A 144,179-nucleotide genomic window follows, 5' to 3' on the forward strand; every position below is an offset into this window, starting at 1 on the left:
CTTTATTTGCTTATGCGACCAGTGTCTTACTAGATTTCCCAAGAACTCGGAAGCGGTGAACCTTCTAGAAACTAAGTGTGGGTATATAAGGGGCCGTGTAATTTACAGAACATTTCGGTTCTACATAGTTATCCAGTCTGTAATTTAAAAATAAACGGTACTGATAGCAAAACTGAAACTGTCAATGTTTAATTCAGGTTTTATTCGAAAATTATTGATTCGTAACGTGAAACAGAGGGATGTCGTAGGAAAACTAAAGAAAACCAATATAAATTTATCATGTAACGCTAGAAAACGCAATTTCCTATGAAAGGCAAAATTAAGAAAGTCGAAAAACAAAAACATATCCAAACATTATTTCAATACTTCGTCGACGTTATATAAAAGAAGTTTGTGTTAGTCATAAACAACTTTCGCGTTTATCAATAATAATAGGAAACTTGTCTTTGGTCGGATGAAGAATCTTTTGTTGAGTACAAACTAATATAGATTTTTTATGTTTGTGCATGTGAACTGTACTTGCATCAAAATTAATTGCTTTGCTTACATAAAACCGCAGAAGTTACCAAATTCACTAATTTTTATTACTTCATTGGGGACATGTTGAAAATGTGTGCCCCGACCGGGACTAGAACCCGGGATCTCCTACTTACGTGGCAGACGCTCTATCCATCTGAGCCACCGCGGGCACAGAGGATAGTGCGTCTGCAGGCAATTATCCCTTGCACTCTCCCCGTGAGCCCCACATTCCCAACATGTCCACAACACTACATTCGTAGTGCGCCTAATAGATGATTGCCCATCATATTACTCGTGGCAGATTAATCTACCAAGTCCCGTACGAGTTCGGGCATAGCGTGTGCATTCGCACAAGACGGTCACTGGCCGGGAAGTCATATTTCAACTGTATATGACGGTACCATCTGTTCCCGAAAGAACGGTTACCGTTGATGACCATGAAGATTAGCTAGAAATGAAATGATAATTAAACTGACACCCTAACTGCAAACAGGCGTTGATGTACTTCATTGGGGACATGGTGGAATGTCTGCCATGTAAGCAGGAAATCCCGGTTTCAAGTCCCGGTCGGGACACACATTTTCAACATGTCCCCAATGAAGTACATCAACGCCTTCTTGTATGGTTGAAATGGCTCTGAGCACTATGGGACTTAACGGCTATGGTCATCAGTCCCCTAGAACTTAGAACTACTTAAACCTAAGTAACCTAAGGACATCACACAACACCCAGTCATCAAGAGGCAGAGAAAATCCCTGACCCCGCCGGGAATCGAACCCGGGAACCGGGGCGTGGGAAGCGAGAACGCTACCGCACGACCACGAGCTGCGGACCGCCTGTTTGTAGCTAGGGTGTCCATTTAATTATCATGTCATTTCTAGCAAAGCTACATGGTCATCAACGGTAACTGTTCTTTCGAGAAAAGATACTACCGTCATAGATAGTTAAAATATGGCTTCCCGGCCATTGACCTTCTTGTGCGAATGCACACGCTATGCCCGAACTCGTACGGGACTTGGTAGATTAATCTGCCACGAGTAATGAGTATGATGGGCAAACATCTATTAGGCGCACTACGAATGTAGTGGTGTGGACATGTTGGGAATGTGGATCTCACGGGGAGCGTGCAAGGGATAAGTCCCTGCAGGCGCACTATCCTCTGTGCCCTTGGTGGCTCATATGGATAGAGTGTCTGCCACGTAAGCAGGAGATCTTGGGTTCGAGTCCTGGTCCGAGCACACATTTTCAACATGTCCCCAATGAAGTACATCAACGCCTGTTTGCAGCTAGGGTGTCCATTTAATTATCATTTCATTTCTAGCAAAGCTGCATGGTCATCATCGGTAACTGCTCTTTCGGGAACAGATACTACGGTCATATATAATTTTTATTACTTATAAAATTTACGAAGGTATCAGTGGTAAAATTCCGGGAACGACAGACTGTTTACAACTTGTACAAAAACCAGAAGGTAGTTATAACAGTGGAGAGACACGAAATGAAAGCAGTGATTGAGAAGGGAGTGTAACGTGGTTGTATAACCGGTGTTATTCAATATGTACTCTGAACAAGTAGTAAAGAAAAACAAAGAAAAATTTGGAGTAGGAATTAAAGTTGAGGGTGAATAAATAAAATCCTTGAGCTTTCTCGATGACATTGTAATTCCGTCTGATACAGAGAATTGCTGGGAAGAGGAGTCTAACGGAATGGACACTGTCTTGAAAGAAGGATACAAGATGAACACCAACAAAAGAAAGACAAGGATTATGGGAAGTAGTCGAATTTCATTCAGGTGATGCTAAGGGAATGAGATTTGGAAACGACACAAAGCAGTAGATGAGTTCTGCTGTTTGGGCAGCAAAGTAACGGATGACGGCCGAAGTACAGAAGATATTAATTGCAGACTGGCATTGCCAAGAAACGCATTTCTTAAGAAGTGAAATTTGTTAACGTCGAATATAGATTTAACTGTCAGGAAGTATTCTGTGATGGTATTTTTCTGGAGTGTAGCTATCTATGGAAGTGCATAATGGATAATAAACAGTTTAAACGGAAAAAGAATAGAAACTTTCGAAATGTAGTGTTACAGAAGAATATTGAAAAGTAGATGCGATCACGTAACTGATGAGTTTGTAGTGAATACAAATGGGGAGAAAAAGTTGTGGCACGACCTGACCAAAAGAAGAGCTCTGTTGATAAAACGCATTCTGAGACATGAAGGGCTCAACAATTCGGTATGGGAGGGAATGGTGGCGGGTGAAAATCGTAGAGGGAGACCTAGAGATGAATACAATAGGCAGATTCAGGAAGATGTAGGTTGTAGTAGGTACTTTGAGTTGAAGCGGCTCGCACAGACTCGAAAGCCGCATCAAGCCGGGCTTTGAACTGAAAACAACAACAACAGGCAATTTGTGTTTTGTATGGATATAAAACACAGAATGGACTAACAATGAACGATATGTGTTTCTAATTATGTGCAAAACAAAAAAAAAAAAAAAAAAAACAAAAAAAAAAGAATTCAGAAACGTCGACTGCTCCCAGTTTCTTTCTCACACATTAATTTATGTTCCTCCCCCTACTAATGCTACCAACGCTACCAGTAATGTTACTACTTACTACATGATTTATGTAGTGTACCAAAACTGCCGAATTGTAATTTTTATACAGCGTAACTGTATGTCAGGCCTTCTACTGCGTCGTCATGGACAGTACGGTGGATTTGCGTACCGTTAAGCATCCTTCCAAGCAGCTGAATGAAAGCTCTTCCTAAGCCCCTGGAACGATTTCAACCAGATTAGGTACACATATTCGTTAAAATCCGGAAAGAAATGCAGTAGGCGTAAGAACGACCAGGCTGCTATTGGGGAGAGTGTGATAACGTGGAGAGAGAAAGGGGGAGGAGGCTTTTGGGAGAGAAGGAGATGGGCAGAGTGTTGGGAAGAACAAGAAGGACTAATACAAGATAGGTATAAATACATACCCATACAGTACCAGGTATGCATCTAGTTCATTATGTGATTAAAAATCTTAGACATATCGTAGATGAGTAACATTCATCTACAAATACATCTACATTTATACTCCGCAAGCCACCCAACAGTGTGTGGCGGAGGGCAATTTACGTGCCACTGCCATTAGTTCCCTTTCCTGTTCCAGTCGCGTATTTACTTACTTTACTTTTCCGTGTCCAGATCAAATTTTATTTTTCCAATAGTTAGCCACCGCTACGGCTTCGTCGTTGGCTTGTAGCAGGTCAGCGTATGGTTCGCGGGAATAACGACTCCGCGCTCAAATCTCTCTAATTTTACATTCGTGATCTCCTCGGGAGGTATAAGTAGGGGGGAGCTGACATGAGGAAAGTTTCCAACCGATTTATCATTCACAAACAGCAGTTGACCGGCGTTGCCTGGTGAAACATTGTTGTGATGCCTCGTGTAAGAAGGGGAAATGCGTACCATCACTTTTCCGACTTTGATAAAGGTCGGATTATAGCCTATAGCGATTGCGGTTTATTGTATCGCGACATTGCTGCTCGCGTTGGTCGAGATCCAATGACTGTTGGCGGAATATGGAATAGGTGGGTTCAGGAGGGTAACACGCCGTGTTGAATCCCAACGGCCTCGTATCACTATCAGTCGAGAGGACAGGCGTCTTAATCCGCATGGCTGTAACGGGTCGTGCAGCCACGTCTCGATCCCTGAGTCAACGGATGGGGACGTTTGTAAGACAACAACCATCTGCAAGAACGGTGCGACGACGTTTGCAGCACCATGGACTATCAGCTCGGAGACCATGGCTGCGGTTACCCTTGACGCTGCATCACAGACAGGAGCGCCTGCGATGGTGTACTTAATGACGAACCTGGGTGCACGAATGGCAAAACGTCATTTTTTCGGATGAATCCGGGTTCTGTTTACTGCATCATGATGGTCGCATCCGTGTTTGGCGACATCGCGGTGAACGCACATTGGAAGTGTGTATTCGTCATCGCCATACTGGCGTAACACCTGGCGTGATGGTATGGGGTGCCATTGGTTACACGTCTCGGTCACCTCTTGTTCGCATTGACGGCACTTTGAACAGTGGACGTTACACTTCAGATGTATTACGACCCGTGGCTCTACTCGTCATTCGATCCCTGCGAAACCCTACATTTCAGCAGGATAATGCACGACTGCAAGTTGCAGGTCCTGTACGGGCCTTTCTGGATGCAGAAAATGTTCGAATGCTGCCCTGGCCAGCACATCCTCCAGATCTCTTACCAATTGAAGACGTCTGGTCAATGGTGGCCGAGCAACTGGCTCCTCGCCATACGCCAGTCACTACTTTTGATGAACCCTGGCATCGTGTTGAAGCTGCATGGGCAGCTGTACCTGTACACGCCATCCAAGCTCTGTTTGACTCAATGCCCAGGCGTATCAAGGCCGTTATTACGGGCAGAGGTGGTTGTTCTGCGTGCTGATTTCTCAGGATTTATGCACCCAAATTGCGTGAAAATGTAATCACATGTCAGTTCTAGTATAATATATTTGTCCAATGAATACCCATTCATCATCGGCATTTCTTCTTGGTGTAGCGATTTTAATGGCCAGTAGTGTATAAAAATCCGAAGTTTACGTACTTAAATCAATACTTAACTGCCAAGGCAATAAAATGCTGCAAAGTACAAGATTTCCCATGGACAGTAAGACTACTTTCTAGCTACAGCGCCTGTTTCTACAAAATAAAGGAATAATGCTTCGTAGATCACAGTGTTCGAGAGAGACTGATACTTCAGCGTTGGCGATGATTCACATTGTTTAATCCCTCGAAATTAATTTTTCCGACACCCGCGTTATATGAGAAGAGAAGCGTCACCAGTAAGAGGACATCAAGTGGGCTGTAGTAGAGAAAGTCCTGGACAACATTAACAGCGAAAAATTACAGCGAAAATTCTGGCGAGGAAGGAACATAACAAAAACGGTGCTCCGCCACGGCGTAAATTACGGCTGGCGAGACAGGTGGCAAGTGTTCCTTCCTTGCGACCGTAAAAAAGCGCATTACGTTTTAATCACCGCCGGCCGCAGCAGCGCGTTTTAATTGCCGCAGTACAAAGCGGCCGCTTGTCGCGCGCCTGCAGGGAGCGGAGCGGCAACCCGGAGAACACGGCCGCTGTCAGAGGCAGCTCTGGCCGGCAGCGAGGGGCTGCCGGTCTCCGGAGTTTCCGTGGCGCCACGCCGAGGTGTACAGCTCTCCACGAGTAAAGCACTCGGCAGGAAAATAAGAACACACGATCGTGGCATAATGTTGTGCTTGAGAAATCTCGTCGACGTTACGTTGGTACGACTTGTGGGTACTTTCTCCAATAGCGCAGCAAGCGTATTCGGAAAAATACTAATGAAAAGTGGAAGAAAGATCTGGAGAGAAGGACGCCAAGAATGGAAACCCTTCTGATATATATTGCGACTACAGAACGTTATGCCTAATGAACGTGTTTAGGAAATACGATAGGCAGCATGCATTACAGAAACATTAATTTGTGATGATAAATACTACTGTAAGTTCTGCTTGTCTTTGTTTTCTATACGAGCGGAACCAGATCCAATGACGACGAATTTCCGACGCAGGTGCTGCATGCAAAAAAGAGGACGTCATTGTCGTACGACCGACAGTCACGCTCCGAAAGAATAAGCCGATGTCATTTTCAATGTTCCATGCGTTAATTACTTGATTATTTAATATTTTTTTTGCTACAGAAAAAGAAGAATGTCTTTTATTACGATTCACGTAAGTACCTGTCTACAACCACGATAACACGCAGTCACAAAAAAGTGAGTGTATGGTACACGTAGAGTAATATTATGTGTATTCATTGAATAAAATAAATCATTGTGGAGAGAATTGTAATGTTTAAACGAATATAACGGTGGTTATGAATATTTAAGAGAGTGTACCTGTGCGAAGGAAAGTGACTATTTCATAGTCTGTAAGAATAATGTGTGGCAGTATCTCATTGCGATTTTTCTGAGATGATTAATTAAGAAGTATTATATCACCGACCAACATCAGTAACTGAAGTTTCTTATGCCAGAGTAAACCGGAGACGACCTTAAGTTGAAGTTAATCTGTAGTGGAATACTCATAAAAGAAGAGTGGAAATTAGATTACTTCGTCAATATTTTTCAAAAGATGAATTTAAAACACCAGTTTCGATAGGAATCAGAATTTTATACAGAAGTTACACTCTTGAAGAAGCTAATGTAGGGAACATTATCTGTGGCAACCAGAGTAATTGAACATACACTAAAGCTAGATTCTCATGAATTGCTACACCTGCGGGTAAATTCTGCCATTCAGTATTATGTGAAGAGTTTCCGACCCTAATACCAATAAAAAAAATCTCCAACATCAAAATTATAACTTTGACATACAGTCTATAAATATTTAACGATGACATCACTATAGTAAAACAACCCGTCAAGAAGTTCTTGGTAAAGAAAGGAAGAGCGTAAGTACCTATATTGGCTTAACACGAACTACAGTTGAGTTTAGAAACTAGCATACTTGTCTTTGACTAATAACAGGTTTGGGAATATATCAGTGCACAAAGTAAGGAAATATACTTACGTGCTTGTATTTCAACAAACAACATCGAGGTATGTTCTTGCTAGAATTTTAAATATATGGCCCAAAAATGAGAAGTTAACACATCTGTGGTTATGTTTAGCTAAAAAATGAAGTCCCTCTTCTTCGTGTCTGAAAGTGCACCACCAAAACGTTTCCATCGAGAAAAACTTACTGAGTAATGTCTAACGAGGTGCGAAGGTAAAAGGGCGCTGGAGTGTAATTATAATCTTGCTGGAACATGAAAGGAAAGACCTTTGGAGTTCAATATTTCATTCGCGGTGAGATCGCTAGAGAAGCCTCTTTCTCTCAAATGGAACAAAAACCAAATTTTAGCATCTAGAACTACTCTTCCGTCATTCCAGTAACTACATTTCTCAACAATAATTACAAATAAGACAAAATTTCGCTATTATTTGTTTTTGGTTCGTCGTAAACATACCAAAATTTGTATCTCTTACAGAGTGTCAACGCGCAGACAGAGCTCTGGTGCTTTCCCAACACAGCTACGACAATTTACAACTGTTATACCGATGGTTCTTGTATCTACGTTCTTCCTGTGTTCGGCCTGCACCCTTTGTGACTGAAGCCTTTCTTGTGTTTTCCCGAGACCGTCTAACATAAAAAACCTCCCAGTCCACGTCATACAGCCCCTGCTACCCGGATAGCCACCTCCTGCGTATATTGGACATCTGACCTACTCAGCGGAAACCGAAACCCAACCACCCTTTCCCGCAAGTTGAGGAATCTGCAGCCTACACGGTCGCAGAACCGTCTGAACATCTGATTCAGAGTCTCCACTCGGCTCTGTACTGGAGATACGCAATTGGTCCTGTCGACTATGCTGCAAATGGTCAACTCTGCTTTCATCTTGCAAGCAAGACTGGGAGCCTTTACCACTTCTGTTAGCCGCTTGAAACCAGAGAGAATCTCTTTTCATACAAAGTTATACACATCATTGGTACCGACATGAGCACTCACCTGCATTTGGCTGCGCCCTGTGCTCTTCAGGGCACCCAGGAGGACACGTTCCACATCTGGAATGACTCCACCCGATATGCATACGGAGTGCACATTTTGCGACAACTTGCACTGTGCATACGAAATGAAGAGGACAGGGATGGAATCTGGTTTTGTCGGGAAATATTTTTGGCGTTTAATATCTGTATGCTTGGGTTTGTTGTCTTACGCATCGTTTGTGAGATTAGAGTTGGTGGATACGGGGTATTTTTGTTCGCTTATCTGTTACGACGGGGTAGCGCAAAGATAATGCACTCTGTGGCACATAAACGAAAGGTGGATATGTTTTGTAGTTGAGTACAGATGAGAGGCGAATGCACTGCACTTCTGGAGGCGACTGAAAAGAAATTTGGTTACCACCGGGTGATAGCCTTCCTGTCGGATGTATGTCAATTTATCTTTAGTGCATGGACAGGTGAAGTAAAGAGTTTACAGCAGACAGCTGAGAACCATTCGAGAGAGAACAACCTCAGAGAGGAAACGTGCAGGTTTAACATCAATGATCAACTGATCAGTGCAGAGACAACATGTGTGAAATGAGGGAGAGTGAGGGAGAGTAAGCATAGAAAAATACAGGTGACGGAGAGACAAAGATCTTAATCAAAAATAGTTGAAATTACGCCTACAGGAACCAGTGAGAATTGAGAGCTATGAATCCTGTGTTGTTGAGCAAACTGGTATCGGATGAGACCACGTAGGCTATGTTACAGGAAAGCATCCAATGTAACGCCGAGTATGTGGAGGAAATCTACCGGAAGAATGAGGAATTGTAAGCAAACCTCGCGAAGCAGCAAGAGGCACAATGTATCAATAATGACGAATTGTTGAGAGCAGTGGAGAAACCACATCAGAGAGGCAGTTTGCCTCTTTGGATAAATATAGTGACAGCTTAGAAGTACAAACAGCAGAATAATTCTTGAAACTCCAAGAAACCTTAGAGGAGCATGGGATGCATACTGAGGGATATCTCACGGAAGTGAAAAAGAAAATCAAGAGTCGAAGGCATCAGGCTAAAGACAGACCGTTTAGAAAATTACAATCAATGGTAATAACTTACTAATAATACTCACAAAATGTTATTCGAATATCTTTATTACGTTGCGCATCTCAGTCGTTTCCAGTCGTCAAATGATCTGTCAGAAAGCCACGGTCATGAGCATAAGGGTAATCCGTACCTACTCGTAATTCAAAAATGTATAACAGATGACGATACAGGGTGTGTAAATGATATATAGCTAAGTACAAAGTTGATGAAAAACCTTTTAGACCCAAACAGTGTCACACATAAAGATCCAAAGTGATAAGACACTAGTGTCAAGAGATCAACATCAATGTGAATACACAAGTAAATGAGTGTTGCATCCAAAATTAAGATTGACATTACACACACCAGATGGCGTGCAAACGAGTGATGCTGCATTATGCTCCTGAAAGATTTTTTGTTTGCATTTATGATTACATATGTGCCGTAACAATTACCAAAGAAAGCAAGGAAACGTACACACATAAAGTCAGCAGTATAAAACAAATAAATAATAAAACTATCAGAACAGTGATTTAAGCGATACTATATAGGGCACGGCTTGGCCGATCTACCCATCTAATCTTCAGCATTCTTCTGTAGCACCACATTTCGAAAGCTTCTATTCTCTTCTTGTCTGGATTGTTTATCATCCATGTTTCACTTCCATATATGGCTACACTCAAACAAGTACCTTCAGAAAATTCTTTCAAATACTTAAATCCACATTTTGTTTTGCCAGTCCATCTTCTCCAGAAACACTTTTCTTGCCATTCCCAGTCTACATTTTATATCCTCTCTACGTCGACCATCATCAGTTTTTTCCTGGCCATATAGCAAACCTCGTCTACTACTTTAAGTATCTAGTTTTCCAAACTAATTCTCTCAGCATCAACCGATTTAATTCGACTACATTCCACTATCCTGGTTTTACTTTTGTTGGTGTTCATCTTATATCCTCCTTTCAAGACACTGTCCATTCCGTTCGACTGTTCTTCCAAGTCCTTTGCTGCCTCTAACAGAATTGCAATCACCAAATCTCAAGGTTTTTTATTTATTTTACATGAACTTTAATACCTACTCCATTTTTTTGGTTTCTTTTACTGCTTTCTCAACGTACATATTGAATATGATAAAGGATAGGTTAGAACCCTGTCTCACTTCGTCCTCAGCCACTAGTTCCTTTTCATGGCCTTCAGCCCTTATAACTGGTGTCTGGTTTTCATACAAGCTGTAAACAGTCTTTCACTCCCTGTAATTTATCCCTGCTCCCTTCAGATTTCAAAAAGATATTTCATGTGATAGTGAAACTAGGTTTGTATAATGACGCTGTTGTGAAGAGATACTTATAACAACGCAGGTACGATAGTAAACGTAGGACAAGCCAATGGCTATATGGAAAAAATGTTAACTGAGATTGGTAGGATAATTCTTAATAAAGTGCAGCATCACTTGTCTTCTTCAAAGGATAAATGACAAGTATTTCCATGTACTGCTTCAGCCCTTGATGCAACAGAATTGGGCATACCTTCAGAAAAGCGAAGTTACAGATGGGTTCCAGCACATGGGTTCCTTTACGGCATAGTCTTGTTGAAAAAAGTGATAAGGTTAAAATCTCAGGCGTTTATTGAATTAGATTAGATCAGATTAGATTAGATTAGTACTTGTTCTATAGATCATGAATACGACACTTCGTAATGACGGGGAATGTGTCAGGTTAACAAAAGGTGTCTATTACGAGATATTACATTACACAAAATATTACATGACACTTAATATTTTTAATTTTTTTGTGGGGGTTGGGGAAATTACCCACTTACTACATCAAAAAATTCATCTAATGAGTAGAAGTAGCTGCCGTTAAGAAATTCTTTTAATTTCCTTTTAAATGCTATATGGCTATCTGTCAGACTTTTGATGCTGTTAGGTAAGTGACCAAACACTTTTGTGGCAGCATAACTTACCCCCTTCTGAGCCAAAGTTAGATTTAACCTTGAGCAGTGAAGATCATCCTTTCTCCTAGTGTTGTAGCTATGTACACTGCTATTACTTTTGAATTCATTTGGATTGTTAATAACAAATTTCATAAGTGAATACATATATTGTGAGGCTACAGTGAAGATCTATAGCTCTTTAAATAATTGTTTGCAGGATGATCTTGGATGAGCTTCAACAATTATTCTGATTACGTTCTTTTGTGTAATGAAGACTCTTTTACTCAATGATGAGTTACCCCAGAATAGGATGCCATACGAAAGCAGAGAATGAAAATAGGCGTGGTAAGCTAATTTACTCAGATGTATATCGCCAAAATTTACAATGACCGTAATAGCATAAGTAGCTGAACTCAAGCGTTTCAGCAGATCCTCAGTGTATTTTTTCCAGTTCAACCCCTCATCAATGCATACACCCAGAAATTTTGAATATTCTACCTTAGCTACCGATTTTTGATCGAAGTCTACATTTATTAATGGTGTCAATCCATTTACTGTGTGGAACTGCATATACCGTGTTTTGTCAAAGTTTAATGAGAACCCATTTGCAGAGAACCACTTAATTATTTTCTAAAAAACACCATTTACAATTTCACCAATTAATTCTCGTCTTTTGGGTGTGATAGCTTTACTTGTATCATCAGAAAAAAGTACCAGCTTTGCATCTTCGTGAATATAGATTGTAAAGTTATTAATATATATTAAGAACAGCAGAGGACCCAAGACCGAACCTTGCTGCACCCCATTCTTGATTGTTCCCAGTTTGAGAAATCACCAGTTTTTTGCATATTATGTGAACTGCTTACTTCAACTTTCTGCACTCTTCCAGTTAGGTGTGATTTAAACCATTTGAGCACTGTCCCATTCAAACCACAGTACTTGAGCTTATCTAGAAGTATTCCATGATTTACACAAGCAAAAGCCTTTCATAGATCACAAAAAATCCCAACTGGTGACTTCTGGTTACTCAGAGCATTTAATATTTCATTAGTGAAAGTGTATGTAGCATTTTCCGTTGAAAAACCCTTCTGGAAACCAAACTGAGATTTTGTTAAAACTTTATTTTTACAAACGTATGAAGCTACTCTACGATACATAAGTTTTTCAAGAATTTTGGATAAGGCAGTCAGAAGAGACATTGGGTGGTAGTTGTTGACATCAGACGTATCCCCTTTTTATGCAGTGGTTTAACAATGGCATACTTCAGTCTATCTGGGAAAATACCCTACTTCAGAGAGCTATTACATATGTGGCTAAGAATACCACTTAGTTCTTGGGAACAAGCTTTTATTATCCTGCTGGAAATCCCATCAATTCCATGTGAGCTTTTATTTTTGGAGAGTTTATAATCATCCTAATTTCAGAAGGAGAGGTGGGTGTAATTTCAATTGTATCAAATGGTGTGGGTAAGGCCTCTCCCTTTAACTGCCCTGCTTCTTCTAATGAACATTTAGATCCTATTTTCTCTACGACATTTAAAAAATAATTATTCAAAATGTTTTCAACTTCCGGCATGTTGTTTATGGAGTTTCCTTTCGCTTTGATGGTGATGCCGTCGTCCTGTACTCTTGGTTGCCCTGTCTCCTTTGTAATAATATTCCAAATTGTTTTGATTTTGTTATCAGAGATATTAATCTCAGACATGATGCACATGCTTCTGGACTTTTTAATAACCTTTCTTAATGTAGCACAGTAGTTTTTATAATATTTTGCTGTTTCTGGGTCATTACTCTTTCTTGTTGTTAGATATAGTTCTCTTTTGTGCTTACAAGATATTTTAATTCCTTTAGTAAGCCAAAGTTTTTTTGCACGGTTTCTTATAATTAGATTTAACTACTTTCTTGGGGAAACATTTTTCAAGTTCTCTTACAAGTGTATCATGAAATAAGTTATATTTTAAATTAGCATCGGGTTCCTTGTACACTTCATCCCCGTCAAACTGCTGAAGATTTTCTCTGAAATTTCTAATTGTGGTTCTTCCGATGGCATCTATGCGGGCCAGACTGGGAGAGATTTTGTAACAATTTTAGGGAGCACACCTATAAAATATGACAGTTCACTTGAGTGTCATTTGAGGGAGAGTGGTCATTGTTGCCACACATCAATGAAGATGTAGATAACTCAAATGTTGAACATAAGGGTAGAGACCTCGACATTCTTGAAGAATTGGAAATTCAATTGCCTTGCCTGGCTGAACCATAGATTGTTATCAGTGATGAAGTAGGATGTAGTAGACATTGATTTCTTAATATGTTTGCCTATTTGCTGATTCATTCGTCTGTCTTTCATCTCTCCCCACTTGTGTCATATTTATCAGTACCATACTTATTTCAGATTATTTCATTTTCTCTTTTTATTGCAATAATTCCTATATTTTTATAGGAATTTTTAGATAAAATTTATGCCATACATTTTCTTTTATTTGGTGTTTTTATTGTACATTTTGTTATTATTATTTCATTTGGTTTGTAATTCTATTGTTTCGCTATAACTCCTTTTACTTTGAGTGAATTTGAACTTGCACACTCCATCAGTTGCAAAAGCAATTTTATATATATATATATATATATATATATATATATATATATATATATATATATATATATATATATATATATATATATATGGCTAACAAAGAGATAGAGGGGCTGGCCAGTACTTACCTCAGCTCAGTACAGCCGATAGATAGACAAAAAACAGAACCGAAAATTTACGTTCCTAGCTTTCGGAACAAATGTTCCTTCATCAGGGAGGAGAGAGGGGCAAGAAAGGGAAGAAGGGAAAGTGGATTCAGTTACTCACAACCCAGGTTATGAAGCAACAGGGAAAGGAAAACAGGGAGGGTAGCAAGGATGGAGGCATGGTTGTCAGAGGGAAGCCAAAGATATTCTGCTGTAAGTACTGTGCGAGCTCCAAACCAAAGAGGATGCATACAGAAGTAAAGAGGTATATAGTATAAAGAGAAACACAACTATGTAGGATGAAAAGATGCGTGAATGGCTAAAGAGGAAAGGGAAAGAGGAGAAGACTGAAGAGTAAATGTGAGTGAGGTTGTTTAACATAGGTTCAGTCCATTGGGATGGCGGGATGAAAGGATGTGTTGGAGCACAAGTTCCCATCTCCGTAGTTCAGAGGGACTGGTGTTGGGTGAGAGAAGCCAAATGGCACATACGGTGTAGCAGGTTCCTAGGTCCCTATAATTATGCTGGAGGGCATGCTCCGCTACTGGGTATTGGACATCTCCTAGGCGGACAGTTCGTCTGTGTCCGTTCATGCACTCAGCCAGTTTAGTTGTTGTCATACCGATGTAAAAGGCTGTGCAGTGCAAGCATGTCAGCTGATAAATGACATGTGTAGTTTCACACGTGGCTCTGCCTTGAATTGTGTATGTTTTACCAGTAGTGGGGCTGGAGTAGGTGGTTGTGGGGGGATGCATGGGGCAGGTTTTTTGTGTATCTATCGGCTGTACTGAGCTGAGTAAGTACTGGCCAGCCCCTCTATCTCCTTGTTAGTATTTGTTTCACATCTTTATATGAGATTTTCCATTAATCATTTATATATATGGCTATACTCATTTGTATTGTAGAGAATTCATATTGTTTTCTCCACTTTAATACTTTGTTTTACTTTCTGTATACAACAGATTCACGTCTTAGGCTTTGAAAGTAGGTTCCTGTGCCATGTATAGGTAGCTTATATAATAGAACTTTTACTGTTATTCTGATAGTTTTCTTATATATGTGTTTTATACTACTGACACTCAGTGTGTAAGTTTCCTTGGTTTGTTTCGTTATGGTTCATTTGTAATCATAAATGCAAAAAAAAAACTCTTTTCTGAGCATAATGAAGCTTCATTGGTCTGCACATCATGTAAATCTTAGTTTTATATGCATCACTTCCTTCACTTGGGTACTGATATTGTTGTTGATCATATGGAACTACTATCCTATCATTGTGGGTTTTTTTGTGTACCACTGCTTGCACTACAAATTTTTCATCAACTTTGTATTTTGATATGTATATTATGTGCTTCCTGTATTTTGATGTCTTACATATTATTGTATTGCAACTTGATATTTATTATTTGTATTCATGATTGTTTAATAATTTTTTTACGGATCATTTGCTGATGGGCTACGGCGATAACGCGTAATGCAATAAAGAAATCCCACTAGCATGTTGTGACTGTTATTAGCGACCTATTAGCATTGAATATAATATTTATAAGTATCAATATGATTCGAAATCTCATACATGACATTTTGTCATACTTAAAAGAAGTGTATATGTTCCAGGTTACATGAGGAGTTGCAGCTGGTAGATTCGGAATTAGGAACAGATTCACAAGACAGTAGAACAAGAACACCGCTTCATCGTTGCAGTTCTGCAAAATGAAGCGCGCAACGTGAAGAACGAATTTAATCTATTTATGAAGGTGTTGGATGAAATCAAGCAAGATCTGAACCTGATAGAAGTAAAGTCATAACAAGCGAAATGACGAGGTAGTTATTCTGGACAATACGGAATCAAATTTCAGAGAGTAAAGTAGAGTGAACTCAGCAGAATTTACATGTGGTGGCATGAGGAAAATGTTGGTAGGCATTACACCACACAGACGTGCGAGTCGAATGAGAGTGACCAAGATAATATTAAGTAGGACGTTGTGCATAAAGAGTATAGAGGGATCTATAAGAAGTCATTTTTTTAACCAATCTGACGACATCCACCGAAAATTTTGGATCAGCCTATTCGACAGCATACTGCCACTGTGAAAGTCGAATACACAAAGAACGAATTTCATGTGTGCACATCTACAATGACTAACTGACAACTATAAGGGTCATGAGAACCACATGTCAGATTTATGACGAATTTCTTTTGTAGCCCATGGAGCAGTACTAACCATAATTATGTCCAGAAGTTAAAACAGACTACTCATACAGCTTATGTACTGGAACCCCAAATACAACAATCCAGTATGGTATCTTAATGCTACAGTCGTGAGAGACAACATGTTACATGAACCATTTCTGCTGAAGCACATACAATGGCTATGTTTTTTAAACATTCTGCAGTGGGGAGAAGAGACATGGTGAGATATGGCGTTAGCAAGTAGAGGGTTATATCTGCTGGGTGTTTGTAATGAAAATTTATACGGAGATACAGGTAATTTTGTGTTAGACGTAGAAATAGTATCTAAGATATGTATATTATGAATGTTATTATAGTGTGTGTACTGTCTGTATTATTAGGCGTATTAGATGCGCAATTTTTGTATTAGTTGCATATGTTATGTATCAGTTTCTGTACTAGGGTGTTAGAGGTTCTTACACAATACATTACTAGGAATTTTGGACGATGTTGTTTGTAAGAAATATTGAAAGGAGGTATTTCAAACTAAATTCTAGTTTACTTTTTAGCACATCAGTTGAATTTGAGCAACAAATAGATGCGAGACCCCACTGCGAAAAGTATGAATGAAGTGTGTCATCAATTAGCAACAGGGCATCAGAAACACTGATGTAAGCAGCTTTCCTATGTATGGTGTCATATTACAACTGAGGTATCTGTGCACGTATATTTCACTGACAGCAGCATCAGCACGTTCTTATCTCCAAGATCATACCAGGGATCATGACATTCTGCAATTTGCCATGGTCAAAGACGGGAGTAGATGGACATCTAGAGAAGCTGCTTTTTAAGAGTTTAATGAATGCCAGAAATGCAATAAAATGGCTCTGAGCACTATGGGACTCAACATCTTAGGTCATAAGTCCCCTAGATATGCAATACAGCATGGGGTAGAGTGTCAACAAAGGAGACAGTCACATGCCTACCTATTCTACGAGATTATGGAATAATCTGCTGGTGTTAGCTTGCCAAACTCTCCACCCATCGGAAGAAACCATAGCCCAACATATGATACATGCTGTGCATAGTTGGAAGAGGAAGCGTGTGATTCAGTATTCTGAAGCGTGGGCACATAACTACAATCTTACTTCGGTTCGTTTATGTACCCAGTTATATGTAAGAATTTATAAAAACCCCTGCATTACAACATACTAGATGAAGAGTTACTACCATGACCGAGTGGATGAAACGAACTCACCACAAGGGTCTTGTGGTGTAAGACTGGTCCTGCAGTGATGAAGCTGGAAACTAGAACAACAAGACAAATGGTTCATTACTTCCTGATATTAGACTGACTTTGGTTATGGGGCTTTTGGGTTGAAGGAAAACTAGTTTTGTTCTAACACTGTCAACACATCCCGAGCGAGTCCTCTTTGAGCATGTATATATTTTATGATACACACTGTTTCGGCCAAAACACCACTTATTTCAACAGATTTAGCATGGCGTTAAGTGAGTAACATACCAAATGTTCAGCGAAAGCAGTGATGTTCCACCACCTGAAAAAGTAAAACCAAACAGCGCATTCATACTTGTTGACATCGAAGTGGAAAATCGGGATCATATATATGGATGGTCCTCATATCCCAGGCAATATATTTCATTTGACCTAGACATACTCAAGGATCCCAAAGCAGATGGTCTGGGATAATGCAAACCTTATTATCACTTTCAAACAGAACAATCAGAATTCAAAGTACATGTACCAAACACATGTAGGAACCAATATGACATTCAGTGAATTCGTTATCATATGTGGTGATTTTTGGAATAAATCTGTATGGCTTACTCGTTATACGAGGGTTGGAACGTAAATAGTTGCCACTATTTATTCACAACCGATACAAAAGAGTTACATGTTTTCACCTGTTTCTGTGTTTCAAAGTAGTCACCAGTGATGTGTAGAACCCGTTGCCATTGCTGTGGAGGGCGTAGTATACCATTAGTAGAGCCTGCTCTATTGATGGTGCGAATGGAACGGTCTACTGCCTGTCGAATCTCTGGAATTCTGAAGCGAATGCCTCGAAGTGGTTCCTTCATCTGTGGAATCAAATCAAACTCACAAGGACTGAAGTCGTATTACCGTTCGTTTTTGGAGCATCACCTGCGAGCAGCTTTGCGAAAGAAGCGGCGACACTTTCTGCGCAACCCATCCGTCATTTTGCACGACAATGCGCAGCACAAGCTGTGGCTGTTCTGTTCGTTCGATGGGACTAGGAAGTACTGTACTATCCACCATACTACCCGGAGTTAAGTCCTTGTGACTTTGATTTGATCCGAAGATGAAGGAACCACTTCGTGGCATTCGCTTCAGAACTGCTCCAGAGATCTGACTGGCAGTAGACCTTTCCAGTCGTACACTCAACAGAAACTCTTCTTAGAGCTACTGAGAAGAGAGCAGGGGGAATATGACGTAATATGGTGTGAGGTACCAATGACAGATGGTTTGCTCGGTACGGGTATCGTGAGAAAGCCCGCTAAAATTGTGACCTTCTCCACGATTGGCCTCTGCGATCGAAAGTTGCGCGCCAAAATGATAATCTCCTCTTATCAGTATAACACGAACTAAACAGCAGATTTACTTACATTACAAATTGAAACATCTCTCAAAAGCATGCTATCGTTCCAATATTTCACAGGTATCAATAACCAGCATAATAGTTAACAACTGCTAAACGAAAAAGCAGACGATGCGCTTCGGTGATCTTCGGATCGCGCCTAACTTGAATGGCGGGCAAGTGCTTCGGCTGTAAGATTATAGCTGGTCGGCAGTCTCGGAGTACAGAAATGTTGTTAGCCGCGGTCGGTGTCAGTTAAAGACTTCATCAGCAATTACTGGTTATTTGTACATGTAGTTGAGAACAATGTAATAGCAATTACGGAAAAACGCAGTTCATTATTTTCTTGAGGAATGGAAATTATTTGTGACTCTAAAGTGGAATGGAATTGTGTAGTTTCTCGAGTTCTGCTAACAAAAAGCGACTGATATGCCGTATAAACAAACTAATTCGAGTTTAATTATTTCTAAAATGTTCGTTCGTCGCTAAGAGTTTATTACAGCCTTAAGGTAACAGATTTACGACTTACGTGCCGTTTTCTGTGCAGGGGACAACAACTACAGAAGACTGCAGGACAGGTGAACGTTTATTAGAGCTTATGAATTCCACTCAGGGCGGTGGAAGCAAATAGGCACCTCGCGTGAACTGTAATCTTAGCATAAATGAGACCAGCGACACGTCATCTGTGGTAACACAGAGGGGGTATGAAGCAGAGAAATTTTCAAGGGAAGAGGTTTATCGTACGCACGTATATATCACTCTCTCTCTCTCTCTCACCCCCCCCCTCTCTCTCTCAACTTACCGTAACTAACTTTTAAAGGTATTTAGAATACGGATATAGAATTGGGGAGAAGAGGAGTTTGTGGCACCACTTGGATAGAAGGAGGGATCGTGTGTAGGACATGTTCTGAGGCATCAAGGGATCACCAATTTAGTACTGGAGGGCAGGGTGGAGAGTAAAAATCGTAGAGGGACCCCAAGAGATCAATACACTAAGCAGGTTCAGAAGGATGTAGGCTGCAGTACGAGGTGCATTCAAGTTCTAAGGCCTCCGATTTTTTTTTCTAATTAACTGCTCACCCGAAATCGATGAAACTGGCGTTACTTCTCGACGTAATCGCCCTGGAGACGTACACATTTTTCACAACGCTGACGCCATGATTCCATGGCAGCGAAGAAGGCTTCTTTAGGAGTCTGTTTTGACCACTGGAAAATCGCTGAGGCAATAGCAGCACGGCTGGTGAATGTGCGGCCACGGAGAGTGTCTTTCATTGTTGGAAAAAGCCGAAAGTCACTAGGAGCCAGGCCAGGTGGATACGGAGCATGAGGAATCACTTCAAAGTTGTTATCACGAAGAAACTGTTGCGTAACGTTAGCTCGATGTGCGGGTGCGTTGTCTTGGTGAAACAGCACACGCGCAGCCCTTCCCGGACGTTTTTGTTGCAGTGTAGGAAGGAATTTGTTCTTCAAAACATTTTCGTAGGATGCACCTGTTACCGTAGTGCCCTTTGGAACGCAATGGGTAAGGATTACACCCTCGCTGTCCCAGAACATGGACACCATAATTTTTTCAGCACTGGCGGTTACCCGAAAATTTTGGTGGCGGTGAATCTGTGTGCTTCCATTGAGATGACTGGCGCTTTGTTTCTGGATTGAAAAATGGCATCCAGGTCTCATCCATTGTCACAACCGATGAAAAGAAAGTCCCATTCATGCTGTCGTTGCGCGTCAACATTGTTTGGCAACATTCCACACGGGCAGGCGTGTGGTTGTCCGTCAGCATTCGTGGCACCCACCTGGATGACACTTTTCGCCTTTTCAAGTCGTCATGCAGGATTGTGTGCACAGAACCCACAGAAATGCCAACTCTGGAGGCGATCTGTTCAACAGTCATTCGGCGATCCCCCAAAACAATTCTCTCCAGTTTCTCGATCATGTCGTCAGACCGGCTTGTGCGAGTCCGAGGTTGTTTGAGTTTGTTGTCACACGATGTTCTGCCTTCATTAAACTGTCGCACCCACGAACGCACTTTCGACACATCCATAACTCCTTCAACTGTCGATGAATTTCAATTGGTTTCACACCACGCAAATTCAGAAAACGAATGATTGCACGCTGTTCAAGTAAGGAAAACGCCGCCATTTTAAGTATTTAAAAAAGTTCTCATTCTCGCCGCTGGCGGTAAAATTCCATTTGCCGTACGGTGCTGCCATCTCTGGGACGTATTGACAATGAACGCGGCCTCATTTTAAAACAATGCGCATGTTTCTATCTCTTTCCAGTCTGGAGAAAAAAAAATCGGGGGCCTTAGAACTTGAATGCACCTCGTAGGTACTGGGAGATGAAGAAGCTTGCACAGGATAGAGTAGCAGGGAGAGCTGCATCAAACCAATCTCAGGACTGAAAACCGCAACAACAACAACAGAATATGAGTGGGCAGCTGGAAGGAAATTTTTATAAAACGCAAAGTGAGGTCTTAGGATTGTGTGGACACTGCAGAGTAACCAACATTCAATGTTTGTGTGACAACGTTCTTCCGAGGGACATACGCTCCCAACTCAATCATCGCTCAGATTGGGTTCTGTAATCGGGATGAGATTGTCCGGTTGTCAGGCCGCGTTGTCAGCTGCACTGGCTGCGGCGTGGGATTGACCTCCCGCCGCCGGCCTTTCCCAGCCGCTGCTCGGACGAGAAGAGTGCCGCTGCGGCCGTGTTCCCAGACACCCCTCGCCGGCGCGCTCGCCGTAAATCACGTCCATTAGCCGGGCCGGGTGGATCATTACGGCCGCCACATTAATAACTCGGCAGGAGAGCCGTGATTAGTGTCTCGGCGGCCAGAGCAGGTGGCGCTAGCGTCGCCCTCCCCAGGTGGCTCCCCGTGACGAACAAACGCGCCCTCCTGGTTCAGAAGGCAATCTCGTAATTTATTAAGCGCGAGAAAGACATTTTAAGAGCTGCATGTAAGCCGTCTGACGACATAGGGCACCACGAATTTTTTGGAGAACACTTATGCAGTGTGTTAGGGGTATAAGAACAGATATTTCTGACTGAGAACAGTATACTGAACAACATTAGGCCAGTATTTACTTCATTTGTAGACTAATAATTATAGTTATTAGGAGTAATATGTTTCAAGGTTGGTTAGTTTTTCCAAGTTCATGTGGCAATAGCTGCCCCTGGGCAGCTTGTCAGGTGTGGAAGTGTGGACGCATGAATGCGTAACTGTTAGTCTATACTGACAGGTGTAGTCCACTTAGTTGTGCAGTTACGACTGTGGAAAAGACGTCAGGGAGTAAGTACGTGACGTGTTCGCGGGAAGACTGTTAGGCGAAGAGAAAGAACAACTAACACACTGAAGTCTTTCACACCTTGTATTTTTATCTATATTACCTCAGTATTTTCTAAACGCACATTCCAGTCAGTACTGTCAAAAGCTTTCTGTAAATCTGCAAATGCTATATAGGTGGGCATGTCTTTGTTCGACATATCTGCTAAGACCCCAATGGTGCGCCAGAGAGTTTGACATTACTTCCTGTGCTAATCCCTTTTACACAGAAATGGCAAAACATATCAATAAAGAAAAAAGAAATATTTTTGCGGAAAATAATATAATTATATTCACCACAGATGCATTAACAAAATTAATAAATTAAGTGAATTTTCAATGATTTTTCTGTTTTCTGCCTGTGCACTGTCAGTTATAAACATATATTTGTCCTTAACTACAAGGTGCAGTTTCGACCAAAACAGTGGAAAACGAGGGAAAACAGTACGTGAGGCAGACCTTTCAAGTTTAATGTTTATGTGTGCGTACATTGACAACACTCTATACTGAAAGTCACATATCTCTGAAATCCAGCAACTAATGACCATAGTGTTATTGCCGACTGCGTTGTGGAAACGTCAGAAACTTAGGGTATCTTAAATATTCCCATTCATTAATATCACACGCAATAATTTTCTCAGATAATTTCGTAGAAAACCGTTTGAACAACAATAGCTACACAGTTCATTTACTCAGCTAAGAAGATTGTCCTTAGCTACTGCTCTCAATTGTGAAACAGCTGTAGTATTAATAAATTTTATGCTATAAATGATTATGATATCCACTATTCACGACATAATAAAACTCTGATATCGAATGGGCTAAACTGTACAGAGACAAATACATACAGCCACCACACTGCAGAATTAGTGCTGATATAAAATAAGAAAAAATATTAATTCCTCTTTTTCTCTCTCTCTTTCTTTCTTTCTTCTTTTCTGTCTCCTTCTCTCTCGTCTCTCCTCTCTCTCTCTCTCATGCGCGCGTGCTGTAAAATATCTCATTTGAATTATCAATCAGTAGCTGTATCTAGCAGTGAACTAGTGGACACTTTCCACGTCAGATTTCGTAAATGTAAATTGAACACGATAACAATTAGTTGGACCACTCTTGGCTTTCGATAAGCACTAAAGATCTCCGGATTATATTTTTATGGCGTCAAAAGTGTTGTACGATGTCTGTCCCATATATATGACTAGTTGCAACAGGTAATGTTGATTATTCAACTCATTGCAGACTTGATTATTCTACCGCCGTATACAGCATACGGTCTCGAATTATGGCAAACTTTATTTAGTCTATTAAGAGCTCCAGCCCACAGTTCATTACTTGACACTTCCTCAAGTAAACAAAAAATATCGGCGCAGGACAGCAGACACAAACAACTAAGCACTTATGAATAAGACAATGATTTCACAGAAGCGACCAGTACGAGGAAAGTATTCTGTTCATCCAAAAGTCATCTTGTTGGCAAGTCTTCAACGAGTCAGTTGCAACACCGGAAGTAAATACCAGCTATAAAAATCTTTTTTAGCAAATAACGTAAAATGTTTGATGAACCGTACAGAAAATTTTAAATCTAAAGTGAAATACTTTCTTCTGAACAACACATTATATTCTACAGACCATAATTCTCTTTTCGTAACTGTAAGCTGCTGATTTTTTAGTAATCTTTAAATAGCCCATGTGTAGCCATACTGAAATGTTCCATCGTGATTGCTGTATAATTCTTGTAAGAGTACTGTGGAACTAGGTAACTAATGGAGATATGTAGGTAAATTTTGAACAAAAGTATTACAGCCGCGATTTTCCTCTCTTGTAAAAGACTTTTCGAAGTTCTTAGCAATGGTCTTTTGGCAGTCTGCTTACGCTTTGCTAGTTGAAAGTGGGAAGCCATTTGTAAAAACCAGTACATTTGTATACATAGGTGTGGTGTTCTGCCGGACATGTGCGACAGAAAAGACACCACTCGTGATGGAGCTGCTAGTGCATTTGCAGTTTCACAGAATAAATGTGAACAATCGGAACAGTAGAATAAAGGAACAATTGCATCACACGCACTGAGATATTATTAGTCCCATACAACATTTTCATGTATAATACAGTAAAAAATGGTTCAAATGGCTCTGAGCACTATGGGACTCAACATCTTAGGTCATAAGTCCCCTAGAACTTAGAACTACTTAAACCTAACTAACCTAAGGACATCACACACACCCATGCCCGAGGCAGGATTCGAACCTGCGACCGTAGCAGTCCCGCGGTTCCGGACTGCAGCGCCAGAACCGCAAGACCACCGCGGCCGGCCATAATACAGTACAGTAAAAGAATTTCACCATGACGGTTCGAACCCATGAGCGCTGGTACGAGGATCTAACGCTCTGCCTGTTTCCCCACAGATGCTCCACGCGGGGTTTTACTCACAGTCGCCTTTTCCTGTGTTCTGTAGTTCTGGTGTTACTTTTAATTAAAGATCACGTCCGTTCTACTGACGGCAGCACAAAGTACGAACTACATCGGAGTTTTGGTTGATACTCTATCGATATACAACGTCTGGCACCGATGTGTGTGTCTGACACCTGGTGGTTTGGTTGTAAGTGATCTAGTACGTTCGTGTTGTCCTATCCCCGACTGCTGTATGTTGTGCGAAGCATAATAGAGCACATAGAAGACATCTTATTTAAAGTTTTGAGTTTCTCATTGATTTCATCCTTCGCCCAGTCATATCGGAAAAGCCGTACGGTATCAAACCTTCAGACAACTTGAGTCGACAACTAGTTAACGATCAGTTGATGATCAATACCAGTTCGCACTGCCTCTCCGTCTTGCTGGTAGAATATTGACGGTGTAATTTCTCCTACCTCCAGTGTTAGAAGCGGTTACTTCGTAAATGGAAATAATCGTATGGCATTGTTGGTCGGGATGTCCCAGTCGGGTTCGGCTGCCAAGTGCAAGTCTCATTTCAGTCGGCGCCACATTGGGCGACTTGCGGCCGGCGGTGAGGATGAAATCCCCGAGCGGAGAAAATCTCCAACCAGGCCGGGAATCGAACCCTGGCCCAGTCCATGAGAGGCAAGCACGTTGACACCCAGCTAAGTAGGCTGACGCTGACTTCGGAGATTGGCACCAACGTACAAAAAACCATTCTTCCTAGAGGGGTGCTACCATACAAGCTTGCGTAACAGATATCGCCTACTATTGTGAGTGAAGATATGATCACACACGACTCTCGTACAACGGTATTTACTTTCATCTCTTCAACGTATAAGCTGTCCCATGAGAAAAGTTCCTACATGGTACGTGCAGTCGTATAAACTATTATATGCCAACGAACGTCGTGTCAACATCTCTTTTAGGATGGCAAAGATGTCACCTGTCTCTTATCTTGACTATACTTTGTCGTTTGTTAGCTGCTCATGGTTTTGTCTCTGATCTTGACTATACTTTCTGTCGTTTGTTAGCTGCTCATGGTTTTTTTATGTTCCACCTCACACGCTTAGGAATCATATTTAAACTGCACAGAACATAAGGAGAGCCATTAGTGAGTGATCCATCAATTTCAATAGCGTGATAAAATCTTTAAGAAATTATATGCAGTTTAAGTCAGATACTTTCAAAGGATAAGATCAGAGTTAAAATCAACGCCATGTTAAACAGTAGACACTGTGCATCCCATATTGGGTCATATGTATTGCTTTATGGCACGATTTATTTTTGGAAGCGGTCTGATAGCAAACCGAAGAAAGACGGAACTAATGCAAACCAGCACAAATGAGAATATGAAGTTAAGAAATTTCCCTACGTTGGAAGCAAAATAGCGTATGATGGATGAAGTAGGAAGGACATAAAGAACAGACTAGCATAGTGTTATCTCCCCCTTCTTTCCTAATTCCTGTTATTGTCCATAATAAGCAAAGTCTTTTATGAAAGATTTGAGAGGAGTGAAGATTACAATAAACTTTCTAATTTACTTAGCTTTTCGTGTAGAGTTGGCTCCAATACTTCCCGTTTAGGGGTCTGATTCTTGAAGCCGAAATTCCCACATTTTAGGCCTTCATGATTGAACTGATGTAAATAAATTTGAAGATTGTTGTTGCAGAATTTTTGTTGTTAGGTTAATATATTTTGTCACAGTTTAGTATATCATACAGTCTTTTGAATTTTCACAATAACCAAACCTAAATTACATTATTCGCCCAAAATACAAAAATACTTACGATCACATCTGAGACATGCTTCCTACTATCTTACTCAGCGGAAATAACAATACTCCAAAGGGTTTGCAAGTTATCTTGACAAATGAATTTTTTTTAGTTTCAATTATTATTTCATAAATGAATCCAGAAATAAACATAGTAAACACTACAAGATTGTGTAATTAACAACAGAAATTTTAAGAGTGCCGAATAATTCGTGATTTCAAATGTTAACAAAAAAAAAATAGTTTTGACTGTACATGCAGAGCTAGTCCTTATCGACCGTAACATCGAAAATAAATAACTCCTTTTCATTAATTTTAGCTTGAAATATAACATATTGTGTATAAAATAATATGAAAGTTTTCGGAAAAGCAGCTGGGATAATACTGACCTGAGCAAAATTCAAAAAATAATACTGGTATCGATTACTACTGTTAAGGAAAAGTAATACTAGAGGCGTTACAACAGACAAAAAGGGTATTCCTAGCCAAGAGAAGGTTACTGGCGTTACACAAAGGCATCCATTTAAGGAAGAAATGTGTGATATTATTCACGTGGAGGACAGCATAGTATGGTAGCGAATCATAGGAAACGGCAAAAGCGGGGCAGAAGAGAACCGAAGCCTCTGAGACTTGGTGCTACAGAAGACTGATGAAAATTATTTGGATTGGTAAATAAGGAACTTACGGGAAAGACTGGGAAGAAGAAGGGACAGGATGATACGGCACGTGTTAGTATCTCAGGGAATAACTTCCACAGTACTACAGACAGCTGAAGAGAATAAAAACTGTAGGAGAAGGCAGAGATTGGAAAACATATAACAAATAATCACAAATAATTGAGAACCAATCAAAAGAAAAGGACGAACATTAAATAGCGTCAAGTTACCACTGAGGTTAACATTCTAATGGTATAAACTTATCACAAATTAGACTGCGTGCGCCGGCCGGTGTGGCCGAGCGTTTCTAGGCGCTACAGTCTGGAACCGCGTGACCGCTACGGTCGCAGGTTCGAATCCTGCCTCGGGCATGGATGTGTGTGATGTCCTTAGGTTAGTTAGGTTTAAGTAGTTCTAAGTTCTAGGGGACTGATGACATCAGATGTTAAGTACCATAGTGCTCAGAGCCATTTGAACCATTTTTTAGACTGCGTGCCTACAATCCTAGAGACACCGCACGGGCGTACATAGTTTATCACAGGACGTCAGAACACTTGAGCACGGTACCATGTTCAGAAATTTTACACTGTCGCCGACCTGCTCCAGCAATGCAGATATTTTATTCCGTAACACACGTCTGGAGTTCGAATATTGCAGCGACAGTGAAAAACGAGACAAAGTTACTAAGAAAATACTTCGATATTGTACGTTGTCTTTGCATTGTGACACCTTTCATAAAAAGCAATCTATATCACAAGCAGTTTCCCGCACTCGTTCCTGCAGAAAGAAAATATAGGCAGAACTCCCGCATAGCCTTGCGAAAAACGACCGATCGAGGAAGCACATGTGTTGGCAGGCCGGACTCGCATCCGAGAATAACAGCAATAAAATTTCCGACCAGCCATCTACATCTGAGTTTTTCACGATTTCCATAAATCGTTTAAAGCAGACATTCCGGAATAATTACCATAAGAACGACAAAACCAGTTCGGTTCCTCAGCCTTCTGCATTCGGAGCCTGTTCTTCAGCACTCACGAACCCGCCTATAATGGGACTTAAAAACGTAACGCAGACGTAACTGCAAACGAGGTCTATAAATGTTTTGAGCAGCGATAGGAACGATTACAGATAGGTGTGATCTCAAATATTCCTTATGGTGGAAGGCACATCAGAAATTGGATAAGCGTGCATTTTATATGTACAATATCGTTTCATTCTGCGTCTGTTCTTATAGCGGATGGCAAAGGACTATAGCTCGCGAGAAAAGGAGGTGAGCCACACCCAAATAGAATCAACATTTCGGAAAGACAGCCGGGTTTACAGGTGTATAGATTGTCCGGCCATCTTCCATTTGGTGTGTATCCCAATTACAGTGTCTATTAGTCCCTAAGGGGCCCCACTAACGTTATACAGTGATTATTAAATCTTGTTTGAATTATTATGTAATTATACCTATAAACAACCTGTGCACTGCTTCTTGTTACTGCTGGCAAGGTTAACTTGCAAAGTTATGAGTGGGCCGCTCCCATGCCGAAGTTTTAATAGCTAAATTTTCAATTGCTCCTTTAAGTATTACTGTGACTGTTAATTTTTATCAGAATTGTTTTGCTGTTCGTTGTTCGGCATATGTTGACAGCGTTGTATCGGAGCGGTTGACGCGATGCTGTTCTGTTGGTCCAGGGCAGGGACGCGCTTTGCTTCTGCTTAGGCGGCTTTGCCATCATCGCACGAGACCTGAGGGTTGACACGTCACATGCGATTCTGCGCATCTACCGTCCCAGCCTCAAGTTAAGTAATTTGTTGTTATTCCTTTGGCCTCGGATTAGGAAGTAAGTGGCTCAGTATTTCGGTTATTGTAAGGCTTTTGTGGGTGTGTGATGAAACACTTTGGGCAAACCGAACACTGATTTCTCGATTTCTTTAAAAAAATTAAGGGTTTCATTCTTATTATCAGTTTAATTTGATTTAACTTGGTTGGTAGTGTATTTAAGTACTTAACGTGATCTATGTGGAGCAGGCTTGTGACCAATTAGTGAAGTGCTACTGCTGCGTCGGTTTTACTTGTGGGGAGCCTTCTGGTAGCTTGGCCATCTAGTATACATGTGAGAGCAGAATAACCAGTAGAGATATACGCATTTAAATGTTTTTTATTTAATGTTTGTTGTACTTATATACAAGTCCTGCTGTGAGACCAGCCCACAACTGTGATACAGTTGCGGGGACAGAGTTCTTTTATTAATGAACTGTTTGTGGTAATGCCACCATTGTGTTGCACAATTAACATTCTTGAGAGCTATTTGTAATTTTATGTATAATGCAAATGTGCTTACACATTGTGCATTTAATTTAAAAATCTTAATTATTTGTATGATTTCGCAAGAACTTTTCTGTCAGTTGACTCGTCATTGAATTGTTATTAAACAGAAGTATTTGCTGGGAGTGATAAATGACGCATCAAGATAGTAACAGAACGCAGATTTCAGACTACCTAACAGATCAAAACGAAAATTTCTGTTCCGACAGTGTTGAGTGTTTATGGAAAAAGTTCAAGGCAATCGTAAAATGCGTTTTAGGCAGGTACGTGCCGAGTAAAACTGTGAGGGACGGGAAAAACCCACTGTGGTTCAACAACAAAGTTAGGAAACTACTGCGAAAGCAAAGAGAGCTTCACTACAATTTTAAACGCAGCCAAAACCTCTCAGACAAACAGAAGCTAAACGATGTCAAAGTTAGCGTAAGGAGGGCTATGCTTGAAGCGTTCAGTGAATTCGAAAGTAAACTTCTATGTACCGACTTGACAGAAAATCCTAGGAAGTTCTGGTATTACGTTAAATCATTAAGTCGCTCGAAACAGCATATCCAGACACTCCGGGATGATGATGGCATTGAAACAGAGGATGACACGCGTAAAGCTGAAATACTAAACACCTTTTTCCAAAGCTGTTTCACAGAGGAAGACCGCACTGCAGTTCCTTCTCTAAATCCTCGCACAAACGAAAAAATGGCTGACATCGAAATAAGTGTGCAAGGAATAGAAAAGGAATAGAAAAACAACTGGAATCACTCAACAGAGGAAAGTCCACTGGACCTGACGGGATACCAATTCGATTCTACACAGAGTACGCGAAAGAACTTGCCTCCCTTCTAACAGCCGTGTACCGCAAGTCTCTAGAGGAACGGAAGGTTCCAAATGATTGGAAAAGAGCACAGGTAGTCCCAGTCTTCGAGAAGGGTCGTCGAGCAGATGCGCAGAACTATAGACCTATTATATCTCTGACGTCGATCTGTTGTAGAATTTTAGAACATGTTTTTTGCTCGAGTATCATGTCGTTTTTGAAACCCAGAATCTACTATGTAGGAATCAACATGGATTCCGGAAACAGCGATCGTGTGAGACCCAACTAGCTTTATTTGTTCATGAGACCCAGAAAATTTTAGATACAGGCTCCCAGGTAGACGCTATTTTCCTTGACTTCTGGAAGGCATTCGATACAGTTCCGCACTGTTGCCTGATGAACAAAGTAAGAGCCTACGGAATATCAGACCAGCTGTGTGGCTGGATTGAAGAGTTTTTTGCAAACAGAACACAGCATGTTGTTATCAATGGAGAGACGTCTACAGACGTTAGAGTAACCTCTGGCGTGCCACAGGGAAGTGTTTTGGGACCATCGCTTTTCACAATATATATAAATGACCTAGTAGATGGTGTCGGAAGTTCCATGCGGCATTTCGCGGATGATGCTGAAGTATACAGAGAAGTTGCAGCATTAGAAAATTGCAGCTAAATGCAGGAATATCTGCAGCGGATAGGCACTTGGTGCAGGGAGTGGCAACTGATCCTTAACATAGGCAAATGTAATGTATTGCGAATACATAGAAAGAAGAAAGAAAGATAGCGGGACAAACACTGGTAGCAGTTACTTCTGTAAAATATCTGGGAGTATGCGTGCGGAACGATTTGAAGTGGAATGATCATATAAAATTAATTGTTGGTAAGGCGGGTGCCAGGTTGAGATTCATTGGGAGAGTCCTTAGAAAATGTAGTCCATCAACAAAGGAGGTGGCTTACAAAACACTCGTTCGACCTATACTTGAGTATTGCTCATCAGTGTGGGATCCGTACCAGATCGGGTTGACGGAGGAGATTCAAAGAAGAGCGGCGCGTTTCGTCACAGGGTTATTTGGTAACCGTGATAGTGTTACGGAGATGTTTAGCAAACTCAAATGGCAGACTCTGCAAGAGAGGCGCTCTGCATCGCGGTGTAGCTTGCTCGCTAGGTTTGGAGAGGGTGCGTTTCTGGATGAGGTATCGAATATATTGCTTCCCCCTACTTATACCTCCAGAGGAGATAACGAATGTAAAATTAGAGAGATTCGAGCGCGCACGGAGGCTTTCAGACAGTCCTTCTTCCTGCGAACCATACGCGACTGGAACAGGAAAGAGGGGTAATGACAGTGGCACGTAAAGTGCCCTCCGCCACACACCGTTGGGTGGCTTGCGGAGTATAAATGTAGATGTAGATGTAGAATAAGCGTCATTTATAGTCCCACCAAGTTATTATGCTAATACATGTGTCATTCTCTAAGTTATTATATTAACACTTTGCATTGTTTCTCAGGCGGTCACTATCTATCATAGATTTTAGAGGGTGTGCCAGGATTTCGCATCTGTTGGAGGGTAAGAATGAGGAGGTTTTGCACAGAATCGGAGAGGAAAGGAATATGTAGAAAACACTGATAAACAGAAGGGACAGGATGATAGGTCATCTGTTAAGACAGGGATTGACTTCCATAGTACTAGAGGGAGCTGTAGAGGGCAAAAACTGTAGAGGAAGACAGAGATTGAAATACATCCAGCTAATAATTCACGATTCAGGACGTAGGTTGCAAGTGGCAAGTGCTACTCTGAGATGAAGAGAATAGCACCAGAGAGGAATTCGTGGCCGGCCGCATCGGACCAGTCAGAAGACTTATGACCAAAAAAAGGAGCATCTGCAGTATGAATTAAACGTTCGTGACCTGACCGTAGAGGATAGCGTCTCAGAACTGGCATCCATGTTGTGCGCTGCGTTGGACGCTCCTCTTTGTCTTTCTTCGGACACCACACGAGAATTAGGTGCCTCTCTTCATATTATTTCAACGATGTTACATGAAAGGTAGCTAACCAACCTATAAGCAGTCTTGTAGGATCTAGGCGCACATAACACATTGGTGGAATCGCTCGAGGGATTTCAGTCATATTGAACTTAAGAATATTGAACTTAGAGAGCGAGGGCGTGGGGTCGGAGCAGGGAGTTTTAACTCGTAATCAGCTCCTTGATGATAGGTGATAGGGTGCCCGAGGTCTTGAAAGTTTGCCCTCTGATCACTTCACCAGACGGCCCAACCGTATAATGTGTCTCTTTATCGATATATGTGACAAGGGAACCTCCCCATCGCACCCCCCTCAGATTTAGTTATAAGTTGGCACAGTGGATAGGCCTTGAAAAACTGAACACAGATCAACCGAGAAAACAGGAAGAAGTTATGTGGAACTATGAAAAAATAAGCAAAATATACAAACTGAGTAGTCCATGCGTAACATAAGTAACATCAAGGATACTCAAGGCACAGTAGCGCTGTGGTCTCGTGGTTAGCGTGAGCAGCTGCGGAACGAGAGATCCTTGGTTCGAGTCTTCCCTCGCCAGAAAAATTTTATGTTTTGTTTTCAGACAATTATCAAAGTTCAGGCACCCACAAGTAATCAATTTCGCTCTCCAAAATTCCAGGACATGTTCGGATTTGCTTGGACATATGACATATTGACGGTCTACACACGGAAAAACATATGTTTTGAAGAGCACAGGAAAAACTTTGCGACTGTGAAACTGTTGAATTCATTTGTTGCAGTTTATGTGACAAACTCTTATGTTTTCATCACTTTTTTGGGAGTGATTATCACATCCACAAGAAAACCTAAATCGGGCAAGGTAGAAGAATCTTTTTACCCAGTCGCCAAGTGTACAAGTTAGGTGGGTCGACAACATATTCCTGTCATGTGACGCACATGCCGTCACAAGTCGCGTATAGAATACATCAGACGTGTTTTCCTGTGGAGGAATCGGTTGACCTATGACCTAGCGATCAAATGTTTTCGGTTCCCATTGGAGGGGCACGTTCTTCCGTCTACTAATCGCACGGTTTTAGCGGTGCGGTCGCAAAACACAGACACTAAACTTATTACAGTGAACAGAGACGTCAATGAACGAACGGACAGATCATAACTTTGCGAAAATAAAGAAAGTAAAATTTTCACCCGACGGAAGACTCGAACCAAGGTCCTCTCGTTCCGCAGCTGCTCACGCTAACCACGGGACCCCGGCGCTCCTAACATCGGACTTATCGTGCACATGGACTACTCAGTTTGTATATTTTGCTTATTTTTTCATAGTTCCACCCAACTTCTTCCTGTTTTATCGATTGATCTGTGTTCAGTTTTTCAAGGCCTATCCACTGTACCAACTTATAATTAAATCTGAGGGGGGTGCGATTGGGAGGTTCCCTTGTGAGTTGTCTATTAATGATTTGAAGTACAACAAGTGATGTGTCTGCTTGTCCGGTTTGATTCTCATGCAGATGTGCTGCGCATACCGCTCATACCGCGTCCATTAACAACAAGGGACACTGAGTATTTTGGTCTCTGAAACCTTGAGACAACACGATTCCATAGGACAGCTCAGGGCTACAATTGTAGGGAGAATGTTGTTAGCGTTTATGCTCAATGAGCTTGAGCGGAGGTATTATTGGCAGATGCAGGCAGCCAATGTGTTGAACGAGTACATATGGCTGTGTCAGCACTTAGTATGTACGGATAGCATCGGGGGGTACGCCTCAGTGCCAACCAAACAGTAGTATATGGAATGCCGGTCCGACGTGCGATTGCACGAGCGCTGACTTCCCCGTGCATAGACGAACCCGCTACAGTCTCCATTTCTTCCTGAACTGTCTCAGCAGCATTACGCCTTGTGCTCGGTCAGCCACTACGGGGTCTATCGTCTAAACAACCCGTGGCTTCGAACTTCGAAATCATTCTCGCCACAGCTGCATTTGTCAACGGACCTTTACCCTTTCGAATCCCCTTCCTACGGAGATAGGATCGTAACGCTGAACTAGCACATTCCCCATTCTGATAATACAGCTTCACTAAAAGTGCATTTTCAGGTAACGTCAACATCCTGCGACTGCTGGCGCATCTGATTCTCTCTCTCATTACAGCTCTTTTTATACACGATTATCATGCGCAGTCACTGACGTTTTGCTGTCCAGCACCATCTGTCGGACATTTTGTGAACTCTGTTTTTTTGTTTGTTTCTAATAAAACGCCATGTCATTCCAAGAATGTGTGTAAATTTTTACCTCTCTATCTACATTATTCCGTGGTTTATTAAGTTTTCAAATTTATACTGACTTTTTGATCACCCAGTACTGTACTTAAAGATTGTCAATTCTGCCCAGTGTGAGCTTACAAGGAATCCAGTTGCTTTATGCCTTTCGGTGATCTCTTTGAGGCTGTGTGTCTCAATCTGGAGGTTCCTGTATGCGCCAAGCTAATATTTTGTAATGTTAATATTGTACATGATATCTTGTTTGTTATTATTGAGTATTCGATACTACTGAGTGTAATTTCTGTTTGTTGTAGAGCTCGCGGTCCTTTCTGGCGCGAGTTGTTGCATCTGGCCTGTAACTGAAGTGGTGTGCGCTTTGCCTAGCGGTAACCACGTGTGGGCCATGTGTGCGTGGTCTCTTACTCCGTGCTGAGGAGCTAACGCGTTATAGGTGTAGTTTAACTTGCCATCTGACATATGATGCGTACTCCAATTACATTGCCTATTAGCCCCTAAGAGGATCCAGTAAGGATATGACTTGATTTTTTAAAACTTGTTTGACTTATTATGTAATTATACTTTTAAATGACCTTGTCTGTTGCTTCTTGTTATTGCGGGGAAGGTTAACTTGCATTGTTATGAGTAGGCCATTTTTTTTCTTTATTGTTATTTTCAAACCTGTATTACAGGCAGGCCTGCAGCAGCGTACTACGCCGCTCTTTGGCCGCAGAGAAACACAAATATATAAACGAAGACATTTAGAGAAAAAACATGGTGGACCTATAAACGGAGACAAACATCTTTTAAAATACAAGGTGCCGTTCACAGGCGTAGAGTCCAAGATAAAATTGTTCAGACACTTGGACACAGACAGAGACGAAAATTGTCACACGTGAACGTAGGTGCAAAAAACGAATAACACTGAAGCACTTAAGCACAAAACGACGGCACACACAGAACACAAGGCGTTGATCTCCGGCGCGCGAATGTTCACTAACCGTGTACGAATCTGGGGACCTGCCAAGAGAGGTGGAGGGGGGTGGGAGAGGGAGTGGGGAGAGCAGATGCCATGGGCAGGGGAGACAGGGGGAAGGGAGGAAGGTGGAGGGGAAGCCCAGGGGAAGAGGGAAGGAGGGAGGGGATGGGGAAAAGGAAAGAGAAGGGAGGGAGGGTGCCTAAAGGAAAGGACACAGGAAGTGGGGGGAGGATCAAAGTTGATAGGATGGGTAGATGGAGGGGAGGAGGACATCATCAGGGAGGGGGAGCTGGCGGAAGCCACCTTCGGAGAGGGTAAGGAGGGTGGAGAGATGGAGACCTGGTGGAATGTGGGAATACAGGCGCGGCAGTGGGTGGGGGTGGGAGAGGATGGGGGAGACTAGCGGGTGAGGAGGATTGAGTTTGCGTGAGGTGTACAGGATCTGTATCCTTTCAAGGAAAAGGAGGAGGTGGGGGAAGGGGATGAGATCATACAGGATCCGCGTGGGGGGAGGGGAGACAGATGCGATAGGCGAGGCGGAGAGCATGGCATTCAAGGATTTGGAGGGATTTATAAAAGGTAGGGGGGGGGGCGGAGATCCAAGCTGGATGGATGTAACAGAGGATAGGGCGGATGAGGGATTTATATGTGTGGAGGATGGTGGAGGGGTCCAGACCCCACGTACGGCCGGAAAGGAGCTTGAGGAGATGGAGTCAGGAGCGTGTCTTGGCTTGGATTGTCCGGAGATGGGGAGTCCAGGAGAGGCGACGGTCGAGGGTGACGCCAAGGTACTTAAGGGTGGGAGGCAGGGCGATAGGACGGCCATACATGGTGAGATAGAATCAAGGAGGCGGAAGGAAGGGGTGGTTTTGCCTACAATGATCGTCTGGGTTTTGGACGGATAATAGGCCATTCCGATACTCAGGTTTTAATACAAGGTGAGGCAGTGAAACGGCACGATTTTGTAAAACCACCAAAGATTTATTTACAAGTAAAGTCATAATAGTTGAACATGGATCTCAAGTACAAGAGTGGAAATTAAAGATTTAACTTAAAAACAATTGTTTTTTAAATATGGTGTCAGTGAGGTGTCGTCCTTGGTTTTGCACACATTGTCTAAGCCTGAGATGAAATTGTCCCATGACGTTTCGTAGCATCTGTACTGGAATGTTGTTAATTTCCTGTCGAATTCGCTCCTTCAGGTCTTCTTTTGTTCTTGGTGGATTTTCCTGGAAGACTTTGCACTTGAGGTAGCCCCAAAGAAAAAAGTCTGGTGCCGTCAGATCTGGTGAACGGGCAGGCCAGGGGAAATCGCCATTCCTGCTGATTAGACGTCGTGGAAATGCAAGTCTGAGCAATTCCATTGAGACATTAGCAGTATGGCTTGTTGCACCATCTTGCTGGAAGAGTGTTTCAGCATCTGGATCATGTCGATCAATTCCAGGCAGACCAAAAATGGTCAACATGTCAGCATAACGTCCAGAGTTTACCGTCACTGTGTTGCCATCTTCATCTTCAAAAAAATAGGGCCCCACGATTCCACGAGATGACATTGCGCACGAGACTGTTACTTTTTCAGAATGGAGAGGTTTTTCATGAAGTTCGTGCGGGTTATCTGAGGACCAATATCTGAAGTTTTGCTTATTTACGTACCCACTAAGATGAAAGTGGGCTTCATCACTCATCCATAAGTTATGCACTCTTTCTTCATTTCGTTCAATAACGTTAAGCATTGACTGGCAAAAGCGTATACGGTTATTGTAGTCATTACGTTTAAGGGCTTGCACTACCTGAATTTTGTATGGATGATAGTGAAGGTCACTCTTCAAAATCCGTCTTACTGATCGATTGCTGAGACCAAGTTCTGCGCTGTGCCGTCTCGCGGATTTTCGCGGACTTCGTCCCAACGCTTCGCGCACACGATTAATGTTCTCGGGTGTCCGGATTGTTTTTGTGCTGCCGCCTCTTTTCTTTGTTGTGCTAGCAGTAGCTTCAAAGGTTTTAACCCAAAGGAGAATGGCTTTCCTTGATGGCACGGGAGCCCGTGGCGGCAGGTTGAATTCACGACGAAAGGTGCGTTGAGCACCAACCACACTATCCGCGTTTTTGTAATATGCCTTTACGGCATATGCACGTTGCGCACTCGACCAACGCTCCATGGCTACTGAAACTTCCACCACTCTAGACGCCCAAGGCACTTCCCCCACTCTCGCAACCCCCCTCCGCGCCCGACAACCACTATCGAAATCGTGCCGTTTCACTGCCTCACCCTGTAGTTGAGTTTTAAGTTGCCCGTTTGTGTATTACTGTGAATGTTAATGTTTATCAAACTTGTATTGCTGTTTGTTGTTCGGTTCATGTTCACAGCCTAGTATCGGGTACGGTTGACGCGTTGCTGTCCTGCTGGTCCGGGGTAGGGAAGCGTTTTTCTTCTCCTTCGGCGGCTTTCGCGTCATCGCGCGAGGACTGGGTGTTGACAGGTCACATGCGATTCTGTGGACCTCCCGTTGCAGCCTCAAGCTAAACAGTTTTGTTGTTATTCTTTTGGTATCGTGCCACGACTGGCATGTCGCCAGATTAGGGAGTAAGCGACTCAGTATTTCGGTTATCGTAAGACCCTTCTGCGTAGGTGATGAAAGTATTTGATTTATTTAATAAATTAATGATTTAATTGTCGTTATCATTTCAAGGGTGGTTTATGCGCCTTGTAGTTGATTTAAGTACTTATTATTTATGCAGAACAAGCTTGTGGCCAATCAGTGAAGCACTGCCGTTGCTTCGGTTTTATATGTGGGTAGCCTTTGGGCAGCTTGGCCGTATGTTGTCTATGGGAGAGCAGAAAACTGAGTCAAGATTTATGGATTTTAATGTTTTTATTTAATGACGAAATAAATCTAAGGTGAACAGCCTGGTGTGAGTGTACAAAGCACACGATATTTCGGCAATCGACCTTGTTGCCATCATCAGCACACCTGATCATGGCAACAAGGTCGATTACCGAATATATCGTGTCCTTTGTACACTCACACCAGGTTGTTCATCCGAGATTTATTTCGTTATAAAATACGCCCGGAGAAACTGAAGAATAACATGTTTATTCAATGTTTGTTGAATATATATTTAAGTCCTCTTGTGATATTAGTTTATAATTTTGAACTAGTTACGGAGACAGAGTGCCTCCACAGAATCATTTAATTAACTAACTGCCCGCATCTCGTGGTCGTGCGGTAGCGTTCTCGCTTCCCACGCCCGGGTTCCCGGGTTCGATTCCCGGCGGGGTCAGGGATTTTCTCTGCCTCGTGATGGCTGGGTGTTGTGTGCTGTCCTTAGGTTAGTTAGGTTTAGGTAGTTCTAAGTTCTAGGGGACTGATGACCGTAGATGTTAAGTCCCATAGTGCTCAGAGCCATTTGAACCATTTAACTAACTGTTTGTAGTCAGGCCACCATTGTGTTGCACTGTTGACATTTTGGAGTACTATTTGTAATTTTATGTATAGTGAAAGTGTCCTTACACACTGTGAATTTAATTTAAAATTTTTGACTATTTGCGTAATTTCGCAACAATCATGCTGTCAGTTGACTCATCACTGAATTGCTATTAAACAGAAATACTTGTTTGGGAATGATAAACGGTGCATCAACTTGGGTCACCCTTTCACGTGTTTTCCTTAAATAATCCTGACCCTTGTTCTTGGGCTCAGTTCTTTTCCTTCTGTTATTTTGAACGCAAAACACGTTTATTATAAAGTGTACTTCCTAACAGGAATTTGAACATTTCATTTTTTTTCTGTTGAGGCCAAAAATGTTGAATTAGCTGACGGGTGAGCTGTTGGAAGTCGGTGTCCAACGGACAGAATATTTCGGCAGACGACCACGCAGCCACCAGTAGGTGCGCTGATGAACTAACTGATGGGAAGCTGGCGCCGCACTCTTATCTCCCGCCCGTCTCCCCCTGATCGGCTGCTCTACCGGCCGCCCGTGTCCAGCGTCCATACCCCCACCCCTCCCATCAAAGCGATGCTCCGTCCTCAGTTCGCGCCCAGGTTTCGAGTTGTCACTACATCTGCTGGTCCTCCACCTGCCCCACGAAGTCAGTTCGATACCTGATATCTCATTTATCTTGTTGGTCATTCTAATAGCGAGACCCCATGCATTCCACAACATGTACCAGTTATCACGAATTTTTCGGCTATTCCCTTACTCGGATCTCAATAGGTTCCTTAGTGACACAGTCCCGGAAGATAGATGTCTGTTTCACAACCATGTAATTCCGTCAGGCAATGCTCTGAGACTGCCGATTTGTTAGGCTGTTGCATTATGGTGTGGCGTCCGTGTCCTCGGCAACAATCTTCAGCAGTTCGCCCGTCTCATCTACATATGTCTTACCGCATTGGCAGCGTATCTGACAGCCCCCAGATTTCCGCAGTCCAAGGTCGTATTACACACCACCTGTCATTGCCTGTGTTTTGGCTAGTGGGTGGAAGACCATCTTAACCTGGTGTTTCCGGAGAATTCACCCTATCTTGCCGGATGACTCTGGAAGAGAAGGATTAAATGCAGTGGCCGAGTCCTCCTGAGAATCCTCTTCTCTTGCACAGAGGCTGCAGGACGAAGGGACTTTCCAATTTGCATCTCCTTATAGCCATCCTTCCACAAAAGTTTTTTGTTGATATTTTCCTTGTCACATAGGGTACGAGCCCTATTTACCAACGTTTTGAGCACGACCGTTCCTTCAGTCGGGTGCTGGCAGCTGTCCGCATGTAAGTACAGGTCGGTGTGATTCTTCTTCCAGTATACTCTGTGACCCAAAATGACGTCCGCCTTTCTTTTAACCAGGATACCCAGAAACGAGAGCACTCTATTCATTTCGACTTGCATGGTAAAATTGATGTTCTGATGTATCGAATTGAAGTGTATAATCTTCGTACATCCATATTTAAATTGGTCGATGGTGGGACTTCAGCTGGTATAATTTATTTTAATTGAAAATGAAACTCTTCCAGCTGTATTTAAGGTTTAATATTTATTTATCTACTAGTTTTGACGTTGTGTCAGTGTCTTCTTCAGGCCCTATATAACACACCATACATAATACAAACAATGTGAGACATCAGTAGTCTATGTGCTATTGTACAAATTAAACATCTTATAAACATATTATACAAAGGATGACTTTACTAAAAGTAGTTACATTTAGTTCATTTTCATTAGGAAGCAATTTACCTTGACATTACCTTTTTAGCCGGCCGGTGTGGCCGTGCGCTTCTAGGCACTTCAGTCTGGAGCAGCGTGACCGCTATGGTCACAGGTTCGAATCCTGCCTCGGGCATGGTTATGTGTGATGTCCTTGGGTTGGTTAGGTTTAAGTAGTTCTAAGTTCTAGGGAACTGATGACCATAGATGTTAAGTCCCATAGTGCTCAGAGCCATTTGAACCATTAGCAATTTACATGGCATAAACAAGTACAAATGAGGTTATATATACGCAGTTATTTCCATTACAGACCAATACCAGACATTTGAATAAAGTGGGGGTATATACAAGTCTAAGTGACAAACCGTTACTCTTAGAGATAATAATACAGGAGTGAAACAGTGCTAAAATTGTGATACAAGCGAATAATGATACCCTAAACACTAACAGGAGGGAAAAATGCACTGCCAATCAGACATATGTAAGGCATGATTCCATTGTTTATAAATAGTGAAAGGTGGGCGGGAAAACCAGTGATATTTACATAAAACACATGTAAACTGTTTAATAGAAAGCTAGGGTTGCGTTGTGTAAGTAGGCTTCTGTAAATAATGTCTCAGATCGAGCAAACCAGCGGGTAATCTAATCTGGGGGAGCGGGCGAAGTTATACTTGTAAATAGTGACCGACGGAGCAAAAGAAGGAACGGTCTAGTAAAGTGGACGTACGTACGGGTACATTTATCGTAGTCGTAGTCATAGCGACATATACATAGATGAAGACATATTGAAAGAAGTACTGTTACATGGGACATAATGTGTATAACGTAGCAATGTGTTCTCAACATAGGCGCCTCCTGTAGACATGTGGGTAAGTACTTCTCACCTACAACGACAGACCAGTTATCTATGCACGTAAACTATTCCGTACATGTCTCTCTCACGAAGTGCGAGTGTATATTACTGTATTTACTAAGTCAAACATCGGTTGTTACCATCGTATCAAAATTTAAACAGGGAAGTAAAACAATGATGTGTGGAGTAATGCCAGAGGGGGCCAATATTAGGAGGAGTATACCTATATGGACAACATATTCAAGATCTGCAATCCAGATGTTGAAGTAAATTACACAGATAATACCGTTATGTATGAGTGTTATGTTCAAAATAGTAAAGTACATATTCAAGATCTACAATCGAGACGATGAAGTAAGGACAAAGATAATACTGTTGTGTGTGGGTATTATGCTCAAATGACCACATAATATTTAACACAGTATGGGTAAATTTATAATGTGTATAAGGAAGTCATTCAGCTTGTCTCTTCCATGTGGCCGTGTGACGAAGGAGTCATCTAAATATCGGAGGAAACACGTATTTTTCCACTGAGATACTTACAAGGTCTCCTTCTCGAAATATTCCATATACATATTGGTGACAACTGGTCGAAGTGGGCTTGCCATGGCTACTCCTTCCGTTTGTTCGTAGTAGCCACCATCGATAAGAAACTTGAAGGTATAGTCTGTCTGTAAACTCAAGAGCGAGCAGCGCCTTTGGTGGGGGAAGTGGCCTTTCCCGGAAGAACGCTGCCACCGGCCTACAGGGGCACCCAAAATCTGTTGCCCGTTATCTTTCTAGCAGTGTAGATCGGCGTGCAGTGACATACGTCGTTTCTGTTGGTGGGATCTTAGTTACCGGTGTCAGTGAGTTAACTTTGTATACTTACTGATGTACTTCGATATCTGAAAGTGATTGATAATCTTCTAGCATTGCAAGAAAATGTGCATAATGCGAAGAAGAGGAGGTATTTGGAGAGTAACGAACGTTCGATCGTCTCTAATATTATTACAGCGTGTATTAAAGAGGCGGAACAAAAAGAACTGTTGGCTAATATTACCAGTCCCAATCAAAGGGCTGCAATTTATGCAAACGTTAGGCTCACCTAATAGGACACATAAGTAAGGAATGGAAAAATAAGCCGCATGGTTTATTGGAATCGCCACGAAGGAAAACTAATAATTTTGGGAGGAAACCCATCATTATAGACAGTTTCAAAATCACGTAAAACCTTTGATGCTTATGGAACACTAAATCTCTATCTCGGTCACTATTCACCTGATTCTAAGACATATTACTTAAAACATGTGCGCAATAGTTATTTGAACACTGCTGAAATTTCCTTCAAAACATGTAAATCGATTCTGGACTTCTAAGCAAAAAGCTTGACATAAGAGGTGCGTTCCCATATTAATTTTTATTTTTTGCTAAGAACTTTATCTGTTAATCTACAGCAATGTTATCTTCTTCAAAATATTCCCCATTACATACTATACACTTATGCCAATGTTTTTCCCAATTCCCGAAACACTTTAGGAACTGTTTCTTCGGGATAGTTTACATGTCTATTAACTGTACATTTTTAATCTCATCCATGCTTGTAAAACCGCTGTCCTTTAAGGCCTGCTTCGAAATGTTTATACCACTTGTCTGTCCTTGGTTTACTCATAACAGGCTAACCAAAAGCAATATTTACCATTTCTAAAAATTTCATACATTTATTCCTTTCTTATAACAAAATTTAATGCAGATTCTCTAATTTATTTTTATACAAAACAAATAATCGTTGATGCTACCAAAACACATGTAACCTTTCTGGCAGCTGACAACAGAGTAAATACCCAATATGTATAACAATGAACACATACTATTGAGGCATGTTTACGAAGACAGTGACAAAAAAGTAGTGCAAATCGCACTAACACGACACACGAAATTATAAATTTCTGCTTACTTTTTAAACACTCTTTGTGTTGCAAGAATTGTTCAGTTTCAATGCACTATTTCAAAGAAAACTTCTACCTTTTAGTAGAAACACAAAGTAAGAACAAGCCTTGAATTCCACAGACTGACTGCATTATATTGGGTTCATTTTACGAATAGCAATAGAGAAACATATACTCACATGAACAGGCATTTGGTTCTATGTTTGCAGTAGAATCCTGACTTCCGCTCTTGTGTTAATTTTATTTACTCTATAATGTTGTGTTTCGGAAGAAGCTATCGTTTTTTGCATTCCTTATGGCCTTAATGCAGTTGTCTATAAATAAACGCAGCCGAGACGTATCTGTACACGGCTTCGCCACACATTTGAAGCGCGCGCCGCGGCAGGGCCGGTACTACGTTGTGAAACAGCCTGTAGAAGCACCTTGTGACGTAGCTGGGTTGACAGAGTGGGGACTCGCTCGCTTGCTCTTCAGTTTACCGACAGACTATAGTGACGTCCTCGCGAGATACGACCTTTTCTCTCTTTTTACCAGAGTGTCTTTACAAAAATCCTTAGAACTTACTGGTCAGAAATTTTACACAGAGACGACCACTTATTGACGTCGAAATGCTTTCTAGTTGACAGTGAACAGTGTTTTGTATAGGCGCTGTATGCTAATTTCATGGTACCTGAAAGAAAATAATTGGATCAATCATATTTAAATATTTCATTGCTCCAGCGTATGCTGAAAAAATTGAGATTTGGAAAAGAAAGTATTTTTCTGACAGAAGGTGTTAAGGGACTCCGGAACGCCCTATACTTGCAATGTTAAAATAACGCTTATAAATTACATCTTTCCTCACAAAGTATTTGAGGTAGGAAGTTGAACTTTTTACAGATTATTTATTGGAATATGGGCTACAACTTAACACAGGGATTTTACAAAATTTTAGTTCAGTTATTAAATATGATTTTTTTTCAATTGTAATGAAAATTCACAACATTGTTTTTCCAATTTTTTATTTATATATTCAAAAATATACAGTTTTTTGGAAAAAGGCTGTGTTAAATTATGCAGAAGGTACTGTGTAACATTTACTGAAAGTTTGAAACAAATATGTTTGGAAGATCCTTAGAAAACATGTAATTAGTATGAGAAAATAAAAGTATTGGGAATCGAGCAACAAAGATTGGATTAACTTTTTAGTGCATTCCAGGTGCATGGGATGGATTATCTTCATCCTCTGCAAACTCCTCCTCCAGCTTCCTCTTGTTCCTCCTCCTGTTTACTCTTGCTTGTATTTCTAGACTATTTACAGCCCTGTCTGCAGCCCGAAGGCGTTCCTTGTCTAAAGCAAGTTAGGTTCACTCACTTGGTTATCGTCTTTATTGTTACAGTAATAACACATATCTTTGGCTTTCCAACATTTCTCCTTTTCTTAAAAGCCTTCAGAGGATTTCTAATAACTTTACTTTTACTCATTATTATACTTCAACAAAACAGAGACTCAAGAAACATAATTAATTACGAATATTTTGGAGATAACGACAGAGTAAATAAACATGAAACAATCGACAATCACACCAGCGATATATATTGAACCATCACAGGTTAGCCACAACACATACTTTATCTCACATCACTAAAATGTACCTGATGAACACGGACGTTAATAATAACACCATTTGACAGCAGTTTAACTGCGCCACAGTGGGTCACGCCCATGTAGAACACATTTCAAAAAAAATTTAAAAATAGTTGTAGTCTTCGGAATTGAATAAATTATATATCTATTAAAAGGTAATAGTCTGCAGATTCAGAAAACGCAAAAAAAAGTAAAAATTGAACTTTTCATGATTTTGAGCCTTTCCGGAGCCCCTTAAAGTAGCTGCTGTACAGAATTCATGAAGACATACACAGGAAATCTAATAGCAGTCCGTGGTACTATTATTCCGCTTCGCTGGCCTAGCTCCTATAGACATCCTAGAATTCTCGTCCAGCTTACAGACAAAGGGCAGGAAGGTGTTTGCAAACTTTGTGGGATATTCATTCTATCGTATTCTTAAAAATGCGCTCGCCTCCTCCGTCAAAATGGAAGACCCTCGGTCGCCATTAAAGGTTCAGGGGCGGAAGGAACGGAGCCGGGTGCGGTGCTATCTCGGCCCGCTGCCTGTAAAACGCAAACGAGACAGCTTTACGGCGCTGACTCGCCTGGAAAGCCTTTCAGCGGTGGCCGAGTTATGGGCGCCAGCAGTTTGGCGCGAGCGCGCGAATAATTCACGGTCGCAGATTGTGCCTTCATTATTAACGGTAGGTGTGGGATTTCGAGCGGATCCGCGAATGAGCGATTTATCGGTTATTGCTGCCGCATTGTTCGCGACCGTACGTGTATCTTATCCGGCCCTTCTTTCCTTAAAAAGGGTCCAACGGAGAAAATATTTAAAAGGCGTAACTCACAGCGTATTTGCGTGAATTAGCCGTTTATTTCACCGGTATCTACGGTTCTTTCTCCTCTGTAGTAACGAAGTAGATTTGTAACGAACGTGTTGGAGTGAACACATATAGATTTCCTTCATCGTCCACGGCCTTTGTGTTACGAACAGTGCGCTTAAAACAGCTGATACTAGCTTATGTAGAATCGGCTCAGGAACGGTCACCAATCCTCATTTTACGTCAGATAACAATGTTGAACTCCACTCAAACGCATTTACGTAATACACACAATTATCAACTGAGGCCAAGTACAGAAACACTATGTGTATTCCGAAAGTAAAGTCCGATCGGTCGCGAAATGGAAACCACAGTGAAAATCTGATAAAGCTTTGCATAGTTGTGTTGGACAGTGCATCTGGTGTACCCACTGATCGCATCACATCTCTCTTTTCATTCCTGAGCGCACAGTGAGCACGTAGAGATGCCTAGAAGACATTGTCTGCCGCCAAGTATGAGGGTTGTGAGAGACTTCTCCTGAATTGATGCAACCCACACAACATAGCTGTCATGCATTTCCCTCTTCTCGACAGTTCTCAGCCGCACCCTGCAGGGGCAATGAAGTTGCCCTGCAGCATTTTCGATTGGAAGTGTTTGATCGCCTTCCATACAGCCCGGATTTTGCTCCCTATGATTTTCATATCTGTTGACATGAACCGCTGGCTATGAAGTCTACGCTTTGACACAGGCGACGAACTGCAGATCAGTGTAGAGAATCGACGAAAAGTGCAGGCGGCTGCCTTCTAGGACGCGGTCACTGGAAAGTTGGTACAACTCTACGACAAATGTCTCAGACGGAGCGGAGACTATGTAGAGACATTATTGGAAGATGTGGCTAACTACTCCAAATAAAACACTTTTTTCACTGTGGTTTCCATTTCGCGACCGATCGGACCTTACTTTCGGAATACGCCTCATATAAAGCAACGTGTGAAGTCTGATTTCATGAGTGGCTTGCCGGAAATGCATATCCTCCTATTTCCATCTATTGTACTATAAATTTGTTTTCCTTATTTTTGTTACCTGAATATATAACATTTCTGTGTCTTCGTATATTGTAATTGTTTTACTATTTGTATATATATATATATATATATATATATATATATATATATATATATATATATGCATTTATGTCGATGTATAATTGGTTTGTTTCGTAAATATTATTTGTATTTTTACGCTGGGTCTTGCCTAGGGAAAACTGCTATCGAACAATTACATCGATAGGTCGTGTGAAGAATCAAAGTGTGTAGGATCTTTGGTAGTGTTAACTCTGCCGCGTGGAGCGCGGGCTGAGCAGAGGGAGTCTGGCTGGAGTAGCAAGTGGAGCGGGTGTGCTGTGTGAAGATCCCGCGAGTTGCGCGCTTTCTGGGTTTGGCAGCATGTAATTGCGTTCGGCTTGCGATGATAGTTCTGACATGGTGTCGCGGACGGGAAGCATTAGCTGGCGCACATCAAGAGCCCGTTTCGTCTGGTGACCGTGTCGAGAAGAAGGCGCGCCAACATCCAGCTTCTGCAACAGCGACGGCCGACAATGAGTGACTGTCGCCACCTCCTCGATCGACGGCTTCAAACCTTCAATCAACCAACAAGGTAGACTGGAAGCACGTAAAGTTTTGGAACTGTATGGCAGACCTCAGCTTTTAAAATTGTTCCATTTGCCTCGCAAAATTACAGCAACTTAGCATGAACCTTTGTTGCTCATTGTCCCAGTTGCATTACCAAGCAGGGTCCCTTCCTTTTCCGGAATGAACCCGAGTGTCGTTGAAATTCAAACGCCAGCATGATTTTATTTCGCTACTTAAATTTCAAAGTTCAGTTAAAGTATTCATAGCTGGCTACAATATTTAGATTACACAAGCACAAATTAAGAGTGCGAGTTTTGTTACCGTATTTTAGCTTACCTGTGACTGCAGCTCAGCTTGGTACGTACTAAATTTTACTATTGTTAATTGTTCAGAATCATTTAATTCAAGTTCAAAGTTAAATCACTTATTTGTAAATTGCGTAGATTCAAGTAGCTTTTGAAATGATTGTTGAGGTAGTCCAAGACTAACCGTACTTTACTGAATTTCGATGTGCTTCAGAAAGAAAGCTCACTATTAACTTCAGTCATTAAATTAACTTTCGATTTTCCGGTTTTATTAATTCTTTTGCTAAATTAAGTCAGAGTGTAGCGAAATTTATTACTTCTGACAAACTTTCACTTTTCACACTACACGTGTCAACTTTCAGTTGCCACCCTTCTAGTGCTAATTGTATGTGTAATAACCTTTCTCTCTCAGTTACTATAGTAATTGTCCTTAGGACTGGCGACCGTAATTTTCCCCAAATCTCAAATATCTAATTACCGCTAGTTAATTGTTAACGTAACGGTCGCACATTTACTTTCTTTATTAACTTTACCGCTTTTCAAAATTAGTTTCCACCAGTTTCATTTGCATTTTTCCTTTCATTTAGATGTAACCCTTACCCCGCTCTTTACCGACAGGTTAACTTCGGTGACGATTGCTTTTCCAAAATTCCCATTAGGTACACGCGGTTTCATTTTTCACTGTCATTAAGGTCGATAACTGAGGGGGAGGTTACAGTAGCAATATAAAACTCTCTCTCTCTCTCTTTGTGTGTGTGTGTGTGTGTGTGTGTGTGTGTGTGTGTGTGTGTCTGTTTGAAATATAACCTGGATTCATTTTATTAGGTCCACAACTTGCCTGTCTAAGTTCGAGGCGTTATTGTAAAATATGTACAAAACAGTTAAAGTTCGAAGTGTTGACCATCTCCCATCTTTCGGGTAGCATACGACTTCCGTGGCTGAAGATCTGGTCATCTTTTGAGGAGATCCATGATTCGATCTCGTTCATACAACCGGAAGCACTGGTCCACCCGGGCCGAACGCCTTTGATCGAAAAACGTAGTAATCAGAGCTAGCAATGTCTGGAGAATACGATGGGTAAGGAAAGACTTCCCATTCGAACTTTTACAAGTACATTCTGACGGGTTTGCGATATGGGGTCGAGCATTGTTATGCCGCAAAATCACGTTTTCTTGCCCTTTGCTGTGCTGTTTGTCTTCCAATGGTGGACTCAAACTCACCAGTTGCTTTAGATAATGATCTCCTGTGACTGCTGCCATCGGTTTTAGTGGCATCGCAAACCTTCTCTCTTCCACAGACATGCCCGTCTTAGACGTCAAAATCACCGTTCTTAATAGGCTGAAACCATTCTTGAACGTTCCTTCACTAATAGGTGACTCACTCTAGGTCTCTCGCGGCACTTGAGCCTCAGGCGCGGATTTCTTAATGTTTAAGGAGGAAGTCAAAACTTTCCGCAAATGACGAGAATTAGGTCCGTAAGAAGACATATTCAATACAGAATAATTTCGTGATTCAGCCACAATCGACTAAGTTTCTGATGGTGTCATGTTTATAAAAGCCTAAGCTAACTCTGTTACACTTACGACCTACCATCTGCACCACCACTTGCCGCTACTGTCATCTATTACAAAGCAGCGGAAGCAAATTTGTGGACCTAATAAGCACATTTTCAAACATACAAATATCAACACGATGTGAATACACAAAACGCCCCAAGTTTCTGGACGGATAAGTACCTTCTGACTCAATCCTTTGCATTACATTTTTCCTGCAACAATTTTGCTGTGACTTCGCTGCAGTTCTAATTTATTTCATTTCTACAAGTAACTTATATTGCTATGTTCCTGCCGGTTCCCAGAGAGTTTTGTATCTGTTTGTTTTTTCCTTGGGTCAAGTGAAGTAGTCTGTTACCCAAGGTTTCTTCGCAGTTACATTTCTTGGACCCAAATTTGTCCATCCAATTACTGTGATTACTCGTTTCTGGGCTTCTACAGCTGAACTGCTGCTGTGGAATTCATTATAACAGAACCTACATCCCCTAGACTTAGAACTATTTAAACCTAACTAAGCTAAGGACATAACACACATCCGTGCCCGAGGCAGGATTCAACGTGCGACAGTAGCAGCAGCGCGGTTCCGGAACGAAGCGGCGAGAACCGCTCGGCCACAGCGGACGGCCATAATCCAGCATCTGACTTCGAAACCTCTGTTAACAAGCTGGTACCTTGTCTGCCTTTTCCAAGCGTTTCTTCTCTTTTTATGATTCTTGAACAGGCTGATGGAACTTTCCCCCATCTGATTCCCACTACCTAGTTCATATTCATCCTTACTACAGTGTTCCGATGATCCATAATTATTAGATCTTCATCTCCCTTTTACATACTTTGTTACCTGTTGAATATTTTCATATACTTTCCTATGTCTTCATCTTTTGGTTGTGACTTTGGTACATACAGTGGGAGTCACCGAAAAGTGGCGCCACAAATATTGGTGAAACGGGAAGAGCTATCGATGGGTGGCTTTCACAGAATGCATTAGTAGTCAGGGGCTCTTATTGTTAACCAATCAACAAATTGTAATAATACTTACCAAAGATATTTTTTGTGCAAACTGGTTCAAATGGCTCTGAGCACTATGGGACTTAACATCTATGGTCATCAGTCCCCTAGAACTTGTTGTTGTTGTTGTGGTCATCAGTCCTGAGACTGGTTTGATGCAGCTCTCCATGCTACTCTTTCCTGTGCAAGCTTCTTCATCTCCCAGTATCTACAGCAACCTACATCCTTCTGAATCTGCTTAGTGTATTCATCTCTTGGTCTCCCTCTACGATTTTTACCCTCCACACTGCCCTCCAATGCTAAATTTGTGATCCCTTGATGCCTCAAAACGTGTCCTACCAACCGATCCCTTCTTCTAGTCAAGTTGTGCCACAAATTCCTCCTCTCCCCAATCCTATTCAATACCACCTCATTAGTTACGTGATCTACCCACCTTATTTTCAGCATTCTTCTGTAGCACCACATTTCGAAAGCTTCTATTCTCTTCTTGTCCAAACTAATTATCGTCCATGTTTCACTTCCATACATGGCTACACTCCATAAAAATACTTTCAGAAACGACTTCCTGACACTTAAATCTATACTCGATGTTAACAAATTCCTCTTCTTGAGAAACGCTTTCCTTGCCATTGCCAGTATACATTTTATATCCTCTCTACTTCGACCATCATCGGTTATTTTACTCCCCAAATAGCAAAACTCCTTTACTACTTTAAGTGTCTCATTTCCTAATCTAATTCCCTCAGCATCACCCGACTTAATTCGACTACATTCCATTATCCTCGTTTTGCTTTTGTTGATGTTCATCTTATATCCTCCCTTCAAGACACCATCCATTCCGTTCAACTACTCTTCCAAGTCCTTTGCTGTCTCTGACAGAATTACAATGTCATCGGCGAACCTCAAAGTTTTTACTTCTTTTCCATGAATTTTAATACCAACACCGAATTTTTCTTTTGTTTCCTTTACTGCTTGCTCAATATACAGATTGAATAACATCGGGGAGAGGCTACAACCCTGTCTTACTCCTTTCCCAACCACTGCTTCCCTTTCATGCCCACGACTCTTATAACTGACATCTGGTTTCTGTACAAACTGTAAATAGCCTTTCGCTCCCTGTATTTTACTCCTGCCACCTTCAGAATTTGAAAGAGAGTATTCCAGTTAACATTGTCAAAAGCTTTCTCTAAGTCTACAAATGCTAGAAACGAAGGTTTGACTTTTCTTAATCTTTTTTCTAAGATAAGTCGTAAGGTCAGTATTGCCTCACGTGTTCCAACATTTCTACGGAATCCAAACTGATCTTCCCCGAAGTCGGCTTCTACCAGTTTTTCCATTCGTCTGTAAAGAATTCGCGTTAGTATTTTGCAGCTGTGACTTATTAAACTGATAGTTCGGTAATTTTCACATCTGTCAACACCTGCTTTCTTTGGGATTGGAATCATTATATTCTTCCTGAAGTCTGAGGGTATTTCGCCTGTCTCATACATCGTGCTCACCAGATGGTAGAGTTTTGTCATGACTGGCTCTCCCGAGGCCATCAGTAGTTCAAATGGAATGTTGTCTACTCCCGGGGCCTTGTTTCGACTCAGGTCTTTCAGTGCTCTGTCAAACTCTTCACGCAGTATCTTATCTCCCATTTCGTCTTCATCTACATCCTCTTCCATTTCCATAATATTGTCCTCAAGTACATCGCCCTTGTATAAACCTTCTATATACTCCTTCCACCTTTCTGCCTTCCCTTCTTTGCTTAGAACTGGGTTGCCATCTGAGCTCTTGATATTCATACAAGTGGTTCTCTTCTCTCCAAAGGTTTCTTTAATTTTCCTGTAGGCAGTATCTATCTTACCCCTAGTGAGACAAGCCTCTACATCCTTACATTTGTCCTCTAGCCATCCCTGCTTAGCCATTTTGCGCTTCCTGTCGATATCATTTTTGAGACGTTTGTATTCCTTTTTGCCTGCTTCATTTACTGCATTTTTATATTTTCTCCTTTCATCAATTAAATTCAATATTTCTTCTGTTACCCATGGATTTCTATTAGCCCTCGTCTTTTTACCTACTTGATCCTCTGCTGCCTTCACTACTTCATCCCTCAGAGCTACCCATTCTTCTTCTACTGTATTTCTTTCCCCCATTCCTGTCAATTGTTTCCTTATGCTCTCCCTGTAACTCTCTACAACCTCTGGTTCTTTCAGTTTATCCAGGTCCCATCACCTTAAATTCCCACTTTTTTGCAGTTTCTTCAGTTTCAATCTGCAGTCCATAACCAAGCGATTGTGGTCAGAATCCACATCTGCCCCTGTAAATGTCTTACAATTTAAAACCTGGTTCCTAAATCTCTGTCTTACCATTATATAATCTATCTGATACCTTTTAGTATCTCCAGGATTCTTCCAGGTATACAACCTTCTTTTATGATTCTTGAACCAAGTGTTGGCTATGATTAAGTTATGCTCTGTGCAAAATTCTACAAGGCGGCTTCCTCTTTCATTCCTTCCCCCCAATCCATATTCACCTACTACGTTTCCTTCTCTCCCTTTTCCTACTGACGAATTCCAGTCACCCATGACTATTAAATTTTCGTCTGCCTTCACTACCTGAATAATTTCTTTTATCTCCTCATACATTTCATCTATTTCTTCATCATCTGCAGAGGTAGTTGGCATATAAACTTGTACTACTGTAGTAGGCATGGGCTTTGTGTCTATCTTGGCCACCATAATGCGTTCACTATGCTGTTTGTAGTAGCTAACCCGCACTCCTATTTTTTTTTATTCATTATTAAACCTACTCCTGCATTACCCCTATTTGATTTTGTATTTATAACCCTGTGTTCACCTGACCAAAAGTCTTGTTCCTCCTGCCACCGAACTTCACTAAATCCCACTATATCTAACTTTAACCTATCCATTTCCCTTTTTAAATTTTCTAACCTACCTGCTCGATTAAGGGATCTGACATTCCACGCTCCGATCCGTAGAACGCCAGTTTTCTTTCTCCTGATAACGACGTCCTCCTGAGTAGTCCCCGCCCGGAGATCCGAATGGGGGACTATTTTAACTCCGGAATATTTTACCCAAGAGGACGCCATCATCATTTAATCGTACAGTAGAGCTGCATGTCCTCGGGAAAAATTACGGCTGTAGTTTCCCCTTGCTTTCAGCCGTTCGCAGTACCAGCACAGCAAGGCCGTTTTGGTTAATGTTACAAGGCCAGATCAGTCAATCATCCAGACTGTTGCCCCTGCAACTACTGAAAAGGCTGCTGCCCCTCTTCAGGAACCACATGTTTGTCTGGCCTCTCAACAGATACCCCTCCGTTGTGGTTGCACCTACGGTACGGCCATCTGTATCGCTGAGGCACGCAAGCCTCCCCACCAACGGCAAGGTCCATGGTTCATGGGGGGCCCTAGAACTTAGAACTACTTAAACCTAACTAACCTAAGCACAGCACACAACACCCAGTCATCACGAGGCAAAGAAAATCCCTTACCCCGTCGGGAATCGAACCCGGGAACCCGGGCGTGGGAAGCGAGAACGCTACCGCACAACCACGAGCTGCGGACTTGTGCAAACTCACATTTTTAAATGGAACAATGTCTATTGACGTTAACAAACTAAAAATAGGGTACATTTGACCGTCAGTGGTGTTTGTTGCAGGATTCTAGTGCGAGTTGTTTACGAGATATCATATTTTGGAAAATACTCGCACCGACACTTGTACAATACCAGTGGTAGCACACACTAAAGATAAACACAGGTGCATAACTTAGTTATGTGGATTCTGACATGTAAATAGACAACTGACTATCACAATTTGTCTTCAAAATAACAACCGGCAGCGGCAATACACACTTCCAGTCTGGTACTGAACGACCGCTGCAAATGTGCTAGCATTTCAGTGGAGATGTCCGAACAGGATGGAATAATACGTCGTAGCACATTTTCGAGTGTAGTTGGTATATTGTTGTAGAGAGCGTTTTTCCACTTTCGCTACAATAAAAGGTCTACAGGCACCAAATCCGGGGAACGGGCCGGTCAAGGTACAGCTCCTCTGCGTCCAATCCAACGATTTGGAAACAATTCGTAAAGACACGCTGTAGTACTTCGTGCATTATGAGCTGGACTGCCATCTTGTTGGTACCACACGCTCCCTTGGGAGTTTCAGAGGAACGTCTTCTAGCTTTCCGCGGAAGATGGTCTGTTAAAGTAGGTTTTGAAATTAGTGTGCGTTCTGTGTTCCATCTACGAAAATCGGGCCAATGAGCTGATGGTTCACTAATTCAAGCCTCACGTTTACACTCCATGGACGCTGACGTTTCACATGACTAAGCCAATGCGGAGTGTTAACAGATCAATAGTGCGTGTTTCGCCTGTTTTTCTTATCATGATTGATAAATGTAATTTCATCACTAAACAATACGCGTGATACACCTGTCTTGACGCTCAAGTAAGGAAGTTAACACGATTTCCACGATCATTTCTATGCAGCTCTTGATAGAGAAAGATGCCATAGGAATGGAACACCTGTCGATGTGGAATGCGTAGGACACTTGCCTGGCTCACGCTACTTCCTCATGCGGTTGTGCAGGAGCTAATGTACGGATCAACTGCAACAGCAGTAAGAACATTAAGGTGTTAAGTTGTCTCGGTGTTACGTCATCACTTTCAGGTAAATGATTGAAGCGGTTGATAAAAATACAAGGGTTTATTTGGAAAATAAGGGACGATCGGTCGCGAAATGGAAAATACCGTGAAAATCTGATGAAGCTTTACACAGATGCGTTGGGCACTGTGTCCAGTACGCCTGTCAATCCCATCATGCCACTCTTTTCTGTTCTGAGCTCACAGTGAGAACGTAAAGACGGCTGGAAGTTAGCGTCTCCCGCCAAGTATGAGGGCCTGGCGAAAGATTTCGCCTGAAGCTATGCAATCCACATAACATAACTGTCATGAGGTTCGTTCTACACAACAATTCTCGGCCGCACTCTGCAGGGCCAATGCAGATGCTCCTGCAGCGTTTTCGATGGGAAGTGTTTGATCACTCACAATACAGCCCGTAATTGGCTACCCCTGAGGTTTATATCTGCTCAAATGAACTGCTGGCTATGCAAAAAATATTTTGACGCTGACAACGAGCTGCAGTCCAGAGTATAAAATTGTCGAAAAGCACTGTCGGCTGTCTTCTGTAACGAGGGAATTGAGAAGTTGGCACAACGTCAAGACAGATGTCTAACTCTGAGCGGCGACTGTGTAGACAAGAAGCTGGAAGGTGAAGCTAACCGTTGCAAATAAAACAGTTTTGACTTTCACTGTGGTTTCCATTTCGCGACCTATCGTTCCTTACTTTCCGCCGGCCGCAGTGGCCGAACGGTTCTGGGAGCTACAGTTCCTGCCTCGGGAATGGTTGTGTGTGATGTCCTTAGGTTAGTTAGGTTTAAGTAGTTCTAAGTTCTAGGGGACTGTTGACCGCAGAAGTTAAGTCCCATAGTGCTCAGAGACATTTGAACCTTACTTTCCTAATAGCCCTCATAACTGCCGAGACGACTAACGGCTACTACGATACTTGCCGTATACACAGTACAATAACGAAGTGCATTGTCCCTACACTCCCGATACACCATGATCCTGTCTGCTTCTTCTTCATTGGTAAATCCCATTGACCAATCACAACCCATTGCTTGGACTGTCACACGCTGACTAGCAAGTCGCATTGCACTCAAGGAACACACAAATGCACTCTAAGCAAAAATAACAACATCGTACCTAGCTGTTATGGAGGTTGAATGGCACAAACAAGTCTCGGAGTGGAAACTTTGCACAATACGATATCTCGTAAACGATTCGCACTGGGATCCTGCAACAAACACCACTGACATTCTGATTTAGCTTACCTTTTGTTCCTTAATGTGAATAGGATCTGTTCCGTTTAAAATAGTGTATGTTTGTACAAGAAATACACTTTCTAAGCATTATTACAATCTGTTTATTGGCTAACAATACAAGATCCTGACTACCAATTTGTCCTGTAAAAGATGGTGGTAAACCTTTCAGGATGTGAGGTCGGGTCCAAGAAACTCTTCTGTTCCTGACGTTTCGTCCAGGACTGCGCTGCACATCCTCAGAGGCGCTCATCCGCTTAGTCTTGCCGACTGACCGGCCGGACGTCCGAGAGCGACATAAGAATCGCTAGACAGTTTTTTCTTTGACAAGACGACAATCGATAGTTTTGTCTCTGACAAGGATTATCTCTGCTCATCACGTGTTACTTTGACCACGTCCCCTTTCCTACAGTATTTATGTCGCTCTCGGACGGCCGACCAGTCAGTAGGCAAGAGTCAGCGGAGGAGGAGCGCATCTGAGGATGTCCAGCGCAGTCCTGCACGAAACGTCAGGAACAGAAGAGCTTCTTGGACCACGACCTCACATTCCGGGAGGTTTATCAGCAGCTATGTCATCCGGTCGTGAAAGCCTTTATTCTATCCTGTATAAACCGCACGTAGGTAGCACTTTCCATTCCCGCAATATCTGCGGTGCAAGTTTTAGGTGATTCACCCTGTACACATGCACTGTTGGTTTGCTATCGACTCTGATGAGAAAATTCCTATGCACAGAACTATTTACTGAATTTCTCTGATCGCGAATCCTCTTTTCCTTTTCATTTCACTTCATTGGCCGACACCATGTTGTGCTGTGAAATTTCGCAACGCTTTTGGCTTCTTTGCCGCCCAACGAGGCAGCGCTGATGTAGTACTCGTAATTTAGCCAGAGTTCACGGTTGACGTTGTTTAAGCCACCCCACCCCCCTCCCCTGGCGCCACTGTGAGTCTAGTCGAAGCAGTGTGACACGGAAGAAGAGAGTAGAAGAGACTCAGCGGCACTGAGTAGCAACGACAGCATCGCCTGGATGCAAACCCGCTGCCACGGTGAAAGTGGGGACAAGTCCGTGGCACGTCGGCCACAACAAGGATTAGTATCGTGGCCAAGATTGTGCGTATCGGCCGACTGCGCAGGGATGAGTCTGTCATGAGGACGGGGAGATGCAGTGACTGCAACTTGAAACAGCACTGGAAGTCGCAGTGGCTAGCGACAGACGTATCATGGGGTGGTCCTGTTATGGAGTGCTGTCCGGACTTGTTTTGGTTGCAGCTTGGTGGGACCAAGTTGTTCTTATGGACCACAGTTGGAGCAAACCAGACATTTCGTTGGTGACCAGCAACTGAGACGGAAGTTCAGCTGGAACCTGGTTTTCCAAGCAACCGGGCAACCTATGCAATCAGTGCTTAACGCAGGACTTGGCTAAGCTATCGTGGGCATCGTCTACATGGAGATCGGGCGTGTCGTTACCCTGTAGCCAGGGAAGACAGCAAATACAAACGGATATCGAGGAGATTGGTTTTGTTATTGCGGTAATGTAGGGAGCACTAGGACTGTGATTTGGTGGCTTGCATTGTTTGGTGGATCACTGACATGTTGTCAGATTGAAATTGTTGCACGGCAGGCACTGTGCACAGTGAAGACAGCCAGAGGGTGGTGTGTGTACTCTGAATACGAACTGTTTCGATATTATGTAACGTGGTTGTGTGAGCGCAAGAAAATGCACTTAGCATTATGACTTATCTCCACGTAGAGGGTGCCTTCTGTCGCTGTACAAAAGAGGGTTCTACATGTTTCAAATCACTCCGAAGGCGTGCTCTGCTGTCGTACATAGCAATAAGTTTTCTGAATTTTATGCTGCTGTTGTTGTCCGTAGATTAGGTAGCCTTGGTAGCACTTGTGTATGAACAGTAATAACTTGGTAGTGGCTGTCCTGTGTAGTTCAGGAAGACCACGTTTATATGACAGCCCGATTTTAATGTGTTATGGGCGGAGAGTGTGAATATTGCACTTTCTGTTTCGTTGTTCTTGATGTATATGTGTTGTACTGATTAGGAATGTTTCATCTAATTTGGGTGCTATGCGCACTTTTACTTAAATATTAGAATACTGCTTATTTATTGTTAATGGCCTAACGTTCCATTCATGTGACCACGTTAGTGTGACACTACTTATGTCGCAGATAAACGCTTTTATAAAATAATTCCACGCCAATACAGCCCCCCAGCCCAAACCCACTCCTCAGAACCCCAGCGACACGGCATCAAGATAGAGAAGTCTTATTTCTCTTTTCAGATTTCCTAGCCTCACCATCATATTAAGACTTTGTAACGCCGGAAATGCATATCCTCCTATTTCCATCTATTGTACTATAATTTTTTTCCTTGTTTTGTCGCCTGAAGATATGACATTTCTGTCTCTTTATATATTGTAATTGTTTTACTATTTGTATATATATATATATATATGCATTTATGTCGATGTATAATTAGTTTGTTTCGTAAATATTATTTGTATTTTTACGCTGGGTCTCGCCTAGGTAAAACTGCTATCGAACGATTACATCGATAGGTCGTGTGAAGAATCAAAGTGTGTAGGATCTTTGGTAGTGTTAACTCTGCCGCGTGGAGCGCGGGCAGAGAGGGGTCTGGCTGGGGTGGTGCAGTGGAGCAGGTGTGTTGTGTGACGCTCCCACGAGTTGCCGCGCTTTTGGGGTTTGGCAGCATGTAATTGCGCTCGACTTGCGATGATAGTTTCTGACATGGTGTCGCGGACGGGAAGCATTAGCTGTCGCACATCAAGAGCCCGTTTCGCCTGGTGACCGTGTCGAGAAGAAGGCGCGCCAACATCCAGCTTCTGCAACAGCGACGGCCGACAATGAGTGACTGTCGCCACCTCCTCGATCGACGGCTTCAAACCTTCAATCAACCAACAAGGAAGACTGGAAGCACGTAAAGTTTTAGAACTGTATGGCAGACCTCAGCTTTTCAAACTGTCCCATTTTCGTAACTATAATTACAGCAACTTAGCATGAACATTTGTTGCTCATTGTCTCAATTGCATTACCAAGCAGGGTCCCTTCCTTTTCCGGAATGAACCCGAGTGCCGTTGAAATTCAAACGCCAGCATTAAAGTAATATTATAGCATTTCACTGCTTTAATTTCAAAGTTCAGTTAAAGTATTCATAGCTGGCTACAATATTTAGATTACACAAGCACGAATTAAGAGTGCGAGTTTTGTTACCATATTTTAGCTTACCTGTGACTGCAGCTCAGCTTGGTACGTACTAAATTTTACTATTGTTAATTGTTCAGAATCATTTAACCTAAGTTCAAAGTTAAATCTCTTATTTCTAAATTGCGTAGATTCAAGTAGCTTTTGAAATGATTGTTGAGGTAGGCCAAGACTAACCGTATTTTACTGAATTTCGATGTGCTTCAGAAAGAAAGCTCACTATTAACTTCAGTCATTAAATTAACTTTCGATTTTCCGGTTTTATTAATTCTTTTGCTAAATTAAGTCAGAGTGTAGTGAAATTTATTACTTCTGACAAACTTTCAGTTTTCACACTACACGTGTCAACCTTCAGTGGCCACGCTTCTAGTGATAATTATATGTGTAATAACCTTTCTTTTTCAGTTGCTATAGTAATTGTCCTTAGGACTGACGACAGTAATTTCCCCCAAATCTCAAATATCTAATTACCGCTAGTTAATTGTTAACGTCAGGGTCGCACATTTACCTTCTTGATTAACTTTACCCCTTTTCAAAATTAATTTCTACCAGTTTCATTTGCATTTTTCCTTTGATTTAGATGTATCCCTTTCCTCCCTCTCTACCGACAAACTAACTTCGGTGACGATTGATTTTACCGAAATTTCCATTAGGTACACGCGGTTTAATTTTTCACTGTCATTAAGGTCGATAAGTGAGGGGGAGGTTACAACTTCTGACGCTAAAGACAGAACGTGAAAGTTAAAGTTTTAATGTTAACATCAACAATGATGTACAACATTTCATGAACGGTTCAAAAGTGCTAAATAAGTTTTCGTTGAGGAAAGGGCGACTGCTTCCTATGAGAAACATCTTTTCGAAACATCATAGCTCAATAAATTTAATTCATTTAACACTATAGAGTTCAGTGATATAACGTGCCTCAGCCATTTAAATAAACAGCTGCCCATAGGATAAGGCCCAATGCATTTTCAGATGTGTTACGATGTAGACATCGAAAAGTAGTACTGCGAACAAATTCCGCTGCCTGACGAGCCATTTTGATGAGTACCGCTTGGACAAGGTGGCTGTAGATCACACTCCACCCACGCCGTAAATTGAGCTACGCTAATAGTACGTTGAGGTTTTACTCGTCGTGGCATATTGAAACTGTGTGCTGAACCGGCACTGCAACCGAAAACTTTCGACTTTCACGAGCAAATGCTCTTCCGACTAAGCTACCCAAGATCGACTTGCGACCCGCCCTCACAACTTTATTGACGCTAACAAGTCTCCGATGTCTATCAAATTTCACATACTACTGGATAAATAGCTGGGCTAGTAGTGCTGAAAAAAGGATATCGCAGCGTATTGTTTCCAGCAGGAGTTCTCACTGTGCAATGGAGTGTATGCTAATTTGAAACTTACTGGCAGTTTCAAACTTTACACTCAAAGGGGACTCAATCACGGAACGTCTGCCTAATACCGTTTGATAACCAGGAGATGTTCTGTATAGTTTAGAAGGTAGGAGAGAAGTGAGCTTTAGTCCCTCTTCTCTATAATAACACACAAATTTCACAAAAACAATGTATTCGGCAAAATATTTAAACTGTGCGCATGAGACTGGCCGAGATACTAGTTTTTCACGGTAAGGGAAATGCTTTTATCAACAGAACAGTCCTGGCTTACTTCTAATCTTGAAACCTCTTTCCGAGTATCCTATCCTAAGCACCTTTTAAACTAGCATGCCAATAAGAACGTATATGGCGCGAAGCTGCGTAACTTGAGTTCCAGCATGAATATTTCCAGTAAGAACGATTCATCACGTAATTAATCCACTCAACCTACAAATCTTCGCAATTACAGCCAGTATACCATCATATCTAATTTTGTATTACAGAAACAACGACATATAGACTTTTGTTTGCCGAATCGAGATACTGTAAGTATCAAGGCTGACATACTACTGATAAAAAACGTGGACTTGTAGTGCTTCACAAGCTTGCAAAAGAGTTGGTGAATGTCTTTAGATACGTGTAGTACTGAACACACTTCTAGGCTTTATTTGAGTAAAATACGAATTTTTAATGGGGGTTCACGAATTTTCAAATCTCGAATCACAAATTATAAAAACATATATGCTGCGCGCTTCAGTTCCATCGTTAAGTATATAACTGGAATAAGGACGGAAATATTAAAAAAGTTTAGGTGTACCAGTAGGGACGATACGCATCGCGGGGGACCGTGCAACTCCGTTCGTATTTAGCTTTATTTTATTTTGCACCAGCGAAGTGATTAATGCGCCTGAATCGTTTTACGCTCGTTTGCGAGAACGTATTTTATTTGTGTCTGCTGTAACGAGTAAATAATTCAATAACCAGAGACAAATTGTCTATCCCTTTGGTGTTCCATCAAAGTAGTTGCAATCACACCGGACATTAAAGCACTCACAGTTTATACAGTGTATCGAGCGGCACCAATCTTCGAAATACCAATATTGACGTTATTTACGGACTACATTTAGCGTCAAATATCGATGCAAAAGCGGCGGACCGTGATAAAAGCAGAAATACGCAGGAAGAAAGATATTCTCACAGATATCTTTCCTCTTTATACAGAGCAGTTTGCGCCAGTGGACAGCCATATTTGCATCGGGCTACACAGTTTCTTTCCTCCCTCTTACTCTGGCTAGTTGCACTTGGCACCTTAACTTTAAGGTTGCCTATGAAACTGACCATGTAAACGAATATCTTGCTATATTTTTTTTAAAAAAAGCGTGTACTTTAGACCATATGATATCCTACATACTCTCTTCTGTTTGCGCAGTGAACCATGTTTATGGCAATATTTTTTTTCTTACATATTACTACATATTTACTTATTCCCAATTCCTTGCTGTTTCGAACCTAAGTTTTCGAGCAAAATGTTTCAAAGTGGAAATAATTTTAGTATGAACTGGTTTCAGCGTCTTGTCCTAGACTTCGCCTGCATTAACGCTAAATGCGTTTTCAAATTTTTCAGATTTATGAAGCTGTACGATAACTTCTCGATTCATAAGAAAATTTCGTCTTCTCTTTTATTTTTCACGTTGTAAAGAATTCTTTGACTTACATTTCGATAACGAATGAAGGAGTGCAAATACTGACGCAGGTATCGTCTACGTAAAGAGCTTCTGTTACGTTTTGTGTTTCAATTTAATGTGTCATTTAAAGCGTAATAGGACGGTATAATCCTACATTCGGGACGCATTATTAACACATAAAACAAGAAAACGTTTTGTAACTCTTCAGGCTTTCCCTCAAGCAGTTGCAGGTGTAGACAGGGCACAACAAACTTTCAGCAGCAAATTGAAAAGTAAGAATGTAGGGAAATCAGTAAAGAGAAAGAAAGTGTTGTTGTTAGGTAGTTCCCATGGAAGAGGTGTCGGCCAACTTTTGCAGGATGAACTAGGATCAGAATACCAGGTCACCAATTTTTTTAAACCTAGTGCTGGTCTGGAGCAGGTGACAGAGGATTTAGGATCACTTTGCAAAGATTTCACTAAGGAAGACACCGTGGTTATAGTGGGTGGGGCAGGTAACAGTATTGACAGAGATCCTGGGTACAGTATAGAGTGTGACCTGGCGAAGATTGCATCAGCATCGAAGCATACTAGTGTTGAGTTTGTGTCTGTTCTTGGGCGCCGTGACCGACCTCATTTGAACTCTTCTGTCAAGAGAGTTAATTTGGAGCTGGAACGGCTGCTCATGTCGGGTGCGGGGTCACACATTGGTGTGGTTCATGTTGATTCTCTCAGTAGGTGGGATTATACTAGGCATGGCCTTCACCTCAACAGGAAGGGGAAGGGTAAATTGGCTGGGGAAATAGCAGGAAAGTTAAAGGGGGGAGGCACTGTCATGAGTGGTAAAATACCAGTGGTTATAGGATTCAGAAAAGACCCTTTTTTAGGGTAGGGAGGACAGAAAGAAAGCAAATTTTAAGAGAGGTTAGAACTGAGACAAACCTTCAGTTTGAGAAAGAAATCAAAAATAATTCCAGCTTATTACATCAGCATAAACAGCCATTGGTTAAGAATTTTCAACTGTCAGCAGATATTTTAACTCCACCCAATTTTAACTCAGTCAATGTGAAATGTCAGCTATCTTTATTGCATCAAAATATTCGAGGACTGAGAAATAAAATTAATGAATTAACTATCTGCATAGATGAATTAGAGTCTTCAAACCCAGCTGACATAATCTGCCTCTCTGAACATCATGTGACCACTGGTATAGAACTTTTAAGTGTTACAGGGTTTAGGTTAGCATCTCACTTTTGTAGATCAGAAATGGAGAAAGGAGGAGTTGCCACATTCATCAGGAACTGTCATAAATTTAAGAACATAGACATTCATAAATTTTGTCTAGAACAGCATATGGAAGCATGTGCAACAGAATTAGATTTTCACAAAAAATCTTTCATAATATTAAGTGTATATCGAGCACCTGCAGGTAACTTTAATCTGTTTGTAAACCACCTTGAAGCTGTACTGGCCCATTTAACAACCAAAAACAAAGAAATAGTGGTTGCTGGTGATTTCAATGTAGATTTCCTTAAAGACTCTCCCAATAAGAACTTATTTCAGTTAGTAACACTATCATTCAACTTAATTCCCACAGTAAAGTTCCCCACTAGGATAGCCACTTGCTCACAAACAGCCATTGATAATATCTTTATAGAAAAGTCCAATGAACAAAATTATATTACAAAACCAATAGTCAATGGCCTCTCAGACCATGACATGCAGTTCCTTCTGTTAAATGTTAATACTGAACAGGATATAAAATCTGTTAAATCTGAGCTCAAGAGGGTAATCAGTAAGCCAAAAATTGATTATTTTAGGACACTCCTCAGAGACATTCACTGGACTGATGTTTACAGTGCTCATGGCATGAATGAAAAATATAACATTTTTGCTAATAAAGTGCTTACCTTATTCGAACACTGCTTTCCCCCAAAACTTACCAAGGTTAGAGCAAAGTCTACAAAGAAGCCATGGATTACTCGAGGAATAGTGGTATCTTGTAAAACAAAAAGAAAACTGTATCTGTCAATCCGAAACATTTCCAATGTTGATGCTATAGCACATTATAAGAAATACTGTAAAATATTAAAGACTGTAATATGGATGTCAAAGCAAATATATTACAAGGAAAAGATAGTCATATCAGATAACAAAATAAAGACAATATGGGATATAGTGAAGGAGGAGACTGGTAGAACCAGACATGAAGAGGAACAAATAGCATTAAGAGTAAATGATACATTGGTGACAGATGTGTATAGTGTTGCAGAACTTTTTAACAAACATTTTATAACTGTTACTGAAAAGATGGGGTTGTCAGGTTCGGTAGATACTGCTATGGATTACCTTAGACCAGACATTTCAAGTAACTTCCATAATATGAATTTGACCCTCACTACCCCAACACAAATAATGTCCATCATAAAATCTTTAAAATCAAAAACATCTAGTGGATATGATGAAATATCAACAAAGTTAATTAAAGAATGTGATTCTGAGCTAAGTAACATATTAAGCTATCTGTGTAACCAGTCGTTTATCAGTGGAATATTTCCTGAATGGCTGAAATATGCTGAAGTTAAGCCGCTGTTTAAGAAGGGAGATAAAGAAATAGCATCAAATTTCCGTCCAATTTCACTGTTGCCAGCATTCTCAAAAATTTTCGAAAAAGTAATGTACAGTCGTCTTTATAACCATCTTATCTCAAATAACATACTGTCAAAGTCACAGTTTGGATTTCTAAAAGGTTCTGATATTCAGAAGGCTATCTACACTTACAGTGAAAATGTGCTTAATGCATTAGACAAAAAATTGCAGGCAACTGGTATATTTTGTGATCTGTCAAAGGCATTTGACTGTGTAAATCACAATATTCTTTTAAGTAAACTAGAATATTATAGTGTAACAGGAAATGCTGCAAAATGGTTCAAATCTTATATCTCTGGCAGGAAACAAAGGGTGTTATTAGGAAAGAGACATGTATCAAGCTATCAGGCATCATCCAACTGGGAACTAATTACATGTGGGGTCCCACAAGGTTCCATTTTGGGGCCCTTACTTTTTCTTGTGTATATCAATGACCTTTCATCAGTAACATTACCAGATGCCAAGTTTGTTTTGTTTGCTGATGATACAAACATTGCAATAAATAGCAAATCAAGTGTAGTCTTAGAAAGATCAGCCAATAAAATATTTGTGGACATTAGTCACTGGTTCCTAGCCAATTCTTTGTCACTAAACTTTGAAAAAACACACTACATGCAGTTCAGAACTTGTAAGGGGTGTCCCAAGAGTATATGTCTAACATACGATGACAAGAAGATAGAATAAGTGGACAGTGTTAAATTCTTGGGATTACAGCTTGATAATAAATTCAACTGGGAGGAGCACACCACAGAACTGCTGAAGCGTCTTAACAACTCTCTGTTTGCAATGCGAATTTTGTCAGACATAGGGATATAAAAATGAAAAAGCTGGCATACTATGCTTACTTTCATTCCATAATGTCATATGGGATTATTTTTTGGGGTAATTCATCAAGCCAAGCTAAAGTTTTCCGGGCACAAAAACGTGCAGTAAGAATTATATGTGGTGTGAACTCAAGAACATCCTGCAGAAGCCTGTTTAGGGAACTAGGGATACTAACTACAGCTTCCCAGTATATTTATTCCTTAATGAAATTTGTCATTAAAAATATATCACTTTTTCAAACCAACAGCTCAATTCATGGAATCAATACTAGAAATAAGAATAATCTTCACAAGGATTTAAAGTCACTTAGTCTTGTACAAAAAGGTGTGCATTATTCAGGAACACACATTTTCAATAACTTGCCAGCAGCCATAAAAAGCTTAACAACCAATGAAATTCAGTTTAAGAGAAGCCTAAAGGATTTATTGGTGGCCAACTCCTTCTACTCCATTGATGAATTTCTTAGTAAAACCAACTGATTTGTATATAAGTACAACATAACTTCTGCACAATTTCAGTGCAGTAATGTGTTCACTGAAAATTTGTGTGTGTGTGTGTGTGTGTGTGTGTGTGTTGTGTGTGTGTGTGTAAGTATAATCTAACTTCTGCACCATTTCAGTGCGGTAATGTGTTCATTGTAAATAAGTATTACAGTAGTTGTATTACATGTTTATATTTTAAATTCAGTGCATTAGTATTTGTAAAATGACTCTTCGTGCTCATTAAAAAATGAGGATCATTCCACTTGGGACCTGTGGAATGGTACATTAGCTTATTTGTTTTAGTTGTAAATATTTGTCATGTTTTGTTGTTTCTCTGACATGTTCCACATCCTGGAGGACCTCCTCACTACGGATCAATTGGAATGAAAGTAAATCTAATCTAATCTAATCTAATCCCGGCGAGATCTTGACTTGTGGAATAATAGGGTCTACTGCCGGATGTTTTTGTCGCTCTGGCACAGTATTTCAGCCACGTAACTCGTTGCCTTCTTCAGTTGCTACCTGAGACTGAGACTCAGGTAGCACCAGAAGAAGGCAACGAGTTACGTGGCTGAAATACTGTGCCAGAGCGACACAAACATCCGGCAGTAGACCCGATTATCCCACATGTCAAGAAAACGTTTGATTTGTGGGTAGTCCAAATTTGTGTTAAATCTTGTGGGACTTAACTGCTAAGGTCATCAGTCCCTAAGCATACACTCAATTTAACGTAAATTATCCTAAAGACAAACACACACACCCATGCCCGAGGGAGGACTCGAACCTCCTCCGGGACCAGCCGCACAGTCCATGACAGCGCGTAAGACCGCTCGACTAATCAATCGCGGCGTGGGCAGTTCGGAAGCGTCTTAAATTCGTGTTGGAACCACATTTTTTAAAACTCTTTATAGGGAAATTCGGTGAGGAGAAAGGAGCGCCTAAGGGTAAACAGTTTAAGTTTTTCTGTGTTGCTTACACACGACACGAAAATGTCTGACCAATCATTCTAGCAATACCTAGTGACAAGACTTTCGCTGATATTTCTCTATTCTTTTTCGGTGTTCAGGAAAGAAAGAGTTTTTTGCGTTTTTGTTGGCATCGAAAGTGCAGTAAAATGTTTTGCATTACTCGCTAAGTTCTGGTTTGTATTGCTCCCTTCTCCACGCGTTAGTAGCTGCCTGTCTGTCACATGGTGGGATCTGTCATAGGGTGCCACCTAGCGCCGGTTAGGACAACAGCTCTTAACAATGAGGTGATTCACTCAGAAATGCCTGTTACAGGACACCAAACGTAGAGAAAGCAGCACAAACATTAAAAGTAACAGGAACAAGCCGACTCAATCCCAATGTCGACAGAGGATCTTTCACCTGCTAGTACAAGACAAGAGACTAAACTGCAGTTCGGAACATCGAGGATAGCAACACGTGAGGAGATAGTTGTTCACGGAAGGAGGCCCAGTCAAGAACTTCTACGGGGCTGCTGTAGACCGACGGGACAAAAGTATTGGAGTATCTTCTAACATCTTGTCGGACCTCCTTTTGCACGTTCTAGTGCAGCAGCTCGATGTGACGTGGACTCAACAAGTCGTTGGAAGTCCCCTACGGAAATATTGAACCGTACTGCCTCCACAGCCCTCCATAATTGCGAAAGTATTGCCAGCGCAGGATTTTTGCACGCACTGGGGTCTCGATTACGTCCGTTAAATGTGCGATTGGATTGATGTCGGGCGATCTGGGTGGCCAGAGCATTCGCTCAAACTATCCAGAATGTTCTTCGAACAAATCGCGAACAACTGTGGACTGGTGGCGTGGGACATTGTCATCCATAAAATTTCCATAGTTGCTTGGGAAGTGCATTAACGGCTACAAATGGTCTCCAGGTAGCCGAACCTAACCGTCTGCAGTGGATGATCGGTTCAGTTGAACGAGAGGACTCAGTTCATTCCATGTAAACACCGCCTACACCATTAAAGAGCCACAACCAACTTGCACAGTGCCCCGTTGACAACTTGGGTTGATGGCTTCGTGGGGTCTGTATTGTTGTAACTGCGACCAGGACGGTCGCGGGGTAGCAATAACGAAAGACGCGGCGGGAACCGCGGAGAGGCCCACGAACAACAACTCACGGAAAAGGACGGACACGACCAACGTAGGACAGAACGAATACGACAAGACCGAACAACGGAGTCACAAGGAAACTGTTGTGTTGGCAGAAGAGCCAACACCACGTTACGAGGGGAGGCCGAAATGCACGCCGGCTGGCGTGAGGAGGGAAGGACTCTACTGACGAGAGGTCTGGAACTTGACAAGGAATTAGAATTCAGAAAGCGGACGTAATTAGTTTGATACTTAACTTTAATCCATTAATGATGAACGTCGCTCTTGACGGTACATGATTCACAATATTATCTGTTCAGAATACAGTAACTGAATATGACGCCTTGCTACGTCGTAGCAAATGACGTAGCTGAAGGCTATGCTAAACTGTCGTCTCTGTAAATGAGAACGTATGTAGACAGTGAACCATCGCTAGCAAAGTCAGCTGTACAACTGGGCGAGTGCTGCGGAGTCTGGACTAGACCTGCCGTGTGGTGGCGCTCGGTCTGCAATCACTGATAGTGGCGACACGCGGGTCCGAAGTATACTAACAGACCGCGGCCGATTTAAAGGCTACCACCTAGTCTGGTGGTGACACCACAGAAACAAACTCGTACACGAACCAGGAAGAAAGCAGTCTAGCGCAAGCGAGGTGTAAACCGACGTAAGCGAGATAAGACTGACTGGATGAGCTTTTTTTTTCTTTATTGTGATTTTAATACCCATATAACAGGTAGGCTGGCAGCAGCACAATACGCCGCTATTCAGCCAAAAATAGTACAATAATAAAACAGAGAAGACACATGGGTTGGAACAAAACGGCGGAGCAAAAAACAGTAGACACATGAACATAAAAAACATGAAGTCGTTCACACTCGATGACAATCCACACTACAAACTGTTGACACGAAGCACAAACACTGAAGATTTCGATGGTACTGGTGAACGATGGAGTGTGACAGTGAACACTGAACACTAAACACGACACGACGACACACACGAGACACTAATGGCGATGATCTCCGGCGCCCGAATGTCCATGTAGCATGTGCGAGTCCGGGGACGTGCCAAGTGGGGAAGAAGGGTGACGGGGGGGGGGGAGAGAGGGGAGAACAAAGATGCCAATGGCTGAGGAGATGGGGGAGTAGGAGAGGGACAGGAGAGGGGAAGCCCAGGGGAGGAGTGGGGAGAAATGGAGGAGGGAGGGTGCCCAGAGGAGCAAACGCAGGAGGAGGGTGGGAGGATCAAAGTTGATAGGAGGGGTAGATGGAGGGGAGAAGGGCATCTTCAGGAAGAGGGAGCTGGCGGAAGCCACCTTGGGAGAGGGTAAGGAGGGTGGAGAGATGGAGACCGGGTGGGACATGGGAATACAGGTGCAGCAGCAGGCGGGGGTGGGAGAGGATGGGGGAGACAGGCGGGTGAGGATGATCGAGTTTTTTGGGAGGTGTACAGGATCCGTATCCGTTCAAGGAAAAGGAGGAGGTGGGGAAACGGAATGGGGTCGTACAGGTGTGGGGGAGGGGAGACGGATGCGATAACCGAGGCAGAGAGGATGGCGTTCAAGGATCTGAAGGGATTGGTAAAAGGTAGGGGGGGGGGGCGGAGATCCAGGCAGGATGGGCGTAACAGAGGATAGGGCGGATGAGGAATTTATAGATGTGGAGTATGGTGGAGGGGTCCAGTCCCCACGTATGGCCAGAAAGGAGCTTGAGGAGACAGAGTTGGGAGCGTGCCTTGGCTTGGATTGTCCGGAGATGGGGGGTCCAGGACAGGCGACGGTCGAGGGTGACGCCAAGGTACTTAAGAGTGGGGGTGAGGGCGATAGGACGGCCATAGATGGTGAGATAGAAATCAAGGAGGCGGAAGGAAGGGGTGGTTTTGCCTACAATGATCGCCTGGGTTTTGGAGGGATTGACCTTGAGCAAGCACTGGTTGCACCAAGCGGTGAACTGGTCAAGATGGGATTGGAGAAGGTGCTGGGAATGCTGCAGGGTGGGGGCGAGGGCAAGGTAGGCGGTGACATCGTCAAACTGGAGAAGGTGGTCGGGGGGTGTGACGGCGGCGGTATGTCCGCTGTATACAAAAGGTGCAGAAGGGGGGAGAGGACGGAGCCTTGGGGCACACCGGTGGAGGGGAAAAAGGTGTAGGAATCCGTTTTATGGATGGTGACGAAGGAAGGACGGTGGGAAAGAAAGGAGCCGATCAGACGGACGTAGTTAATGGGAAGGGCGAAGGTTTGGAGCTTGAAGAGGAGACCAGAATGCCAGACTTGGTCACAGGCACATTCGAAGTCCAGGGAGAGGAAGATTGTGGAGCAACGGGAATTTAGCTGTTGGGAAAGGAGATGAGTGAGATGGAGAAGGTCATCAGAAGAGTAGGATGGTCGAAAGCCACACTCGGTAACGGGAAGGAGGCGGTGCTGGCGGAGATGCTGGTGGATGCGTCGGGTGAGGATGGATTGCAGGACCTTGCTGAAGACCAAGGTAAGGCTCATGGGACGATAGGAGATGGCAGACGGCGGTTTACAGGGTTTAAGGAACATCAGAATATGGGAGGTTTTCCACAGGTCGGGGTAGTAGCCAGTGGACAGGACTACATTGTAGAGCCTGGACAGGGTGGAGAGGAAAGAGACAGGGCTTCACGAAGGTGGCAGTAGGTGACACGATCATGACCAGGAGCGGTGTTGCGTTTCGTGCGGAGTGTAGCAATGAGATTTTGTGTAGTGATAGGGACATTGAGTTATGTGTGTGCAATGTTGTCGAAGTACTGGAAACCAGGTGCGAGAGGAGGGACAGAGATATCAGTTCGATCGCGGACATCCGGGAAGAGGGAGTAATCGAACTGGGGATCGTCAGGGATGGAGAAGACATCGGAAAGGTAGGAGGCAGAATGATTGACCTTACTAAGGGTGTCAGGAAAGAGGTGATCATCATGGAGAAGAGGATAGTAAGGGGAGGGTTTAGTTCCGGTAAGGCGACGGAAGGCTGCCCAGTACTTGGATGAGTTTATAGGTAGGGCATCATTTAAAGCGCGCATGTCTGTCGCCATTCCCGGCGTTTCTTAGATGCAAGCAAGTTTCGGATGTGTCGCTGGAGTTGCCGGTGGCGCCGTAGTGTGTCCAGGTCATGCGTGTGGAGGAAGGCACAGTAGAAACGGTGGGATTCAAGGAGGAGGAGGATGGCCTGTGGGGGTAAGGCAGGACGGTGGGGGGGGGGGGGATGGCGACAGTAGGGACATGGGCCTCCACGGCCTCAGACAAGGTCCGCTGGAGAAAGGAGGCGGCATGGGTAACATCGTTAGGGTGGTGGTAGGTGAAGGGGTGGCCTTCGACCCGGGTGGAGAGGGTATCCCAGTAGGTATTACAGTCAGAACAGGAATAGTCATGGACGTACTTCGGGGGAGGGTCTTTACGAGGGTCAGGGCGGGGGCGACGACCGTCTGAAATGGTGAGGAGGACAGGGAGATGGTCGCTTCCAATGGGGTGCAGGACATCCACCGCTATGAGGCCAAGGAGGTTGGGGGAGGAGAGGATGACATAGGGAGTGGAGTTAGATCCAGGGCGGATGTGCTGGGGAATGGGGACAAGGTCGCCTTGGAGGGTGGAGAGAAACCGATGCCACCGCTGTAACTGGGTGGCAGAGCGAAAATGAATGTTGAGGTCGGTGGCGATCACATAGGAGGAGAAGGTACGATCAATGTGGGAGAGGAAATCGAAGGGAATAGGGGCATTAGGGCGGACATAGAGGGTGGCACAGGTGACAGTAAGGCCGGGGAAGAAGAGACTAAGGATCAGGTTGTAAGTAGGCTGTTTAGGTTTACTTATTGGTAATGCCACGTAGCGCTCTGTATGAAACTCACTGGCTGTGCTGTGTGCAGTCTGTGGCTAGTTTGCATTGTTGTCTGCCATTGTAGTGTTGGGCAGCTGGATGTTAAAAGCGCATAGCGTTGCGCAGTTGGAGGTGAGCCGCCAGCAGTGGTGGATGTGAGGAGAGAGATGGTGGAGTTTTGAAATTTGCAATACTGGATATCATTAACTGCTATATACATTATAACTTTTGAACACTATTGAGGTAAATACATTGTTTGTTCTCCATTAAAATCTTTCATTTGCTAACAATGCCTATTAGTAGTTAGTGCCTTCCGTAATTTGAATCTTTTATTAAGCTGGCAGTAGTGGCGCTCGCTGTATTGCTGTACCTTGAGTAACGAAGATTTTTGTGAGGTAAGTGATTTTTGAAAGGTATAGGTTAATGTTAGTCAGGGCCATTCTTTTGTAGGGATTTTGAAAGTCAGATTGCGTTGCGCTAAAAATATTGTGTGTCACTTTAGTGAATGTTTGAGTACGTTCAGTTTTGCTCAGCTGTTTAAAAAGCAAATAATGTAAGAGGTTTATCAGCACAGTAATACAAGAAATTTTTCAAAGGGGACGTTTCAAGGTGTTCGGTGGGGTTGGGAAGGAGAGGTTGGAGCCGAACCGGGATCTGGCGGTGGTGGCCAATGGCAACTCTGCCACGCGCATTCGGAAGGGGATTATCGGAGCTGTGGAGAAGGTAGGGCAAAAAGGGGACGGTGTGGTGGGGTTGGAGGAAGGTTTCATTGAGAAGGAAGGCATCCATGCAGTGGGTGGCAAAGGAGTGCATGAAGAGGTTCTTGTTGGCGGGAAGGGAACTGATGTTGTTGAACAGGATACGGTGCTGTCACGCCATGACAGGGATTTAGTCGATGGTATCGAGATGGGAGAAGGTGAAATGGGCCTGGTTGTGGGAGTAGGTGGCATACAGTTTTAGGTGGAAGAAGGAACAGGCGGCGAGGGAGACCTGTTGGAGGGTGTGAGGGCGCTGGAAAGGGTGAACGTTTTGCAGGACAATGGTGAGGAACCTGATGATGTCCTAAGCGGTGGGGGGGGGGGGGGACGAAGGGAATTGCCACGAGGTGTGGGGGCGTCCAGAGGATGGATAGGGATGGTGAGTTCAAGAGTGGTCACAGGGGGTCGGGCTTTACACTTTTTGGAGTAGGTGTGATGGGGGAGATTGCAGGTATTGCAGGAGGGAGGGGATTGAAGGTTAGTGCACTGCCGGAGGAAGTGCACTTGCCTACAATGCGGGCAGGTGGGGGCCTCACGGCACTCGGCTGTTGGCTGCGCATTATAGCGCAGACAACTCTGGCAGCACAGGGATTGAGGAGGGGAACAGGAGGGGTCGACCTTATAGTGCTGGTTGAAAAGGAGGGCACCCTCCTTCAGGAGATGGTCTATGGAGGGGGCGTCCTCGGAGAAAACCCGCATAAGGCGGGTGGGGCCTGCCAAGTTGAAAATGCGGCGGACCGCCTGCACTTCTAGCGAGGGATGCGCCTTGAGCTCCGCCAACACCTCCTCCTCCGTGATCATCGGACTAAGCCAACAGTGAGGGTCGGCGGGTTATGTGGGGTTGGGGTTGGCGGGTAGGAGATGGAGAAGGAGCAGGGGTGAGGGAAGCGTTGGGGCCAAACCGGCTGATGGGGAGGCGGGAGAGGATGTCAGTATGGAGGGTGGGCTGGGAGAAGAGATGAGAACTGAATCCTGTCTGGGAGTGAGGAGTGAGATGGGGGCACCAGGGAAGTGTTGGCGGAGAAGGAGGGAGAGGTTCCGGACCTCGAGAAGGGAAGGATCGGGATGGGAGAGGAGGTATTTGTATAAAGAGGGGAGGAGGTGGAGGAGGAGGAGGTGGAGGGAGCAGGGCCAGGCAGGGAGACATCCATGGCATCCTGGGGGGTGAAGGAGGACGGGGCGGGGCCTTTTTGGGAGTGGAGGACGTGGTGGTGCCACTAGGGCGTTTAACGGCGGCAGAAGGGTGGGTGGTGACATGAGGGACGGGAGCTATCGGGAAGTGGCGGGAAGTGGCAGGTCCCGGTGTGGACGCAGCAGTCGGCGCCGGAGATGGTGACGGAAACGGTGAAGGCGACGGCGATGGTGGTGGCGGTGATGGCGAAGGCGATGGGGAGAGCTGGGCATGGGTAGTGGCCTGACGGGCCACCACCCTAGCTGGAGCTGCAGTGACAGGCTTGGGGGAGCGGGGGGAAAGGATCAGATGGAAAGGAGCGGGAGGAAGAAGCTGGAGAGGGGGCGACAAAGAGCGAGGGCGAAGGGAGAGTGAGAAGAGGATGGATGGAAAGAGGGTGGGGGTGCCTGGGCACACCATGTTATGGTGGTGGTGGCGGTGGAGGGCGAAGTGTAGACAATGGCAGTGGTGGTAGTAGTGGCAGTGGTGGTGGTGGTGGGGGCTGACATGACGACAGGGAAGAACGAAAAAAGCACAGGACGAAAAGGAGAGGCAAAAACAGGGGACGGACGAAGACGGACGAAGACCAGAGTCCCACGCTGCTGGCACTGGCGACGGCTGGCAGGAACGCCGCAGCTGCTGCCGCGGACGGGGCCGGGGCCGGGGCCGCTGCTGCTGCTGCTGCAGGGCTTGCTGGCTGGACCGCTGCTGCTAGCTGGACCGCTGCTGCTGGCCGGCGCCGCTGCTGCTGGCAGGCGCCGCTGCCGCCGGCCGGCGCCGCTGCCGCCGGCCGGCGCCGCTGCCGCCGGCCGGCGCCGCTCCTGCTGCTGCTGCTGCTGCTGCTGCAGGGCTGGCTGGCTGGCTGGCTGGCTGGACCGCTGCCGCTGGCCGGGTCCGCTGCTGCTGCTGCCGCTGCAGGGCTGGCTGGCTGGACCGCTGCCGCTAGCCGGGACCGCTGCCGCTGGCCGGGTTCGCTGCTGCTGCTGCCGCTGCAGGGCTGGCTGGCTGGACCGCTGCCGCCGGCCGGGACCTCTGCCGCCGGCCGGGACCGCTGCCGCCGGCCGGGACCGCTGCCGCCGGCCGGCGCCGCTGCCGCCGGCCGGGACCGCTGCCGCCGACCGGCGCCGCTCCTGCTGCTGCTGCTGCTGCTGCTGCAGGGCTGGCTGGCTGGCTGGCTGGCTGGACCGCTGCCGCTGGCCGGGTCCGCTGCTGCTGCTGCCACTGCAGGGCTGGCTGGCTGGACCGCTGCCGCTAGCCGGGACCGCTGCCGCTGGCCGGGTCCGCTGCTGCTGCTGCCGCTGCAGGGCTGGCTGGCTGGACCGCTGCCGCCGGCCGGGACCTCTGCCGCCGGCCGGGACCTCTGCCGCCGGCCGGGACCGCTGCCGCCGGCCGGGACCGCTGCCGCCGGCTGGCGCCGCTGCCGCCGGCCGGGACCGCTGCCGCCAGCCGGCGCCGCTGCCGCCGGCCGGCGCCGCTGCCGCCGGCCGGCGCCGCTGCCGCCGGCCGGGACCGCTGCCGCCGGCCGGCGCCGCTGCCGCTGGCCGGCACCGCTGCCGCTGGCCGGCACCGCTGCCACTGGCCGGCACCGCTGCCGCTGGCCGGCACCGCTGCCGCTGGCCGGCACCGCTGCCGCTGGCCGGGGCCGCTGCTGCTGCTGCCGCTGCAGGGCTGGCTGGCTGGACCGCTGCTGCTAGCCGGGACCGCTGCCGCTGGCCGGGGCCGCTGCTGCTGCTGCTGCTGCTGCAGGGCTGGCTGGCTGGCTGGCTGGACCGCTGCCGCTGGCCGGCACCGCTGCCGCTGGCCGGGGCCGCTGCTGCTGCTGCCGCTGCAGGGCTGGCTGGCTGGACCGCTGCTGCTAGCCGGGACCGCTGCCGCTGGCCGGGACCGCTGCTGCTGCTGCTGCTGCTGCTGCTGCTGTCGCTGCAGGGCTGGCTGGCTGGACCGCTGCTGCTAGCTGGACCGCTGCCGCTGGCCGGCGCCGCTGCCGCTGGCCGGCACCGCTGCCGCTGGCCGGCACCGCTGCTGCTGCTGCTGCTGCTGCTGCTGCAGGGCTGGCTGGCTGGACCGCTGCTGCTACCTGGACCGCTGCTGCTGGCCGGGACCGCTGCCGCTGGCCAGCACCGCTGCTGCTGGCCGGGTCCGCTGCTGCTGCTGCTGCTCGGCTGGACCGCTGCTGCACGGCTGGCTGCCTGGCTGGCTGGCTGGAACCTGAACCCTAACGCTTCGATTAGTGCTGGAATGGCACAATCGAAGGGCGGTATCCTTCCGGATTACCGCTGGAGATGTCTGGATGAGCGAGTGGCCGGCGCTTAAAGTACGCTCTCGGGGTCACCGCTATTGGCCGCTGGGACCACGTGTTCCACGGCGGCGCCCCCACACTAAAAGAGGGCCAGGAGGCGCGCGCCGCCACAGCTTACGGTGCAGCGACCTCTATGGGTCATCAACGTCCATAACGTCTGGCGCGCATTCAAATTCCGCGGCGCGCGGTACCAGATGTATCACACTCGAACCCTACCATCAAATCTTACCAACTGAAATCGGGAATCATCTGACCAGGACACGGATTTCCAATAGTCTAGGGTCCAGCCGATATGGTCTCGAATCTAGGAGAGGCGCAGCAGGCGATGTCGTCCTGTCAGTAAAGGCACTCGCATCGGTCGTCTGCTGCCATAGCGCATAAGGAGAAGTATAGCCACACTGTCCTAACGAAAACGATCGTCGAACGTCGAACATTGATTTCTGTGGTTATTTCACGCAGCGTTAATTGCCTTTTAGCACCGATAAGTGTAAGTAGACGCCGCTACTCCCGTCGTTAAGCGGAGGCCATCGGCCGCTGCGTTCTCCAGGATGAGAGGTGTTGTTGTTGTTGTTGTGGTCTTCAGTCCTGAGACTGGTTTGATGCAACTCTCCATGCTACTCTATCCTGTGCAAGCTTCTTCATCTCCCAGTACCTACTGCAACCTACATCCTTCTGAATCTGTTTAGTGTATTCATCTCTTGGTGGCCCTCTACGATTTTCACCCTCCACGCTGCCCTCCAATGCTAAATTTGTGATCCCTTGATGCCTCAGAACATGTCCTACCAACCGGTCCCTTCTCCATGTCAAGTTGTGCCACAAGCTCCTCTTCTCCCCAATCCTATTCAATACCTCCTCATTAGTTATGTGATCTACCCATGTAATCTTTAGCATTCTTCTGTAGCACCACATTTCAAAAGCTTCTATTCTCTTCTTCTCTAAAGTATTTATCGTCCATGTTTCACTTCCATACATGGCTACACTCCATACAAATACTTTCATAAACGACTTCCTGACACTTAAATGTATACTCGATGTTAAAAAATACTGGCGTATCACCCGGCGTGATGGTATGGGATGCCATTGGTTACACGTCTCGGTCATCTCTTGTTAGGACTGACGGCATTCTGAACAATGGACGTTACATTTAAGATGTGTTACGACCCGTGGCTCTACCCTTCAATCTATCCCTGCGAAACCCTACATTTCAGAAGGATAATGCACGACCGCGTGTTGCAAGTCCTGTACGGGCCTTTCTGGATACAGAAAATGTTCGAATGCTGCCCTGGCCAGCACATTTTCCAGATCTCTCACCAACTGAAAACGTCTGGTCAATGGTGTCCGACCAACTGGCTCGTCAAAATATGCCAGTAACTACTCTCGATGAACTGTGGTATCGTGTTGAAGCTGCATGTGCAGCTGTACCTCTACACGCCATCCAATGCCCAGGCGTCTCAAGGGCGTTATTACGGCCAGAGGTGGTTGTTCTGGGAAATGATTTCTCAAGTTCTATGCACCCAAATTGCGTGAAAATATAATAACATGTCAGTTCTAGTATAATATATTTGTCTAATTAATACCAGTTTATCATCTCCATTTCTTCTTGGTGTAGCAATTTTAATGGCCAGTAGTGTAGTATCACGGCGATTGCGACGTCAGGAGAACTCAATTAGTGATAACATTCTTTATTCTGCACAATTTACATACAGACGTTAATGACAGCATATTGATGCCGTTTGTGTTCATTTAGACAGTGGTTGGTACCTCACCAAATGCCCTCGACTCACAGAAGTGAGTGTGTAGGTAAGGAAGCTTGGAAGCCTCTGCGGAGGACCGTGACTGGCGTGGCGGCCGTGCTTAAGTAGGGTAGGCGCCCTGGTGGTCAGCGGACTCACCGCACAGTGGCCGAACACCAACAGGCCAGGAGTGCAGACGACAGATGTCGAACCCAGGACCGTTGGAGTTGCCTGCTGGACGATGACACCTCGGAGAGAGTATTTTCCTTGGTGGCACCCACTTGAGGCTTGGAACTATCAGGTCTGGCAGTCGTTTGTAGGCTATTGGCTAGCTGATGACTCTAATAGTCGAAGTTGCCTGCTTCGCACCACACTCGATCGTTGGCTGGCGTCGAGAGTAGAGTCCTGTGACCAGTTGTAGTACCAGTACAAATGCTGCTAAGTGCCAAGCAGCAGGTATTTATAGTCGTTCTACCCAGCTATGTTGTTGCCAGGGCCCTGCACGTCGCAGGCCAGAGCAACGAAAGTGACAACACAAGCGCAGCGTTTTGCCACAGCATGTGGTAATCCAGCCCACCCCCCACAGCAGTCTTCGTACGTTTCAAGGTGCTTCGCCACGAGAATTTAGGCATTCCGCAGCAGGATTTTGTAGGTAACATGCCTGCAGGCCAACCAGATGGCTGCTATGTCTGGACTGCGTTTCTTGTGACAATACTCTTCCCCTTAGCAAGATTTTGTACTCGAAATCCTAGGCTGCTACTGAACTACTGAACCTGTGATCAAACTACCGTAATGCTATCGTTTGTATAATATCTGTTATTTTACCCTTGCTATATTATCTTCTCCGTTCGCTCCAACGCATGGTGGGTGGTGGCTGGTACACAAAGATTGCTCAAAGCTCTGTGGGTTGGGAGTTTGGGTGGGCAGATAGTTATCAGCTATTGCTAAACATAGGTTATACAAACGAGGAAAATGATTAAGATCTCAATACGAAATTTCTATTACCATGGCACTGTACTGATGATTGCTTCAGTATTGCTGAATATTTTAGTACAATGATCCGTCCAATGCGGGAATTCTGTGGGCTGTAAACATGTCGAGAGAGTTGAGTATGGTACTGTCGAAGGTACACTACTGGCCATTAAAATTGCTATACCAAGAAGAAATGCAGATGATAAACGGGTATTCATTGATCAAATATATTATACTAGAACTGACATGTGATTACATTTTCACGCAATTTGGGTGCATAGATCCTGAGAAATCAGTACCCAGAACAATCACCTCTGGCCGTGATAACGGCCTTGATACGCCTGGCCATTGAGTCAAACAGAGCTTGGATGGCGTGTACAGGTACAGCTGCCCATGCAGCTTCAACACGATACCACAGTTTATCGAGAGTAGTGACTGGCGTAGTGTGACGAGCCAGTTGCTCGGCCACCATTGACCAGACGTTTTCCATTGGTGAGAGATCTGGAGAATGTGCTGGCCAGGGCAGCAGTCGAACATTTTATGTATCCAGAAAGGCCCGTACAGGACCTGCAACATGCGGTCGTTCATTATCCTGCTAAAATGTAGGGTTTCGCAGGGATCGAATAAGGTTAGAACCACGGGTCGTAACACATCTGAAATGTAACGTCCACTGTTCAAAGTGCCGACAATGCGAACAAGAGGTGACCGAGACGTGTTATCAATGGCACCCCATACCATCACGCCGGCTGATACGCCAGTATGGCGATGACGAATACACGCTTCCAATGTACGTTCACCGCGATGTCGCCAAACACGGGTGCGAGCATCATGATGCTGTAAACAGAACCTGGATTCATCCGAAAAAATGACGTTTTGCCATTCGTGCACCCAGGTTCGTCGTTGAGTACACAATCGCAGGTGCTCCTGTCTGTGATGCAGCGTCAAGAGTAACCACAGCCATGGTCTCATAGCTGATAGTCCATGCTGCTGTAAACGTCGTCGAACTGTTCGTGCAGATGGTTGTTGTCTTGTAAACGTCCCCACCTGTTGACTCAGGGATCGAGACGTGGCTGCACGATCCGTTACAGCCATGCGGATAAGATGCCTGTCATCTCGACTGCTAGTGATACGAGGCCGTTGGGATCCTTCGCGACGTTCAGTATTACCCTCCTGAACCCACCGGTTCCATATTCTGCTAACAGTCATTGGATCTCGACCAACGCGAGCAGCAATGTCGCGATACGATAAACCGCAATCGCGATAGGCTAAAAAATAAATAAATATTTAAAAATAAAAAAAATGGCTCTGAGTACTATGGGACTTAACTTCTGGGATCATCAGTCCCCTAGAACTTAGAACTACTTAAACCTAACTAACCTAAGGACATAACACACATTCATGCCCGAGGCAGGATTCGAACGTACGACCGTATCGGTCGCGCGATTCCTGATTGTAGTGCCTAGAACCGCACGGCCCGTCCGGCCGGCGATAGGCTACAATCCGACCTTTCTCAAAGTCGGAAACGTGATAGTACGCATTTCTCCTCCTTACACGAGGCACCACAACAATGTTTCAGCAGACAACGCCGGTCAACTGCTGTCTGCCTATGAGAATTCGATTGGAAACTTTCCTCATGTCAGCACGTTGTAGGTGTTGCCACCTGCCCCAATCTTGTGTGCGTGCTCTGAAAAGCAAATCATTTTCTTTTTCTACCTGTCGGATAAATTTTGCGTCTGTAGCACGTCATTTTCGTGGTGTAGCAATTTTAATGGCCATCAGTGTATTATAAAAGTAAGTGTACAATGTGCATGCCGCTAAATCTCATAAACAAATCCCGGTACGCTCAAGGGAGCTACATGGTGAGGTACCCCTCCATACCCGTTCCAAGAAGAAGGTTCCCGTTTTCGCGTGAAGAGAGTGCTTTTGAATGTATAAGAACTGTAAAGTTTCGCCCTCTAGAAATTTCTTAAACATTCCAGAACGTTCGAGAGTGTTGGAGAGCATCCCACAACATTCCAGAATGTTCCAGAAGGTTCCACACTGATCCGGGATGTTCTACAATGTTCAGAAATAGTCTGAGAGATTCGGGAATATCCTGGAACATCCCAGGTCACTGTGGAACATTTTGAAACGATCTGGAATCTTGTAGATCATTCGAAGCCTTTCTGGTATGTTCTGGAATTTGCCGTTGGTGGGGTATACAAAGCAAGGCCCGTCTACATCTACATCTACATTTATACTCCGCAAGCCACCCAACGGTGTGTGGCGGAGGGCACTTTACGTGCCACTGTCATTATCTCCCTTTCCTGTTCCAGTCGCGTATGGTTCGCGGGAAGAACGACTGTCTGAAAGCCTCTGTGCGCGCTCTAATCTCTCTAATTTTACATTCGTGATCTCCTCGGGAGGTATAAGTAGGGGGAAGCAATATATTCGATACCTCATCCAGAAACGCACCCTCTCGAAACCTGGCGAGCAAGCTACACCGCGATGCAGAGCGCCTCTCTTGCAGAGTCTGCCACTTGAGTTTGTTAAACATCTCCGTAACGCTATCACGGTTACCAAATAACCCTGTGACGAAACGCGCCGCTCTTCTTTGGATCTTCTCTATCTCCTCCGTCAACCCGATCTGGTATGGATCCCACACTGATGAGCAATACTCAAGTATAGGTCGAACGAGTGTTTTGTAAGCCACCTCCTTTGTTGATGGACTACATTTTCTAAGGACTCTCCCAATGAATCTCAACCTGGTACCCGCCTTACCAACAATTAATTTTATATGATCATTCCACTTCAAATCGTTCCGCACGCATACTCCCAGATATTTTACAGAAGTAACTGCTACCAGTGTTTGTTCCGCTATCATATAATCATACAATAAAGGATCCTTCTTTCTATGTATTCGCAATACATTACATTTGTCTATGTTAAGGGTCAGTTGCCACTCCCTGCACCAAGTGCCTATCCGCTGCAGATCTTCCTGCATTTCGCTACAATTTTCTAATGCTGCAACTTCTCTGTATACTACAGCATCATCCGCGAAAAGCCGCATGGAACTTCCGACGCTATCTACTAGGTCATTTATATATATTGTGAAAATCAATGGTCCCATAACACTCCCCTGTGGCACGCCAGAGGTTACTTTAACGTCTGTAGATGTCTCTCCATTGAGAACAACATGCTGTGTTCTGTTTGCTAAAAACTCTTCAATCCAGCCACACAGCTGGTCTGATATTCCGTAGGCTCTTACTTTGTTTATCAGACGACAGTGCGGAACTGTATCGAACGCCTTCCGGAAGTCAAGGAAAATGGCATCTACCTGGGAGCCTGTATCTAATATTTTCTGGGTTTCATGAACAAATAATGCGAGTTGGGTTTCACACGATCGTTGTTTCCGGAATCCATGTTGATTCCTACATAGTAGATTCTGAGTTTCCAAAAACGACATGATACTCGAGCAAAAGACATGTTCTAAAATTCTACAACAGATCGACGTCAGAGAGATAGGTCTATAGTTTTGCGCATCTGCTCGACGACCCTTCTTGAAGACTGGGACTACCTGTGCTCTTTTCCAATCATTTGGAACCTTCTGTTCCTCTAGAGACTTGCGGTACACGGCTGTTAGAAGGGGGGCAAGTTCTTTCGCGTACTCTGTGTAGAATCGAATTGGTATCCCGTCAGGTCCAGTGGACTTTCCTCTGTTGAGTGATTCCAGTTGCTTTTCTATTCCTTGGACACTTATTTCAATGTCAGCCATTTTTTCGTTGGTGCGAGGATTTAGAGAAGGAACTGCAGTGCGGTCTTCCTCTGTGAAACAGCTTTGGAAAAAGGTGTTTAGTATTTCAGCTTTACGCTTGTCATCCTCTGTTTCAATGCCATCATCATCCCAGAGTGTCTGGACATGATGTTTCGAGCCACTTACTGATTTAACGTAAGACCAGAACTTCCTAGGATTTTCTGTCAAGTCGGTACCTAGTATTTTACTTTCGAATTCACTGAACGCTTCACGCATAGCCCTCCTTACGCTAACTTTGACATCGTTTAGCTTCTGTTTGTCTGAGAGGTTTTGGCTGCGTTTAAACTTGGAGTGAAGCTCTCTTTGCTTTCGCAGTAGTTTCCTAACTTTGTTGTTGTACCACGGTGGGTTTTTCCCGTCCCTCACAGTTTTGCTCGGCACGTACCTGTCTAAAACGCATTTAACGGTTGCCTTGAACTTTTTCCATAAACACTCAACATCTTGGGTTTGAACTTCAGTTTCTTATCATTGGCGAAGGGAAGGACAGGAAGAGTAGTGCAGTGAGTGAATAAAAACAAACACTGAAGCATGAGTAGTCCAAGTGATACAATGACTGAATATAAATCGAAAATGAAGTATGAAAAGTGTTTAAAGTGTACTTAGTGTATTTGTCAATAAGGAGATGATTATTATTTATATTTCAGACTATGCCAAAACGTATAAAATGAGATCTCGCCAGTTTTGAACAAAAACGGCGAAAACAAAAAGAACAGTGAAGGAACGAAACATACGAAGAGCAAGAAACCCGTTTAAGTGTCCAGCGAACGGCAATGAGCACCGTGAGAAACAGAGAAATAGAAGAAAATCAAATGAACGCATTGAAGAATCAATCATTGCGACAAAATCTTATAGTAAAAGACAGTAAACTCCAGCCAGCCATGAAAATATGACCCTACGAGAAGCGCGGACGAGAACAAGTAAACATTGCAACCCAGCAAATAAAGGATTCCACTACGACCGACGAAAGAATATAACAAACACATACACGTAGTAATCGAAAAATTGATAACTGTGACAATTTTGTAGAATTCAGTAAGGAATCTCAATGATTCTGTTGCATAAATGGAATAATTCGATTGCCACCACTCCGCAGGAATTCTTACATTACATGACCGAGGAAACTCCAGAATCAAAACACTTTCTTCAAAATATAAAAGCGTATAACGCCTTCCTCCAAATGACTTCTTTCGATGTCACTTTGATCAACACTAACAGAGATGAAATCGATTATGTTTTTCACCCAAGGATAAATCTATCATAGCACTGGATCATTACTACCACTACCCAATGAATACCATACATTTCTGCAAGTATATTTCATCGGAAATGAAGAAACAGAAACTGATCAACGATGCCCAAATATCAATGGATTGAGAAGAGAATTAGTCCGATATGTACAGAGGATCTCGCACGAATACAATCATGTGATTTTTTCCTTCAAAACAGAACTAGACCGAATGATTTCTGATGACTTTAAAGTTATGATTCAAGCAGACAAACGACACATGGAGAACACGAACGGCCCGCATCTCGTGGTCGTGCGGTAGCGTTTCGCTTCCCATGCCCGGGTTCCCGGGTTCGATTCCCGGCGGGGTCAGAGATTTTCTCTGCCTCGTGATGGCTGGGTGTTGTGTGCTGTCCTTAGGTTAGTTAGGTTTAAGTAGTTCTAAGTTCTAGAGGACTGATGACCATAGATGTTAAGTCCCATAGTGCTCAGAGCCATTTGAACCATTTTTTTTTTTTTAACACGAACGTCGTTATAATGCACCTCAGACACACAAAGTCGCCATCGTCACTGAAGACAATGCCGTGACATATACAACGAAGAAGAGAAGGACTACAACGCATTGCAAAAACACACGGTTCATGTAATGCCCCACAATACCAGTTTATATATCTGCACGGAGAGGACGGGTATCATTTTAACTTGAAACAAATCCAACCTGAAATAGACGTAGAAACAAAGAAAAAAGTCACGTCCAAGGAGTTCTATGCTAACCACTTAGTGATCGGAGACAATGAAATATGCAATCACATTCTCAACACACGCCGTTTATTCTAACAATTTACGGTCGATATGTACTCTAAAATAAAAGCTGAACGGATGCTTTACACAAGACTGAATCAGAAGATACTACGCACGGAAGAATACATCCACCTTCGAGACGCAGTCATAAATGACGGAAACATTGATGACATTGGAAAAATGGTAGTCTCACCCTTATCATACATAGCAAGTCCCAGACACATGCACGAAAACAGTCAAGATGCCACGACCTGCCCTCTTCATAACATTCGCATGCAACTCGTTGTGACCATAAATAAAAGAACAACTAAAATACGGACAAGCCCCCATGTATCGACACTACATGAGTCATCACAAAATACCACCTTTTTGGAACCGTTAGATGCAGGATGTACACAATCGAATGGCAAAACCGATAACTCACATATGGCTATACGGCACAATTCATCCCACGAGTGTCGACAAAATCATCCAAGCTGAATTGTCCAGTTCACAAGAAGCTCTGGAACTGTACGACATAGTAGTGAAACACATGTTTCACGGACCATGAGGGCCGTTAAACCACAATTCGCCATGTATGAGTGATAGAAAATGTACAAAAGGTACCCAAAACCATACTTGGACGACACACAAACCAGAGTTGATGGCTATCCCAAATACAGGCAACTATCACACAAAAACGGTGGCTTCACAGCAAAAATACGAATACGAGGCAGCGTCGAAGTGGAAACAGATAATCAGTGGGTAGTAACATATAACACACTTCTTTCCGAAATGTTCCAAACACACATAAAGGCAGAATAATGCAGTTCACTGAAATCCATCAGATATGCTGTAAGTATGTGAACAAAGGCAGTAACATGACAGTATTTCAAATAGCCAAAGACAGCGAACAACATAACAGAAACTACAAGACCCTCATGTACCAAATGGGAAGATACATCAACAGTAACGAGGCAGCATGGTGGGTTTTCGGTTTTCCCATACACAAACGCGAACCAACTATGCTACATCTAGCAGTACACTTGGAGAATGGACGGAGAGCTGGCTTCATAAAAGACACCGCCAGAAAAACTGTAAGCGAACCGCGTCAGAAGACAACATTAAGAGCTTTTACCAGTTGTGGCAAACGGATCCATTCGCGAAAACATTACTATATGTCGACGTCCCTACCTATTATTCGTGGAACACAACAAGAAAAATCTTTCAACGACGGAAAAAAGGAATTCCAGTAAAAGATCATCTAGGAATCATGAAAACTAGCGCATCCGGCCGAGTATACACCGCACATCCGAACAACGCCGAATGTTTCTATCTCCGGATGTTGCTACACGAAATACGGGGACCAGCTGGTTTCATTGACTTTATGACTGTTGACGGTTACCAACGCCAGACGGACAGAGAAGCTTGCCAACGATTAGGACTTCAGGTAAACGACAAACAATGGAAATTAACACTGTAAGAAGCCCCACTCACAGTCTCAGCCGAACAAATGAGAGATTTGTTGTTGTTGTTGTGGTGTTCAGTCCTGAGACTGATTTGATGCAGCTCTCCAAGCTTGAGAGACTTATACGCCATAATTCTCACAACACGCATCCTATCGAATCCAAAACAGCTACACTACTGGCCATTAAAATTGCTACACCAAGAAGAAATGCAGGTGATAAACGGGTATTCACTGCACAAATATTTTATGCTAGAACTGACATGTGATTACATTTTCACGCAATTTAGGTGCATAGATCCTGAGAAATCAGTACCCAGAACAACCATCTCTGGTCCTTATAAAGGCCTTGATACGCCTGGGCATTGAGTCAAACAGAGCTTGGATGGCGTGTACAGGTACAGCTGCCCATGCAGCTTCAACACGATACCATAGTTCATCAAGAGTAGTGACTGCCGTATTGTGACGAGCCAGTTGCTGAGCCACCATTGACCAGACGTTTTCAATTGGTGAGAGATCTGGAGAATGTGCTGGCCAGGGCAGCAGTCGAACACTTTCTGTATCAAGAAAGGCCCTTACAGGACTTGCAACATGCGGTCGTTAATTATCCTGCTAAAATGTAGGGTTTTGCAGGGATCGAATGAAGGGTAGAGCCACGGGTCGTAACACATCTGAAATGTAACGTCCACTGTTCAAAGAGCCGTCACTGCGAACAAGAGGTGTTCGAGACGTGTAACCAATGGCACCCCATACCATCACGCGAACACATGCTTCCAATGTGCGTTCACCGCGATGTCGCCTAACACGGATGCGACCATCATGATGCTGTAAACGGAACCTGGATTCATCCGAAAAAAATGACGTTTTTCCATTCGTGCACCCCGGTTCGTCGTTGAGTAGGCCTACACCATCGCAGGCGCTCCTGTCTGCGATGCAGCGTCAAGGGTAACCGCAGCCATGGTCTCCGAGCCGATAGTCCATGCTGCTGCAAACATCGTCGAACTGTTCGTGCAGCTGGTTGTTGTCTTACGAACGTCCCCATCTGTTGGCTTAGGGATCGAGACGTGGCTGCACGATCCGTTTCTGCCATGTGTATGCCTGTCATCTCGGCTGCTAGTGATACGAGGCCATTGGGATCCAGCACGGCGTTCCGTATTACCCTCCTGAACCCACCGATTCCATATTCTGCTAACAGTCATTGGATCTCCACCAACGCGAGCAGCAATGTCGGGGTACGATAAACCGCAATCGCGATAGGCTACAATCCGACCTTTATCAAAGTCGGAAACGTCGCCACCGGTGGCAACCTTGTGTGAGTGCTCTGAAAAGCTAATCATCTGCATATCACAGCATCTTCTTCCTGTCGGTTAAATTTCGCTTCTGTAGCACGTCATCTTCGTGGGGTAGCAATTTTAATGGCCAGTAGTGTATGTGACTCCTTCTAAGAGAGTATGAGTTTTGACATACTGTATCAAATCCGACAAGCTCATCCTGAACTGACCATCGAATCATCGACAACATTGTCAATGAAACACTCATTCGCCTAGAAGATAAATGTTTAGCAATAAACAGTCAGACCTTAGTACAACTTAGGGTGTAAGCATCCCGAACAGATACTATCAGTGTGCTAAACTTCCATATTAGAGAGGAAACAAGCTACAACATCAACGAACTACTTCAATACATTGCTCACAACAATCCACTCTTCAGTGACAATCAAAAGGAAATTTAAAACGTTATCATGGACCGAATGGACAACAGCACTGGCGGAATTATTTGTTTGTGCCCAGCAGGCGGCATCGGGAAAACGTTTCTAATATATCTGTAGTTGGCGGAAATACGTGCTAAACAACACATCGCACTTGCATGGCATCATCAAGCATTGCATCCACTGTTATGCGAGAAGTACGATCTGCCCATTCCAATATACAACTACCGTTAAATGTAACCGAAGAACAGTTCCGGGTATGTAAAATCTCTAGAGCATCTGTACGCGCTGAACATCTGAATCAAGCTAAAATAATCTTCTGAAATTAATGCCAACTGACACCAAGAAATCACTCTGAACTACGGACAGAACTTCACAAGACTTGCGATAAATCTCTGAAGTGATAGGAGGAGCTCTACTCTCACTTCCAGGAGATTTTCGACAAACACTTTCAGCGGACGAGATCAATGCATGCTTAGAAAAATCACATCTCTGGCCACACATACCAATACTGCGGCTAACAAACCAAATGAGAGTAGGACTATCGAAAGACGAAACAACAGCACACTTTTCTCAAAAACTACTACAAACAGGCGAAGGTACATGTCCTACTGACCAAACGACCGCCTTCAAACTCAACAGTGATTTCTACAACACAGACACTGCTAAAAACGAACTCACCGACCAAAAAAAGACATTATTCTTAACTATACCATTCCAAAATGGCTAGTTGAACGTTCAATTTTGGCAACTATAAAGAATATTATCGACGTTATCAACTCATTCAAAAGAAAATTCCCAGTGAAGAGAGAATATACAAGTCGATCGACAGGATGGTAAACGAAACTTCCTGGCAGATTAAAACTGTGTGCCCGACCGAGACTCGAACTCGGGACCTTTGCCTTTCGCGGGCAAGTGCTCTACCATCTGAGCTACCGAAGCACAACTCACGCCCGGTACTCACAGCTTTACTTCTGCAAGTACCTCGTCTCCTACCTTCCAAACTTTAGAGAAGCCTCCTGCGAACCTTGAAGAAGTAGCACTCCTGAAAGAAAGGATACTGCGGAGACATGGCTTAGCCACAGCTTGGGGGATGTTTCCAGGATGGAAAACGTTGGAGAAAGTAGGAACTTCCGTACAAAGTTTCTAAACTCTTTGCACATACCAGGAATGTTACCACACTGCCTTCGACACAAAACCAGATCCCAGCTCAGATTACTCGGAAATCTTAACTCAGCAAAACTATGTAATGGAAAAAGGATGATCCCCTTCAGCTATCGAATATCAACATCGAAACCGAACTTATGTCTGGAAAGTACAAAGGACAGACACTATTTATCCCCAGAATACCATTGATCTCCACTGAACTGCCATTCCAATTTAAAACACTTCAATTTCCAATCATATTAGCTTACTGTTTTACAATTAATAAACCGCAAGGACAAACTATAAAATATTGCGACATCAAACTCAAAGAGTCCTGCTTCTCTCACCGTCACTATAAGTAGCTTGCTCTCGAGTAGGAAAGTTGAAAAATTTGTAGGGACACCCCCCGGATAACAAAATTAAAAATGTTGTTTATAAACAAGAATTGTAAATAGTCAGAACATGCTTTAAATAAAGATATTTTACTTCTTGTACTTTAACAAGTATTTTAAATAGTTGGAATACGTTTTCAATAACATTGTTTTAACTCTTACAATTTAAAGTTTATCCTTTTATTCCAACTACCACACAACCTCATATCAACTCCATGAGCGAATCCTGGTGCGCCAACAAGTTAATTAAATACGTTCAGGTACTGTACGAAGGTTATGGAAACAGATGGAGGATCAGTGCGGTTTAAGACAGGGAGAATTGTTTACCAAGCGTTTCGCACCCTCCATTACTATTCATTACATTTATGAACACAATCATGAAAGAAATCAAGGAAGTATAAAATGAAGTTCCCAATGTTTATGCTTTTTCTGATGGCATCGCAATTTGGAGGGAGATAAAATGGAGGTTCAGTTGAGACTGGATAACTGGGATAAAATTAAAGAATTAAAGTTATGTGTGAGAAAGGCAAGATAGTGGCAATGAAGAAGAGTAGGATACTCACACTTGGTAACATCATACTGGAAGGAGAGAAGGGTAAATGTGTGAATAGTTTCAGTTATCTGGGTAGTGTCAATACAAATGATAGACGTGCCGAACTAGATGTCTTATAAACAGAATAGCAGAAGGAGCCAGCTTGTTCCATCAGGTACGAAACCAAATCTAGGATACTAAAGTCTCTCTAAGCGCTACACAGACCATGTATAAGACCTAACTCCTGCAATTCATGACATATAGTCTGGAGTTCTTTGTCGCAAATAAGAGAGAAGAGAGTCAAATACAGGCATGTGAAATGAAATTCCTTATGTCAGAGACAGAGTCAAGAACAAATATGTAAGGAGACATCTATCCAGGGTGGCCTTGGTCATGGAGGAAAGAATGAGTGCTATAAGACTGAAGTGGTTAGGTCATGTGAAGCAAATGCACCCTACTCGAACTGGAAGTTAGCATTTGGTGATGGAGGCACCAGGATAACGGTCGATTGGCTGGCCTAGGAAGACAGGGATTAAAGAAGATCTAGAGGCGAAGAGTAACGTGGCATACAGTGAAAGGACAGGAATCAGTGGAGGCATACCGTTCACAAAACTGGAAGAAAATTCTGCTGATGATGATGAAAATATACTATGGAATGATCTAAATGACGCTGAAGGCGCGTAAAATGCAAAATCGTTTCGTAAGATAAATATCAAATTGACCAGCTTCAAAAACACAAATTTGAAAAATATATACTCTAAAAGAATGCGAATGACGGAAAAGGTGCATCAAATATAGAATTTATAATAAGATAAAGTAATGGAAAGAAATATTACAACAAGAAATTTTTTTCACGACCAGCAATAAAAGTGCTATGCAAAAACCTAATGTACAATAGGGGGAAAAGGGAGGTCGTTGCATCCTGCTTATGATGACATTGTACAGGAGGTCAAGCGGTCAGGACTTATCAGGTGGGCGTCCACCGCTGATGTTAAATGACATAATACGAAATTAAATCAAATAAAGACAGTATATATCAATACATTGGTAAACGGAACGCGTCAATGGAAGGAAGTTACCAGGTGTAGCACGATCTAGGAGGTAGAACAAACTAAATAAGGTGGGAAACGGAAGGGGAGGCGGTTAATGTTAAGTTCTGTTTGTGGGTATTCATGAGGCTCAGAGCCTGAGGCACTGCCTTCCAAGAAAGACATCTGTCCTACTGGAGGTCTGGATCACAAGAGAGAGAAACAACTGTCTTCTTCTCCGAAGAACCCTCCATAATGCACACGCGTGACCAGCATCCCACGCGTGCTATTGACTGAGTCCAGGGCATGAATTCGCTAGCAGCTTCAGCAGAGGACTGAAAGCGTCTCTGTAATAAAGTTTAACATCTACATCTGTCCTTACGATGTTATTATTTATACGGCTACAGTTTCGGTGCTTCAGTACACCATCTTCAGGCCATAAATGACGCTGAGGGATTAACTCCAGTCGTACACACGATTCATCAGTGGCCATACTATATGTACTGGTTTTCGCAGACTACCTGTAATAACGACGTTTTGTCTCCAGCTATCAACTGCCCCTACTGAAGCATCGAAACAGGTAGCCATGCAATAAATAACGTCGGAAGTACGAGAGAAGGTATATTACGCAAGTGAACAGTCAAAGTCACTCAAACCTCCAATCGGAGGCTTCCTTATAGGCCACTCCGTGATTGTATTGTGATTATTGGTGTCACGGCTGTCCCAAAGGCACAAAAAGCAGCAATATTTCGTAAATACAGTCTGTAAACCTGTAAGGCGTGCAGCAACTTTTAAATCAGAGAAAAAGCTGCCACTCATGATCCTTGTATTTGATTGCCTCTAGCAGCAAAGCCATGGTGTCGTAAGTTTCTTTCCTGTCTACTGAGTAAGCCAAAGGTACAGATGGAAATACATTGCAATTATGCAGTAGTACTGCTTTCAGGCGGCTTTTGCTGGAGTCAATAAATAGTCGCCACTCCTTTGGATTATGTTGTACACCTAGCTGCATCATCAGACTATTGACATCTCTACATACACACACTGAATTCTGCACATCGAAATGATGAGCACCTCTTGATCTGAAACAGGAATTTTTTTCCCTGGAGTTAGAAGATTCCGTTGTTGCAGTCTTGGTCCCAAGATTTCAGCTTGCTGTTTCGAAAGTTTTAGATCGCAAACCAAATAGTTCAGTTCCTTTTGATTAAATAGCTGAGGCAGGGTGTAATGATATTGAGGGCTGTACTTTTCTATATGTTCAATACTTTCTGATTCACTTGACATGGTGTCTGGTTCCGTGACTTTCAAGTTACAGACAGGAACAGGCAATCCCTTATCATGGGGCACAGGGAAATGCACTGAAATTACATTTGGATACTATATTTTATGTCCAGTTTTGCTTGAAGGTCCCGAAAAATTTGTAAAACAAAAATAACAGTCTGAATAATGGTCATTAGACTCACATCACACCATCGGAACAGTGAATGGCATGGCTTCGGGTTTTCCATTCAACCACTTGGTTAAGGTTGTAGTACAGGTTACGCAGGCAATATGATGTGCAACATTTTTATCTTGATCGCCAACAGGACTATCCAAATACAATTTATATGCCTTCTTCACCAAATCAGTGATTGGTTATCTATGGGTTTTTGGAGAGAATTTCCCATACACATAACAGAAGTTATGGGGGTAGTTTAGACAGCAAAGAGACTTACGAGTCGTCATTTTTCTTAGCGTAAATTTTAAACACAAAAACTTTGCACTATCTTTCACAGAAAACACTCACTGAGGATCTATTTCGCATCGCTGGATTACCACATCAACCATTTACTGACGATTTGTAGATCTTCTAGCTTTCCTCTGCAAATCAGCAACAAACAATTTAACATCAAAACAGAAGAACAGCGAAAATCGAAATACAGATTACGAAAAATAAAAAGCTCTAAAAGTTCAAAAATGGTACGTGGCAGAACATTTTGAAAGGTATATTCGGATTCTACACACCAAAATACATACTAGTTGATGTATCACATCCCAGACGCAAAATGGCTGTTGACTAGTGGCACCAGACGGTTCAGACTTCAATATTGTAGCACCATATCTCAAATGCTTCGATTGTCTGTTTCTGTTCCGGTTTCCCCACAGTCCATTACACACTGTCATACAGTGTTGTGGTTCAAACGTACATTGTCCGAAATTTCTTCCTTAAGTTAAATTCTATGTCTGATAGTTTACGCCTGTAACTATACATTCAGTTCACCTTCCAAATGCTATAGGTTTGTCACCCTCAGCTTCTTGCAGCCTCTTACGTGTGAGGGTCCATCTGATGAAACAGCCTCTTTGGATTAGTGTCCTCTCTCGCTGTCAGTACTGGCTTTTCGCTATTATACACAGTGATGAACTAGAAGGTAAAGCACGAACATTTGGTGCTCGCTCCTTACGTTGTCTATCGCAATTTCTTTCAAAGGAGATTTAAATAAGTACTGGTTGATCAAAAAGTCAGTATAAATTAGAAAACTGAATGAATCATGGAATAATGTAGATAGAGAGGTACAAATTGACACACATGCTTGGAATGACATGGGGTTTTATTAGAACAAAAAAAAAAAAATACAAAAGTTCCAAAAATGTCCGACAGATGGCGCTTCGTCTGATCAGAATAGCAATAATTAGCATAACAAAGTAAGACAAAGCAAAGATGATGTTATTTACAGGAAATGCTCAATATGTCCACCATCATTCCTCAACAATAGCTGAGGTCGAGAAATAATGTTGTGGACAGCACTTTAAAGCATGTCCGGAGTTATGTTGAGGCATTGGCGTCGGATGTTGTGTTTCAGCATCCCTAGAGATGTCGGTCGATCACGATACACTTGCGACTTCAGGTAACCCCAAAGCCAATAATCGCACGGACTGAGGTCTGGGAACTTGGGAGGCCAAGCATGATGAAAGTGGCGGCTGAGCACACGATCATCACCAAACGACGCGCACAAGAGATCTTTCACGCGTCTAGCAATATGGGGTGGAGCGCCATCCTGCATAAACATCGTACGTTCCAGCAGGTGTTTATCAGCCAGGCTGGGGATGATGCGATTCTGTAAGATATCGGCGTACCTCTCACCCATCACGGTAGCAGTTACAAACCCAGAATCACGCATTTCCTCGAAGAAAAAAGGCCCGATAATTGTAAATGTGGTAAATCCAACCCACACCGTGACTTTCTCGTCGTGCAGTGGAGTTTCCGCGACAGTTTTAGGATTTTCGGTAGCCCAAATTATGTAGTTTATGGCGTTGACAGACCCTCGGAGCGTGAAATGAGCTTCGTCGGTCCACAACACGTTACTCAACCAATCGTCTTCTTCCGCCATCTTTTGAAACGCCCGCATCGCAAATGCCCTCCGCTTCACTAAATCGCCAAGTAACAGTTCATGATGCCGATGGATTTTGTACGGACAGCGTCGGAGGGTACCCCTAAGTGCCAACCAAACAGTAGTGTACGGAATGCCGGTGCGACGTGCGACTGCACGAGCGATTGCTTCCCCGTGCATAGACGAACCCGCTACAGTCTCCATTTCTTCCTGAACCGTCTCAGCAGCATTACGCCTTGTGCTCGGTCGGCCACTACGGGGTCTATCGTCTAAACAACCCGTGGTTTCGAACTTCGAAATCAATCGCGCTACAGCTGCATTTGTCAACGGACCTTTACCAGTTCGAATCCCCTACATATAGCGATACGATCGTAACGCTGAACTAGCACATTCCCCATTCTGATAATACAGCTTCACTAAAAGCGCCTTTTCAGGTAACGTCAACATGCTGCGACTGCTGGCGCATCTGATTCTCTCTCTCATTACAGCTCCTTTTATACACGATTGTCATGCGCAGTCGCTGGTTTTGCTGTCCAGTGCCATCTGTCAGACATTTTGAGAACTTTTCTTGTTCTAATAAAACCCCGTGTCAGTCGAAGCCTGTGTGTCAATTTTTACCTCTCTATCTACATTATTCCATGGTTTATTAAGTTTTCAAATTTTTACTGACTTTCTTATCACCCGGTATATGTCGTAGTCTTAGTTTGCTTTAAAAAGCTATTTTTTTTACACAGAACCATGTAGTAGTATCGACGTTTTTCGCGATTTGCTTAAACTTCTGTATTGTGCGTGGTAGTCATTTTGTGCTTAGTGTGGTGTCACCGCCAGACACCACACTTGCCAGGTGGTAGCCTTTAAATCGGCCGCGGTCCGCTAGTATACGTCGGACCCGCGTGTCGCCACTGTCAGTGATTGCAGACCGAGCGCCGCCACACGGCAGGTCTAGTGAGACGTCCTAGCACTCGTCCCAGTGGTACAGCCGACTTTGCTAGCGATGCTACACTGACAAATACGCTCTCACTTGCCGAGACGATAGTTAGCATAGCCTTCAGCTACGTCATTTGTTACGACCTAGCATGGCGCCATTACCAGTTTATATTGAGATTATAAATCATGTATCAACAAGAGCGATGTACACCAATTATGGATTAAAGGTAAGTATTCCAGCAACAACGTACCTTATTGGCTATATTAATTACATTGTCATTTTCCAGACCTCACGCCAGCCTGCGTGAGCTTAAAGGCGTGCATTTCGGCTTCCTCCAAACTCCGTGAATTGGCTCCTGCCCATTCACAACACTTAGAGTGCTTTCTTCTAATATAGTGAACAGGAATTGGAACCCACATTTATGTTGCAGATGTGAAGTAACGTGTTCATCTCACCAGCACTCTGTCACCACCAGCACGCTTGTGCTGCCTTTCAGCCCCGCGGCCGTGACCCAGGCAAAGGACGCGGAGCTAGCGGCAAGAAACATGGCGTGGCGCGGCAGCGACAGGTGGCAGGCGCCAGCCGGCGGCTGTCAGCACGACACGACACCTGGCGGGGCCGCCGGCCGCGCTGTCTGCCCAGCGTGACAAATGGTGGGCGGGCCAGGCTGCCCGCAGAGAATGAAGGCCGCGGAGACAGGTCGTGACACGGCGGCCACTGTGCTGCACGGCCGCGGGCCGAAGCTGAAAGCGCAGCTACTGGCGAAGTTCCAAAGTAGTCGAGACTTGCTTCAGTCAGTCGAAAGACAGCCAAACAACAATGTTCACGGTAAATGATAACAGCCGAACAGTTGCAGGATAAAGATTTATTGAAATCCTTGACCACGGTTTCGGTGTTATACACTCCTGGAAATTGAAATAAGAACACCGTGAATTCATTGTCCCAGGAAGGCGAAACTTTATTGACACATTCCTGGGGTCAGATACATCACATGATCACACTGACAGAACCACAGGCACATAGACACAGGCAACAGAGCATGCACAATGTCGGCACTAGTACAGTGTATATCCACCTTTCGCAGCAATGCAGGCTGCTATTCTCCCATGGAGACGATCGTAGAGATGCTGGATGTAGTCCTGTGGAACGGCTTGCCTTGCCATTTCCACCTGGCGCCTCAGTTGGACCAGCGTTCGTGCTGGACGTGCAGACCGCGTGAGACGACGCTTCATCCAGTCCCAAACATGCTCAATGGGGGACAGATCCGGAGATCTTGCTGGCCAGGGTAGTTGACTTACACCTTCTAGAGCACGTTGGGTGGCACGGGATACATGCGGACGTGCATTGTCCTGTTGGAACAGCAAGTTCCCTTGCCGGTCTAGGAATGGTAGAACGATGGGTTCGATGACGGTTTGGATGTACCGTGCATTATTCAGTGTCCCCTCGACGATCACCAGTGGTGTACGGCCAGTGTAGGAGATCGCTCCCCACACCATGATGCCGGGTGTTGGCCCTGTGTGCCTCGGTCGTATGCAGTCCTGATTGTGGCGCTCACCTGCACGGCGCCAAACACGCATACGACCATCATTGGCACCAAGGCAGAAGCGACTCTCATCGCTGAAGACGACACGTCTCCATTCGTCCCTCCATTCACGCCTGTCGCGACACCACTGGAGGCGGGCTGCACGATGTTGGGGCGTGAGCGGAAGACGGCCTAACGGTGTGCGGGACCATAGCCCAGCTTCATGTAGACGGTTGCGGATGGTCCTCGCCGATACCCCAGGAGCAACAGTGTCCCTAATTAGCTGGGAAGTGGCGGTGCGGTCCACTACGGCACTGCGTAGGATCCTACGGTCTTGGCGAGCATCCGTGCGTCGCTGCGGTCCGGTCCCAGGTCGACGGGCACGTGCACCTTCCGCCGACCACTGGCGACAACATCGATGTACTGTGGAGACCTCACGACCCACGTGTTGAGCAATTCGGCGGTACGTCCACCCGGCCTCCCGCATGCCCACTATACGCCCTCGCTCAAAGTCCGTCAACTGCACATACGGTTCACGTCCACGCTGTCGCGGCATGCTACTAGTGTTAAAGACTGCGATGGAGCTCCGTATGCCACGGCAAACTGGCTGACACTGACGGCGGCGGTGCACAAATGCTGCGCAGCTAGCGCCATTCGACGGCCAACACCGCGGTTCCTGGTGTGTCCGCTGTGCCGTGCGTGTGATCATTGCTTGTACAGCCCTCTCGCAGTGTCCGGAGCAAGTATGGTGGGTCTGACACACCGGTGTCAATTTGTTCTTTTTTCCATTTCCAGGAGTGTATAAATACACTCAGTCGCAAAAGTATTCGGACAGTGGGAAGTTTCACAATGAGTACTCGAGAAACACTGACTATGAAACCCAGACATACTTATTAGCAATATACAGGGTGTTACAAAGAGGTACGGCCAAACTTTCAGGAAACATTCCTCACACACAAAGAAAGAAAATATGTTATGTGGACATGTGTCTGGAAACGCTTACTTTCCATGTTAGAGCTCATTTTATTACTTCTCTTCAAATCACATTAATCATGGAATGGAAACACACAGCAACAGAACGTACCAGCATGAATTGAAACACTTTCTTACAGGAAATGTTCAAAATGTCCTCCGTTGGCGAGGATACATGCATCCACCCTCCGTCGCATGGAATCCCTGATGCGCTGATGCAGCCCTGGAGAATGGCGTATTGTATCACAGCCGTCCACAATACGAGCACGAAGAGTCTCTACATTTGGTACCGGGGTTGCGTAGACAAGAGCTTTCAAATGCCCCTATAAATGAAAGTCAAGAGGGTTAAGGTCAGGAGAGCGTGGAGGTCATGGAATTGGTCAGCCTCTACCAATCTGCTGTTGAGAAGCGTACGAACACTTCGTCCGAAATGTGCAGGAGCTCCATCGTGCACGAACTGAATGTTGTGTCGTACTTGTCAAGGCACATGTTCTAGCAGCACAGGTAGAGTATCCCGTATGAAATCATGATAACGTGCTCCATTAAGCGTAGGTGGAAGAACATGGGGCCCAATCAAGACATCACCAACATTTCCTGACCAAACGTTCACAGAAAATCTGTGTTGATGACGTGATTGCATAATTGCGTGTGGATTCTCGTCAGCCCGCACATGTTGATTGTGAAAATTTACAATTTGATTACGTTGGAATGAAGCCTCATACGTAAAGAGAACATTTGCACTGAAATGAGGATTGAGACATTGTTGGATGAACCATTCGCAGAAGTGTACCCATGGAGGCGAATCAGCTGCTGATAGTGCCTGCATACGCTGTACATGGTACGGAAACAACTGGTTCTCCCGTAGCACTCTCCATACAGTGACGTGGTCAACGTTACCTTGTACAGCAGCAACTTCTCTGATGCTGACATTAGGGATATCGTCAACTGCACGTAGAAGTGCCTCGTCGTTCTAGGTCTTCCCCAGACGAGATTCATAGGCTGGAATGTTGCGTGCTCCCTAAGACACCGATCAATTGCTTCGAACGTCTTCCTGTCGGGACACCTTCGTTCTGGAAATCTGTCTCGATACAAACGTATCGCGCCACGGCTATTGCCTCGTGCTAATTATACATCAAATGGGCATCTGCCAACTCCGCATTTGTAAACATTGCACTGACTGCAAAAACACGTTCGTGATGAACACTAACCTGTTGATGCTGCGTACTGATGTGCTTGATGCTAGTACTGTAGAGCAATGAGTCGCATGTCAACACAAGCACCGAAGTCAACATTGCCTTCCTTCAATTGGGCCAACTGGCGGTGAATTGAGGAAGTACAGTACACCCTGACGAAACTAAAATGAGCTACAACATGCAAATTAAGCCTTTCCGGACACATGTCCACATAACATCTTTTCTTTCTTTGTGTGTGAGGAATGTTTCCTGAAAGTCTGGCCGTACCTTTTTGTAACACCCTGTATATGCGTAACAACATTAATTACAAAAGAATTGTTATATTATTTCGTTTCCAAAACATAAATAAAAGAAAAATTAACAACAAAAATGAAACATCCTGCACACCCTGCTGCTACAAAAGTATTCGGACACTGTCCAATAAATGTTCAGAAGTTGCACGACAAAAATGTCAATACATTGTGGGTCCACTTTTCAGTTTCAATACATCCTCCAATCTACTAGGCATACTTTCCACGAGTTTTTTCGTGAAATCTGGGCCTATATTTGCCCATTCTTGGCGCAGTTCCTCTTTCAAGGTCTCCTTCGTGTAGATGTTGTCCGCGGGGAGGGTCCGTTTCAATGTATCGCACAAATGTTCGATTGGGTTAAGGTCTGGTGATTGGGGAAGGGGATGCAATACTTTCGGGCAACTGAAGAGAAACCTCATTTGTACAATATTCGCGGTATGCCTGGGATCATTATCCTGATAAAAATGAAAGTTGTTCGCAATACCTAGATGTCGTGCACTGTGCTTCAAATGTCCTCGCAGTATATTCAAATGCGCTTCCTTGTTCATCGTACCATCAATGAACACTAAATCATCCACACCATTGCCGGACGTGCATCCTCACACCATGATGCTCCCACCTCCAAACTTTACTGTTGGTTTGAGGTTCCTGGGATTCAGCTCTTCATTGGTCTTTCGCCACACGTTTGCCTTTCCGCCGCTTTGCCATAATGTAAATTTACATTCGTCGCAAAATATCACCCGATTACCCCAAGGCTGAACATATTCGGCGCATTCCCTCGCAAAGTGCATACGTTTCTTCTGGTTCACTGCATTTATGAATGGCTTCCGCCGTGCCACTCGACCACGGTACTGCGTTCGTCGTAGTACTCTCCGCACGGTTTCGGGATGAACTTTTATACCGAGGTCTCCCTCCACCTCACTTGCAATTCGAGTGGCAGATATTTTCGGATTCTGTTGTACCTTTCGCATAATCACACGTTCATCTCTCTGTGAAAATGTCCGTGGCCGTCCTGCACCGCAACGGAATTCCAATCGGTCTTATTATTTTATTATTTAATTATTTATTTTTTTATTATTTATTATATTATTTATTAATTATTTAATTATTTATTTAATTATGTCGTGAACTGTACTTTTCTTCATGTTCACTATTGCGGCAATTTCCCTGCAGGTTTTCCCCTTCGCGTCGTGGTAAACGACAAGTTGCCTTTGCTCGAACGTAGAACACTTCCCTCTGCGTCCCATCGTCGACCTGCACAGGCTCGCCATACGTGTTTACTAATCATCGCTATCGTCTCGCGGAAATGTCGGACACACTGCAGTCGCTTCACCCTCTGTGCGTCTCGGAATGAACTATTCTCTTACGTTGTCCGCCTTTGTCCGAATACTTTTCCTGCACCTTCCCATGCCGTTTTCAGGAAATATTACGTAAAAGACACATGTCCAACAACAATTCTTCGTATTTGACGCTGGTTTCACGTTGCGACATCGTACCCAGAGTACCAAATACATTACAAAGTGCGATTTCTGTATTTGTTCATGCGGCAAACTGCAAAATTATGCGCCGTTACGTGCTGTCCGAATACTTTCGCGACTGTACACTTTCATCAGAAGCAAAAATCACATTCTGCAGTGAAGGTGCATAAAACAATCGTGCCAAAGGTGTCGTCAGTAGTTGAAATTAAAATATCATCTCCATCTGTACAGTATATTATGAAGACATGGTGGATGCGACCATGGCATATCATCAGTACTTAGCCTGTGCAGGCTAGATACTAATAGCATACTAAGCGGGCTACGTACTGACGATATGCCATGTTCGCGTCGACCATCTCTTCATAGTATACTGTACAGGTGGAGATGATATTTTAATTTCAACTACTGACGACGCCTTTAGCACTATTCTGTAAATCATGGAATACTTCTAGATAAACTCAAGTACTGTGGTATGAATGGGACAGTGCTCAACTGGAAGAGTGCAGAAAGTTGAAATAAGCAGTTCACATAATACGCAAAAAACTGGTGATTTCTTAAACTGGGGAACAATCAAGAATGGGGTGCTGCAAGTTTCGGTCTTGGGTCCTCTGCTGTTCTTAATATATATTAATGACTTGCCACTCTACAGTCAAGAATTAACTGGTGAAATTGTAAGCGATGATTTTCAGAAAATCATTAACTGGTTCTCAGCAAATGGGCTCTCATTAAACTTTGACAAAACACAGTATATACAGTTCCACACAGTAAATGGAAAGACACCATTAATAAATATACACTTCGATTAGAAATCTGTAGCTAAGGTGGAATATTCAAAATTTCTAGGTGTATGCATTGATGAGGGGTTGAACTGGAAAAAACACACTGAGGATCTGCTGGAACGTTTGAATTCAGCTACTTATGCTATTAGGGTCATTGCAAATTTGGGCAATATACATCTGAGTAAATTAGCTTACCACGCCCATTTTCCTTTCGTATGGCATCATATTCTGGGGTAACTCATCATTGAGTAAAAGAGTGTTCATTGCACAAAAGCGTGTAATCAGGAGCTCAACCAAGACCATCCTGCAGACACTTATTTAAAGAGCTAGAAATCTTCACTGTAGCCTCACAATATATATATTCATTTATGAAATTTGTTATTAACAATCCGAACGAATTCAAAAGTAATAGCATTGCACATGGCCACAACACTAGAAGAAAGGATATTCTTCACTACTCAAGGTTAAATCTAACTTTGGCTCAGAAGAAGTCTTTGATCATTTACCTAATAGCATCAAAAGTCTTACAGATAGCCATGTAGCACTTAAAAGGAAATTAAAAGAATTTCTTAATGGGAACTCCTACTCATTAGATCAATTTTTGGATTTAGTGAGTGGGTAATTTCCTCAACCCCCACAAAAAAATTAAAAATATTAAGTGTCATGTAATACCTTGTGTAATGTAATATCTAGTATAGACACCTTTTATTAACCTGACACGTTCCACATCATTACAAAGTGTCGTATTCATGATCTGTGGAACAAGTACTAATCTAATCTAATCTAATTTTTTATGCACCTCCACTGCAGGATGTGATTTTAGTGTTTTTTTTTTCTGATGAAGGTATATTTAGATACATCGAAACCGTGGTCAAAGATTTCAATAAATCCTTATCCTGCAAGTGTTCGGCTGTTATAATTGACCGTGGAGATTTTTAACAGTTGCTGCTTCAGCCATGTTTAAATTTTTTAAATAACAATGTTTTTACATCATTTGTAAGTAGGCTGTTTAGGTTTTTTATATTGGTAACACCACGTAGCGCTCTGTATGAAAATCACTGGCTGTGCTGTGTGCAGTCTGTGGCTGGTTTGCATTGTTGTTGGCTATTGTAATGTTGGGCAGCTGGATGTTAACAGCGCGTAGCGTTGCGCAGTTGGAGGTGAGCCGCCTGCAGTGGTCGATGTGGGGAGAGAAATGGCGGAGTTTTGAAATTTGTAAGACTGGATGTCATGAACTGCTATGTATACTATGATCTTTCAACACTATTAAGGTAAATACATTGTTTGTTCTCTATTAAAATATTTCAATCGCTATCTATGCCTATCAGTAGTTAGTGCCTTCCGTAGTTTGAATCTTTTATTTAGCTGGCAGTAGTGGCGCTCGCTGTATTGCAGTAGTTCGAGTAACAAAGATTTTCTGTGAGGTAAGTGATTTGTGAAACGTATAGGTTAATGTTAGTCAGGGCCATTCTTTTGTAGGGCTTTATGAAAGTCAGATTGCGTTGCACTAAAAATATTGGGTCAGTTTAAGCACATTCTTGTATAATTGTTCTAAGGGGACGTTTCATACATTTAAGAAATTATCAGTAGCATATAATAAAAAGGGAGTCGATAGTGTGTCAGTTCTCCCTACGAAAGGTGTTATATATGTCAGTATTACTAACCTTACGCTGTGTAGCACCATTTTAGTTCAGCTTTGAGTGATAAGTAGCCGCGCGGGATTAGCCGAGCGGTCTCAGGCGCTGCAGTCATGGACTGTGCGTCTGGTCCCGGCGGAGGCTCGAGGTCTCCCTCGGGCATGGATGTGTGTGTTTGTCCGTAGGATGATTTAGGTTAAGTAGTGTGTAAGCTTAGCCATTGATGACCTTAGCAGTTAAGTCCCATAAGATTTCACACACATTTTTGTTATACGTAACACAAAAATACAACGAAATTTACACCGTCTAGTCACATTAATGCGACCACCTGTCAAAAGCACGAATAACCACATTTTACAGCGTGGACGTGCAGGAAGAGACTCAAGACGTTCTGGAAGCTACCGACAGGGATGTACAGCCGTTCCAGTTCCAGTTCCGTGATCAGCTGCGTTAGAGTTCTCGCTTAACGGTCCAGGGCGCGACCATTTTTGCCTTTCAGAATGACGAGATCACCCAGCGAACATCATGGAAACTTCCCCAGATCATAATGCTCCCTCCTGGTAGCAGAGTGTTTCCTTTCAGAGTTTCCACGGCGTACACGAAAACGGCCATCGTCCGATGGGGAGTGGAACGTGATTCATCTGATTCAACTGTCGCCACGCAGTGGACGTCCATTTGTGGTAATGGAGCGCAAATTACAGCCTTTGTCACTGACGAACAGCAGTCAGAATGGGCGCATCTACCAGGCACCTGCTGCGGACGTCAATACGTAGCAACGTTCACTGAACGGTCGTTGAGGAGACGCTGTTGGTAGCTCCATCGTTCATCTGCTCATCAGTTGCACGTCTTTTCGTCCGTGCACATCTCCGCAGCAGTCGTTCACCCCTCTCATCGTTGCCCTTGCTGCATGACAGTTGCGCCGGTGCTGTCCTTGGGTAGTGCCATATTGCCATGCAATGCGTACTTTAACCACGGCAGTGCGCCAACAGTTTACAAAAATGGCTGTTTCGGAACTGCATCACCACTGGCCCGAAAGCCAGCGATCATGCCTTCTAGCACGTCAGATAAATCGTTCCTTTTTATCATTACGACAACAATGGCTTTCACTCTCTCTCTCTCTCTCTCTCTCTCTCTCTCTCTCTCTCTCTCTCTCTCTTACCCCCCCCCCCCCCCCGCCCCTTCCCCCGCGACACACTTCGTATACCCTCCACTGCTTGCGCTGCCACCTGCCGTCTGTAAGTGTTGACATAGAATAAAGGCAGTGGGCACATTAACCCTTTAATACATAGTGTAGCTGATTAGCTACAATCTTCATTTCTTCGATGTATCCTATACTGAACGACAGCTTGTGACAAATTCGTTATGTAGTTAAGTGTATACACTCTACTGCAGCTGCTAAGCTGCTAGTAGTTCTTCATAGCGATCGTAAATGGCAGGATGAACGCTACCACTTCGACAATAAGCTGTGAGCATGTACTGCCGCGCGTGTGTTTTGGCGGAAAGTAAAGACGTTTTTTTTGTTGTTTGTGCACTGACTTCTGGGTTTGAAAATTACTTTTTTATTTTGAAAGCAAAGAAGGGAAAGCGGAAAGGTGGAAGGAGTGTATAGAGGGTCTATACAACGGCGATGTTCTTGAGGACAGTATTATAGAAATAGAAGAGGAGGTAGATGAAGATGAAATAGGAGATATGATACTGCGTGAAGAGTTTGACACAGCACTGAAAGGCCTAAGTCGAAACAAGGCCCCGGGAGTAGACAACATTTCATTAAAACTACTGATAGCCTTGGGAGAGCCTTGGGATAGCCCTGACAAAACTCTACCATCTGGTGAGCAAGATGTACGAGACAGGCTAAATACCCTCAGACTTCAAGAAGAACATAATAATTTCAGTCCCAAAGAAAGCAGGTGTTGACAGATGTGAAAATTACCGAACTATCAGTTTAATAAGCCATGGCTGCAAAATACTAACACGAATTCTTTACAGACGGATGGAAAGACTGGTAGAAGCCGACCTCGGGGAAGATCTGTTTCGATTCCGTAGAAATTTTGGAACACGTGAGCCGGTACTGACCCTACGACTTATCTTAGAAGATAGACAAAGAAAAGGCGAACCTACGTTTCTAGCATTTGTAGACTTAGACAAAGCTTTTGACAATTTTGACTGGAATACTCTCTTTCAAATTCAAATTCTGAAGGTGGCAGGGGTAAAATACAGGGAGCGAAAAGCTATATACAATTTGTACAGAAACCAGATGGCAGTTATAAGAATTGCGGTACATGAAAGGGAAGAAGTGGTTGGTAAGGGTGTGAGACAGGGTTGTAGCCTCTCGCCGATGTTACTCATTCTGTATATTGAGCAAGCAGTAAAGGAAACAAAAGAGAAATTTGTGGCATAACTTGACTAGAAGAAGGGATCGGTTGGTAGGACATATTCTGAGGCATAAAGGGATCACCCATTTAGTATTGGAGAGCAGCACGGAGGGTAAAAATCGTAGCGGGAGACCAAGAGATGGATACATTAAACAGATTCAGATGGATGTACGTTGCAGTAGGTACTGGGAGATGAAGAAGCCTGCACAGGATAGAGTAGCATGGAGAGCTGCATCAAACCAGTCTCTGGACTGAAGACCACAACAACAACATTTTGGAAACTTAAGTAGATAGGGTGTTTTTGGGTATGTAGCTATTTCAACAATAATGCTTTGTTAATTTAATTAAAAGTATTTTCAAAAGTTTTTCGTAATGTAGGCACTATAAACTAAACATGGTAATTTTTACAGCTTGAAATAAAAAATCATGCATTTAAGGGTTAATGTGACTGGACCGTGTAGTTCATTGTGTAGGCGGCAACGACATTTTGCAGAACGGTGCAGCTTCTCACTTAGAGTAAGACTGGCAAGCTGCTTAGATTATCACTATGCAAGGAGTTACTTCCAGGAACCGAAGTAAACTTATCCTCTATAGCACCGTCTTAATTCAGCGCAGCAATATTCCCACACGTAACACGAAAGCACAACGAAAATTATTTTAATGTCTAGCCGACAACGGTATCGTTAGGAGTGGCCCAATATGTGTTTTGGGGTGAGATGGGAAAGTACAGTACTTTCCTTAACTTCATTGACTTCGTGACCATCAATCCTGATGTTAAGTTTCTCGCTGTTCTCATTTCTACTACTTCTCATTACCTTCGTCTTTCTCCGACTTACTCTCAAACCATACTGTGTACTCATTAGACTGTTCATTCCGTTCAGCAGATCATTTAATTCTTCTTCACCTTCACTCAGGATATCAATGTCATCAGCGAATCGTATCATTGATATCCTTTCACCTTGTATTTTAATTCCACTCCTGAACCTTTCTCTTATTTCCATCATTGCTTCCTCGATGTACAGATTGAAGAGTAGGGGCGAAAGGCTACAGCCTTGTCTTACACCCTTCTTAATACGAGCACTTCGTTCTTGATCGTCCACTCTTATTATTCCCTCTTGGTTGTTGTACATATTGTGTATGACCCATCTCTCCCTATAGCTTAGCCCTACTTTTTTCAGAATCTCGAACAGCTTGCACCATTTTATATTGTCGAACGCTTTTTCCAGGTCGACAAATCCTATGAAAGTGTCTTGATTTTTCTTTAGCCTTGCTTCCATTATTAGCCGTAACGTCAGAATTGCCTCTCTCGTCCCTTTGCTTTTCCTAAAGCCAAACTGATGATCACCTAGCGCATTCTCAATTTTCTGTTCCATTCTTCTGTAGCAGCTTCGATTCGTGAGCTATTAAGCTGATTGTGCGATAATTCTCGCACTTGTCAGCTCTTGTCGTCTTCGGAATTGTGTGGATGATGCTTTTCCGAAAGTCAGATGGTATATCGCCAGACTCATATATTCTACACACCAACGTGAATATTCGTTTTGTTGCCACTTCCCCCAATGATTTTAGAAATTCTGATGGAATGTTATCTATCCCTTCTGCCATATTTGACCGTAAGTCCTCCAAAGCTCTTTTAAATTTCGATTCTAATACTTGATCCCCTATCTCTTGTAAATCGACTCCTGTTTCTTCTTCAATCACATCAGACAAATCTTTACCCTGATAGACGCTTTCAATGTATTCTTTCCAGCTATCTGCTCTCTCCTCTGCATTTAACAGTGGAATTTCCGTTGCACTCTTAATGTTACCACCGTTGCTTTTAATGTCACCAAAGGTTGTTTTGACTTTCCTGTATGCTGAGTCTGTCCATCCGACAATCATATCTTTTTCGATGTCTTCACATTTTTCCTGCAGCCATTTCGTCTTAGCTTCCCTGCACTTCCTATTTATTTCATTCCTCAGCGACTTGTATTTCTGTATTCCTGATTTTCCCGGAACATGTTTGTACTTCCTCCTTTCATCAATCAACTGAAGTGTTTCTTCTGTTACCCATGGTTTCTTCGTAGCTACCTTCTTTGTACCTATGTTTTCCTTCCCAACTTCTGTGATGACCCATTTTAGAGATGTCCACTCCTCTTCAACTGTACTGCCTACTGCGCTATTCCTTACTGCTGTATCTATAGCGTTAGAGAACTTCAAACTTATCTCGTCATTCCTTAGTACTTCCGTATCCTACTTCTTTGCGTATTGATTCTTCCTGACTAATGTCTTGAACTTCAGCCTACTCTTCATCACTACTATATTGTGATCTGAGTCTATATCTGCTCCTGGGTACGCCTTACAATCCAGTATCTGATTACGGAATCTCTGTCTGACCATGATGTAATCTAATTGAAATCTTCCCGTATCTCCCGGCCTTTTCCAAGTATACCTCCTCCTCTTGTGATTCTTGAACAGGGTATTCTCTATTACTAGCTCAAACTTGTTACAGAACTCAATTAGTCCTTCTCCTCTTTCATTCCTAGTCCCAAACCCATATTCTCCTGTAACCTTTTTTTCTACTCCTTCCCCTACAACTGCATTCCAGTCGCCCATGACTATTAGATCTTCGTCCCCCTTTACATACTGCATTACCCTTTCAGTATCCTCATACACTTTCTCTGTCTGTTCATCTTCAGCTTGCGACGTCGGCATGTATACCTGAACTATCGTTGTCGGTGTTGGTCTGCTGTCGATTCTAATTAGAACAACCCGGTCACTGAACTGTTCACAGTAACACACCCTCTGCCCTACCTTCCTATTCATAACGAATCCTACAGCTGTTATACCATTTTCTGCTGCTGTTGATATTACCCGATACTCATCTGACCATAAATCCTTGTCTTCCTTCCACTTCACTTCACTGGCCCCTACTATATCTAGACTAAGCCTTTGCATTTCCCTTTTCAGATTTTCTAGTTTCCCTACCACGTTCAAGCTTCTGACATTCCACGCCCCGACTCTTAGGACGTTATCCTTTCTTAGATTATTCAGTCTTTTTCTCATGGTAACCTCCCCCTTGGGAGTCCCCTCCCGGAGATCCGAATGGGGGACTTTACCGGAATCTTTTGCCAGTGGAGAGATCATCATGACACTCCTTCAAATACAGGCCACATGTGCTATGGATACACGTTACGTGTCTTTAATGCAGTGGTTTCCATTGCTTTCTGCATCCTCACGTCGTTGATCTTTGCTGATTCTTCCGCCTTAGGGGCAATTTCCCACCCCTAGGACAAGAGGGTGCCCTGAACCTCTATCCGTTCCTCCGCCCTCTTTGACAAGGCCGTTGGCAGAATGAGGCTGACTTCTTATGCCGGAAGTCTTCGGCCGCCAATGCTGATTATTTATCAAAATGTAGGCAGTGGCGGGGATAGAAACCGGGACCGAAGCCGTTTTGATTATGAATGAAAGACGCTACCCCTAGACCACGGATTCATCTCTTAAGTTAATCATCAACAAGCAAAACAGACTTTTTTAAGGAATGCATCAGCTGTGTAATGGAATGAGGACGAAGAAAATTTGTGCCGGACCGGTACTCGAACACAGATTTCCCGCTTCTCGCGAGCGGTCGCCTTACCACTTGGCTATCCGAGCACGAATCACGGCCAGTCCCGGACTTCCATATGTCATCAGTCATGTGTCTACAACCTTGACTCGTACATCCGATATGCATATTCCTGTACAGTGGATACGTTTTACTACATAGTAGCTTGCCCAATGTCGGCGTATAAATACAATATTGTCCACCCCCGGTTTGCTGAATGGTCAGCGTTACTGATTGTCAATCCTCTGTGCCCGGGTTCGATTCCCACCTGGGTCGGGGAATTTTCTCCGCCTAGGGATTGGGTGTTGTGCTGTCCTCATCATCATCCTATCATCCTCATCCACTGCAGGTCGCCGACGTGGCGTCAAATTCAAAGACTGTCACCCGGTGAACGCTCTGTCCGACGGGGTGCCCTAGCCATACGATTAAATAAATAAAATACAACATTACAGTGCCTGTCTTACAAACTTGTTAAGGCTTTGGTGGCCACTTGTTGACCAACTGCCTATTGGCTTCTGTCTCGGGTTCTTCGGCCGACGTTCATCTGATGATTTTACTGACCTGCACAAGCTATCAAACCACCACCCGAGCCAGAAAAGAGGTACGATTAATACGCTCGTAACGCGAGCAGGACGAATATGTGAGTCGTAGCACCTCAGACGAGAAATGCAACACCTGTAAAGTGTTCTGAGGAGCAATGGCTACTCTACAAATTATATTACAAGTGTAACCGAGCCAAATACTCGGTGAAGTAAGAAATCAGAGAATGAAATGTTGGGTACGGCATTTCTGCCTTACATTTCCAGAGTGATGGACAGAATCGGCCGTATATTGAGCAAAAATGGCGTAAAGACGATTTTCAAACCGACAAGGAAGGTCAAAGAGTGTCTTAGATCGGCAAAGGCGAAAAAGGACGCACTTGCAATGTCGGGAATATACCGCATACCATGCACATGCGGAAAAGTTTATGTAGGAATGACTGGACATCAATCAACACCAGAATCAAAGAACATAAGCGACATTGCAGCTTGGGGCAGGTGCAGAAATCGGCCGTGGCAGAGAACGCACTGAGTGAGACCGACCACGTAATAAAATTCGCCGACACGAAAGTTCTGGCTGTAGGGAAGCACTATCACACCCGCTTGTTCTGAGAAGCCGTAGAAATACAAAAACACGCGCATAGCTTCAACAAGAAAGAGGAAAGCCTTAAGTTAAACGGATCCCGACTTCCCTTACTGCAGCGAACGACTGTCGCAGGTAGCAAGAGGAGAACCGCACCGGAAATGACCGCGGAGAAGCCCTCGGACGCTGGCGCGCCAGGTACATATAGTCTGTGGCCGCGAGCTCGGCTCCAGTTCACCACCGGCAATGGAGGGTGAAGCTTTGACAATGCCAGCCACTCGTGCTGGCGAAACGTCAGAAAAATCATCAGATGAACGTCGGCCGAAGAACCCGAGACAGGAGCCAATAGGCAGTCTGTCAGTTCCTGTCTTATTTTGAATTACGCCCCAATGTTCCTCTGAACATCATAATGGATGTACGAGCACGTGTTGCAGCCACAAAACTGACGACGGGGCGTGTAAGTTTTGGTCTGGCACTGCAATATCGTGTTTTTAGTTTTTATTTTTTTTTAAGGAATTCACTTCAGCTCGCCTTAGTTCCACCTTAGCTCCAGTATTATTCACCCAAATACTTTGCTCATTTGGTAGCCTGGAGTAACTAGATGGCATCGTCGCCATCATTTGTCACCCAGTCCGTTAATTATATGGTGTCCAAAGAGCGTGAAGGTCAGGTACTAGTTCTAAAATGTTCAAATGTGTGTGAAATCTTATGGGACTTAACTGCTAAGGTCATCAGTACCTAAGCTTACACACTACTTAACCTAAATTATCCTAAGGACAAACACACACACCCATGGCCGAGGGAGGACTCGAACCGCCGCCGGGATCAGCCGCACAGTCCATGACTGCAGCGCCTGAGACCGCTCGGCTAATCCCTCACGCCCAGGTAATAGTCAGTCACTTTTTTATGAAACGTCTCATCAGAAAGTCTCATGTTTAAACTGCGATAATATGTATATTTTTCTGTTGCAAGGTATTATATAGTGAAGTTTAAATGATCTGCTAGGTTCTTTCACTACTCTAAAGATTACAGTAGTTTCACTGAATGGGGATTTTTCAATTAGTAATTGAATCAATAGTTCACCAGCTGTTAATTTCACGGTATTTAAGGTGATAAACTTCGTAAAATTTGCTGGTATTTGACATGGTATGTTTCTGTTGCCGCCTCAGGCTCCTTAGAAGTGACTTGACTTCCCGCTGCTTTTGTTTCGGCAATCAGATCTCTGATGCAGGATGAAAGGTCTCTGCTGGATTCCTTTCATGTTATTTCTTAAATCTGTTGTCATTTACGGCATAAATTCCTCTTCTAAATTTACTGTGGCGTTTCTGACTATCTGGGAGGAGACTGAGTAGTGGAACGTGTTACTTTTACACATAAACAAGAACGATCTGTCACACTACTACACTTTAAAACACTGTTTATATGTAATTCATGTCACACATTCTCATACGGAACCTACATCTGCTTTCTTTTATATATTGTATATGATAAGATACGGTCATCCCCCTTCCCTTCTGTGTGGGAGGACGAATGAGCAAATGTATTTCTAGTTGCATGCTTGAGGGTAGCAGACAAGCCTGTCTGCTAGAGAACAGTAGGACCAACGTTGGAACAGGTAGCTACGCTTTCTAAAAGCAAAGAGGTGGCTATCCTTAGTATGGTCCTGTCCGTCCCTTGTCATGTTGGTGTAGGAAGCTGCCCCTCTGGCCACTTCCGTTTGTATTTGTGAGCTACCCTCAGGAAGGGACCAAGTCAGTCGGTCCGCGGCGAGCGTCTGAAGTGGTAAGATCTCCGGCTAAGCGCGTGTCTGCTAAGTCCGTAGGACAATGGATTTCTTAAGTTCAGCCTAACTGAAAATTTAATCACCTTTGTTTCAGGTTTAGATCTAAAATATCTTGTGTTATCTTAAATTGCAACGCAGTGTAATTTGAGTGTGAAGTTCAGAATATCTTCCAGTAGTTTGTTGTTGATGATCCGTAACTCTAACTAAGATCATCAATCTTAAATGAGAATGTGCCTGAGATTATAACATCTCTTTCCATATTTTTCAATATAGCAACTTTTCTTTATGTTCAACCCACGTGGGGTGTACTTTGTGAGACCAGTACCACGTGCTTATATAATTGTTTGACCCATCAGGTTAACAGTATGACGATAGTAACCAGTTCGAGGTTTTTCTTTTGTAAATTGCGTTTCAGTGTAATTTATTTTAAATATCAAAATTATTGCGAAGTTACCCTTTCGTGTGAACCAAGTTGACCACCTGAAGCAGGTGGTGTAATCATCAAAGTAGCCCTCTGCTATACTTTTCGAGAAGATTTCACAGACAGTTAGTATGAATTTAGTATACCAGTGTGTGGTAATTTCATGACGGACAGGATTGCACTATGACCATAACTTCTTTGGGTGAAAATTGAATCAGTTGGTTGTAGTTAATTTCCTCTTGCATACGTTTCAACGTTCTTCATGTGTTATTTTATGAATGCAGTGTTGAATGCAGTCTCCCAATCTTGGCTCCATATTTGATGTGTTCCATAAGATTACAAACTCACATTTTCACAATCCTAAATAAGGCACCAGCTTAGTTATGACTCACGTTTAATATGCTGAAATTTCAGTGATCAATGTTAAAATAAATTTCCAAATATAAACTGATTTATTTCTTTTTATTTAAATTCTCTTTTATGATATATATATATATATATATATTATTATTATTATTATTATTATTATTGGTGTTTTGCCCTTAAAGAGCGCATTTGGACTAAACTACATGGCCAGTTCCTTTTGCTGCCTTCCTTGCTGCCCAAACTTCCCTCATTCGCTCGCTGTGTTTCTGTTTCCGGACCTCTGTCCATGCTTCTTGTCGGCTTTGTGTCTTCGGCTTCATCTTGATTGCCTTTTTGGTTGCCGATATTTCTTTCACCTTCTGACTGTGATCTTGCTTGCGTTCTTCGGTCCATTTTATGCCTGTTCGTTTGTCACATTGTATCTCATGTAGTTTACTTTTCTTAATGATGTTTCTGAACTTTATTCTGTCGTTTATTGTGTCTGCTGTTATGTTGAGTTGGTTCAGGTCGTTTTCTACCTCTGCCACCCATTTGTTGTTTCTAGTGGTTACCCAGTCAAAGATCTGTTTGGTCGGCCTGTGTGATGGCATTCTGTAAAGGTGTCCATAAAATTGTAGTCTGCGTTTTATAACCTTTTCTGTGATTGTCTCCGTATGTTTGTACAGTTCCTCTGTAGGTTTCTTGATCCATATTCCATTGTTGTTGGTTGCGCCAAATATTTTCCTAAGTATTTTCCGTTCTACTTTTTCTAATTGTCTGAAACGTGTATGCCCTAGGATTAGTGTGGTCTCTGCTGCATATAGTGCCTCGGGGAGCACCACCGTGTCGTAATGGCGTAATTTGGCTTTTTGTGAGATAGACTTCTTGTTGTAATGATTCCACACTACTTTGTATGCCTTGTCCAGTTTAGTCTTTCTTTCTTCGTTTGAGTCTCTGTTATGTCCACTCATTTATAGTGTTTCACCGAGGTATTTGAAGTTTGCCGTTTTGTAAATCGTACCATACTTTGTGTTCAGAGATGAGAGTTTCTTTATGCTCATAAACTGTGTCTTTTCGTAAGAGATCTGTAGTACAGTTTTGGAAGCGATTTCGTGCAGTTTTTCAATAGCGTCTTTTGTTTCCTTTATATATATATATATATATATATATATATATATATATATATATATATATATATATATATATATATCAGCGGTTGTCGTATGACTGTTACAAGATTATAATTAATGTTAGTCTGGTTGGGAATTTGGTAAGCTAGACTGGATACCTGGTGAAACAGTTGCTCAGTAATGCGAGGTTAACTTCCCCAGACAGCTCACAGGTTTTAACCCGCTTCTATGGTCGTGAATAGCAGCACCGCTTACATAGCAAATTAAGGCAACAACGTTTCAAGGAACAATCTCTGAGTACTGCGCTGAGCCATAAGGTATAGCCGTCGACGCCCATGGTGGTATTCTTCTTGTTACACTATGATTAAAAAAGCCAAATACATTATCGCAGTGGTAACACCGGTTCTCTTCAGTCAATCGCTATCAGGCTTGACCAGCTGTTGGATGGATGACTGTATGGGTCTGTCGAGCGTTGTTGGCATGGGGGTTGCACTCAGCCCTTTGAGGCAGATTGCGGAGCTACTTGACTGGGAAACAGAGGCTCTGGACACGAAAACTGACCGACCGAGAGAGAGGTGTGCTGACCCCACTCCCCTTCATATTCGCGCCAAGTGACGGCTATCGGCTGAGAATGACACGGCGACTGGTCTGTACCATTTGGCCTTCTGAGTCCTGTTCGAACCGAGTTTAGCTATTTATTGTGATTAATACTGTGTTAAATTTGCGTTTTGACCCTCCACACTTCAAGAACGCAATTTTCGTTCTTTTGTTTATCGGGCTAGGTGAGGCCGAGCAGATTTTGCATCTACCATGGTGTGGTCCTCACAAGGAGCAACCCAACAGAGGCCCACACTACAGATATCTCATGAAGAGTCTAGGGTAGGAAGACTAAGCGAGGTGGGAAGATTTCCAGGACATACGCTACTGGTCATTAAAACTGCTACACCAAGAAATAATGCAGATGATAAACGGGTATTCATTCGACAAATATATTATACAAGAACTGAAGCGTGATTACATTTTCACGTAATTTGGTTGCATAGATCCGGAGAAATCAGTACCCAGAACAACCACCTCTGGCCGTAATAACGGCCTTGATACGACTGGGCATTGAGTCAAACAGAGCTTGGATGGCGTGTACAGGTGCAGATGCCCACGCAGCTTCAACGCGATACCACAGTTCATCAAGAGTAGTGACTGGCGTATTGTGACGAGCCAGTTGCTCGGCTACCATTGACCAGACGTTTTCAATTGATCAGAGATCTGGAGAATGTGCTGGCCAGGTCTGCAGTCGAACATTTTCTGTATCCAGAAAGGCCCGTACAGGAACTGCAACATGCGGTCGTCCGTTATCCTGCTGAAATGTAGGGTTTCGCAGGGATCGAATGAAGGGTAGAGGCCGACCGCGGTGGTCTAGCGGTTCTGGCGCTGCAGTCCGGAACCGCGGGACTGCTACGTTCGCAGGTTCGAATCCTGCCTCGGGCATGGGTGTGTGTGATGTCCTTAGGTTAGTTAGGTTTAAGTAGTTCTAAGTTCTAGGGGACTTATGACCTAAGATGTTGAGTCCCATAGTGCTCAGAGCCATTTGAACCATTTGAAGGGTAGAGCCACGGGTCGTAACACATATGAAATGTAACGTCCACTGCTCAAAGTCCCGTCAGTGCGAACAAGAGGTGACCGAGACGCGTAACCAATGGCACCCCATACCATCACGCCTGGTGATACGCCAGTATGGCGAGGACGAATACACGCTTCCAATGTGCGTTCACGGTGATATCGCCAAACACGGATGCGACCATCATTATGCTGTAAAGAGAACCTGGATTCATCCGAAAAAATGACGTTTTGCCATTCGTGCACCCAGTTCGTCGCTGAGTACACCATCTCCGGCGCCCATGTCTGTGACGCAGCGTCAAGGGTAACCGCAGCCATGGTCTCCAAGCTGATAGTTCATGCTGCTGCAAACGTCGTCGAACTGTTCGTGCAGATGGTTGTTGTCTTGCAAACATCACCATCTGTTGACTCAGGGATCGAGACGTGGCTGCAAGATTACAGCCGTGCGTATAAGATGCCTGTCATCTCGACTGCTAATGATAGTAGGCCGTTGGGATCCAGCACGGCGTACCCTCTTGAACCCACCGATTCCATATTCTGCGAACAGTCATTGGATCTCGACCAACGCAAGCAGAAATGTTGCGATGCGATAAACCGCAATCGCGATAGGCTACAATCCGACCTTTATCAAAGTCGGAAACGTGATGGTACGCATTTCTCCTCCTTACACGAGGCATCACAACAACGTTTCACGAGGCAACGCCGGTCAACTGCTGTTTGTGTATGAGAAATCGGTTGGAAACTTTCTTCATGTCAGCACGTTGTAGGTGTCGCCACCGGTGCCAACCTTCTGTGAATGCTCTGAAACGCTAATCATTTGCATATCACAGCATCTTCTTCCTGTCCGTTAAATTTCGGGTCTGTGGCACGTCATCTTCGTGGTGTAGCTATTTTAATGGCCAGTAGTGTAGTTACGCATCATTTGGGTGATACTTTGGCCTAATGCAGCTCTGTATTTTCCTGAAAAGGCTCTGGTATCTACCAGTGTCCTCGGATGAATAAATCATTGTGTTGTAGGATCTTAAGAATATGGACGAGATGATTTTATGATGTGGAGAAAAAGCACCATATTTAAGGGTCACTACGTAGAGCACAAATAACGCTCGAGGCTATTACTACAAATTGTAAGGCTCCGCTGACAATCCCATCATATGTACATCCAAGCATTTAGTACATTATACCAGTTTGACGTCTGTTACATGCCAAAGTCTTGGTATTACAGTTTTATTGAAGGGCAGTGCATTGTACAGTTTCACTTGCAATTTATATTTTTTTAGCTACCGGTTTCGAATGTGAAGCATCCATTATCAAACAGTGACGAAGCCACCCATTTCCACACAGGAATTACACATCATAGTACAACCACAGTGATTCGCCTTGCCTATTAAACGAAACATTGTGCTTAGTCTCGTATGGCACCACGCTTGGGAAAGTGCAGCACTAAGGCACTGAACTCGCATTCGGAAGGACGGCAGTTCAGATCCGCACTCGATCATCCAGATTTCCTCACATCGCTTAAGGCGAATGTCAGAATCACTTTTTCGAAAAGGTACGTCGATTTTCATTCTCATCTGTCCTCAATCCAAACTGGTGCTACGTCTCCAATGACCCGTTGATCGATTAGATTTTAAATCCTTATCTTCCTTTCTTTTTCCTTCTAACGATGACATTGTTGACGAGACGATAAACCCGGATTATGTTATTCATAAAACAGGTCACAACAAAGCCTTGCGTACGACTTCATTTGCAGACAACTCACTCTTACTCTGAATCCTGCCCTGATAAAAATATATGTTTTCTCCTTTCCTGATGCCAGTTTCACGTGTTTGTTCCGTTTCAGGTTACGTTTAGTATTACCCCTATACATTTACACAATGGAACACACTCCAGAAAGTACAACTAATTTTCTAATTTCTTTTTGTAAGAGGCATGACGTAGCTTTTATCCACATTTAAAGAGAGCATGTATTCAGTATACTAAGCAGAATTTTATCTACCTTGTTCTCCACTTCTTAAAAGTCATTTGGTTATGCCACATTTAAGCAGACACAGCATCGTCAGCATTCAGTCTCAGATTTCTGAGAACGTACTTGTGTTTTTTACGTGTATTAAGATTACTGGAAGTAAAATTTTGTTTCCTTGCGTCCATCCTATGTTGCTTTCATTTCAGTTGGAACCGTGCGAGTGACTCATGTCTTATTAAGTTCATATTCTAACAACTCCACGTAACTATGTGAATCATAAAGGTATCTTAATATCAGAAACTGTGTTTACTATACACAGGGTGATCAGAGACAGCCTGTAAGGCTGTTGCAGGGTAGATTGTGCTGAGAAATAATTGTTATGAAAAAAGTTTGATACGTTGTGCCGTGTCCGAGATAGTTTAGATTGAAATTAGCCAAACAAGCCGTAGCGCTCGCAAATTCTAGCGGCCCGCCAAAGAGCGTGCCGCCAGACAAGTTCTTTGTTTGGTTTCCTAAAGCGAAGAGAGAGCGATACAAGAACTGCACCAGGGACAGTATTAAGGATCGAACCCGAGCCAAAAGCTGATCAGTGTCTTGCACTATCATCTACCCTATGAGAGCAACTGACCCTAATTTTATTTGGTAGGCCGCTTAATTTGCGCGCCCAAAGGCCAGTTTGGTTAATTTCAGTGTTATTAACTTGGACGTTGCGCAACGCATGGAATTATTTCTTGACAATTATTTGTCGGCAGAAGCTACCGTGGGACACGCTTATAAGCTTTTTGCACTGTTTCTGACCACCTTTATACTTTTAAAGTCATATAATACGTCCCTACGCTGTCCAAGTTCATTCAAAGTACATTACCATTCAAACAATTTCACAACTTCATTCTAGTTAACCATGGATTTTCTCATTCAGTTCGGTCGCCTTAAAATATTATATATTGTCTTATTTCATAAAAAACCTCACGTGAATCAACTATTGTTATTAAACTTCCTGGCAGATTAAAACTGTGTGCCCGACCGAGACTCGAACTCGGGACCTTTGCCTTTCGCGGGCAAGTGCTCTACCATCTCAGCTACCGAAGCACGACTCACGCCCGGTCCCACAGCTTTACTTCTGCCAGTATCTCGTCTCCTACCTTCCAAACTTTACAGAAGCTCTCCTGCGAACCTTGCAGAACTAGCACTCCTGAAAGAAAGGATATTGCGGAGACATGACTTAGCCACAGCCTGGGGGATGTTTCCAGAATGCGATTTTCACTCTGCAGCGGAGTGTGCGCTGATAAGAAACTTCCTGGCAGATTAAAACTGTGTGCCCGACCGAGACTCGAACTCGGCACCTTTGCCTTCCGCGGGCAAGTGCTCAACCATCTGAGCTACCGAAGCACGACTCACGCCCGGTCCCACAGCTTTACTTCTGCCAGTATCTCGTTTCCTACCTTCCAAACTTTACAGAAGCTCTCCTGCGAACCTTGCAGAACTAGCACTCCTGAAAGAAAGGATATTGCGGAGACATGGCTTAGCCACAGCCTGGGGGATGTTTCCAGAATGAGATTTTCACTCTGCAGCGGAGTGTGCGCTGATATGAAACTTCCTGGCAGATTAAAACCGTGTGCCCGACCGAGACTCGAACTCGGGACCTTTGCCTTTCGCGGGCAAAGTATTGTTATTGTTATTGTTATTGTTTACGCTTGCTTTCAACACTCCGATTCGTGATTGTGTATAGCGCGTTCGCCTGCGACTCATTCTGCAGATATTCTCAGAACAACTGCTGTCGCATGTCATGATGAGGTGAAGTTTTGATAGTTTGTTAGGTTTCAACTTTAGAAAATTTTCTCCAAGCCACAAAAGTTTGCAGTCATTTAACTTCAATTGATCGCTGAATGAATATACGGTTAGTCTTCAATCTGACAGATTTGGTAAAACTCTCTACTCTCTGAAATGTTACATTTTTGTTGGCACCACTGGTTGCAAAGAAGTGGTGGAATTGCAGAGATGTACTTCCGTGCTGCGCCTGCGTCAGTAGACAGCTTTCTGAGGCAGCTATAATCTCTGTGTCTATTGCTGAACTATAAGAGAGAGTCGTCGACCACAGTGGTGGATTTATTCTTGCTATTCTACGATTAATAACCTGTGAAATTTATGTTTTGACGTTTCACACTGTAGGAGATGACCAAGGATTTGGCCTTCCACAGTGTAAAGACTTTGAATTTTGTTCTTCTGGTCTCGCCTGAGTTTTGAGCATGAAGTACACGTCAAACACTATACAGTATATCAGCACATAACGTGAACATACTCCCTTCCACTTTATTTTTCAGAAACGTACCCATTTATTCAGAAACGTACACATTTATTCAATCTTTCCTCTTAAACGAAATTTGAGAATTGCCCTTGCCATTTAGCTTCTGATGCTAGTCTGCTGCTACCGTGCTCGTAAAGATCAGTCGTTACCGTCCACATTTCGGAAGGTCACAGTTTATACACTCCTGGAAATTGAAATAAGAACACCGTGAATTCATTGTCCCAGGAAGGGGAAACTTTATTGACACATTCCTGGGGTCAGATACATCACATGATCACACTGACAGAACCACAGGCGCATAGACACAGGCAACAGAGCATGCACAATGTCGGCACTAGTACAGTGTATATCCACCTTTCGCAGCAATGCAGGCTGCTATTCTCCCATGGAGACGATCGTAGAGATGCTGGATGTAGTCCTGTGGAACGGCTTGCCATGCCATTTCCACCTGGCGCCTCAGTTGGACCAGCGTTCGTGCTGGACGTGCAGACCGCGTGAGACGACGCTTCATCCAGTCCCAAACATGCTCAATCGGGGACAGATCCGGCGATCTTGCTGGCCAGGGTAGTTGACTTACACCTTCTAGAGCACGGGATACATGCGAACGTGCATTGTCCTGTTGGAACAGCAAGTTCCCTTGCCGGTCTAGGAATGGTAGAACGATGGGTTCGATGACGGTTTGGATGTACCGTGCACTATTCAGTGTCCCCTCGACGATCACCAGTGGTGTACGGCCAGTGTAGGAGATCGCTCCCCACACCATGATGCCGGGTGTTGGCCCTGTGAGCCTCGGTCGTATGCAGTCCTGATTGTGGCGCTCACCTGCACGGCGCCAAACACGCATACGACCATCATTGGCACCAAGGCAGAAGCGACTCTCATCGCTGAAGACGACACGTCTCCATTCGTCCCTCCATTCACGCCTGTCGCGACACCACTGGAGGCGGGCTGCACGATGTTGGGGCGTGAGCGGAAGACGGCCTAACGGTGTGCGGGACCGTAGCCCAGCTTCATGGAGACGGTTGCGAATGGTCCTCGCCGATACCCCAGGAGCAACAGTGTCCCTAATTTGCTGGGAAGTGGCGGTGCGGTCCCCTACGGCACTGCGTAGGATCCTACGGTCTTGGCGTGCATCCGTGCGTCGCTGCGGTCCGGTCCCAGGTCGACGGGCACGTGCACCTTCCGCCGACCACTGGCGACAACATCGATGTACTGTGGAGACCTCACGCCCCACGTGTTGAGCAATTCGGCGGTACGTCCACCCGGCCTCCCGCATGCCCACTATACGCCCTCGCTCAAAGTCCGTCAACTGCACATACGGTTCACGTCCACGCTGTCGCGGCATGCTACCAGTGTTAAAGACTGCGATGGAGCTCCGTATGCCACGGCAAACTGGCTGACACTGACGGCGGCGGTGCACAAATGCTGCGCAGCTAGCGCCATTCGACGGCCAACACCGCGGTTCCTGGTGTGTCCGCTGTGCCGTGCGTGTGATCATTGCTTGTACAGCCCTCTCGCAGTGTCCGGAGCAAGTATGGTGGGTCTGACACACCGGTGTCAATGTGTTCTTTTTTCCATTTCCAGGAGTGTAGTTTAACACTTTTCGGCGCAGCTCTATCACAGTGCCAGCTTTCCGGGAAACGCTCTTTGGTTTCCCCCTCAACACACTGCTGATAATTTATTTTCAGGTGTGTCAGTAAACTAAGCTCTACGTGAGTCACTTTACGGGCATCGACTTCACTGGAGGCATCCGATCAATCAATATACAAAGTAAGTGCGCGTAAAAACTATATTCTGTTAGATAGCATTTCAGCATGGATATGGCTTTGCTCCTTGACCAGAATAGATGCGACCAAGAAAACTGCTGTTCTGTCTATCAGTGCTATTGAAACTGTGACAATTTAAATAAGGCGAAGCAATCATGTACGAAAGTGTCTGACGCGGATGTTTTCAACTGTTTAGGGGCATAGCGCAAGTAATGACATAAAAGAACGAACGAGTAGGCCCACGAACTGTACGGTTTCTCGACTTTGAAGAACAGTTGTTGGTAACGGAGATGAGAGGCAGGCCTAGGCAGCACACGCAGCAAATGGGTGCCGCGCACAGTTCTGTGTGGCAAGCACACGGGGCACCTGCACTCGCGCCATTCATAGAGTGTGCAGTCTCCAACTCTTGCTGACGCCGGAACTCGCATCGTGTTGGGCCAGGTAGTCTTGTTGCGCTACAACGTAGGTCCTCATCATGCTACAAAGGAGCTGTTCTGAGGTGAAGCCTGTTTCACCAGTGAAGAACCAATCGCAGAGTTTAATTACTATCCGCTGATGCTGCCTACGTACTTTTGAGAAGAGCCATAAAGTCATCACCAGATTGGGTTGTTGTTGTTGTTGTGGTCTTCAGTCCTGAGACTGGTTTGATGCAGCTCTCCATGCTACTCTATCCTGTGCAAGCTGCTTCATCTCCCAGTACCTACTGCAACCTACATCCTTCTGAATCTGCTTAGTGTATTCATTCATCTCTTGGTCTCCCTCTACGATTTTTACCCTCCACGCTGCCCTCCAATACTAAATTGGTGATCCCTTGATGCCTCAGAACATGTCCTACCAACCGATCCCTTCTTCTGGTCAAGTTGTGCCACAAACTTCTCTTCTCCCCAATCCTCTTCAATACTTCCTCATTAGTTATGTGATCTACCCATCTAATCTTCAGCATTCTTCTGTAGCACCACATTTCAAAAGCTTCTATTCTCTTCTTGTCCAAACTATTTACCGTCCATGTTTCACTTCCATACATGGCTACACTCCATACAAATACTTTCATAAATGACTTCCTGACACTTAAATCTATACTCTATGTTAACAAATTTCTCTTCTTCAGAAACGCTTTCCTTGCCATTGCCAGTCTACATTTTATATCCTCTCTACTTCGACCATCATCAGCTATTTTGCTTCCCATATAGCAAAACTCCTTTACCACTTTAAGTGTCTCATTTCCTAATCTAATTCCCTCAGCATCACCCGACTTAATTCGACTACATTCCCTTATCCCCGTTTTGCTTGTGTTGATGTTCATCTTATATCCTCCTTTCAAGACACTGTCCATTCCATTCAACTGCTCTTCCAAGTCCTTTGCTGTCTCTGACAGAATTACAATGTCATCGGCAAACCTCAAAGTTTTTAATTCTTCTCCATGGATTTTAATACCTACTCCGAATTTTTCTTTTGTTTCCTTTACTGCTTGCTCAATATACAGATTGAATAACATCGGGGAGAGGCTACAACCCTGTCTTACTCCCTTCCCAACCACTGCTTCCCTTTCACGTCCCTCGACTCTTATAACTGCCATCTGGTTCCTGTACAAATTGTAAATAGCCTTTGGCTCTTTGTATTTTACCCCTGCCACCTTTAGAATTTGAAAGAGAGTATTCCAGTCAACATTGTCAAAAGCTTTCTCTAAGTCTACAAATGCTAGAAACGTACATTTGCCTTTCCTTAATCTTTCTTCTAAGGTAAGTCGTAAGGTCAGTATTGCCTCACGTGTTCCAATATTTCTACGGAATCCAGACTGATCTTCCCCGAGGTCGGCTTCTGCTAGTTTTTCCATTCGTCTGTTAAGAATTCGTGTTAGTATTTTGCAGCTGTGGCTTATTAAACCGGATTGGGTAGCGTAGTGCATACGCACAACGGATACAAAGGCGTCTGGTCCGATTTCATGTCTGACCCAGAACGTTTTACATTTATCAATTCTTTTGTCTTGGCAATGTTTCTTAGTGTGAAAAATTCCGAAACGCGCCGTGGTCATAGGTTTGTTCTACTTACGAAAGAGCGTCACGCAGCTACCGAATAACAAGAAATGACAGACACATGAGGACAGACGTGAAATATCCCAAAAAGCCTGGTAGCAAGCACCAGATTTACATGAGGGGTCTAGGAATTATACCAGCTGATGGAAAGTATCCTGAGACCTATTAGCGGACGTTAAGGAGGTATGTCTACCTTTCGCCTTTATGACGGTTTGAACTCTACTTTGGACTCTTTCAGTGACGTATCTGTATGTCTGTGGAGAAATGGCAGCTCATTCTTCCTTGAGTGCCGTCGCTAGAGATGGCAGTGATGTTGGAAGGTAAGATCTGGAGAGAATTCGACATTTTAACTCCTTCAAATGGTAGTCCACTGGGTTCATGTTGGGGTATTGGGCACGCCAGTTCATATCGAGAACGTTACCGTCTACAGACAAATGCCTCAATGACGTTGCTTTATGACGTGCTGATATAAACAATCATCGTCTCTTACGTGTTCTTCTACTGTATGTAGTACACAAAGCTAAAGACAGGGTTATTACAAATGATTGAAGCGATTTCACAGCTCTACAATAACTTTATTATTTGAGATATTATCACAATGCTTTGCACACACATACAAAAACTCAAAAAGGTTTTTTAGGCATTCACAAATGTTTGATATGTGCCCCTTTAGTGATTCGGCAGACATCAAGCCGATAATCAAGTTCCTCCTACACTCGGCGCAGCATGTCCCCATCAATGAGTTGGAAAGCACCGTTGATGCGAGCTCGCAATTCTGGCACGTCTCTTGGTAGAGGAGGGTTAATCACTGAATCTTTCACATAACCCCACAGAAATAAATCACATGGGGTTAGGTCGGGAGAGCGTGGAGGCCATGAGATGAATTGCTGATCATGATCTCCACCACGACCGATCCATCGGTTTTCCAATCTCCTGTTTAAGAAATGCCGAACATCATGGTGGAAGTGCGGTGGAGCACCATCCTGTTGAAAGGATGAAGTCGGCGCTGTCGGTCTCCAGTTGTGGCATGAGCCAATTTTCCAGGATGTCCAGATACACGTGTCCTGTAACGTTTTTTTCGCAGAAGAAAAAGGGGCCGTAAACTTTAAACCGTGAGATTGCACAAAGCACGTTAACTTTAGGTGAATTGCGAATTTGCTGCCCGAATGCTTGAGGATTCTCTACCGCCCAGATTCGCACATTGTGTCTGTTCACTTCACCATTAAGAAAAAATGTTGCTTCATCACTGAAAACAAGTTTCGCACTGAACGCATCCTCTTCCATGAGCTGTTGCAACCGCGCCGAAAATTCAAAGCGTTTGACTTTGTCATCGGGTGTCAGGGCTTGTAGCAATTGTAAACGGTAAGGCTTCTGCTTTAGCCTTTTCCGTAAGATTTTCCAAACCGTCGGCTGTGGTACGTTTAGCTCCCTGCTTGCTTTATTCGTCGACTTCCGTGGGCTACGCGTGAAACTTGCCCGCACGCGTTCAACCGTTCCTTCGCTCACTGCAGGCCGACCCGTTGATTTCCCCTTACAGAGGCATCCAGAAGCTTTAAACTGCGCATACCATCGCCGAATGGAGTTAGCAGTTGGTGGATCTTTGTTGAACTTCGTCCTGAATTGTCGTTGCACTGTTATGACTGACTGATGTGAGTGCATTTCAAGCACGACACACGCTCTCTCGGCTCCTGTCGCCATTTTGTCTCACTGCGCTCTCGAGCGCTCTGGCGGCAGAAACCTGAAGTGCGGCTTCAGTGTATGTGTAGTGTGTCGTGACCATATGTCAATGAATGGATCTACAGTGAATTTGTGAAATCGCTTCAATCATTTGTAATAGCCCTGTAATGTGTTAATATCCTTCCGATTTCAGCGTCCTCTTAGCACAATAACCCCGAAAAACTACCCACACCGTACTACCACTTCTTCCGTACATCACTGTTAGCACAACACATGATGGAGGGTAACGCTCCCCAGCCATTTGACAAACCCAAACCCAACCATCTGATTGCCACAGGCTATAGCGTGATTCATCACTCCAAATCACTTGATGACTGTTTTCTGTTGTACACTGGAGTCTCTCTCCACCCTACATCACCCGTTGCTTACCATTGAGTACAGAAATTTGTGACTTGAGGAACTGATCGACAGTTGTAACCCATTCTTTTGAACTTCGTACGCACAGTCATTGTACTAGCTCGACTGCTGGCAGCAATTTTGGAAAGCACGATTCATTCCTTCTGCTGATTTCATGAGATTGTATGCAAGCGCCCTCCGCTACACTCGACGGTCCCTGTCTGTGAGTACGTGACGTCACCAACAGCATACAAATAACCTCATAGTCCGTTATAAAAATGAACACGCTATAAGGATACTAATAGTAGACTTGTAAACAATGACGAAATATATAAATCAGAGTAACATCGTTTTCTTACAAGCACAAGACATCGCTAAAAATTACACTGTCAGCAATATCACTTCGAACAGGACTAGGTAGAAAATGTTGGAATAAACTATTTAAAATTATTTTGGAAAACTAAAAAGTGTACGTGTAATCCTCTTCGAGCTCATACACACAACTTTACGGATACCTGGCTGGTGATTTTCTCTGCCTCGTGATGACTGGGTGTTGTGTGATGTCCTTAGGTTAGTTAGGTCTAAGTAGTTCTAAGTTCTAGGGGACTGATGACCGCATATGTTAAGTCCCATAGTGCTCAGAGCCATTTGAACCATTTGAACCTGGCTGGTGAGACGATGCCAGATCCGCTTGAGATAGACAAGGAGCCTCCCACCATTGAGAAACTGCGACAACGATAATACACTACGTGATCAAAAGTATCCGGACACCTGGCTGAAAATAACTTACAAGCTCGTGTCGCCCTCCATCCGTAATGCTGGAATTCAGAATGATGTTGACCCACTCTTAGCCTTGATGACAGCTTCCACTCTCGCAGGCATAGGGCCAGTCAGGTGCTGGAAGGTTTCTTGGGGAACGGCAGCCCATTCTTCACGGAGTGCTGCACCGACGACAGGTATCGATGTCGGTCGGTCAGGACTGGCACGATGTCGGCGTTCCAAAACATCCCAAAGGTGTTCTACACGGTTCACGTCGGCACTCTGTGCAGGTCAGTGGATTACAGGGATGTTTTTGTCGTGTAGCCACTCCGCCACAGGCCGTGGATTACGAAGGCAGGTGCTCGATCGTGTTGAAAGATGCAGTCGCCATCCCCGAATTGCGCTTCAACAGTATGAAGCATGAAGGTGATTAAAATATTAACGTAGGCCTGTAATGTGGTAGTGCCACACAAAACAACAAGAGGTGCATGCCCCCCTCCATGAAAAACACGACCACACCATAACACCACCGCCTCCGAATTTTACTGTTGGCACTACATACGCTGGCAGATGACGTTCACCGGGCATTCGCCATACCCTCACCCTGCCATCGGATCGCCACACTGTGTGCCGTGATTCATCATTTCACTCAGCGTTTTTCCACTGTTCAGTCGTCCAACGTTTACGCTCCTTATACCAAGCGAGGCGTCGTTTGGCACTTACCGGCACGATGTGTGGCTTATGAGCAGCCGCTCGACCACGAAATCCAAGTTTTCTCACCTCCCACCTAACTGTCATAGTACTCACCGCCCTCTTCAACTGTCGGTGGTCTCTGTCAGTCAACAGACGGGGTCGGAATGTACGCCTTTGTGCTGTACCTGTCCCTTCACGTTTCAACTTCACTGTCACATCGGAAACAGCGGACTTAGGGATGTTTAGGAGTGTGGAAATCTCGTGTACAGATGTACAGACAGGTGACACCCAATCACTTGACCACGTTCGAAGTCCGTGAGTTCCGCGGAGCGCCCCATTCTGTACTCTCACGATGTCTAATGACTACTGAGGTCGCTGATATGGAGTATCTGGCAGTAGCTGGCAGCACAATGCACCTAATATGAAAAACGTATGTTTTTGGTGGTGTCCGGATACTTTTGATCGCATAGTGTATGTGGCAGCTTGCGGCGGCTACCAGCGCCCATAGCGTTCTCTTTGTCAGCATCGCATATTAGTCGTTACGCCGGCGTACTATTGTCGGCGGACGTGCAGATAATAGTGTCAATGGGCGGAATATATCTCTTAATTGAAGCTTCAAGCACTCTGAAGGGACTGACTGATTTCAATAATTTGGGGAGGTCTTTCGAAAAGTGGGACGGTTTTAACACCCCACACACGATAAATAATTTTATAATACGTCAGCTGTCTCTTACACGGTCAGTGATGGTTATAGAATGAGTTGTTTCACGGTAACAGCCAGACTATGACTAAGATGTAATCATTAAAACAACTGCGTATTGTTAACACATACAGTAGTAAAATATAATCGCTGTCGTTCATCACTGTACAAGACGCGTCCCACACTGATTCCTATGTGGTATTTCCAAATCTTATTAGCTACGAAAACTGAAAAGAATAATAAAAGATATGATCTTCTTTCAATAATACTGCGACTTTTTCCATCTTTCATTTTCTATGCACGTGGACAGCGTAATCCGTAGTGAGACTCCCTCATTACAGGAAGTTCAAAATGGTTCAAATGGTTCTGAGCATTATGGGGCTTAACATCTGAGGTCATCAATCCCCTAGACTTAGAACTACTTAAACCTAACTATCCTATGGACATCACACACATCCATACCAGAGGCAGGATTCGAACCTGCGACCGTAGAGGCAGCGCGGTTCCGATCTGAAGCGCCTACAACCGCTCGGTCACAGCGGCCGGCTTACAGGAAGTTCTTGACAAGTTCGGTAAGGGTGGTTTACAATTTGTAGCGAAAATTACTGATGCATATGTGTATTTGTAAGCTTGTAACTCCAATAGTGCGGCAGTATTTGTCAATCATTTTGAGTGCGCTTAGTTTTTAATAAATTATCATAGCCTCCAATATTTCCGTGTAACCATAGAAATTAATTTTTACCAAAAACAAAGGAGGTACACAAGAGTGACTGCTTTTCTAAAAGCATCTATAAATTAATTCTGTACTACAAATGAATCTGGTATATGGTGTAGACACCACCAAACAGCTCAAAGAATAAACTTAAAAATTGGAATCATTTTCCAAAATATGTTAAGCAGGCGATAAATAAAGTAAGGTCAGCTGTTTCTTTACAGCTGCTACCGTTTCCGCCAGCTTATTACCAATGGTGTATTGCGACTGCAAACATTTCCACAAATACCGCTTTGTGTTTGTATCGTTAAAGCATTAACGACTCTGACATACTGAGGAAGACAGCGTGAACCAACCAGTCAAGTAAAGTGGTAGCGTCACTACTGTCAATATATGTTCTAACTATAGGAGTCAACTACATCTATATCTACATAGATACTTCGCAAGCCACCGTATGGTGCGTGGCGGAGAGTACCCTGTACCACTGCTTGTTAATTCCTTTCCTGAAATGCAGAGGAGAGAGCAGATAGGTGGAAAGAATACATCGAAACCCTCTATGAGGGCGAAGATTTCTCTGATGTGATAGAAGAAGAAACAGGAGTCGATTTAGAAGAGATAGGGGATCCAGTATTAGAATCGGAATTTAAAAGAGCTTTGGAGGATTTACGGTAAAATAAGGCAGAAGGGATAGATAACATTCCATCAGAATTTCTAAAATCATTGGGGGAAGTGGCAACAAAACGACTATTCACGTTGGTGTGTAGAATATATGAGTCTGGCGATATACTATCTGACTTTCGGAAAAGCATCATTCACACAATTCCGAAGACGGAAAGACCTGACAAGTGCTACAGTCACTCAACTTCAACACCTTACCATACACCACGGGATCATGAGCGAACCGCATATTGATACCGACCCAGTCCGCCAAATCATATATATAGCCAACAACAGCGGTCCTACTACACTTCGCTGTGGTAGACCTGAGGATACCCGTGTCTCTGACGAACACTAGCCGTCGAGGACAGCATAAAGGATTCTATTATTTTAGAAGTCTTCGAGCCACTCACACATCTGTGAACTTATTCCATATGCTTGTACCTTGGTTAACAGCATGCGGTGGGTTACCGTGTCAAATGATTTCCGGAAATCTAGAAATGTGGAATTGTCTCTTGCCCTCCATCCATAGCTCTCAAGCGATGCTTTCTAACGCCATGCTGCTACGTGGACATAAGCTTCTGAGTCTCAAGAAAGTCATAACCGGAAGTGACATCTACATCCACATGACTACTCAGCATTCTTCGCGATTTGTATTTAGGAAATTTCTCTTGTCAAGATGATGTGATTCTATTTTTTCACGAAAGTTGAGCTCTCGTTGCTTCTTTGAGACTGATTGCCTTTCGCTCATGCGCTGGAATCCTGGAAGGCCCACGCTTGGAGCACGTTGTCTTTCCTCTTAGTTTGCATTTACGCCACATGTGACATACACATTGGGCGAGTTACTATTACGTTTTGACATTTCTGGATTACTTGAACCTCTTGCTACAATTTGATAGCTTAATATAGTGTGAATTGTATATACAAGCTACTGGGTGTTATCTGTATAACTGTTACGACTGTATGGTACAGAAAGTTTATTTTTGGATGTATTATAAAGCAATTTGAAGAATTTTCTTTATTCCTGCTGTCTTGTCATCTGTATCTTTCACACAAAGACCTCGAGCACTATGCTATTACCTAAACGTTGAGCTACATGTTGATAACATAAATGTTGTGATTGTATAAAGGCAGATAAGTGATTTCATTGTATAGTTTCTGTACTTTTAATGACCTGTTTGCGATAGTTATGAGTGGAACACTAGACACTAGATGTTCCTTATGTAATTTTTTCATGTTTGCTTAACTACACCGAGGTACAGAACAGCAGTGTATGTTCATCTAGGCTTTATGCTGCCTGCATTTTAAGACATGTATATCTTTATTGTATGTGTTTTCCTGATATGAACATGACATTTGACTGGCTTCACTACTTGTGTATTAAACGATACATTGAAAGTACAGTGTTTCTTTTGTAGTTTTTAAGGTAGGTTTAAATTTGATAAGACATTAATTTATATTTATTATAACAAATTTAAGTATGACGTACTCTGATTTGGATTATTGATTTATTGTATGTCTGCAGTGTAACATTCTTGGATCGTTGGTTTGTCTTTGTGCGTTAAATGACACGACGTATTTTTGTTTGTAACAATTACCACAGTGCCACCTGGTGGCTGTTTGTAATATCTCAGTCTTCATTCTGTTAATGTAAGGACATGAGCTTGTATAATCCGCGCAATTACCTTGTTTTATGCTATTGATATTTTATGCTCTGAAAATCGGTAATATTGCAATAACTTAGCTCAAAATTGTAAATAGGAGTTAATAAAGAGAGAAAGTAGTTAATTTTCCTTATATGTCTCCTTATTCTTTTATTCTGCCTGTCGGGGTGGGGCGGTGGTCGGTATCTGATGGCCCTTCATGGTGATCATTCACTACAGCGTATAGAAGAAGAAGGACGAGGGATTTTTAAGACAAGCAATTGTCACAGAGGTGTGTACGGACACGAGTGACCCTAATTGATGTTATCGTTATTTTCCCAATGCACTAGTGCCCTACAGGCGTGGATTGCATGTGAGGAAGGGGACTGAATGGTGATGTTTGCTGGAAGTCTAATCACCGGCAGTCGTCTAAAGATCGTTAACTGTTCTCATGTCCGCACTGATAAACCTACTGACATTCAATGACTAGTCCACGTTCAGATTCACTGCCCTTTGCTGACGCCCCGCTCCGCTTGTACTGCATATCTACTAACGATACAGTGCTCGCGGCATCCATTTGAAACGTCAAAAAATGGTTCAAATGGCTCTGAGCACTATGCGACTTAACTTCTGAGGTCATCAGTCGCCTAGAACTTAGAACTACTTAAACCTAACTAACCTAAGGACATCACACACATCCATGCCCGAGGCAGGATTCGAACCTGCGACCGTAGCGTTCACGCGGTTCCAGACTGAAGCGCCTTTCACTGCACGGCCACACCGGCCGGCCTTTTGAAACGTCCCCTTAGAACAATTATACATGACTGTGCTTAAACTGAGACACAATACTTTTCAGCGCAACGCAGTCTGACTTTCAGAAATCCCTACAAAAGAATGGCCCTGACTAAACATTAACCTATACGTTTCACAAATCACTTACCTCACAAAAATCTTCGTTACTCGAACTACTGCAATACAGCGAGCGCCACTACTGCCAGCTAAATAAAAGGTTCAAACTACTGAAGGCACTAACTACTGATAGGCATAGTTAGCAAATGGAAGATTTTGATAGGGAACAAACAATGTATTTACCTTAATAGTGTTGAAAAGTCATAATATACATCGCAGTTCATGACATCCAGTCTTACAAATTTCACAACTCCGCCATCTCTCTCCCCACATCCACCACTGCTGGCGGCTCACCTCCAACTGCGCAACGCTACGCGCTGTTAACAGCCAACAGCCCAACACTACAATGGCAGACAACAATGCAAACTAGCCACAGACTGCACAAAGCTCAGCCAGTGATTTTCAAACAGAGCGCGACGTGGCGTTACCAATAAAAAAACCTATACAGTCTACTTACACGTTTATAGTGGCGCGCCCACCTTTTGTGATATCTAGTAATAGACAGCGCATTGCAAACGGGTATCTGGATATCTGATCATATTACGTACTTCGTATCCTATGTATCTCTCCCGTAGGGGACACAGAGACAAGATTAGACTAAGTGCAAACGTACGCAATAATTCTTCCCGCACTCGATGCGTGAATTGAAGGACACATAAGTTGTACGTTAGAAATTACCACTTGCAATGCACTTCATTGTGCTTTACATTTTACAGTTGTAGACGTGGAGCTTGACCTAAGACAGAGGATAAAACATTAGGGGACTAGTACGCTATAACATCACATGTCCGTGAATAGATGACAGGGATATTATACAAGATAACGGAAAGATATACAGGCCTGTTACAAATGATTGAAGCGATTTCATAAATTCACTGTAGCTCCATTCATTGACATATGCTCACGACATACTACAGATACGTAGAAAAACTCATAAAGTTTTGTTCGGCTGAAGCCGCACTTCAGGTTTCTGCCGCCAGAGCGCTCGAGAGCGCAGTGGGACAAAATGGCGACAGGAGCCGAGAAAGCGTATGTCGTGCTTGAAATGCACTCACATCAGTCAGTCATAACAGTGCAACGACACTTCAGGACGAAGTTCAACAAAGATCCACCAACTGCTAACTCCATTCGGCGATGGTATGCGCAGTTTAAAGCTTCTGGATGCCTCTGGGTCGGTCTGCAGTGAGCGAAGAAACGGTTGAACGCGTGCGGGCAAGATTCACGCGTGGCCCGCGGAAGTCGACGAATTAAGCAAGCAGGGAGCTAAACGTACCACAGCCGACGGTTTGGAAAATCTTACGGAAAAAGCTAAAGCAGAAGCCTTACCGTTTAAAATTGCTACAAGCCCTGACACCCGATGACAAAGTCAAACGCTTTGAATTTTCGGCGCGGTTGCAACAGCTCATAGAAGAGGATGTGTTCAGTGCGAAACTTGTTTTCAGTGATGAAGCAATATTTTTTCCTAATGGTGAAGTGAAAAGATACAATGTGCGAATCTGGGCGGTAGAGAATCCTCATGCATTCGTGCAGCAAATTCGCAATTCACCAAAAGTTAACGTGTTTTGTGCAATCTCACGGTTTAAAGTTTACGGCCCCTTTTTCTTCTGTGAAAAAAACTGTTCAGGAGACGTTTATCTGGCTCATGCCACAACTGGAGACCGACAGCGCCGACTTCATCTTTCAACAGAATGGTGCTCCACCGCGCTTCCACCATGATATTCGGCATTTCTTAAACAGGAGATTGGAAAACCGATGGATCGGTCGTGGTGGAGATCATGATCAGCAATTCATGTCATGGCGTTCACGCTCTCCCGACTTAACCCCATGCGATTTCTTTCTGTGGGGTTATGTGAAAATTCAGTCTTTAAACCTCCTCTACCAAGAAACGTGCCAGAACTGCGAGCTCGCATCAACGATGCTTTCGAACTCATTGATGGGGACATGCTGCGCCGAGTGTGGGAGGAACTTGATTATCTGCTTGATGTCTGCCGAATCACTAAAGGGGCACATATCGAACATTTGTGAATGCCTAAAAAAACTCTTTGAGTTTTTGTATGTGTGTGCAAAGCATTGTGAAAATATCTCAAATAATAAAGTTATTGTGGAGCTGTGAAATTGCTTCAATCATTTGTAATAACCCTGTACATATCCGAGGTGCAGGACGAGAATCATATTCTCTCTCTCTAAAAGTAAAAATAAATTAGGGAAACTGTTATTGCTTAACACTATGTAACACAAGAAAGAACCACGGGTCGCAGCACTTCTTTTCGTGCTAGCAGTATGGTCGCGCTCAAAACTTGTAAGAGAAATTGTTTTTGGCTCCAGACTTGAAGCCGTAGTGCTCCGCGCGTAAAAAAGCGCGACAGGGAAGAGGATGCAGCAATTTCGGGGTGCCCATCAATTTCAGTCCGCTGGCCGATAAAAACCCGATTCTCGCGCGGGCTTGTCACTCCGGACAACAGGACTCGTCTGTCAGGGCTGTCCAGATACGCAGAGCCACCTGCGATGACGAACGATCAAGCGACGTTGAGACCGCAGCTGAGGCTCAGCCGGAGCCAACACAGCACGTAAAACAGCGTGCCGGACTGAGACTCGAACCTGGCACCCTGACTCTTTCCCAAAGTTCCTGCTTGGAAAATGGGTGAGGTTTACTGGCGGAAGCATAGTTTTGAAGGCGGGTCCTGCATGATTAGCTCGAATGGTTCAAATGGCTCTGAGCACTACGGGACTTAACATCTGAGGTCATCAGTCCCATAGAACTTAGAACTACTTGAACCCAACTAGCCTAAGGACGTCACACAAATCCATGCTCGAGACAGGATTCGAACCTGCGACCATAGCGGTCGCGCGGTTCCAGAGTGAGGCTCCTAGAACCGCTCGGCCAATCCAGCCGGCTTGGATAGCGCAGTCGGTCGGGGTCCGTCGCGGCAGTGGTCAAGAATGTGTTTCGAGCTCTTCCAACATGTGCGCCATAGGAGTTTGCAGCACACCAGAACTACTATAGCAATTACAGCGACGAAACGACCATGGAATCAAATCATTCGAATATGGTTTTAAGGTCCAGAAAGAGCAGGAAGACAATAATGGCTTAAAGGGCTTTTAGTTTTTCGATATGATTTTGTCTTTATTGCCGTATGCGATAAAACATGTGACTACGAAACTTGTGTTAGAATAACAAGCAAAGTGCAAGGAATCACATAGTTTATACATACAAGTGGAGAGGCTAACAACTCTATTGTTCTGAGAATTAGCAGAGTCATAACATTTAATGTCTCCTCTGAGCTCACACTGGACTAATTTCGAAAGACATTTGTCTACTGCGCAACGGTTTTCCACGTATATTCTCAAAAATGTACTGTAAATAGGTACTTCGTTGTATCTGTATTTAGTTAGACAAACATATCTTGTCACAGGGATTTATTCACAGATGTCAAAGTCTTATTAATATACGACGAACAATCATGATACTATGCCAGTTGCGGATCAAATCAAATGGTTCAAATGGCTCTGAGCACTATGGGACTTAACTGCTGTGGTCATCAGTCCCCTAGAACTTAGAACTACTTAAACCTAACTAACCTAAGGACATCTCACACATCCATGCCCGAGCCAGGATTCGAACCTGCGACCATAGTAGTCGCGCGGTTCCAGACTGAGCGCCTGAACCGCTAGACCACCGCGGCCGGCTAGTTGTGGATCCACCGAGCACCTGATAGCAGCAAGATAACAATAGGCTCAAAAACTTTTGCTTTCGCCAAGACATGGAAGAAGTTTCAAATGGTTCAAATGGCTCTGAGCACTATGGGACTTAACTTCTGAGGTCATCAGTCCCCCAGAACTTAGAACTACTTAAACCTAACTAACCTAAGGACATCACACACACCCATGCCCGAGGCAGGATTCGAACCTGCGACCGTAGTGGTCGCGCGGTTCCTGACTGTAGCGCCTAGAACCGCTCGGTCACCCCGACCGGCCATGGAAGAAGGAAACTCAGGAAAGTGTCTGATACATCTTGATCGTAATCCTGATCATGTATGTCTATGACTATTGCACACTCCATCAACAAGAACGAGAAACTCGGAACAAAAGTTTGTGATGGTAAATGGAACTCAGGCACTAACAAATAATCTCATATGGGGAACTGAGACGCTACAGCTTAACCCACTAACGTTTACGTAAGAGATTAATAAATTTTATTTATAATCTACTATCTATCTATCTACATCCATACTCCGCAAGCCACCGGACGGTGTGTGGCGGAGGGTACCTTCAGTATCTCTATCGGTTCTCCCTTCTATTCCAGTCTCGTATTGTTCGTGGAAAGAAGGATTGTCGGTATGCCTCTGTGTGGGCTCTAATCTCTCTGATTTTATCCTCATGGTCTCTTCGCGAGATATACGTAGGAGGGAGCAATATACTGCTTGACTCTTCGGTGAAGGTATGTTCTCGAAACTTTGACAAAAGCCCGTACCGAGCTACTGAGCGTCTCTCCTGCAGAGTCTTCCACTGGAGTTTATCTATCATCTCCGTAACGCTTTCGCGATTACTAAATGATCCTGTAACGAAGCGCGCTGCTCTCCGTGTGATCTTCTCTATCTCTTCTATCAACCCTATCTGGTGCGGATCCCACACTGCTGAGCAGTATTCAAGCAGTGGGCGAACAAGCGTACTGTAACCTACTTCCTTTGTTTTCGGATTGCATTTCCTTAGGATTCTTCCAATGAATCTCAGTCTGGCATCTGCTTTACCGACAATCAACATAATATGATCATTCCATTTTAAATCACTCAGTGTAAATTGAGAATCTCTCTGCCCGCAAATGTTACTCACATAATTGGGGAACCAGAAAAGGAAGAACACAAGGTTTTCGAAACGATAATCGAAGACCCACACGAATCTCAAGCAAAAACAGAATCAATACCGACTACCTCGGCAATATCAAAAGATATAACTAAGGAGGAGAATGACAGTACTCGTCACAGCCCATGAACATCAAACGGACTACGCACAAACACACTTACGTGGAATTTCACGAGTTAGGAAATACATGGAGAAGGATTTGTAAAATGGTAAAGAAAAGAGAGAAAGTGCACGGACGTGGAAATGCGAAGAGAAACATATCTCAAAAATATGAGGACATCAACTTTATGAACGTAGACGTGCAGGAAACCAAAGCGGTGGAAACGACTTAATCGAACGCACTAGAAACTTGTACAAATCTGGGGATATGGGTGACTAAACAACAACTCGTGTGATGAAGTAACAGCCCACGTAGACACAATGTTTTCAAGGTTCAGCGGTTAATACAAACAGAATCGAGATGGATGTTAAAATTTTAAAAATTATACCACAAATACACGTGGATTTAGACCATGTTTGCACAAGAAGTTCTAATGCACAAAATTTCCAACATCGTAAGCTACGATGCAGTTTTAAAAATATAAACCGAAACCAGTTCAGTTATTTCATTCAAGCGAGGCATACAATCCAAAATGTAAGCAATATTAACTTCACACAAAGGAATCTCAATTGTGTTAAGAGAAATTTTATTAGCGAATGTACAGTGTGATTCAAGGGCTCCTACCTATGGGTTTTATGCAAACCATTATGCCTTCAAATAATACATGCAAGATTTGCATATTCTCTCAATCAGTATACACAAACTATTAGTCATACAGAAAGAGTAAACAAGATCTTTCTCTAGGAAATTTAAAATAGATAAATTTTGTACTGAGACACGTTTTTGTTAGAGGCCATAGTTTCCGATTTATACAAGAAAAACGAACAAAAGTTACCGTAAATCGCGTTTTTCTTAAACAACTTGAAAGCCGTGACCTCCATCGGATATTTATCGCAGTACGAAATTTAACTATCCTAAATATACTACAGAATGATTTAGTTCCTTTTTTTTCTGTAGTTCTAATAGTTTGCCAACGGCCTTGCCGCAGTGGTAACACCGTTTCCCGTCAGATCACCGAAGTTAAGCGCTGCCGGGCTGGGCTAGTGCTTGGATGGGTGACCATCCGGTCTGCCTAGTGCTGTTGGCAAGCGAAGTGCACTCAGCCCTTGCTTGTGAGGCAAACTGAGGAGCTACTTGACTGAGGAGTAGCGGCTCCGGCCTGGTAAACTGTTATACGGGCAGGAGAGCGGTGTGCTGACCACATGCCCCTCCATATCCGCGTCCAGTGACGCCTGTGGGCTGCGGATGACACGGCGGCCGGTCGGTACCGTTGGGGCTTCATAGCCTGTTCGGGCGGAGAATGGTACTAATAGTTTACACATAGTAAGCTACAGAATATAAAAATCTCACACGTGGTTTTGGAAGGCGTTTCTGGTAGCATGTAACCTATCACCCCGTGTAAGCACATACGTGAAAGCCAAGAAAACCATTCTTACGAGACGAAATAACCAATGTTTATTCTCATGTCTTTCTCTCTTATAGTAAATATGTGAGAATTTAACTGCGTGTGGTGTGAGCAGGATCAAAGTCCAAATTTTATTTTTGCCTTGAGTTGCTGTCACCAACGAAAGATCTTTAGATGAAAGACTCACTTTGACACCTTCACCCAAATAATCCAGTTGAATATATGCCATCAGTGAATCCACATTCAAACGCAACAGTTCGCATGTACTCAATGTTTGCACAAGCAAAGTTCGCAAACGCAAAACATGGACACTTATTTATGTATCTGCTAATGATTTTGTTGTGTTCCGCACATTCATCTAATATCAGGTGCCTAGGAAAGCTGCTTTCTCAGATCGCTAGACAACAATTGTACCAAATAGTATTAACAGATTTTAGTTGTAGTAAGATAAATGACAATACTTAACTTTGCGTACACACAAAGGTGTGTCACAAGTAAATGGCGACATACAAATTGAAGTGTCGGCAGAATTGCCAACACTGTTTTGTTTGAGGAGACCGAAATGCACGCTATAAGCTCACGCAGGCTGGCGTGAGGTCTGAAACAGGATATGTAATGAATGCTATAAAGAAAAGTACGTAGCTTCTGGAATACTTAACTTTAATCAACATTTGTAGAACATCGTTCTTGATGATACAAGTGAGACTCTCTCTAGAAATGGTTAATGGCGCCTTGCTAGGTCGTAGCAAAAGTAGCTGAAGGCTATGCTAATTATCGTCTCGGCAAATGAGAGCGTAATTCTCAGTGAACCATGGCTAGCAACGTCGGCTGTACAACTGGGGCTGAGTGCTAGTACGTCTCTCTAGACCTGCCGTGTGGCGGCGCTCGGTCTGCAATCACTGACAGAGGCGACACGCGGGTCCGTCGTATACTAGCGGACCGCGGCCGATTTAAAAGCTACCACCTAGCTAGTGTGGTGTCTGGCGGTGACACCACACAAATAATCAATGTCTTTCGGTGTATACAACTCTAACGCAAGCTAAACAATACAGTTCATAAGTCAATGCTGTTGTGTTCGTAGAATGGCTCGTCTTCAACTCGAACCGCGGCTATCGGGCGCTGCCCTTATATTGCCTTCGTGTAGAGGCCGCTCCTATCTCAGTGTCGCCCTAGAGAAGGGTCCGTCAGCTTACTGTTGGCTGGTGTCCTCTCACAGCCCTCTCTGCTGTAACGTTCCTGGCCGACGTGCGGCGCTTGACGTTACGCAGGAACAGATATATTCGTTGTCTGACCCCCTGCAGCTCCAACAAAGCGCAGATTGACTATACAGGGTGAGTCACCTAACATTACCGCTGGATATATTTCGTAAACCACATCAAATACTGACGAACCGATTCCACAGACCGAACGTGAGGAGAGGGGCTAGTGTAATTGGTTAATACAAACCATAAAAAAAATACACGGAAGTATGTTTTTTAACACAAACCTACGTTTTTTCTTAAATGGAACCCCGTTAGTTTTGTTAGCACATCTGAACATATAAACAAATACGTAATCAGTGCCGTTTGTTGCATTGTAAAATGTTAATTACTTCCGGAGATACTGTAACCTAAAGTTGACGCTTGAGTACCAACCCTCCGCTGTTCGATCGTGTGTATCGGAGAGCACCGAATTACGTAGGGATCCAAAGGGAACGGTGATGGACCTTAGGTACAGAAGAGACTGGAACAGCACATTACGTCCACACGCCAACACCATTTATTGGTCTTTTTCACTGACGCTCATGTACATTTGCATGAGGGGTGAGGTACACGTACACACGTGGTTTCCGTTTCCAATTACGGAGTGGAATAAAGTGTGTCCCGACATGTCAGGCCAATAGATGTTGAATGTGGTGGCCATCATTTGCTGCACACAATTGTAATCTCTGGCGTAATGAATGTCGTACATGCCGCAGTACATCTGGTGTAATGTCGCCGCAGGCTGCCACAATACGTTGTTTCATATCCTCTGCGGTTGTAGGCACATCACGGTACACATTCTCCTTTAACGTACCCCACAGAAAGAAGTCCAGAGGTGTAAGATCAGGAGAACGGGCTGGCCGATTTATGCGTCCTCCACGTCCTATGAAACGCCCGTCGATCGTGTACCTCACCCCTCATGGTAATGTTCATGTGCCTAAGGTCCATCATCGTTCCCTTTGGATCCCTACGTAATTCGGAGGTCTCCGATACACACGATCGAACAGCGGCGGAGTGGTACTCAAGCGTCAACTCTAGGTTACAATATCTCCGGATGTAATTAACATTTTACAATGCAACAAACGGCACTGATTACGTATTTGTTCATATGCTCAGATGTGCTAACAAAACTAACGTGGTTCCATTTTAAAAAACGTTGGTTTGTGTTAAAAAACATACGTCCGTGCATTTTTTTATGGTTTGTATTAACCAATTACAGTAGCCCCTCTCCTCACGTTCGGTCTGTGAAATCGATTCGTCAGTATTTGAGGTGGTTTACGAAATATATCCAGCGGTAATGTTAGGTGACTCACCCTGTATACTTAGGAAAGTAAATCAGTAAGGATTCTATGGGTAAGCTGTCCATCATAACTTGATGCCTTGTTCGAGCTTATATTATCCATAGATTGTTGTTCTAGGCGAACTGTTTCTTTCATTTCAACAATTAGTCTGTTAAAATTTTGTGCAAATTTTTCAACTTTGGAACTGAACTCCAATACAGACTGGTCAGAAACAGTTTGTAAAGCTAGTAAAGATGATACAGGGCTGCTTCTGCTCAGAAACAATCGTTAAGAAAAAAGTTCGATACTTTTCACCGTTTCCGAATTAATTAGCACTGAAGTTAGCGATCAGGCCGATGCACACTAAATTTCAAGCGTCCCGACAGAAACGGTTTCTCCAAACGTGTTCTAGGTATGGTTTCCTAAGACCAAACTCGAGATAAGTACAAAAATTGGACGTGGGACGGCAGTCAGGATGACTGAGCAGTCTCATTCCCTATCATATACACTATGAGAACCACTGACTCTAACTGTATCGCCGGCCGGAGTGGCCAAGCGGTTCTAGGCGCTAAAGTCTGGAACAGCGCGACCGCTACGGCCGCAGGCTCGAATCCTGCCTCGGGCATGGATGTGTATGATGTCCTTAGGTTAGTTAGGTTTAAGTAGTTCTAAGTTCTAGGGGACTGATGACCTCCAATGTTAAGTCCCATAGTGCTCAGAGCCATTTCTAACTATAAGTTGAATCTACGCACGGGACTGCCTGATTGGCTAACTACAATGCTAATGAACTCGAAAACAGCACAACATATCGAATTTTTTGTAAACAATGACTTCATATATCACAAGCAACCCTGCAATACTCTTATACACTGGGGTGGCTAAAGTCATGGATACCTTCTAATATGGTGTCGGAACTCTGCCCGGCGTAGTGCTGTAACTCGATCTCACTTGGACTCAAGAAGTCGTAAGCAGTCCCACATACCGAATTATTTAGCCATGCTGTCTGTATAGCCTCCCGTAAGTGCGAAAGCGATGTCGTTGTAGAATTTTGTGCTTGAACTGACCTCTCGATTATGACCTATAAATATGTGATGGGTGGCCAAATCATGCGCTCCAATAGTTAGCGGCGTTACAGGCGATCAAAGGAAGCAAAAATATAGGCGTCACGCTTTCACGTGAGACGATAAGAAACATCCGTTACTGCTCTCGTCGCCTGTTAGCGTGTGAAACTGTCTACTCACGGGCAGTAACGAACCGTGCGTTAGTTTTCGCCACAGAATTAAGCCGCCAACAGAGTAAGTTAATGTACAGTGCTATTACAAATGATTGAAGCGATTTCATAAATTCACTGTAGCTCCATTCATTGACATATGGTCACGACACACTACAGATGCGTAGAAAAACTCATAAAGTTTTGTTCGGCTGAAGCCGCACTTCAGGTTTCTGCCGCCAGAGCGCTCGAGAGCGCAGCGAGACAAAATTGCGACAGGAGCCGAGAAAGCGTATGTCGTGCTTGAAATGCAGTTACATCGATCAGTCATAACAGTGCAACGACACTTCAGGACGAAGTTCAACAAAGATACACCAACTGCTAACTCCATTCGGCGATGGTATGCGCAGTTTAAAGCTTCTGGATGCTTCTGTAAGGGGAAATCAACGGGTCGGCCTGCAGTGAGCGAAGAAACGGTTGAACGCGTGCGGGCAAGTTTCACGCGTAGCCCGCGGAAGTCGACAAATAAGGTGAAGTGAACAGACACAATGTGCGAATCTGGGCGGTAGAGAATCCTCACGCATTCGTGCAGCAAATTCGCAATTCACCAAAAGTTAACGTGTTTTGTGCAATTTCACGGTTTAAAGTTTACGGCCCCTTTTTCTTCTGCGAAAATAACGTTACAGGACACGTGTATCTGGGCATGCTGGAAAACTGGCTCATGCCACAGCTGGAGAACGACAGCGCCGACTTCATCTTTCAACAGGATGGTGCTCCACCGCACTTCCATCATGATGTTCGGCATTTCTTAAACAGGAGATTGGAAAACCGATGGATCGGTCGTGGTGGAGATCACGATCAGCAATTCATGTCATGGCCTCCACGTTCTCCCGACTTAACCCCATACGATTTCTTTCTGTGGGGTTATGTGAAAGATTCAGTGTTTAAACCTCCTCTACCAAGAAACATGCCAGAACTGCGAGCTCGCATCAACGATGCTTTCGAACTCATTGATGGGGACATGCTGCGCCGAGTGAGGTAGGAACTTGATTATCGGCTTGATGTCTGCCGAATCACTAAAGGCTCACATATCGAACATTTGTGAATGCCTAAAAAAACTTTTTGAGTTTTTGTATGTGTGTGCAAAGCATTGTGAAAATGTCTCAAATAATAACGAACAATTGTGGCCCGGTGACATGGTGAATTGTCATCCATAAAAATTCCATAGTGGTTTGTGAAGATAAAGTCCATGAACGGCTCCAAGTAGCCAGGTATAACCATTTCAAGTCAATTATCGGTTCACTAGGACCAGAGGACACAGTCCATTCCATGTGAACACAGACCACACTTATGGAGCCACCACCAGCTTGCAGGTTCGAATCCTGCCTAGGGCATGGATGTGTGTTATGTCCTTAGGTTAGTTAGGTTTAAGTAGTTCTAAGTTCTAGGGGACTGATGACCTTAGAAGTTAAGTCCCATAGTGCTCAGAGCCATTTGAACCATTTTGAACCAGCTTGCACGGTGCCTTATTGACAACTCGTGTCCATGGCTTCGTGGGATATGCGCCACGCTCGAAGCCTGCGATCAGCTCTTACCAACTGAAATCGGCACCCATCTGACCAGGCTACGCTTTTCCAGTCGTCTAGGGCGCCGTTCTCGGCCCTCAAATGAAGGTCGTTTGCCACTCAGTGGTCCGTCGGGAGAGGTTGGTGAGAGGTCAATGCCTGAAATTTGATATTAGTGGCACACTTCTAACACTGTGGATCTCGGAGTACTGGATTCGGTGACGATCTCCGAAACGGAAAGTGCCATGGCCCTACCTCCAACTGTTCAAAGTCTGTTAATTCCCGTCGTACGACCATAATCACATCAGAAACCTTTTCAATTGATCACCTAAGTACAAATGACAGCTCCCCCAGAGCACTGCCCTTTTATACCTTGTGTATGCGATACTACCGCCATCTGTATATGTGCATATAGCTTTGTCACCTCAGTATAAAGCTTTTATGCTCTTTCTGATCACCTTGTGTACTCAGTCCATATATGCAATTTCTTTTGCTTTTAACATGATAACAAATGAGAAAAGCTCTTTCTATATAGTAACAACAGTTTAATGTAAAATAACTTTTTGTGTAGAATACATTTTTCCATCTAAAAAAAATCAATTAATATATTTGATCGTATGTAGGCAGCGCAATAGTGAGAATTAATGTCCTCGTTTGCGTTCTCTCTAGCACGTTTTCACTCTGGCAAAGTTCTTTGTCCTCTTCTGAAGA

General features: G+C 43.9%; 1 pseudogene; it reads left to right on the forward strand.

Annotated features, from left to right (window-relative positions):
• The first annotated feature begins 137,736 nt into the window (after positions 1-137,736).
• Positions 137,737-137,854, forward strand: LOC126163233 (5S ribosomal RNA; annotated as a pseudogene).
• The last annotated feature ends 6,325 nt before the right edge of the window (positions 137,855-144,179 follow it).

The sequence above is a fragment of the Schistocerca cancellata genome, chromosome 2 (assembly GCF_023864275.1).
Source record: "Schistocerca cancellata isolate TAMUIC-IGC-003103 chromosome 2, iqSchCanc2.1, whole genome shotgun sequence".
NCBI classification, from domain to species: Eukaryota; Metazoa; Arthropoda; class Insecta; order Orthoptera; family Acrididae; genus Schistocerca; species Schistocerca cancellata.